Below are 127,557 nucleotides of genomic sequence, written 5' to 3' on the forward strand. Positions count from 1 at the left end.
CCACCACCCCCCACAGCCCCTCCCCTAGCCCCACACCACCCCCCCACAGCCCCTCCCCTAGCCCCACACCACCCCCCCCCACAGCCCCTCCCCTAGCCCCACACCACCACCCCCCACAGCCCCTCCCCGCTAGCCCCAAACCACCACCCCCCACAGCCCCTCCCCTCTAGCCCCACACCACCACCCCCCACAGCCCCTCCCCCCTAGCCCGACACACCCCCCCACAGCTCCTCCCCCCTAGCCCCACCCCACCACCCCCCACAGCCCCTCCCCCCTAGCCCCACCCCACCACCCCCCACAGCCCCTCCCCCCTAGCCCCACCCCACCACCCCCCACAGCCCCTCCCCCCTAGCCCCACACCACCACCCCCCACAGCCCCTCCCCCCTAGCCCCACACCACCACCCCCCACAGCCCCTCCCCTAGCCCCACACCACCACCCCCCACAGCCCCTCCCCCCCAGCCCCACACCACCACCCCCCACAGCCCCTCCCCCCTAGCCCCCCCCCCACACCCCCCCAAACCCCCCCTTCCCTCAAAACAGAATGTGACAGAACCGAGCCCGCACGGTGTCCCCCACATCCCCCATGGTAGATGAGGGGGGGAGGGGGGCAGACGAGGCTACGGTTTGGGGGGTGGAGTAGGGGGGGGTAGCGGAATTTGAGGAGGGGGGGGAAGCAGCTGTTGGTGACGAGGCGAAGGGGCGCGACAGGTGTGGGGGGCTGAGGGGGGGGGGCAGAGAAGGAAGGGGGTGGGGAGGGGGAGAAATCAGACGAAGGGAGATTGGGAGGAAGAGGAGTTATGAAAGGATGAGATGATTAACAAGGGAGATGATTAACAAGAGAGATGATTAACAAGGGAGATGATTAACAAGGGAGATGACTAACAAGGGAGATGATTAACAAGGGAGATGATTAACAAGAGAGATGATTAACAAGGGAGATGATTAACAAGGGAGATGATTAACAAGGGAGATGATTAACAAGGGAGATGATTAACAAGGAAGATGATTAACAAGGGAGATGATTAACAAGGGAGATGATTAACAAGGGAGATGATTAACAAAAGAGATGATTAACAAGGGAGATGATTAACAAGGGAGATGATTAACAAGAGAGATGATTAACAAGGGAGATGATTAACAAGAGAGATGATTAACAAGAGAGATGATTAACAAGGGAGATGATTAACAAGGGAGGTGATTAACAAGGGAGAAAATTAACAAGGGAGATTATTAACAAGGGAGATGATTAACAAGGGAGATGATTAACAAGAGAGATGATTAACAAGAGAGATGATTAACAAGGGAGATGATTAACAAGGGAGATGATTAACAAGAAAGATGATTAACAAGGGAGATGATTAACAAGGGAGATGAATAACAAGGGAGATGATTAACAAGAGAGATGATTAACAAGGGAGATGATTAACAAGGGAGATGATTAACAAGAGAGATGATTAACAAGGAGATGATTAACAAGAGAGATGATTAACAAGGGAGATGATTAACAAGGGAGATGATTAACAAGAAAGATGATTAACAAGGGAGATGATTAACAAGGGAGATGATTAACAAGAAAGATGATTAACAAGGGAGATGATTAACAAGAGAGATGATTAACAAGGGAGATGAATAACAAGGGAGATGATTAACAAGAGAGATGATTAACAAGGGAGATGATTAACAAGGGAGATGATTAACAAGAGAGATGATTAACAAGGAGATGATTAACAAGAGAGATGATTAACAAGGGAGATGATTAACAAGAAAGATGATTAACAAGGGAGATGATTAACAAGGGAGATGATTAACAAGAAAGATGATTAACAAGGGAGATGATTAACAAGGGAGATGATTAACAAGGGAGATGATTAACAAGAGAGATGATTAACAAGGGAGATGAATAACAAGGGAGATGATTAACAAGAAAGATGATTAACAAGGGAGATGATTAACAAGAGAGATGATTAACAAGGGAGATGATTAACAAGAGAGATGATTAACAAGGGAGATGAATAACAAGGGAGATGATTAACAAGAGAGATGATTAACAAGGAAGATGATTAACAAGAGAGATGATTAACAAGGGAGATGAGAAACAAGGGAGATGATTAACAAGGGAGATGATTAACAAGAGAGATTATTAACAAGGGAGATGTTTAACAAGGGAGATGATTAACAATAGAGATGATTACCAAGGGAGATGATTAAGAAGGGAGATTATTAACAAGAGAGATGCTTAACAAGGGAGATGATTAACAAGGGAGATGATTAACAAGAGAGATGATTAACAAGGGAGATTATTAACAAGAGAGATGATTAACAAGGGAGATGATTAACAAGAGAGATGATTAACAAGGGAGATGATTAACAAGGGAGATGATTAACAAGAGAGATGATTAACAAGGGAGATGATTAACAAGAGAGAGATGATTAACAAGAGAGATTATTAACAAGGGAGATGATTAACAAGAGAGATGATTAACAAGGGAGATGATTAACAAGAGAGATGATTAACAAGGGAGATGATTAACAAGGGAGATGATTAACAAGGGAGATGATTAACAAGGGAGATGATTAATAAGGGAGATGATTAACTAGAGAGATGATTAACAAGAGAGATGATTAACAAGAGAGATGATTAACAAGGGAGATGATTAACAAGAGAGAGATGATTAACAAGGGAGATGATTAACAAGGGAGATGATTAATAAGGGAGATGATTAACTAGAGAGATGATTAACAAGAGAGATGATTAACAAGAGAGATGATTAACAAGGGAGATGATTAACAAGGGAAACGCAGGAGAAGGGGGCCTGGTGCTCAGGGGGTTGGAGTGAGAGGTGAGGGTCGGGAGTCAAGGTCGGGGTCACTGGTAGGGTCACGGATGTGAGTCGAGATCGACTTGCCGTGGGAGGGTTGGGGTTCGGGCCCAGGTGAGGGCTGTCGTGGAGTCAGGGTTGAGGTTTGAGTCTAAGTGAAGGGTCGGGCTCGAGGTTGAGCAGAAGCGGTGGACATTTGCTAATAAATTGCAAATGTAGCCAATCGAAGACCTCTTCGATGTATCTAAGATTGTTAACAGCAAATTTAAACCGGTTATAGCAATCGGTTAACCGGAACCAGCCCATTTAGAAAACGATTGAACTAGAACCGGTTCATCCCGTTTACGGTGCGCGCCCGAACCGCACCCGAATATCAAACCGATTCCGTTCCCGGGCGCTCAATCCTCCTCAGCCTCGCGCGGGGGATGCTGGCGGAACACCTCCTTCGACTCACCACCTCCACCTCCTCATCAACGACCTCCACCTCATCCTTCACGACCTCTTCCTCTGCCACCTCCTCCTCCTAAACGACCTCCACCTCATCCTCTCCTCCACCACTTTCTCCTCCACCACCACCACCTCCTCTATCTCCTCCTCCACCATCACCTTCTCCTCCTCCACCATCACCTTCTCATCCTACACCACTGCCGCCACCTCCTCCTCCTCCTTCAGGCAGGGTCTCTGGGGAAGTACCCAGGGCAAGCATGGCAGCTGCGTGAGCTACGTCCCTGAACCTCGCCCCCTCCTCCCCCGGCATCAGGAGGAGGAGGAGGGGGCGTGGGGGGCACGGAGATGCCAACCCCAGCTGCAGGCGATGCTCAAATTCTCGCCCGCAACTTTCATCAGCGAGCCGAGCCCCAGGCTATTGTGGGTTTGGGTTGGGTCCTACGTGGGCGCCCGCAACCAGATTTCAAGCCAATGGTGAGTGGACACATAGACTCCAAGAACGGCAGGCGCATCTTACAGATGCCAAGCCAATGGTGAGTGGACACAGACTCAAAGATGGCAGGCGCATCTTACAATGCCAAGCCAATGGTGAGTGGACACATAGACTCTAAGAATAGCAGGCGCATCTTACAGATGGCAAGCCAATGGTGAGTGGACACATAGACTCTAAGAATAGCAGGCGCATCTTACAGATGGCAAGCCAATGGTGAGTGGACACATAGACTCTAAGAATAGCAGGCGCATCTTACAGATGGCAAGCCAATGGTGAGTGGACACATAGACTCCAAGAACGGCAGGCGCATCTTACAGATGGCAAGCCAATGGTGAGTGGACACATAGACTCCAAGAACGGCAGGCGCATCTTACAGATGCCAAGCCAATGGTGAGTGGACACAGACTCCAAGAACGGCAGGCACAAGCCAATGGTGAGTGGACACATCAGCTCCCCAGTTGTTCGTGATGTCAGTGACGTTGGACTCGCTTTTTGCCGAGTTACCCAGCCGAGGCTGGGCTTGGACCTGGCGAGTTACCCAGCCGAGGCTGGGTAACTCGCCAGGTCCAAGCGAATTGCTGCGTGGATGGCGCAAATGATGAAACGGCATGCAGCCCCAATAAAGACAAAGATGTCCCGTATAGCCTTAACATACTTTTTGGGCCAAGCGTTGTCAGCACAGCACACCGCATCATGTCGACCTCGGCGAGGAGGTCTATTATTGCTTCATAAATCCCTCGCCACTGCCCCGTCACCCGACAGACGTGGCCGGGAATCGAACTCGGGTCGCCGGGTTCGTAGCGCGACCGCTAGCTGCTACGCTGTCGCTCCCCGGTGAGAATTACGCACACGGGCGCGAGTGTAAATATAGGCGGCTCGCAGAGCGAGGGCGCGGGGCGCGTGTACCGGGCCCCATTCATTCATTATATTCCTAATTTTAGGCCGCGGCTCTCAGGACCGCCCGTGGAGAGAGAGAGCGAGCGAGAGACGCGGGTGCCACGTGCGGCAAAAGAGAACCCCGGGGCGGGGGGGGGGGCCCTGGGCGCAAAAGAACGACGCCACGGCGTTCGCGGTAGATTTGCCGCGCGGCTGGCTGGCTGAGTGGCTGCGTGGGTCGCTGATTGGCTGGGTGGGCCGGATGGGTGGCTAGGTGGGTGACTGGGTGGGTGGCTGATTGGCTCGACAGGTGGCTAGGCGGGTGGTTGGGTGGCTGATTGTCTCGGCGGGTGGCTAGGCAGGTGCCTGGGTGGGTGGCTAGGTGGGTGGTTGGGTGGCTGATTGGCTCGGTGGATGACTACGCATGTGACTGGGTGGGTGGCTGATTGGTTCGGCGGGTGGCTAGGCATGTGACTGGGTGGGTGGCTAGGTGGGTGGTTGGGTGGCTGATTGGCTCGGTGGACGACTACGCATGTGACTGGGTGGGTGGCTGATTGGTTCGGCGGGTGGCTAGGCATGTGACTGGGTGGGTGGCTAGGTGGGTGGTTGGGTGGCTGATGGCTCGGTGAACGACTACGCATGTGACTGGGTGGGTGGCTGATTGGTTCGGCGGGTGGCTAGGCATGTGACTGGGTGGGTGGCTAGGTGGGTGGTTGGGTGGCTGATGGCTCGGCGGGTGGCTCGGCAGGTGACTGGGTGGGTGGCTGCTTGGCCCGGCTGATTGGCTTGGCGGGTGGCTAGGCAGGTGACTGGGTGGGTGGCTAGGTGGGTACCTTGGATGGTGGCGCAGTGGTGACTCTGGTGCCTCACAGCAAGAAGCACCTGGGTTCGATTCCCAACTCGGACGCCAATTTTTCTGTGAACGTTGAATGTTCTTCCCCCTTACGCATGGGGTTCCTCCTGGTTCCTCTTCCCACGGCTAAACCCGCACACAGTGGAACCGATAATGGCCAAACCACATTCCCAAACAATCCTAAATGCACCTGCAAATTACTCAACAGGGATTACACGGCAGTAGCAGCTGGAGCAGCAGCAGCAGCAGCAACATCGCTTGTCCCACAACCGCGATAACCTTGGCAAGGACCCTCCTTAAAACAGGTCTTGAGACTCGAGGCGGCTTTCCCTGGGTAAACAAGCGTCATCATAATCGTAGTGACAACTGGTTGGGAGCTGGGGGTGGGGGGCATGGTCGAGGCTAGTCGTTGAGGTCAACGTCTATTTTGATCCGCGTGGCTTCGTGTGCACGTGGCCGCGCTGGCCCGTTATGGGGGTCAGCGTGGAACCGTTGGCAGCGGAGGGCCGGGAGAGGTGGGGGGGTGGAGATTCACCACGCGTGGCATCCACTGCGATGTACAACCCTCGACACGACGGACTGCCGCCGCCGCTGATTTTACTGCTCATAGCAGTGACAGCATCGTCAACAGCATCATCATCAGCAGCAGTAGCAGCAGCAGTAATAATAATAAACACGTGGTTATTTATAGGCGGGGAGGGTTGGGATGAGTGTGCCGGGATAGCTGCCACGCGTCTGCGAGGCGCGTCTCCAGATTGACGGATGTCTTTTAAGCACGGGAGGAACCCTCGAGGCATGCTCGTTACATAACGACGTTGCTCAGAGAAATAGAGGGAGACCAGTCTCTATGCCTCATCCTCCTCCTCCTGCTGCTGCTGCTGTGCATGCCTCATGTTGTTTATGTGCAGCAGCGGGTGTGATTTTTCCTTTGAGGTTGGTTGACGAGCCAGATGATTGTGCGACGAGTCGCGGAGTGGCGCGTCGCTTCTGCGATGCCTCATTCGTGTCGAGCTCCGCGGGAGTCTGTGGATCTCAGTATGAATCTTTAGATCTCTTTACGAGTCTAAGGGTCTCGATGTCTCTGATGTGAGTTTATGGATCTCTATGCGAGTCTATTGGCCCCAGTGCGCATTTACAGATGTCTTATCTTCTTTGTACGGCCATGAATATAGATCTGTGCCAATCTACGACTCTCCTGCTGCCCATCACACGAGCAGCAATTGGGCCATTTGTGCTCATCTGCCGATTACAGCCCTGCAGAGAGCCAGAGGCGGAAATTCCACATTACAAAGCGTTGCTCGTTTTATCGGCCACTGAGGGGGGAGGTGTGATTACGATGACGACGATGGGCCGAGTGAACCTCCCCGACCAGGATGTCAACTTGCTCTCGGTGTCGGCACGTGGGGGGGGGGGGGGGGGGTATCCACGCGGGGTAAGAATTCTTCTGTATATCGTTTATTGTTAAATTTGAATCACAGTTCCTATGATCACTGCTACACTGTTTTAGAGCTTTATTTTGGTGATTTTTGAAAAGTTTTGGTTTAGCCATGTTTGTTTGTTGTAGTATAGAGTTAGCCTGATAACTGTAATCTAAATTGTCTTATGGTTGTTATTGTTTGCCTTGCATCCCACTGGGATTTTTGCACACAGCGTTGAAATACGGTGTTTTTTCTGGAAGACTTTGCTGTTTTTTCCTGGATCTTTTTGTTGCGTGTAGTCACTTTAAGATGTTTCTTGTTCACGTTTTTGTTTTGTTGCGGTTGCACCCGAGTCAAGAGCCGCATGGCTCACGGGGTTATACCTAATACATGAAACTGAAAACATAAACTGCGGCACGCCCCTCCTCTTTGCCGAGTCCATCCATGGCCGAGTCCATCACAACCTCGCGGCTTCTGAGAACGCGGGCCCAGCGGGAAGCGCATTGCGCCGAGGCTACGCGATGCGAATCCCAACGGCCGTCCCCGATTAACAAGTGGGGTTTGTCTGTGCGCCTTCTGCTTCGCAAGAGCCCGTGGCGTCATCTGCAAGAGGAGGCCGTCGTGTGCCGCACGGCGTCATGCGACCAAGTTTGAGGGGGGGGGACAAAATGACGCCGCAAATCACTCAATTGCGGATCACAAAGACAAAGATCCCCCGTGTAGCCTCAACAGACTGTAGGGGCAAGTGCTGTTAGCGAGCACCTATGAAGGCCGGAACGGTACACGAATGGGGTTGGGTGGCCAGCACCACGCCCGACCGCATTTGTCTCCCCAGTGACGATGTTTACACATCGCACCGATACTCATTAGAAGCTGAGTCGACCTAGGGGAGGCCCATGACCGGTTCAGATAATCGCCACCGTTGTTGGCCGCGAGCGGGAATCGAACCCGGGTCGTCGGGTTCGTAGCGCTGCGCGCTAACCGCTACACTACCGCTCCCCACACACACAGCAGTAGCAGCAGCTACCATTCCTCCCCTCCCGGCAGCAGGCTCATGCCCGTTCGCAGACCGAGTGCCGAGTCGCATTTTCTCCGTGCAGGGACAGCTGCCACTGCGGTGGCGGGGGGGGTGACCTTTCAAACGCGTGGAGATGCGACGCCCGTGCGTATATGAGGGCGCGATATCGAACTCACGTCGGCTTCATTGCTTTACAAGCGGCCACATCTCCGGAAACTCAGCGGTGCCAACTTGGTGTCTCCGACACACGGCCCTTATGAACGCCCGCCTCTAGCCGGCCCCCACGGAGCCAGCTGTCCACCTCGCCGGCCTCCCCTCCGAGTTAAATAAAGGACATCGGCGAGGAGGAGCGGAGACGCGGCCGCGAAAAGTTCCATCCTCTGGTTTCACGCTCCGGGTCACGTTGCCTGCAATCTCGGGAGCTGAATCATCGTGCCACCGGACGTCCGCAAATCTGGCTCGGGGAAAGAAGAGACCTCTCCCCCCCCGCCCGTCTCCCCCCGCCCTCGTCTCATCTCCGTCGGTGGCCCCAGGCCAGCAGTGGAAATTCCACATTCCTGCTGCCGGGTTGTAGGGTCGGCAGTTGTTTGCAGGGTGCAATAACAACCGATGACTGCTGCTAAAAGTGCTGCTCATGGACACGACCTCGGAGAGATGGTGTCGATTGTGATTGATGGTGTTGTGATTGATGGTGTTGTGATTGATGGTGTCGATTGTGATTGATGGTGTTGTGATTGATGGTATCGATTGTGATTGATGGTGGTGATTGTGATTTGTTGTATATGTAGGTTAAATTTTCATAACCTACATATACAACAGATTGATGGTGGTGATTGTGATTGATATTCGTGATTGTCATTGATGGTGTCGATTGTGATGATTATGATTGATGGTGTCGATTGCGATTGATGGTGTCGATTGTGATTTATGGTGGTGATTGTGATTGATGGTGGTGATTGTGATTGATGGTGTCGATTGTGATTGATGGTGGTGATTGTGATTTATGGTGATTGTCATTGATGGTGGTGATTGTCATTGATGGTGGTGATTGTGGTTGGTGTTGATTGTGATTGATGGTGATTGTGATTGATGGTGTCGATTGTGATTGATGGTGGTGATTGTGATTTATGGTGGTGATTGTGATTGATGGTGGTGATTGTGATTGATGGTGGTGATTGTCATTGATGGTGGTGATTGTGATTGATGGTGTCGATTGTCATTGATGGTGCTGATTGTGATTGATGGTGGTGATTGTGATTGATGCTGATTATGATTGATGGTGTCGATTGTGATTGATGGTGTCGATTGTGATTGATGGTGGTGATTGTCATTGATGGTGTCGATTGTGATTGATGGTGTCGATTGTGATTGATGGTGGTGATTGTGATTGATGGTGTCGATTGTGATTGATGGTGGTGATTGTGATTGATGCTGATTATGATTGATGGTGTCGATTGTGATTGATGGTGTCGATTGTGATTGATGGTGGTGATTGTCATTGATGGTGTGGATTGTGATTGATGGTGTCGATTGTGATTGATGGTGTCGATTGTGATTGATGGTTGTGATTGTCATTGATGGTGGTGATTGTCATTGACGCTGTCGATTGTGATTGATAGTGGTATTGATAGCTATCGATCGTGTTACATCGTACAAATATTTGGACACGCACACGTGCACGCAAAGATCCCCCGTATAGCCTTAACAGACTGTTGGGGCAAGTGCAGTAAGCGAGCACCTATTGAAAGACACGGCACATGAGGGGGTGCGTGGCTAGCACCACGCCAGGCCGCCTTTGTATCCTTAGTGACGACGTATATACATCACATCAGGTACTAATTTCAAGCTGAGTTAACCTAGGGGAGGCCCAGGATCTGTTCAGATAATTATCGTTACTGGTATTGGCCGTGAGTGAGAACTCGGGTCTCCACACGCTCACGCGCACACAAGGCACAAGTGAAGAGGCCACGTTAAGGACACCTTCCGTTTATTTAACCGTGCGGAGGTCCGCTGACATTCGTGGTCTCGTGCAAGGCAGGCCAAGGTCACTCGTCGTTAGTTCAGAGGGGGCGGTCGTTATAATCGACGCCATCACCCTCGTCGTATGTTCTTACAGTCGCAGGTCGTTAGTAGTTTTTGTTGTTGTTGTTGTTCTTTCTGTGGGCTGGAGGGATCATTACGAGTTAAAGGCACGGCCCTGCAACTGCTCACACACGCCTCCTGCTGGCGGAAGGGGGACTCCACCAGAGGTAGCTCCAGAAGGTGGTGTTTTGGATCAATGTGCCACTCTGACAGAGGTGGAAGTACCCGACGCTTTACCCCCCCCCAACCTCGCTTGCACATTGGACCTGCCGATCGACTGCCCATGATGAGACCCGTCCGCACCGCTGCGTTGGACGGATTGCTAACACCACCGATAAAAATCACCGCAGCCCAGATATGATCCTTGTGAAACTCAAATCGAGGTGTCCATTGTATCGATTCTGCTGTCCATCCAATAGCCATGTTAACAGTATCGATTCATCGAGGTTTAATCGCTGCGTCTATACATCGGCAAGGAGGGGGGGGGGGTGGGGGGGGGGGGGAAGAGAGGGGACTGTTCGCGCATTGCCCACAACCCCCTCCCCAGAGCCGGAGCGCGGTGCGTGCCGTGAACGCGGTGCTCGCACTCCCTCGCTAGGTCTTCCCCCACGCGCCCCCGGCAAACCACAAAGCAGTCGAGCAACGGCTGACGATCGTGGTGCTGATGAGCAGGCGAGGGAGAGAGTGGGCGTTTAGTATAACATTGTTTGACACTCCCCCCTTTTTTTCCCCATTGGCCAATATCTTGCATGAAAGACGATTCGCTCGAAATCCGTTTTAAAATCGCATTACAGCGCCTGTTGGCACCAACCAACCACGCCGAGGTTCTACGCGGATCACAGTGCTGGTGGACCGCTGCCCGCCGAACATCCGCGACAGAATTGCTCGAGCGAATCTCCCGCAGGTGGATGTCGCTGCAACCGGTCGCTGCTCGCAGGCGTCGATCCTTTAGGAGATTTTGTATTGCGATCATTCAGATCCTCGCGGGGGAGGAGCTGGCAGGAAAGGGGGCGTGGCTCTGGTGTTGTGGGGGGGGCGTGGCCAGACACTGCAGCCACGCCCAGACACGCCCTTCGTCGCTTAACTACTCGCTCAGGCGCGGACAAAGCGGTCGCAGGAGATTTAAGTTGAGCATATAATACAACGGATCTGGTTTGCGCAAACGATTGTTAAGGCGTGGAACCGACTGCACAACACACGGAGAACAGGGGGGCGGGCGGGGGGGTGGGGGCAGGGAGGGTGGAATGTCACTGGCTCCCATTACGAGGTCGCCAGGTACAGCGTCTTGCCTCCGAGCGCCAGCAAATCAGCCGAGTCCTTGAGCTCTGCGAGAACACAAGCAGCACAACAACAACAAGGTTAGGGCAACCGGCATGAGGCAAAGGCGCAGGCTTGCAAAGGCTAGCTTAAGCCACTGCTGCCGAAAGGGGCCAGCAAACGGAGGGAGCTTTACAGAGCTCTGTCAGAGGGGGGTACTACTTTAGCCTACTCTTCCATGCTAGCTAGACGTTTTGGACGAGGTGGGAATACCCACACTTTACCCCACCACGCGCAAGCCACCTGCCGATCGGCCGACTGATGCAGCCTTTAATCTCCCGATGAGATAGAAGAACCTTGCACCATCTTTCCAAGGGCCGCGTCACACGGCCTTCATCCAGCAGCGGATCGACAACACGCTGATGGTAATCATGCAATCATCATCATTATCGTTATTATAACGACGATGACGATGATCACATGCTTCGCGAACGCTGCGTCTCTCTGTTACTGGAGTCACCAAGCAACACAATCTATTTGGGACAAACGAAGGCAAAATAAACAAATAAATGATCTGCGATTGAATCGCGACCCCCATGGCAATTCAATCAATAACAGACACACGTTGGGGGGGGGGGGGGTTAATCAATTGGCAAATTATCACGTGCCTTGTGAGCAGTGACAAGTTTTGTTCGCTCATCAGTGGCGGTTACACGGACGCACTTGGCCCCCGCCATAGTAATGTGCAACACGAGACCTCCACGCCCGTCACGTGCCAGTGCTTAAGGAGTGCGGCGGCGGCGGCAGCGCGCGGGGAAAACGCATCCACTCAGCGCTCCGGGACATCGATCAGAGCAGAGAGCAGCGCACTCCGATGGGGGGAGGGGGGGATGTTGGAGGGAGGTGGGTGGGGGGGCAAGAGAGGGGGCTGCTCGCGCATTGCCCACAACCCCCTCCCCAGAGCCGGAGCGCGGTGCGTGCCGTGAACGCGGTGCTCACACTCCCTCGCTAGGTCTTCCCCCACGCGCCCCCGGCCAACCACAAAGCAGTCGAGCAGCGGTTGATGATCGTGGAGATGATGCGCAGGCGAGGGAGAGAGTGGGTGGGCAGGTGAGTGGTTGGGTGAGCGAATGGGTGAGTGAATGAGTGAGTGGACGCGTGGGTGAATGAATGGGCGAGAGGGTGGCAGAGCGAGTCTATGAGTGGGTAGGTGGGTGGGTAAGTAAGTGGGTGCGTGAGTGAATGGGTGAATCAGTGAGTGGGCAAGCAAGCGAGGAGAGTGTGTGGATGAGTCGGCAAGTTGATGAGTCGGCGAGTGAATGAGCGGACGGGTGAATGGGTAGGTGAGTGAGTAGGTGAGTGAGAGGGCAAGGGAATGGACGAGCACGTGAACGGGTGAGCGTGGGAGCGGACAGGCTTTCAGATGATTGGATGAGCCAGGTGAGAAGGCGAGTTGGCGTGCGTGCGTGCGGACGGGCGGGTGAGCGACGCTCGCCGTGGCGGAGCGTGGCCGGGAAAGTGCGGCGCCACTTTCCCTGCCTCCACCGCTGTCGTAGTTGCGGCGAGCGGAGCCATTAGGATGCCCGGCGTGGTCGGGATTTGTGCCGAATCGATCGGCCGGCACTGGGAGTCTCCTCCTCCTCCTGTTTCCTCTTCCGCGGCGGTCGCGGCCGTATATCGTCGCGCCGGACCGCATTTACAAGGGATTACCGCGCGTGGGAAATCAAATCAATAAAAACTCGCTGGGGCCGCATCCGTGGCACTAGGGCTGCGCTGCTGCCTGCTGCACCGCTGCCTGCTGCACGTGTTCGATTCTTCTGTGCTCCCATACGACCCTGAATCACCTGGGAATTTCAACCTCTGTAGGCCCCGTCTCCTTCATCTTTATGCCTTGCCCTCTTACTCCTTAGGCCCCATTCCTTCTGGTGGTGGGGGTAGTGGTGGGTGGGGGCGGTGGGGGTAGTGCTGGGTGGGGGCAGTGGTGGGCGGGGGCAATGGTGGGTGGGGGCGGTGGTGGGTAGGGGCAGTGGGTGGGTTGGTAGGGGTTATGGTGGGTGGGGTCAATGGGGGCAGTGGTGGGTGGGGGCAGTGGTGGGTGGGGGCAGTGGTGGGTGGGGGCAGTGGGTGAGTTGGTAGGGGTTATGGTGGGTGGGGGCAGTGGGGGCAGTGGTGGGTGGGGGCAGTGGGTGTTGTGGTGGGTGGGTCGGTGGGGGTTGCGGTGGGTGGGGGTAGTGGTGGGTGGGGGTGGTGGGAGTAATGGTGGGTGGGGGTAGTAGTAGGTGTAGGTGGTGGGGGTTGTGGTGGGGGCAGTGGTGAGTGGGGGCAGGAGGGGTAGTGGTGGGTGGAGGTGGTGGGAATAGTGGTGGGTGGGGGTAGTAGTAGGTGTAGGCGGTGGGGGCAGGAGGGGTAGTGGTGGGTGGGGGCGGTGGGGGTTGTGGTGGGTGGAGGAGGTCGGGGTAGTGATGAGTGGGGTGAGTGGTGGGTGGGGGCAGTGGGGGTAGTGGTGGGTGGAGGTGGTGGGGATAGTGGTGGGTGGGGGTGGTGGGAGGAGTGGTGGGTGGGGGCAGTGGGGGTTGTGATGTGTGGGGGTAGTGGGGGGTAGTGGGGCTGGAGTGGCCTCGACATTAGGAGCGCCACCATGACCCCTGTGAGGCCGGGACAGAGCGGATGCCGAAACGCTCTCAGGCCTAGCGGCGTGACTAGCCGACGGCTCCGACGACCAACGCTTCGCTCCCGAAGAAGCCCACGGGCTCGTCGAGACAAACTTGGGGCGTCGCAGCTCACGACGAAGCGCAGCGATACAACCCGAAACCGCGGCCGAGGGCCACGGTGCAGCTGCGGCACCACCGCGAGATGGATCCCCTGGCGAGGGATCTCGAGAGGTGGTGGCGGCGGCTTTGAGAGGCATTCATCCAGCAGTGGACTGAGCGCGGCGGCCGATGATCGGCTCCACGGTTATCATCATCGTGGTCGACATGCGAGCGCGTGACGACGACACCGCGCGACGAGGCGTTTGGGGAGGCTGACCGCTGGTTCGTGCGGCGTCGACGAAGAGGCGGAGGGTGCGACCGCGCAGGGAGAAGAGCACGGCCGCCTGGTGGACGAGCGCCGGCACGGCGAGCGCGGCGTCGGCGCCGAGAGGGTTCCGCAGCAGCAGCGTGGCCACGCGCGCACTCCCTTTAAAGCACACAAACAGCACGTGGGTGCGTGTGTGTGTGTGAACGCACGCATGCGGGAACACAGACACATCAGCGGCGTGCGTACTCGTGCGCACACCCCTTTTAAACACACGCGCGTACGTGCGCGTGTGCGTCAACGCACGCACGGATGCTGATGCATGCGTCGAGGAGCTTCTGTTCGCGTGAACACGCGTGCAGACACACAGCACCAGGAGGGTACACCGTTGGTGTGGGGAGTGCGCCAACCACTCCAATGCCGCTTCCGACACAGACCTCCCCCACACTGACACACACACACTTACAAAGATCGCCGTACAGCCTTAATCGACTGCTGGGCACACGAGGGATTGAGTGACCAACACCACGCCCGGCCACCATTATTTCACGACTGCTGATGTTACACACCCTGCACCGGGCACTCATTTAAGGCTGAGTTTCTGGCACTGTTATTGGCCACGGGATGGGAATCAAACTCGGGCCGCCAGGTTTGTAGGGCCACACACTACACTACCGCTCCCTCGCCACATACGCACAGGTACGCGCGCACGCACGCACGCCCGCGCGCACGAATGCCACCGCGCTACGTCGCACCTGCATTGTCGTTGCTCAGGAGCTGCACGTTGACGTAGGGACACGCGGGCTCGTTGGCGACCCCCGGTGACTCCTGCCCCGTCGGAGCCTGCCCCTCGGCCAGCACAAGCACAGTCCCACCGCTCAGCTTGCGCAGGTCCGCCTCTGCCGTCAGCTCTGCTCGGGGGGGGCGAGGAGGGGGAGGAGGTGGGGTGCAGCGTTAAGTGTCCCCTGGCCGTCGGGAGCGCTTCCGCAAAACTGGGGCAACGTCGCAGTGGGATATTCATCGGAGCGCTCGCATCGCACGAGAATGTCTCCGGTAGCCGGCAACGGTGGACAGAGACGCGTTGCTGATCAGCTCTCCTCCACACGAAAGCGTAATGAGGATAAGAACGATGAGGGCTGTGCACTGGGCGTGGAGATGAAGGCTCTTGACAAGAGTGGAGGAACGAGTAGCAGGGAGGCAGAGTGCATTCAAGAGATCTGTGCTGTCACCCCCATTGGTCTCGTAACCCATGGCTCTGTCGATCGTCGGTTCTGTTGCTCGGCCAATCGGACAGCGCAAAGATCTCGCCTGTTTTCCTCCCGTATGCCGCCGGTTATGGGCGGTGCCCGGTGATATCACGGGCATCGGCATCAATCATCATCGGCCGCGTCGCATCGGGCGTGGCTTGCAGGGGGTCTCCCACCTTCGCCTTTACAAGGGGCCTCCCCGAGTGATAAACCTGCATAACAAAGTCGCCCGTTCCGATTGCGGATAAAAAGGTGTGACCTTTGCCCCGGGGGTTGGCCGGGGCGACCACCTCCGCGCCACTCACCGGCGCCCCCGCCGAACAGGCGACAGCCACCGACCCCGGTGAGGTGCTCCGCCAAGCGCCGCAGTCCCGCGTAGCCCAGGGGGTCGACTCCACGAGGGTTCTCCAGCAGCGCCACCCCCACTGTTGACGCCGACGCACGCGCAGACAAAGGTTCCTCCCCATGTGGCATCAGACAGACGGCCGGGGCAAGTGTAACGATGACGACAATTATTTGTTTTGATACGGGCCGCCCCCCCCCTAAATGCAGGGACATCTCATAACACGTTTGAAAGGGCACCCCCAGTGGCAGCTGTCCCCGTGGGCACCAGGTGACTCAGCACATGGGCATTAATCTGCTAGTCGGGGGCGATGATTGCTGCGTGTAATTCCAATCGAGTGATTTTCAGTGGAGTTAGGGAGCACCTATTAAATCCGCTATGGCGCACGAGGGGGTGGGTGGCCAGCACCACGCCTGGACGCCTTCGAGTCTCTCGTGGCGATGTTCACACACTGCACCAGGTGCTCATTTAAGGCCGAGTCGTCCCACTGACATTGGTCACGAGCGGGAACTGAACTCGGGTCGCCGCGTTCGTAGCGAACGTGCACAAACCATTAGACTACCGCTTCCCATTCCCCAAACATACACACACACACACACGCACCTCCGATTGGCACGCTTGGCTACGTACTGTCCTAAAGAAGTTCAACATACACACGTACATCCACATGCACGCACGCGGCCATGCACTCACAACAACCACGACCACGCGCACTCTCTCTCACTCATCCACCCACGCCGCGCTCGCACATGAAGATCCATCTTCCCGCCCTCCCCGAGCGACGGGGGGTGGCGAGCGGTGCTAAGGAGAGCGCGTTGTGTGCACGCGAGCGAGCAAGCCAGCGCGTGCGGGGACGTGAAATGTATTTACGCTCAATAGCGCCTGCGAGGGGCATACGTCTCTATTACCACGACACGCGCCCGCGGGGAAGACCACCACCGCCGCACACACACGTATTGGGGGTGGGGGAGGTAGGGGTAAGCGTTCACCCCTTTCCGCTATCGATCTCGCTGACCGTGAGCCTTCAGCCCAGGGAAGGTGGCTCGCAATACCGGGCCTTGTAGGTGCGAGGGGGGAGGGGGGATCGGTTGATGCTGTGACATCCGATCATCGTGGCGTGTCGTCACGAGCGTCATTTCACCAACGCCCCCCCACCGGTGCCGCAGCGCCGACGGGTGGAAGATCTGCGGGGCCCGTACAGGCTTCCCCCCGTTCCCAAGGTCCCCCGTCCCGTTCCCTCGGTCCCTGTCCCGGTCCACCGGCCCCCGTCCTGGCACCCTTCGATTCTCGCCACGGACCGAACTTACCGTCGCGAGTGCCGCTCCGCACAAACTGCAGGTTGACGTAGGCGCAGGCGGGGCCGATGGACAGAGCCGACAGGAGGCCCTCGTTGTCGCTCCCTCGCACCAGCGCCAGCTGCAGGTCCGAGCCCTTGAGCTGCCGTCACCACCACCACCACCACCACGGCCGCCACCACCATCGTCGGAACAACCACAACGACAATGACAGCGATGAGCACGCGAGAAGAGCGACCCATCTTTGGCGTTGCACAACACCTAGTTTTTTTTTTTATAATCCGGTTGCGCTGCTATCATCGTCGCATCATCATCACGAGATGAGAAAATCCGCGAGGAAAGCTCGCAGAGTAGCGCAACCCTCCGTGTGTCAGAGGACGTCCCCGAGGAAGTGACCATCACAGAGCTGCCTCTGAGGATCCTTTTTCAAGTGACTTATGGTCCACACGGTCGGGGAGGGAGGGAAGTTACAGTGAGGGAAAAAAGTATTTGATCCCCTGCTGATTTTGTACGTTTGCCCACTGACAAAGAAATGATCAGTCTATACATTTAATATGTAGGTTTATTTGAACAGTGAGAGACAGAATAACAACAAAAAAATCCAGAAAAACGCATGTCAAAAATGTTATAAATTGATTTGCATTTTAATGAGGGAAATAAGTATTTGACCCCTCTGCAAAACATGACTTAGTACTTGGTGGCAAAACCCTTGTTGGCAATCACAGAGGTCAGACGTTTCTTGTAGTTGGCCACCAGGTTTGCACACATCTCAGGAGGGATTTTGTCCCAGATCTTCTCCAAGTCATTAAGGTTTCGAGGCTGACGTTTGGCAACTCGAACCTTCAGCTCCCCCCACAGAGTTTCTATGGGATTAAGGTCTGGAGACTGGCTAGGCCACTCCAGGACCTTAATGTGCTTCTTCTTGAGCCACTCCTTTGTTGCCTTGGCCGTGTGTTTTGGGTCATTGTCATGCTGGAATACCCATCCACGACCCATTTTCAATGCCCTGGCTGAGGGAAGGAGGTTCTCACCCAAGATTAGACGATACATGGCCCCGTCCATCGTCCCTTTGATGCGGTGAAGTTGTCCTGTCCCCTTAGCCGAAAAACACCCCCAAAGCGTGCTTTCTTGAGCAGGGGGACCTTGCGGGCGCTGCAGGATTTCAGTCCTTCATGGCGTAGTGTGTTACCAATTGTTTTCTTGGTGACTATGGTCCCAGCTGCCTTGAGATCATTGCCAAGATCCTCCCGTGTAGTTCTGAGCTGATTCCTCACCGTTATCATGATCATTGCAACTTCACGAGGTGAGATCTTGCATGGAGTCCTAGGCCGAGGGAGATTGACAGTTCTTTTGTGTTTCTTCCATTTGCGAATAATCGCACCGACTGTTGTCACTTTCTCACCAAGCTGCTTGGCAATGGTCTTGTAGCCCATTCCAGCCTTGTGTAGGTCTACAATCTTGTCCCTGACATCCTTGGAGAGCTCTTGGGTCTTGGCCATGGTGGAGAGTTTGGAATCTGATTGATTGATTGCTTCTGTGGACAGGTGTCTTTTATACAGGTAACAAGCTGAGATTAGGAGCACTCCCTTTAGGAGTGTGCTCTTAATCTCAGCTCGTTACCTGTATAAAAGACACCTGGAAGCCAGAAATCTTTCTGATTGAGAGGGGGTCAAATACTTATTTCCCTCATTGAAATGCAAATCAATTTATGACATTTTTGACATGCGTTTTTCCGGATTTTCTTGATGTTATTCTGTCTCTCACTGTTCAAATAAACCTACCATTAAAATTATAGACTGATCATTTCTTTGTCAGTGGGCAAATGTACAAAATCAGCAAGGGATCAAATACTTTTTTCCCTCACTGTATTTCCCACCTGCTCCGCCAAACGAAAGCAATGTTGATCCTATTGCACGAACATACGATTTAATTCTCACAGCTGGAACTCTTTATCTAGCAGCCCCTTCCGCGAGAGTCCCACATCCATTCCGCATCCCGGCGCACGACCGCGACAGCGCAATTGGTATCGGCGTTGAACAAAAAACAAACACAGTTTATAAATGTATAGATTTCCACGCTCGTGATGCACGGATCGAATCGCACGCGCGAAAATCAATAACTTCCCGTTCGCGTACGATCCGTGTGATGATGATGACGATGACGGTCAGGAATCATAACAGGGCGGGCGCCCAAGCAACGGAACGCGTCCGGGAGGATGTCCCCCGATGAGATGGGAGTGAGCAATGAGATCGACTCTCGTGCAGGCAAATGTATGGATCGTCTCATTGTAGGTCGTGAATGGTGGCAACTTGGGGGAGGAGGCCTTCATCCAGCAGTGGATTTTTATGGCTGCTGATGACGACGCGTTGTTGTGTAACGGACCCCTGCTTGCAATACCCCTGCAGCCACTAGACGCGCTACATTATCCACAATGCACAGAGTTATCTCTATTTATATATTTTTTTCGAATTCTTGTGCTGGATCGCGACCCTGAGTCGTGACGGTGGAGGATGGCGAGCGAGGTGGAATCTTAAGCCCCCTTCTCATCACCACCACCGCCATCTGGCCTAAGCGCTCCCCTGCCGCAAACTAAATTTAACATGGTGTTTTGTTTGGTGCAGTCAATGGTGACCGCGCAGCGACCGTTAATTCGGGGCAGCACACAGGCCCGCTCAGTCACGGGCGGGTACAAACCCCCATTCCAACACGCGTGTCTTATCGGTTAGTGAATCTCCGGAGGCTCCCTTACGGGTAGCGATGACGATGCACTTTATTTATCCAGGAAAGCTCGAGTGGCAAGACTGCTTTTTCAGGAGGGTTCTGCCACACTGGAACGTTTGGTCAATTCCGTAATTAAAGTGCAGTGGAGTCGGTGGTCTCAGCACGGCCACCAATGACTGCACAAAAAACAACAACTGCTATCATATTAAATGTGGTTTTGTACTTAATACGGCAAAATTCCAGCTAACCACCGCAACCACCACCACCACCACCAGCACCTCCGTCACAACCACCACCACACCATCATCGCTGCCTTCAACACCACAACCACCGCCAGCGATCGCCGCGGCACAGAGACGGCCGCCCCTGGTCGGTAGGCGGATGACAGCTGGCCCGCGGTTCCGCTGCCGCCGACAGTCTCGCTTGTCAGGAGCGCGGCACAGACGCCCCCCTCGGGTCCCGTTTGCGCCGCCAGGATAATTATTGCCGTTGAAATGCCGCGCGCAGCGCTGCCAAATATATATTTTTTGCTCCACGTTTCACCGTCGCAATTGTTAAAAGCGTTCCAGGGAGCTGTGACCTAAACCAAATGAGCGGCTCTCTCGCCTTGCGGCTCCGGGAGTTGCGTTGCTCATTTTCGGATTAATCCAATTCACTCTGGAAATTGGGCCTTGACGTGCCATGCATGTGGATCTGTTTCAGATTCATCAGAAGGTGCGAGGTCACAGGATTCTGAACTTGTGAAACACTAAACTCACCCGGTCATGGCACTCAGCAGTAGGCTGAGTGGAACCGCGATCGGATCGTTGCAGCTTCAAATCCCAGTTGCGGGTGGGCGGGGGGGTTTAACTCGGCCAATCATCCCTCCCCCTCCAGAGTCGATAAAATTAGCACCACCGTAGGGGGAAGTCAATACTATGTGGATCCACCCCATTATGGGAATGTGGAAATTCCACCGCCGGCTCCGCAGGGCTGTACACAGCAGATTGAGCGACACGCCGTGTGTCCCAGCTGCTCACCCCGCCACCCTGCACCCCCCCCACCTCCCGCGAGTCTGGAGGTTGGTTTGTAACGAGAGAAGGGCAGTTCCACAAGTCAGGGGGGAGCATCGCGGCCAACCCCGCTGTCGACCCTAGCAGGGGCCCCGTGCCGCCCCTGGTTCACGGAGTCTCCCCCGCCAGTGACGGTGGCCGAGCTGAAGAATTCTCCGTGTGACACTTTATTTAGTCTGCGCGTGCGTCAATGTGCACGCACGCACGTGGGGGGGTGAGGGCGCAGTGGGGGACACAGTGGGCAGCACAGTTGGCGGATCTGCCAGTCATCTCGGTCGGTTAACCCCCCAAAGCCCGGATCTGTCCCGTGACCTCCTCCTGCCAGCAGCAGCGATCCTTCCACGCTCGACGGCCTCAACGTGCACCTAGCCTGCATACGCGAGTCTTTCCGCGTGCACATGTACCCCTCTATCTACCAAAAACAAAGATCCCCCGTATAGCCTTCACTGGCTTTTGGGGCAAGTTCTGTTAGCACCTATCTATGAAGGCCGGCACGGCACATGCGGGGGTAGGTGGCCCAGCACCACACCTGTCCGCCTTTATCTCCCCTTAGTAGCAATGTTTGCACACTGCACCAGGTACTCATTTAAGTCGCCGCCCTCACCCACGCTCACCTGCATGCTCTCCTCGATGATGCGCTCGGCACCGGCACGCACAGGGAAGGGCAGCAGTGGAGCCTTGATGGTGGTGCACACAAACTCCCGGTGTCGCTCCACCACGCCCGCCAGGTAGTCCCCGCCCGGCCCAACCGCGTAGTACACCGAGATCTCGTCTGACGGCACCAGGTGCGCCTGTGGTCACGTGGGGGTCACGTGGGGGTCACGTGGGGGTCACGTGGGGGTCATCCGGCAGTCCCCCGTGGGTCACTCGTCGGTCACCCTGGGGTCGCCCGAGGTTCAGTGGGCAGTCCCCCAGCGCTCACCCGGCAGTCACCCGGGGATCAGAGGTCACCGAGGTCATGCAGGGGTCAACCTGGGGCTACCCGATGTCCTATCCCCACAGGTACAGCTCCCCCACAGAGACAACACAACGCTGCTCTATTCCTACATCTGCAGTGACGTCTCAGCCCCCATCCACCTCCATCCCCCCACGTGCCTGACCCCCTCATGCCCCCCCAACCCCCACAACCTTCATAATTTCCCCCCCCCCCACCCGATTTGTACACTGCTCCTGCTGTGTGGGTCACTCGCCTTCTTGCGTAGCTTCTGGATGCGGTTGACGACCTCTCTGGCAACGCCCTCGTCCAACATGACCTGGTCAGGGGTCACGTCCAGCAGGATCAGCACCTGGATGAGAGGGGGGGAGGGGGGGGGTGCACACACGTCGCTCGTCAGCCACGCCGCATCTACACTGCTCCCCCTCCGTGCCCCCCCACCCCCAAGTTCCAACACCGAGACCTCCGCGTATTGATATTCACGATACCAACTTGGAACGCACGCCGCCACCGCACGGGGTCTGCTCCTCGCTCTCGCACAGAGAAAGGGAAAGGGTGACTCAAGAGGTGCCAGGAGGAGGAACCACAAGGCAGCTGGCCACTCTCCCAAAGCTCTGCGGTCCTCTACATATTAAGGTGTGATCGGCCAATTAATGAGTGTTTACGTGCAAAGGGAACCCGGAGCACATGGATATTTCCTCATTTCACCACACGCCTTGTAGGCTCTGAGTCTTTGAGCCGCAGCGAACCAATGATTGCGGTGATTACATGTTACTAATGTCCGATGTGGCTGTTGCTCACAATTGCACAAAACAGAACCTGGAGAAACCCTCGCGCACGAGAGGGAAATGCCCCATCACGTACAGGAGGGACGTGTGGAGTTCACATTTATGCTGTGCCACATTCTGTTGGCAGAGCCAGGGCGGGCTCTCCTCCTCGACGCCCACGGCGATCCATTGACCCTCGCCGCTGCCCCCACAGCGCTGCACATCCTCTAGTGGAGGGCTCTTCTGCTAGGCAGTGGTGTGAGGGAGCACTCGTAGGGCAGCACCTTGACCTTGCTCAGATTAGTTAAATCAGATTAATCGACTCATTGTCCCAACTCTTCTGTTCAACAAACTCTGTTTTCATTGGCCAGTCCCAACTCTGCCCCGCCCCCACCCCCCCCCCCCCATAAAACCCCCACATCACGTTGGCACAGCCGTTGGCACAGCTGCCCGTGTCGCTGGTGACAAATTTCGATACCAGTCACCGGTGGCGCACCACGGCGTCCGATAATAACGATGCCTCCGACGTCGCCAAGCACCCCCCCCCCCCACCCGCCCGTCACCTCCCATCCAGCGGCGCACGTGGGAAAAGAGAGGGGTGGTTTTTCACATTTTGTTTTATTTACTCGGCGACAACTGCCCCGGCGCATCGCGGCCTTAATTCCGAGCGACGGTCGTTCGGCGACTAAAGGGTCAAACACCGCCCCCAACCCCCGGCACCGGTGTACGCCGCCCCAGGGGGAGCGTGACCTCCGCTAAGTATAGCCGGGGCGGGCGCAGGGAGGCACGAGGTGCAGCGAAGGAGGTAATGACATTGGGCGAGAGAATAATCACGAGCATTGACCTGTGTTCTCCCGCCGCCTGCAGCCGCCGCCCGGCCGCGGCGCCCGCACCTCCGCGGCTCCGCGGGCCCAGAGGAGGAAAAAATCCATCACGCGAACACGCGCGCGAGCGCACGCGCGCCACAACTCAATCGTGGACGGGCGGCGGGAGTCGTTAACCCGTTCCTCGCCACCGCCGACGCTCGCGTTTTTTTTATTTTTCCACGCGCGCCGAGCGTCTGCAAAACTGCTGAGCGAGGCAGCCGCGCGGCCGCTCGGGAGGTCACGAGACTCGGAGCCGCCGCCGCTTGAGAGCCTGGGTTCCAATCTGGGTTGCAGCCGCTTGCCTGCGAGCAAATCGGGCTCTCGTTGAATTTTATTCTGTTTTTAGAATTGAAAAAAAAAATCAAATCTGGGTGGCCGTCACGCGACGGACCTCGCTCTCGCGTGCACGGCGGGTGGGGCAGCGCTGCACTCCACAGCACGCTTGGACCGTGGCGTCACTTGAAGAAGAGATATCTCAGAGGTGGCTCTGCATTGTCCGCTTCCGCAAGCCGCTCTCCAACCCGACATCGATCCTCCGTCTCGTGACTCGAAGCCGACGTCACCATCGGGATAACAATTGGCTAAATAAATACCAATAAAGATTTTTTTTACATCGTAATAACTAACGAGCTGTTAGCTACGGATCACGTTGGAGGAGGAGGGGTGTCACGAGGTAGCCTGGGTTCACGCGGCCGTCCGTACGGATGACACCACCACCACGACGACGAGATGGTGGTTTACGGCCACTCTGGCAATACGCTGACGGACGAGGGCCTCGCCACGCTGCGGACCGGTTCAGTTTCCAAGTTGAGACCTCAAAACGCTAATTTGATCCCCCCCCCCCCAAACCCCCCGAAAAAATGGTGAAACATTGCCCGCAGCACCCTCCTGAGTATCGGCCTTGAGATTCACCAGACCGTGTTGTGGGTTGACGCGGGGGGGGGGGGGGGGGTGGGGGGAGACGTTTCGCCCACAATTGATTTGTAACAGGCGGCTCAATCGCGCGAGATTGGTTGCGCTCGTGTCAAAAACCCTGCACCCCCCCCTCCGTGCACAAACAAAGACAAAGATCCCCCGTGCAGCCTTTACCAGACCGCTGGGGCAAGTACTGGTAGCGAGTTGCACCTACGAAGGCCGGCACGGCACACGAGTGGAGTTCGTGACCAGCGCCACTCCCGGCCGTCTCGGTCTCCCCAGTGGCAATGTTTACACATCGCACCAGGTACTCGTTTTTAAGCCTGAGTTGACCTGGGGGAGACCGAGAACCGGTTCAGATGTTGACTGTGAGCGGCAATCGAACTCGGGTCGCTGGGTTCAAAGTGCAACGCGCTAACCACTACACCACTGCTCCCCCCTGCCTGCACGCATACACACTAAATCTGATGTATATCATTACAATATTGGTATTATATTTTCTCTCCATTGTTCATTGATTTCGGTTTACATTTTGTGTTAAAAAGGTTAAGGCGCAGCCCAGCAATAGCTCACTCACACGCCACTGCCGGCCCGTAGGGGCCCTCCTCCACTGGCGCCAACTCACCTGTGGTATTTGGCCGAGCCTTGCACGCTGGTCAGACGTGATCCGAAGAGGTGTGGTCGTACCCACACTTTACCCCACCACAGTTGAGCAGGTATACCCCCATCATAGACTAATTGTGGTTGTACCCCTTAACACTGCTGGGTGGACAGTCGGTGGTGGAGGGGAGGATTTAATGAACTTGTTCCCCCAAATTTTCAATTGCCATGCCGGGAGGCGGAATCGAACCGGTGATCTCTGGATCGCAAGTCCGGTTGGCACTGCTGACCCGTTACAGCGCCGTGGCAGCAGCCCAATATATGTTTCCCAGCTTGTCTCCATTATAACGGAGCTTGCGTGCGACCCAGCACCGTGGAGGTAAAAGGCCAGTCAAGTGGAGGCCGTCATCCAGCAGTGGATTGAGAGAAGGGGCCGTACGCACGCGGGCGTGTCCGTGTGGCCGTGAGACCGCGGGGGCCGCCGGGCTCCGGGGAGAGGGGGCCACTGTTCGATTCCTCGCTCCCACTTCGCCTGCAAATCCCGCGCAGCGGCGGGATTATTCTGCCGTTAGATTTCACTTTCTCGCAATCGATCCCGCCTCCGCTGCGCTCTTAAATAAATAACCGGTGCACACCCGTACATTTACCCGCAAATTGCTCGAATTGCTTGCCTCCATCCGCTGCTGCATGAAGGCCTTCTCCCCAAGCCGCCGCCACCTCACACGGTCGACCGAGGGTGGCGGCGACGCGGCCCCGGTGGCGGCGCGCTCGCCGCTCGCTGCGGAGATTCGCGGTTCGATTTCGGTGGCCGCGTGGCGGTTTTAAACCATCACGCAAACTCCGGGTATCCTCGCAATCGCTTTTGGCTAACCATCGAACAGAGACGGTCAACTGGATCGCACGCTTTCAGATGCGCTTCCGCAGCCACTGGAGATATGCACTTCTAAATCACCTAGATTGAGAACGAATTTCTTTAGGACTGCTTTTTGTGCTTCCTTTGTTGTCCTTCCTCCGCACCTCCGATGAGCACGGTTGGCTACGCACGGCGTGAAAGAAGTCGAACAAACACACATCGCTGCGGTGGCGCTCACCGTGCCAAGGCGTTGCCATCCGCTTCGCTCGCAGTGGCCATTAAAGATGCCCGTGACGTCGTGGGCAAGAGTCTGGCCGTCGCGTGCCGACAAGAAGCCATGGGGCGGAGACGTCGAAGCGGACCTCGCGAGCGGACTGGCGAGCTCGCCGCGCGTGCGCGCGTCTCTCTGTCTCACCGTAGCCGGGGCTCGGGTTGAGGCTCCGCCGGCACACGGGTTAAGCGCGGCAGATCGTTCGGAAATTAAGCGATCCTTGGACGAGCGTGCGCGCTTGCTAATTGACTGCCTGGAAGTGGTGCTCGCCAGACGGTTAATGGGACAACGGACAATGACGGCGTGACGGGAAAAACAACGCACGCACGCGCAGAGGCGCGGAGGGGGAGCCGAGCGCGAGGCTGGATTCCGCGGCAATCTCCGTGGCTCCGTGCTGCACATGAGCCAGAGGGTTGAGGTTTTCCCGGCACCGGTTCGGGGCTGTAGAGGAATTTGCGCGCGACCTCCCGTGGGAGTCGGGGAGCGATGGGAAGGTGAGACGAGGTCACGACGCGGTCGGCGTGCGTGGGACAGCGCAGTTTAGAGACGTGAGGATGGGGTGGATGGCGAAATGGGTGGATGGGTGGGTGGATGAATTGGGTGGACAGAGATGCAGGCAGCTCTGTCCACCCAATTCGATTGGACTGGATATACAGACAAGCAGATGATACAGACACACAGAGTCACTCACAGAGATATATACACAGACAGACACACAGGCAGAGAGACACGCATAGCGATGGACACAAAGATAGACAGAAATGGACAGACGGAAAGAAAAAAAACACGCACATATACATACATAGACTGACAAAAGACACACAGACAGACACACATAGCCACAAATACAGAAACATATTGAACAGACACACAGACAGACGCAGAGAGAATGAGGTGTACTGAAGGTAGATGACGATAGAGGGGAGGAAGGTAAGTAGGGGTAAAGATAGGGTAGGTGAGGGTAGGGGAGTAGGAGAGGGGTGAGCAGGGTGAGCAGGGGTGAGTAGGGGTAAGTAGGGGTAGAGTTGTTGTAGGTGAGGGTAGGGGAGTAGGAGAGGGGTGAGAAGGGTGAGTAGGGGTGAGTAGGGGTAAGGTAGGTTCCGTGACAGCTCTCACTAGAGAAGTCCAATGTGAGCCAGCGTCACCACCAAACTTCAATAATTTTGAAAAATCATGACGCAAATCACTCAATGGGCATCAACCCAGCAACTCGTCGCCCCCCCCCTCCTTCCAATGGCAAAAAAATTCCGCAGGACCCTCCTAAAAATGAAGTCAAGAGACTCAGCGGGGCTTTCCCGGGTGAACACAAGCACAATAATACTCACAATAGCAACAACAATAGGAGTTGTAGAGCTGTGGCGTGGGGAGGGTTAGGGGAGAGGAGGGATTGGGGGAGGGTCGGGCTAGGGGGAGGGGCGGTGGTTCGACCTCTGACCTCTGAGTCCGAGTGGGTCTCGTACTGGGAGCTTGCACCGGCCCCCTGCTCGAACCTGTACATGAGCCGCAGGTCCTCTCCACGCAGCTCGTGCCCTTCCACCACGATGCTGCCTGCTCACGCGCGAAGAAATAGTCCGCACAACCGGTCAGTTCTCCCATGCGCGTGTCCGTGCCACCCTGTTTGTCACTGTACCACCCCATTCATCATCACCGTGCCACCGTGTTCATCACTGTGCCACCGTGTTCATCACCATTCCACCGTGTTCATCGCCGTGCCGCAAGTCTGTTCATCACCGCATAATCCTATTCGTCTCCGTGTCACCCTGTTAATCAGTTCCACCCTGTTCAGCATACCACCCTGTTCACTTTATACCACCCTGTTCACAACTGTGTCACCCTATCAAAGGGTATTGCTCGTAGAGCCAGAGTGGTGAAGTATGGTCAAACAACCTCCTTGACCGAAGCAATGGCATGGCAAAGCCTTCACCCAGCAGTGGATTGACCACAGCCCCCCCCCTGAGGGAGCAAATAAACAACACCTACACCCCCCATCTCCCCGTGCGCCCCCCCTCCTCCCACCTCCCCACCCCCACGACGTTGAGTTTAAAGGCAGGCCCAAACGTGGCACTGCCGGAGAAGGGAGGAGTGGCTGAGAGTTACCGTTCAGTACGGCACCGCAGTGGGCACCGGAAACAGTGGGCATGACTGTCATACAGAGGGGTCTCTGTGCGAGCCTTTGGGTCTCCTGTACGAGTCTACGAGTCTCCGTGTGAGCTGCAAGTCTGAGTCTCTGTGCGAGTTTATGGGTCTTCGTGTGAGCTGTGAGTCTCTAGATCTCTGTGCGAGCCTTTGGGTCGCCTGTACGAGTCTACGAGTCTCCGTGTGAGCTGCGAGTCTGAGACTCTGTGCGAGTTTATGGGTCTCCGTGTGAGCTGTGAGCTGCGAGTCTCTGTGCGAGTTTATGGGTCTCCGTGTGAGCTGCGAGTCTGAGTCTCTGTGCGAGTTTATGGGTCTCCGTGTGAGCTGTGAGTCTCTAGATCTCTGTGTGAGTTTATGGGTCTCCGTGTGAGCTGTGAGTTTCTAGATCTCTGTGTGAGTTTATGGGTCTCCGTGTGAGCTGTGAGTCTCTAGATCTCTGTGCGGGTTTATGGGTCACCGTGTGAGCTGTGAGTCTCTAGATCTCTGTGCGAGTTTATGGGTCTCCGTGTGAGCTGTGAGTCTCTAGATCTCTGTGCGAGTTTATGGGTCTCCGTGTGAGCTGTGAGTCTCTAGATCTCTGTGCGAGTTTATGGGTCTCCGTGTGAGCTGTGAGTCTCTAGATCTCTGTGCGAGTTTATGGGTCTCCGTGTGAGCTGTGAGTCTCTAGATCTCTGTGCGAGTTTATGGGTCTCCGTGTGAGCTGTGAGTCTCTAGATCTGTGCGAGTTTATGGGTCTCCGTGTGAGCTGTGAGTCTCTAGATCTCTGTGCGAGTTTATGGGTCTCCGTGTGAGCTGTGAGTCTCTAGATCTCTGTGCGAGTTTATGGGTCTCCGTGTGAGCTGTGAGTCTCTAGATCTCTGTGCGAGTTGAGCTGTGAGTCTCTAGATCTCTGTGCGAGTTTATGGGTCTCCGTGTGAGCTGTGAGTCTCTAGATCTCTGTGCGAGTTTATGGGTCTCCGTGTGAGCTGTGAGTCTCTAGATCTCTGTGCGAGTTTATGGGTCTCCGTGTGAGCTGTCAGTCTCTAGATCTCTGTGCGAGTTTATGGGTCTCCGTGTGAGCTGTGAGTCTCTAGATCTCTGTGCGAGTTTATGGGTCTCCGTGTGAGCTGTGAGTCTCTAGATCTCTGTGCGAGTTTATGGGTCTCCGTGTGAGCTGTGAGTCTCTAGATCTCTGTACGAGTCTACGAGTCTCCGTGTGAGCTGTGAGTCTCTAGATCTCTGTGCGAGTTTATGGGTCTCCGTGTGAGCTGTGAGTCTCTAGATCTCTGTGCGAGTCTACGAGTCTCCGTGTGAGCTGTGAGTCTCTCGATCTCTGTGCGAGTTTATGGGTCTCCGTGTGAGCTGTGAGTCTCTAGATCTCTGTGCGAGTTTATGGGTCTCCGTGTGAGCTGTGAGTCTCTAGATCTCTGTGCGAGTCTGCACGGCACAATGCAGAACTGCATCGCATCTTAATGCGACTGCATCTCAAGAGACCGTCGAGAAGCGGTGGGTGTGTTTTACTCATCGAGAGAGAGAGGCAAGCGGTCGTAAGGAAATCCGAGAGCCCTGGACTTGAACAGGGGCAGGGAGTCAACGGCACGGGTGGCAGTGGGGAAGGGCGCTCCAGAGGTTAACGAGCAGAGCAACGAACGGGCCCGAAGGTGGAACAGATTCGCGGGCGGTGAGGCGTGCACTCCGATCCACGCCGCTTCTCCTCTTCACACCCCACACCCCCCCCCCCCCACTTCGTTCCTCCCCCCCCACCTTCTTCCTTCTCTAAACTACCCACCTCCCACCTCTTCTCTTCTCTCCCCCCTCCTCATCCCCACCTCCTCTCCGATGGCTCCTCTTCTGTCCTCATCCCCTTCTCCTTGCCCGCCCCCCATCCTCAGCTTGCCCCCCCCCCCCATCCTTTGGCCCTTCCTCCTCCGTCTGGCCAGCTCACAGTCACCCCCCTCCCTCCTGCCCCCCCCTCTCCCCCCCATGCTTCGTTCCCCCTGTACGACCACTGCCCCCCCCCCTCTCTTCCTTCTTTCCCTCCTCTTGACAAGCCCCCTCTGCTCCCCCTCTATTCCAATCGCTTCCCCCCCCCAACTGCTTTCCTCTTCCCATCACTCCCCCTCTCTCCTTCGCTCCCCCCATGCCACACTGCCAGCTCCATCTCTCCTCTGCTCTCCATCCCCTCCCCCACCCTTGCCCTCCCCCTGACGTGGGTATGGCAGCCCCGGGTGCCGGTGTTTGCGTAACGCAGCAGCCCTCGGATAGAAAAAGTGGCGGTGGTAGTGGTGGCGGTTGCTAAAAATTATCTGCGTGAATAAATAAATATATATACGCGAAGGCAACAATGACAACAACGCCGACCAACGGGGGCGATCGAGCTCAGAGAGAATCACACTCAAGGGAAATAGCAAACTGCCCTGGGACAGAGCACGTCCGCAGAGCTGGTAGTGTGTGCGTGCGTGGTGCGTGTGTGTGTGTGCATGGTGCTTGTGTGTGTGCATGGTGCTTGTGTGTGCATGCGTGCGTGTGTGTGCATGCATGGTGCGCGTGTGTGCATGCGTGGTGCCTGTGTGTGTGCATGCGTGGTGCGTGTGTGCGTGCGTGTGTGTGTGCATGCGTGGTGCTTGTGTGTGTGCGTGCGTGGTGCGCGTGTGTGCGCACGCATGCATCCCCTAGGTAGACTCTGAAATGAGTACCTGGTGCGGTGTGTAAACATCGCCACTGGAGAGACAAAGGCGGCTGGGGGTGGTGATAGCCACCCACCCCCTCGTGTAACACTTGGCCCAAAAGGGGATCTTTGTATGTTGCTTGCTAAACAATTTGCCAAATTCTATTACTTGCAAATTATTCAGTTGGGATCACATGTAACAATGTCATCACCACTGCCATCATCATCATCAATGCTGTCAACATCACTGCCACATCAGCACTGCAGGCATCATGACCGCCATCACCGCTGCCATCATCATCACGGCCATCATCATGATCATCATCATCGCCAACCCCCACTGCCTCTGCAAGCTGAGCAGCTGTGCTGAGTGATGCATGCAACCTCCGAGTGGACCTAATTGAAATATAATGCGAATGGCTCATTTGCATAAGTGACTTGATTGAGATGTAATGGGGGCCACTCCAGTCACGGGCGAAGTGACACGAGGCGCCAGCGACATTGTCGCGAGCAACGTCATCACGAGCAACCTCACCGTTAACAACGCCATCGCCATTAGGCACGTTATCACTCGCAACATCGGCAATCGCAACATCGGCAATCGCAACAGCGGCAATCGCAACATCACCATTAGCAACTTAGTCACTAGCAATATCGGCACGGTCAACATCACCATTAGCAACGTCATCACTTGCAACACCGGCACGAGCAACATCACCATTAGCAGCGTCATCACCGCCACAAGCAACACCGTTACCATCGCTCGCCATGAGCAACAACGTCGCATCATCACTGCGATATCACAAAGCCCAGCCACCACCACCCTTGCCCCCCACCTCCCCCCGGTAGTGCCACCCCACCTCACCCGTGCTCTGGAACTCCTGCAGCTGAGCGTCGTCCAGCTTCTGAATGGCAGTCATGACGGACCTGAAGGCCCCCTTGAGCCTCTGGCCCAGCACCATGTGGTCTGGCTCGGCGCGCAGAATCACGCCGTAGCGTTGCTTGTCGGTGGACGTTGTCAGAACCCGCACGTTCAGCTCCTGTTCGGGGGGCCGCGGAGGGGGAGGGGCGCGCGAAAGACACACACGCTTTAGGCATGCATCTCGGATTAAATCTGTCTCAGATTTTCGGATTGTTCTATCGTTTGCACACGGCGGCAGGAGCAATATAGTTCAGGAGCTCGATGCCAATGTGGAGGTCCGCTTGGCCATGACAAGAGGGCTTCAGGAAAGAGTTCCTGTAGTTTTGCCGTTGCTCTTCCAATGAAGGTGTGCAGATTGCAGTGGTTCAGTGTATGGTCTATAGTTTGGGTGCATGGCCACACGACTTTACTGTGGCTTGTGTCCTTCATTTTCCACTTAAGAAACACATGTTGCGCAACGGCCTGCTGTTGATGTTCTGATGGTTGCGATTGATGGTTCCACCACCGGCGTCGTAGAGGAGGAGGAAAGTCAAAACCAGGAGGAGGTGCGATAATGTTTGGGTCTTGAATGAAGAGGTGTTGCTCCACTCCGTTCGCCAGCAGCGTTGTTCCGGGTCTGGGTGGTGAGATTCTAGGACGGTGACGGCACGCTCGTATCTTCGTGCGAACAGAAGCGGCATCGCCTTTTGCCGCACAACGCCACCGCGCAAGTGGCGTCATTAGCAGTGATGTCATATCCTGCGACTTCGCACTTTTGGATTAATCGTCAATGTAAAAAAAAAAATTCACGAGCACAGCAGACGTGCACACGCGCAGCGTATATGCACAAAACACGCATAGCATAAGCGGCACATACGAACAGCATACACACATACACAGTATAGACACAGCATACACCCAGCACGCACAGCACACACACACGCATCACGTATGCAAAGCGCACTCGCTCGTGCAAACATTGTCAATTTCTCCGTCACCTCCAAGATGTACTTCTGCAGCAACTGGATGTCCTCCAAGGCCTGCGGATCCTGATGGATGACCACCACCTCCCGCAGGGGATACTGAGCACGCACACACACACGCACGCACACACACATGCACACAGAGGCATTAACAAGAGTAGATGCACACAAACACTCGCATTTGCATACACAAAGACAAATACACCCCCCCATAGTCTTTTGCACACACGCACGCACAAACACGTGTACATACACACACACGGGCACACGCACAGGGGCACACATACATGGTCACGCGCGCACATACGCGCACAGACACACACGGCCACATTAGCGCACGCACACACAAGCAAGTAAATGCACACACGTATTTGCAGGCACGTACGCACAAGAACACACAAACAAGGTCATACACAAAGGCACGCACTCAGACATGCGCAACAAAGATGTCAGCGAGCACCTATTAAAGTCGGCGTGGCACGCCATGGGATGGTGTGGCTAGCACCGCCACACACGATCGTCTGACGTTTACCCACCACCCCATTAATGGCCGAGTCGACCTAGGGGCCGCCGGGTTCATAATGCAAACACGCATCACCGCTACAAACAAAACAAGCAAAGATCCCCAATATAGCCTTAACAGACTGTTGAGGCAAGTGCTGTTAGCAAGCACCTATTAATGCCGGCGCAGAACACGAGGGTGGAAGGCCAACAGCATGCCTGGCCGCCTTTGTCTCCCCCAGCGCAGACGCTTACACACTGCTCCAGGTGCTCATTTAAGGCTGAGTGAATCTAGGGGAGGCTCAGATATTCGTCACCAATGCTAGCTATGACATTGCACACGCTCGCTCACACCACCCTCACTGTGCCGCATGAGTGCACGCGGCCATCACTGGGGGCCACCACTCAAGTGTCTCTACTGCCTCATACAAGACAAAGATCCCCCGTATAGCCTTAACAGACTGTAGGGGCAAGTGCTGTTAGCGAGCACCTATAAAGGCCGGCACAGCACACGAGGGGGTGGGTGGCCAACACCAGGCCCGGCCGCCTTTGTCTCCCTAGTGGCGATGTTTACACATCGCACCGGGTACTCATTTGAAGCTGAGTCGACCTAGGGGAGGCCCGGGGCCGGTTCAGATAATCGTCACTGATGAGTTCAGGGTTATGGTCAGGGTCAGGGTTAGTGTTAGGGGTGGGGTTAATGTTAGGGGCGGGGTTAGTGTTGGTGTTGGTCTTAGTGTTGGTGTTCGTGTTGGTATTAGTGTTGGTGTTGGGGTGCCACCTTGACGGGGAGCGTTTTGCGGTCGCGCACCACCCTGCCCAGCTCCACCACCGACTGCATCCGCGCCACGGCCTTCTCAATGCGCTCATCGATCAGAGTCTCCCTGCACACACACTCACACCCGCCCCCCCCCATACAGTTCTACCTCCTCATCGCACACCCTACTCATCCACCACACTGTCCACCTGCCATCCCTCCTTCTCAAGTATATATGATGGACTTCTTTCGCACTATATGTAGCCAACCGCGCTAAACGGAGGCCGGCTAGTGGGACCAGGCATCGGACAGTGGGGCAAGGGATCCCGTGGCGGGTTCAGCAACAAGTGAGGTCGGGGGTCGTGGTGGGGGGGTCAGGGGGCAGCACCTGGTGAGAGGCAGCATGAGGTAGTGGATGCTGCGCGTGTCCTTCTCGCAAGCGGAGGCCGGGTCCAGCAGGTGCCGCAGGTTCTGGTACATGAACTCCGTGATGAACGGCGTAAACGGGGCCTGCGCACGGGACGCCACCACACGCCACATGGTGCTCGTGCGACGAGCGTTTTCCACTGCACAACCGCGCCGCGCCGGAGCTGTGCCGAGCCAGCCCGGCGTGGCTCAGGAGGTGCCGGTGTTGTTTTTCTACCGCAGAAGCAGAGCCGTGCCGTGCCGCCGACGTCACACGCAACTGTGTGTGTGTGTGTATTGTTGTGTGTGGTGTGGTGAGTGCAGTACCATGAGTCGGCACATGGAGAAGAGGACACTAAAGAGCGTCTCCAGGGCTCGCTGGCAATCGCGAGCGCCACCCTCACCCTGCACACAGTGGCATGGGAAGTAGCGGGGGGGGGGGGGGGGCACGGTTGGGGAGAGGGGGACACGGCGGGGAACACGGGGGGGGGGGGGCCCAGAGAGACACGGAGAAACACGGGAGGCAATGGGCCACAGGGGGGTCACATGGGGGTCACAGGGGACACACACACACACACACGCATGGATGGGTTCAATGCGAAGTCACCGGTCGAACAGAACAAAGCACAGCAGCGGCGGCCCCCCATCTCCAAGAGACCGCTCGGCAGGCAGGGTGAGTAGGCGGGGGGTGGTGGTGGTGCAGGAGGCATTTGAAAGGCTCTTTCAGCCCCGCCACAAGTGGCCACCTTTACACCCAGCGGGGCCTTCGCGCGTACTCCACAAGCACGGTATTGTAAGTACAAAGACAAAGATGCCCGTGTAGCCTGCACAGGCTGCTATGCGGGGTGGGGACAAGTCCTGTGAGCAAACACCCCTGAAGGCCGGATTGGCGACAAGGGGAGGTGGTGGCGCGATTTGCACCATGCACGGCTACCTTTGTCTCCCGCCAGTGCTGATGTTTTTACACGCCGCAACAGGTACTAGTTTTTAAGGCTGGGTTGATCTATAGGAGGCCCAGGACTGTCACTTGCCACCGATGACAGCCGTGGCTGGGATTTTAATGCGGGCTGCCGGGTTCGTAGACTAGTGGCGCTGACAACTGCGCCACCATTCCGCGCGTTTAAGCAATGCTAGTCGCATGGCAGTCAAATCGATGTTTTTAATTCTCATAAATGTAATTTATCCATGTACCATGTAGGTCACTGGTGATCGGGCTGAGCCCATAAACTCACTGCACCTGAGAACCCGGCTTAATCACAGGCAGTGGCTGTAACCCGGATTTGAAAGCAGGATCTCAGCGAAACTGGCTCAATGCTTTGACCTTCCGAGTCACCGGGCCTTCTAGCTATCTCGACTCTACGAAATAATGCCTAGGGCTGTGCTGGCTCAGGATCTCCGACACGGCCATAATTAACCTCTCCCCTACCCCGACCCCTGGAGGGCGCAGGACTGACCTTGAGGCGCCGGCGGTTGGTGCGGACGTACCAATTGGTCAGCATGTCAACGAACTTCACCAGACGTGGCACCACGGTGTAGAGCCGGTACGCTGGCAGGTGAGGCACACACAGTACACACACCACGCGCAGCACACATAGCACGCACGCAAGGCACACACACACACACCGAAGGCAGCACATACACGCGGCACACACGTGGGACACACGCAGCACGTTAGCCTGGTAGTGGTGGTGCTTTAGAAGCGACGGTTGGTGGATCACCACCAGAAAAGCATTTGAAGCTCCCAAACCCGCTGGGAGAATGGCAGTACAGCAAGTAGGTTGAACCCACCTGTGCGGCGGAGCTTTGAGTGACATCTCCCCTGCACCCCTGGTGGGTTTTCTCCTTGATTTGAAGCTTCCGTGACTGCAGGAATCCACACTCTTTGGTTCTTTCGGTAAAGTCACGTAGGTAGAAAATAAAATGAATCGTGACGTTTCGGGCGCAACACAAGCGTCCATCATCAAGGTGGGAAAGCGTGTTAGCGCCCGAAACGTCGCGATGTATTATTTTTCTACCTACGTGACTTTACCGAAAGAACCAAAGAGTATGGTTTTCTCCTCATATTCCGGTTCCCTTCCACAAATCCAAATAAAACCCTAACGAGGCCTGAAACGCTTCGCCACCCGAGCCACTCATTCGACAAACGGGGATGTGTTCTTCTCGGTGAAATATTTTAATTTCCAGAATAAATACATGTTCCCAATTGCTCAGAGAACGGTGTCGGGTGGTGGAGGGTTCACGACATATATTTGGTCAACAACAGACGAGTGCGGCCTTTGCTCGTTAGCGCATCAATAGGGAGGCCAAAGAAGTCGAGTCACATTTGTCGAGACCATGACAGGGCCTGACCTGAAATTCAATTGCGCATCGCCACGTTGGCTAGTCGGGCCCGCTCCGCCTTGCCTTGTATCGAGCAAGCGTGACCTTTGCCCTGGCTCGCACGAGGTCTTGAGCCCAACTGTGCAGCAGTGGCCTTCTTGACAGGGCTGGCGGTGAATAATGTTATATAGACAATGCCGCCGCCGGCACCCGCAGACAAATAATTAAACACACGGCATCACTGCTGCTGCTGTTACCGCTCCCGTCGCTGTTGTCGAACAGCAACGCTGCATAAGATGAAAGCAGCGCACGGTATCGGCTGGGGAGAGCACGAGGAGCACGGAACCGTGGGAGGGCGGTGGGAGGGGGGCGGTTTAAATATCGCGCTTCAAAACCTCGGAACAAAAAAAAATCCGTGGCACCATCCGTCAGGTTCCCCTGCCATCGGGCCCACGCTTCCCCCGCCATTATTTATTTTGTGTAAATCTCTTCTCCGCTTTTACTTCGCCACGGCCATTCATAATTAAACACCTCCCCCGGCAGTGCCTCCGCCGAGTGGGAGCTAAGCCAGGGGCTTCTATGGAGGAGGGCGAGGTGCGTAGGTGGCAGGTGTTGCCTCCGCCACTGCCAACACCCCCACCGCCAATACCACCAGCCGCTGGCACCGCTGCAACTTCCACTATCACCACTGCTGCCCTCATTACCATCGCCACCACCGCCACTGCCTCCATCATCAGCATCATCAGCATTATCCACGACCAATCACTACCACCACCACTGCCACCACCACCATCATCACCGCCATCCACGACCACCGCCGGGAGTTCACATCCGGGTCGGTGGGGTAGACTAGGCTCATCAACCCTCAGTCGGCAGTTGCCAGAATGAATTCCACTTTGTGGGGAAGTCAACAGTGGTTGTCATATGGGTAGACTCACCCCTGTCAAAATAATGTGGAATTTCCACCACCAATTTAGAGCTGTAAACAAGGTGAGCACCAATGCCTCAATGCTCACACGAGCAGCAACACTACTCCGACATTCAACAATACACTGCCCGACGGACAATGTGATTTTGGGCAGTTTTAACCGGTTAGGAGTGTAGAGGCGAAGGGGCAGTTAGTAGGGCAGAGGCGAGGGGGCAGTTAGGAGTGTAAAAGCGAGGAGGCAGGTAGGAGGGCAGAGGCGAAGGGGCAGTTAGTAGAGGCGAGGCTCACCGGCCATCTCGGTCTTAAAGAAAGCGATGAGCGACTGGGCGAAGGATATGATCCACTTGTCCATGATGTTGTCGCTCGGCTCGGCCGTTTGCTCGTTGTAGAGGAACGCCAGGCCCTCCTCCTGCCATGGCAACAACAACAATAGTTTCTACTTGCAACGCTGCACCACAGCCGCCACCTCCGCACAGCATCCGCTCATCGCTGTCGTAGAGAGAGGACGACTCGGAGGCGCCAGGAGCAGGGACTACAGACGAGCGGGGAGGCACCAGCAGCAGCCACGCGGTGGGCCGGCGCCGTCAATTGCCCAAGCTTTACGGTCCTCTAAATATGAAGGTGTTATTGGCCAATTTATGAGTGTTTATAACGCCAATGATGTCAACATCAACACCACCACAACAGCAGAATGTCAATACCAGGAGACGTAGATATCCAACACGAACATCAACAGCAATACCATCAACAACGATAACAATGACCACAACAAGGGTCTCCGCACTGATATTAACACGTTAGCACGCTGTCGTGTTGTGATAGTACATTTCCATGGTGCTGTGTTGCCACGGGAATGTATCATCATGGTGCCGTGATGCCGTAATTCTGCGTTGCCGTGACACCGTGTCACCGCATCGCAACGTTGCCATGATGTTGCCGTGACGCCACGACACCACGTCGCCACGTTGCCGTGACGCTGCCGCTGCGTTGCTAAGGCGACCCTTACCCTGTGCAGGCGGTCCACGTTCTGCACCAGGAAGCGGTAGGCATTGTACCAGGGCAGGAAGACGTCCTTGAGGACATCCCGCACACCCTCCTCCTTGAAGCGCAGGTTCTCCGCCCTCACAACGGGAGAGTTGATCAGGTATAACCTGCACAAAAAGACAAAAGATCCCCCGTATAGCCTTAAAAGACTGTTGGGGCAAGTGCTGTTAGAGAGTACCTATGAAGACCGCCTTTGTCTACCCAGTGGCGATGTTTTCACACACTGCAGTGCTGATGTGGCAGTGATATTGGCAGAGATGATGACAGCAGTGATGATAATGGCTGTGATGATGATGGTAGCGATGATAATGGCAGTGGTGATGACATTGTCACGTGTGATTCCAACTGAATAATTTGCAAGCCAATTTTAGAATTCGGATTTTTTTTTTAGCAAAAAACATAGAAAGACAAAGATCCCCCATATAGCCTTAACACACTTTAGGTCCAAGTGTTACACGAGGGGGTGGGTGGCCATCACCACCCTGGCAGCCTTTGTCTCCCCTGTTGCGATATTTACACATCGCACCAGTTAATAATTTCAGAGTCGACCTCGAGAGAGGCCCAAGACCGGTTCAGATATTCGCCACCGGTGTTGGCTGTGAACGGGAATCGAACTCGCGTCGCCGGGTTCGTAGCGCAGCGTAGCGCTAACCGCTCCACTACCACTCACAACCTGCACACACACGCGCACGCACAGAGATCCCCCCCTGTGTAGCCGACACAAGCTGTCGGGGCAAGTGCTGTTGGCTTGCACCTTTATAGGCTCCCCAATAATGGGCAGCGGCAGCACCGCAGGGAGAGCCTTAGCAGGACTCGGCGGCAACAAGGGATACTTCACAGGAGTCAGGGTTAACCCCCTCAAAAGAGGGAGGAGAAGAGGCGGGGGGGGGTCAGCCAGACCCCAGTAGGGCAGGGTCAGCAGCCCGCACCTCAGGGCATCAGCGCCGTAGCGATTCACCACCTCCACCGGATCCGGGTAATTCTTCTTCCTCTTGGACATCTTCTGCCCGTCACTACACGCAAAGACAAAGATTCCCCACGAAGCCTTTAGCCGACTGTTGCGGCCAAGTGTCGTTCGTGAGCAGCAGCACCTATGAAGGCCGGCACAGCACACGAGGGGGTAGGTGGCCAGCACCATGCCCAGCCGCCTTTGTCTCACTAGTGGCGATGTTTACACACGACACCAGGTATTTTATTGAGGCCGAGCCGACCTAGGGCACCCGAGACCGGTTCACATATTGTCACTGTTGTTGGCTGAAAGCGGGATTCGAAAGCGGGATTCGAACTCGAGTGGCCGGGTTGGTAGTGCAGCGCGCTAACCACTAAACTGCTGCTCCTCAAAGCTCCACAACACACACACACACTTATACATACATATGTGCATGTGTATATGTTTGCATATGTTTGTATGCATATATGTACAATGCATGTAATTCATGTAGACTCTTATGGAATAGGAAAACTCATGCAGTCAGGAGCATCATCATCATGAGCAGCAGCAGTATGAGTACCATCGTCATCAAAATAATCATCATGACCCCCAACAGCAGTTTCAAAAGAAAGATCGTCATCATCAGCAGCAGCATCTGCACAACTATCATCTCTGTCGGCAGCTTCATCATCATCGGCATTAACATCAGCAGCCAAGTAATCATGATCATCATCGTCATCAGCACCGTCTGTATTATCATCAGCACCACCCAATCCCTCACACCCACGAGCACCGGCAAAGCACCGCGGTTCCGAGCGAGCGGAGCGTGGACGCCAAGTCTCGGCGTCGCGTGCTGCTCACGTTCGTTTCGGCAACGGACTCCGTCTCGCCGCTTCTCTCGCGCTGAACACTTCGTTTTCCAGCGTTCGCGCCCTCATCTCTCGTCACCCCGCGTCTCCCACACACGCAGCTACCTCGCGTCTCCAAGGCGCTCACCCAGTTACATAGCAAGTTAACATTCCCACACACAAATTGCCACCACTACTGTTGCTGCCTCGGTTACTGTCCCTGTGAACTTCACTCACTGAAACCTCCTCCCATATTGAGGACTCGGCCTGCACCAGACACTGACTGTTGCGTCTAATCCATCGCCACAACGTGTGCAACCACCACGCTACAAGTCACAACAACTCACTCACTTGTTCACCTCGCCCACCCATTCATTCACCCACTCAAAAACAATTGCCATTCGCTACTACGGCGCTTGTTCCTGGCTATGTGCATTTTGAGGCCACGTGCAGTGTCCAAGGCTTGCTCCCCCCGCCTCCCCATCCCCGTCGCGTGTATATTTGTTCTGAAGCAGAGTTCGCAGAGACGAGAGCCACAGATCGAGAACGCCCGTCCGGATTTCGTCTGCCTCGTGGTGGCCGGTGATGCCCTCTGGTGGAGACCCTCTGCTACTGCGTGCGGTGATTGAGAGCAGACCTGGTCGTCATCATACCCCTCCCGGCAACTCGCGATTTAGAGTCGCAGTGGAGGATCAATCAATCACTGGTCTGAGACCCCCCCCCAACTCGCTACGCTTGAGAACCTGGTTTAATAACTGTGGTCACGTGACTGAAACCCAGAATCGAACCCAGGATCTCAGCGGTGCCGACTCAGGATCTCTGACCCCTGACCCCACAGGCTCCTACCCCACTCGCAGCGTGTATATTTATTCTGTAGCAGAGTTCGCAGAGACGAGCGCCACTGATCGAGAGCGCCCGTTCGGATTTCGTCTGCCACGTGGTTTGCTGTGGCACCTCCTCTCACCGGCCACGGCACAAGCGAGCCGAGCGCCGGATGGTGGAGCGGGTGCAGTTTCAACGACAACTACAGCCCCAAACCCCGACTCCAGCCCCAACCCCGACTCCAGTCCCAACCCCGACTCCAGGCCTGACTATAGCCCTAACCTTGACTCCAAGCTCACATGCTATCAATAGGGCTGGTGGAATCACCACGGCAGCAGGACTACAAAACGCACCCCCAACTTGTGCTTCATAACACAATGGGTGAGGTGGCAGGGGTAGCGTGGTGGATGTGCGCCAAACAATCCGTAGGCCGTGGCAGCACGTGGGTATTTTTCATTATCGCTCGCTCACACCTGACTCTTAACCCCACGCGCTAATGGGATCGCCGTGAGATCTCTCCGGCGCCGAGCGGCGGTGGCAGCGGCGTGCGCTGCCCCCCTCCCACGCTAGTGTCATCGCCGGCAGATTTAGCGCCCGATCGTTTCGCGCCTGGATCGCGGGTGGGCGAGGTGGGTGTGTGTGCGCGCGCGTGCCAATTATTCCCCGGGGCCTGGGAGCTCGTCAGAAAGACCGGCATCGCTCCAATCATCGGGGGCCGTCGTCACAACCAGCGTGGTTGTGGGGAACTCCATCATCATCACCACCACCAGCATCATCACCAAAACCAGAGTTGTCATCATCGCATTCACTACTATCATTGTTGTTGTGGATACAGTCACCACAACCACCACCACCACCATCATCATCAATATTTTGACCACCACAACCACGAACAGCACCATAATCGCCACCGGGGCAGCAGCGGCGTGGGTCACGGACCTGGCGAGCACCAGACCATTGACGATGACGTTCTTGAAGGGGGGCTTCCCGAACAGCGCCGTGGAGAGCACGAGCAGCGTGTAAAACCTGGCATGGGGATGGGGGGTGGTGGGAGGGGGGTGGGGGCAGGCGGAAACGGCATGGGGAGGGGTGGGGGCATCGGGGACGAGTGTGGGAAAGATTTGTCAGACAAAAAATTCCGGCACATGTCAAATCTGCTGGATGTTGACAGCATGGGCACGCAAGAGATAAGCATGTGGGTAGGTGGATTGATGAGTGGAAAGGTGAATGGATGGGTCGGTGGGCAAGTTGGTGAGCGAGCAGGTGAGTGAACAGGTCAGTGAGGGAGCAGGTGCATGAGCGGGAGAGTGAATGAGCGAGCGAGCGGGTTCAGCGAGTGAGCGGCGAGCAGGCGGGCGAGCTAGAGAGCGAGTGACTGGACGAGCGAGCGAGCGAGCGAGCGGGCGGACTCACCACCCGCGCGTCTGGTCGATGCCCTCGGCGATGAAGTCGGCAGGGAACGAGTCCTCGAACTGCCGGCGGTTCTCAAAGGGGTAGTGCACCTGGGCGTAGGGCATGCTGCCGCTCTCGAACCAGCAGTCGAACACCTCGGTCACGCGGCGCAGCACGCCCCTGCCCGTGCGCGACGGGATCGTCAGGTTGTCCACGCTGTGCCGTGCAACACAAAACACGCCTCTTTAGTCGCCCGGCGGTGGAGAAAAATAATAAAAATCACGTCAAACTGTCGCGCGCCGCCATTCGTACAGTAGACACACATCGTTCTCGTACAGAGAGAGGGGGGAAAGCAGCAGCCAGGCGGTGAGGAGGCGGCGCTACTTGCAATTGACCAAGCTCTGCGGTCCTCAATGTGTAAATGTGTCGTCGGCCAATGAATGAGTGGAAGAAGACCAGGGCACGTGGCCCAGCGGTGCCGTGTTCGCCGCATGTTGCAAAAGGTTCGCGGCTCGATTCCGCCGGCCGTCCTGGTTAACACTGCGGAGTGTGCGAACCGGAAAAAAAGCGACGAGCTCTCCGCTTCACTCACGGTGGATGTCAAAGATGCCAGTGACCTCATTCGCAAGAGTAGGCCATTGTGTGTCGGCGTCATGGTCCGCATTTTGCCAAATTTGTAAAATCACACCGCAAGGTTACTCGAATGGAAATACTCAGAGGCTGTCCCGGGGAACCAAGCAAAAAAATAACAAGCAACTATACCCACACGGCTGGCACGGCACACGAGGGGGTGGCGTGACCAGCACTACACCCGGCCGTCTTTGTCTCCCCATCATACACTGCACCAGGGACCCGTTTCATGCTGAGTCGACCTGGGGGAGAACTAGGAGTGAGTTGGGTTGGTGGCGCGATGCGCCAAATGCTGCACCACCACTCAACAACACCGATGATGGCTCTGATGCCGACAATCATGATGCTAATGGGGTTAACGACATGATTATGATACTGCCTATCATCGAAACATTTCAATAATGACGATAACGATGATGATAATCCTGCCACTGCCGATAACACCGGTAGTACTACCGACGATGCTGATGATGACGACAATGACGAAAACCGCCCCCAACGTCGTCACCAGACGTCGACCACCACCACCGCCGGCGCACGCGAGGACAACCTTGCACCTCCATTACTGGGGAGCACCCTCGCCATGCTTCCAAATCAGACCGCAGCGCGGGCGCCGTTCACCTCTCACGGTGCAGATCGGAGATCTTGGTGCCCGTCAGCGCCTCCAGCTCCTCGATGGATCCCACGCACACGACCTGCCGGAGAAGGGGGTCACGGGGGTCACGAGAGGTGTCAGCACAAGCCGCTCGCACAGAACGACACCGACGCGCCGCATGTCAGCGGTGGCGGTGACGGTGGTGGTAGTGGCGCCGCACGTGGCCTGTGATCCAGCACTGTGAAAGCAGCTAGGGTCGGTGGATCATTGCACAAATGGTGTGAAACTCTCTTCCCGTGGGTGTCGGACAACACGAGATCACCACCCCCCGCCAGCCCTCCCTTACACAACTGCCCCCTAACACCGCAAGCCAACCCTACGCTACGGAGTCCACCATTAGATTATCATTCTCTCTCTCGGTCCTCACCAACGGGGAACTGCAGTGTCACAACACCTCGCTCAGTTTGGTTGATACATCAAAGGTAACGGTTGGGCTCGGGGGGCGATTGTGGGTCGGTACCTCCTTCCTGTCGTCGCTGACCCACAGCGGGATGGGCGTGCCCCAGTAGCGGTTTCGGGAGATGGCCCAGTCGTGCGCGCCCTTGAGCCAGTTGGCAAATCGCTTGTCTCCCACAAACTCGGGCACCCTGCCGGCGCGGACAGGGCGGTGGCGAGCGCACCGGGACACACCACCGGGACAAAAACAGGAACACACCGCGGGACAACGTCAGGGCAACCGTCGCCGGCAACGCGGCTGCGGCAACTCGGCACGGCGACGGCGCAGAGCGACGGGGTTTCGCGTCTGTCCGATGGAAGCCGAGTGTCTTTGAGAGGCAATGTAAAGGAACGACTGGGATGCTGCTGAGCGCACCACCTCGGACGGTCATGTGCACCCCGCCAACAATGAGACGAAGCGGCGGGGCGGCGGCGTGTTACCACGAGAGGAGACTGCACAGCGACCATCGCCTGCGAGCAGCTGTGCCGACTCGGTACCCCAGTAGCAGGGATCACGGATTGGGAAAACTACTCGATTAGGATTACACATCATAGCGGCAATCATCGTGCTCCCCACTGGAAGAGTGATGCCCGTTTGTAGGCCACGTGCTAAATCACGTTGTGCCAACAGGCACAGCTGCCACTGAGGGTGCCCCTTTCAGATGTGTTGAGGTGAGATGTGAAGCGCCGCGGCATATAGGGGGGCGGCTCTACCCAATCAGTATCCTTGTCAATAGGGTCATAGGTCATAGGGTCATAGGATCATAAGTCATAGGGTCATAGGAACATCAGGGGGGTCGTAAGGGGGTCGTCAGAAAGGTCATAGGAGCATCACATCGTAGAGGGGCAGGAGACGGTGTGTAGAGGGCGTGGTGTAGAGGGCGTGGGGTAGAGGGGTAGTGTAGAGGGCGTGGGGTAGAGGGCGTGGTGTAGAGGGCGTGGGGTAGAGGGCGTGGTGTAGAGGGCGTGGGGGAGAGGGCGTGGAGGAGAGGGCGTGGGGGAGAGGGCGTGGTGTAGAGGGCGTGGTGTAGAGGGCGTGGTGTAGAGGGCGTGGTGTAGAGGGCGTGGGGTAGAGGGCGTGGTGTAGAGGGCGTGGGGTAGAGGGCGTGGTGTAGAGGGCGTGGTGTAGAGGGCGTGGTGTAGAGGGCGTGGTGTAGAGGGCGTGGTGTAGAGGGCGTGGGGTAGAGGGCGTGGTGTAGAGGGCGTGGTGTAGAGGGCGTGGTGTAGAGGGCGTGGTGTAGAGGGCGTGGGGTAGAGGGCGTGGGGTAGAGGGCGTGGTGTAGAGGGCGTGGTGTAGAGGGCGTGGGGTAGAGGGCGTGGTGTAGAGGGCGTGGTGTAGAGGGCGTGGTGTAGAGGGCGTGGTGTAGAGGGCGTGGTGTAGAGGGCGTGGTGTAGAGGGCGTGGTGTAGAGGGCGTGGTGTAGAGGGCGTGGGGTAGAGGGCGTGGTGTAGAGGGCGTGGTGTAGAGGGCGTGGTGTAGAGGGCGTGGGGTAGAGGGCGTGGGGTAGAGGGCGTGGGGTAGAGGGGGTGGTGTAGAGGGCGTGGTGTAGAGGGCGTGGGGTAGAGGGCGTGGTGTAGAGGGCGTGGTGTAGAGGGCGTGGGGTAGAGGGCGTGGGGTAGAGGGCGTGGGGTAGAGGGCGTGGGGTAGGGGGGCGTGGTGTAGGGGGGCGTGGTGTAGGGGGGCGTGGTGTAGGGGGGCGTGGTGTAGGGGGGCGTGGTGTAGGGGGGCGTGGTGTAGGGGGGCGTGGTGTAGGGGGGCGTGGTGTAGGGGGGCGTTGTGTAGGGGGGCGTGGTGTAGAGGGCGTGGTGTAGAGGGCGTGGTGCAGGGGGGCATGGTGCAGGGGGGCGTGGTGCAGGGGGGCGTGGTGCAGGGGGGCGTGGTGTAGAAAGTGTACGTGTGTGTGCCCGCGCACCGCACCACAGGCACTGGCTGTTGCACTCGACCAGCTTGTCCACCATGTGCTCCACGCGGACGAACCAGCTGGGCACCGCCTTGTAGATGAGCGGCGTGTCTGACCTGCGGACGCAGGGAGAAGGCGCCCGCCCCCCGGAGACGTTACCAATCGCGGTCGTGGGCACCCCCCGCTTCCGGCCACCCCCACAAATTCTATCCCGAGTGCCGTATTGGCGTCACGTGGTGGCGAGACAAAGAATCCCGCAGGGCAGCGCAAAATCCTTCGTGTTAGGAAAGGCTCGTGGAAGCGGATATCATGGAGCTACCGCTGAGACCCCTTCATGGAAAACCTAAAGGCAGATGGTAGAGGGAGACTGTCAGGGCAGATCTTGGAGGTCGCCGCATGTGCCGAAGCTCTGGGATCTGGCGGAGGAGGGTAGGGAGCCTTCGTAGCGATGAGGTTGCATCAACCTCTGAGATGTCTCCACGCAGGGGGACAGCACCCCAACACGCCCTGCTACAGGCAGTAAGGCTCGTCGTGTGACAGTCTTACCGGTACTTTTTGTTCAGTCACACTTGAGACCTGGCTTGAGACATCAACTCGCTACATTTCAGACCCCGATGCGGTTGCACGGCTGAAGCCCGGATTCGAATCCAGGATCTCAGTGGTGCTGACCCCACGGCCTCCCTCTACCCCTCTCACCCCCACCTCCGCGCCGCGCGCATTTTTTTCTGTGGCAGAGTTTGCAGAGACGAGCGCCACTCATCGACGGGCGCCCATCCGGATTTCGTCTGCCTCGTGGCGTTTGTTGTGGCACCTCCTCTCACCGGCCACGGCACAAGCGAGCCGAGCGCCGGATGGTGGAGGGGGTGCAGTTTCACCTACGACTCCGAATGCGCAATGACGATGTATGCTAGCCTCTAGGGTTTCCCCAGCGATTGAGTGACAGCGCCGACACACACACATGTAGCATTGCTAGGAAGGGGCGCGATGGCCCCGTCAGCACCTCCAACAGAAAGGGTAGCTGTGCTTGAAGGAGCTGGTGTGCACCAGTCGCCCCCGTTCCTTCAGCAACTTTATGATGGCCTTGTCAGCATCCTGAACAGACAAACGCACGCGCGCATGCGGCAATGTGCGCACACACACACGCATGGGTGAGCGGGGGGGGGGGGGCGGGTGCACCACGCACTCACGGAGCATGGTTCGATTCCGAACCACGGCGAACATCAGTGTCGAGTGCGCGGTTGTGCGTGTAGCTTTTGTGGTTGTATGAATGTGTGGTGGCCACACTGCTCCCTCGTGTTCCGACCTTCATAGGTGCTCGCGAACAGGATTTGCGCCAACATCTTACGTAGGCTACAAGGGCGATCTTTGTCTATGTAAGTGCGAGTGTGGTCACATGTTTATATGCGGTTGTATGTGTGCTTACAACAATGAGCGGAGCACCGGGCAGCTAAAATGCATCACTTGGGTCTGTCCGTGACCGCCTGGCAGCGAGCTTTCAGCACTTTCGGCCCTTCACATGGCCTCAAAGTGCACCTAGTCCAGCACAAGCGCCGTGATGACCTCAACGCCACTTCGTGGCAAATGACGGCTATAGTTGTTGTGCGCATGCGTCTGTGTGTACGTGTGTACGGTTGTTCGGAAATTTGTTTCAATGGTCAGTCATGGATCTCCATTCAAACGAATAGGATTCGACTGATGATCCTTAAGGCCCGGTGGGAGGGGTCAAAAAGTGGAGGGGGAGTGGGGAGGGGGGGGATGGGGGGGGTCGAACCTTGACGTACTGCCCGGCGAAGTCCGACACATCGGCGGTGAAGCAGCCGGTGGCGTTGACTGGGCAGATGGGCACCGCGTCGCTCAACACCACTCGGTTATCCAGGCATATGCGGAAATCGTCCTGGGGGGGGTTGTGGCGTGGCGGGAGGAAGTGGGTGGATCAAACGCAGAATGTGGGACAGCGAAGGGATACAGAGGAAGTCGGGGAGAGAGGAGTTGATTTAATTTTAATTGTCTGGCTAGTGATGGACAGGTGAGGGAGTGCGTGAGTGTGGGTTGGTGGGTGGCTGGGAGGGTGGGTTCGTGGGTGGGTCGGTAGCTTGGTGGGTGGTTGAGAGGGTGGGCGGGCAGGGGAGGTGGGCAGGCAGGTGAGTGGGCGAATGGGTCGGTGGGTGGGCAGGCAGGTGGGTGGGCGAGTGGGTGAGTGAATAGATGGAAGAGTGTATAGGGGCGAGTAGGTGGGTGGGTGGCGAGCGGGTGGGAAGGTGAATGAGTAGGTTGGTGGGTGAGTAGGTGGGCGAGGAGGTGGATAAGCTGGCATGCACGGGGGTTGTCAGGTGCATCAGGTGGGTGGGTGGGTCCATGAGCAGCAAGCCAAGTAGGCGGGTGAATGGCTGGAAGTGCGAGCGGGCGAGTAGGTGGGTGACCCTCCCGGGTGCTGGAGGGCTGGCGGGCGACTCACGACACCGAAGTAGGGAGCCTGGTGGACGACCCCTGTGCCGCTCTCGCTCGTCACGTAGCCGTCGCACAGCACGCGGAATGCGCCCGGCTCTGCACGCTGCACAATAAAAAAAACACATAAGTGGACAACCATGAAGGACCACGTACATGCATGTACCCCATAACGCACCGCAGCATGCGCCCGTCCTTGTCAGGGTTCAGTCGGCGGCAACGACGCTACCTTCCGAGCGCTGCGATGCGGCGGCGCCACGCACGACACCGCCGCCGTGGCCGGCAAAAGCCCAACACTTTTGGCGCTGGTTTTTTAATCGCCGCGTTTTGGGCACGAACCCATTCTCGCAGAAAGTGGCCGGGTTTCCCCCAGGGTAACGCCCGAAGAGCAACACAACCCCGCACCGGAGTTCCGCTTCACATTGCATCGTCTTCAACGATGACGGTCGCAGGCAAATGATTGGCCAGCACCTGAGCACGCGCCGAATGGGAAACGAACCCATGGGCTAACGAGCCGAAGCCGGCACGCTGACCCTCACCTTCACGAAGTAATCGAACAGGGGCCGGTACCGCTTGTCCTTGAGGGTAATACCCTTAAACCTGCGTACACACGTGCGCACGCACACACACACGCACAAACTTATCATCCCAACGGTGCCGAGGACATAACGAAGGTGAACGCGCAATACCAACGGCCGTCAACGATGCACACGAACGCGCCGTAGCGGAGCACGGTGGATACCAAAGCGACTGCGGTGGTGCTTGTGTGATGGTGGTAGCGGTGGTTCCGTGGTGGTTGCGATATCATGGCAATACAGTGGAGGGTGGTAGCGATGTGGTGGTGGAGGTGAGGATGTGGTGGTGACACTGTGGCATTGGTGGCAATGTGGTGATGGTGGTGTGGTTGGTGGTGATAATTGGTAGCATGGTGGTGGTGGCACGATAGCAGTGGTGGCACGGTGGTGGTGGTGCAGTGGTGACAGCAAGGTGGTGGTGGTGGCGCCATGGTGGTGGGCACCACTCACTTGTCGATCACGATGTACTCGTCCTCCTGCTTGTACAGCGCATGCAGCCGCACCTCCATCAGGATGTACAGGTTCCCCGTCGCGACATCTACAGGCCACCGGCGGCACCATCGTGAACTGCCGCTCACAACCACCAACTCCCGTGAGCGACCGCTCACAAAATGAATCACCCATGCCCATCTGTCCACTAACACTTACAACTGTGAACTACCACTTACAACTTACTACCGTGCAAAACCGCAAACTACCGTGCAAAACCGCAAACTACCGTACACATGGTCCAGGCATGAGGAGCGCTCGCAGGGTTGATTCTGTAAAACTGTCTTTGCTCCACGAGACTGCTGGCCACAGAACCGGGGAGCGTAACGCAAGCGGCACTACCGCCCGGCGCATTTCACCGTGAGCGCGCCAACCGCCCGGGCATGACGCGACGGGGGCGGGGGGTGGGGAAGGGCAGGAGGGCCACTGACCTTTGACCCGGACGTAGATAAGTTCCGGGTTGATGCACACGGAGAGGTTGCTAGGCAAGGTCCACGGTGTGGTCGTCCACGCGATGAGTGACACCGACTCGTCCTCCAGCAGCGGGAAGCTCACAATAACCGCGGGGTCGGTCACATCCTGTCGGCCCCACCACCACAACCACAACTGTCAGAACCTCACCACAAACCACAACCGTCAGGACCTCATCACTATTCCTAGACTCATCATAAATGCACTATCACCACACCCGTCAGAATCTCACCACAACCGCCACAACCACGACCGTCAGGTCCTCATCACTACCACCAGTCTCCTCAGAAATGCACCACCACCACATCCGTTAGAAACTTAGCACAACCACCCCGCCCGTCACAACCACCCTGCCACCACCAAGCCCGAGATTCAGTGAAGCTAAGGAGTAAAATAACAACCATAATTCATAACCCTTCGTCGATGTACTGTTGGGTGCAGCCCTATCCACGCTGTGTGGATCATGGGGGTTATTTAACTGTACATCAACGGCCAGGGAAAGGAGGGAACAGCCAGGAACCGGTTCAGCAGCCAGGAACCGGTTCAATCAGGTTAGCCGAGGCCTGGATTAGAACTCGGGTCACTCGGCTCATCGCGCAAAACGCCGAACCACTACGCCACCGACTTCACGCCGACAAGGTGCAGCCCTGCAACTGCTCGCCTCTCGCCACCGCTGGTGGAAGCGCCTCCACCAGAAGGAGCTCTCGAGAGCCCCTCGGGAGGGTGTTTGGCCTACTCCTCCACACATCTCGGAAGGGTTGTGAGTACCAACACTAATATACCCCACCACTAATATACCCCACCACACATGACTTGCCAATCAAAAACAAGTGTCCACTATTAACGATATATAAATGGAAGGCAATGCTATTAATAGTAAAAATTAGCCATGGACAACAACGCAACTCGCCACAGGTTACCCGTCCATGTGGTGGCCGGTGATGCCCTCTGGTGGAAACCCTCTGCTACTGCGTGCGGTGCTTGAGAGCAGACCTGGTCGTTATCATACCCCTCCCGGCAACTCGCGATTTAGAGTCGCAACTGAGGATCAATCACTGGTGACTGGTCTGAGAACCCCCCCCCCCCGCCCAACTCGCTACGCTTGAGAACCTGGTTTATTCACGATGGTCACGTGACTGAAACCCAGATTCCAAACCCAGGATCCCAGCGGTGCCGACTCAGGATCTTTGACCCCTGACCCCACGGGCTCCTCCCCCCACTCGCCGCGTGTATATTTATTCTGTAGCAGAGTTCGCAGAGACGAGCGCCACTGATCGAGAGCGCCCGTCCGGATTTCGTCAGCCACGTGGTTTGCTGTGGCACCTCCTCTCACCGGCCACGGCACAAAGCGAGCCGAGCGCCGGATGGTGGAGCGGGTGCAGTTTCACCGACAACTCCCGCCACAAACCCCGCCCCAGCCCCAACCCTGACTCCGGCCCCAACACCGACTCCAACCTCAATTCTAACCCCAGCCACAACACTGACCCCCAACCCTGATTCCAACCCCGGCCACTCGTGATGAGAGATGCCCCTTGACTTGAGCGTGCTGAAATTATAAACGCAGTATTGCTGCCAGGAAGGACAGAATACCCCTGCCCCTCTTGTACCCGCTAAGCGTGACCCGGACACTCGCAGTGACGGGGTGGATATCGCAGTGGGTGTCGTGATGGTGGAAGTCGTGCAGCAGGTGGATTTTGTAACCACCCGCCCATGAACCGCAGAAAGTCAACAATGGTAAAACCTACAAACTCTGTTTATACAACCTTACAGGCAGCTATTTTTAATGTGTTTGTTTATCGCTACTTTTATGATACAGCTTTGCTTGCCCTGGAAAGCCTCACTGAGTCTCAGGACTCTTTTTTAGGATGGTCCTGCCAAGTTATCGCAGTGTGAGTGGGAGGGGGGGGGGGCAATGATCGCTAGGTGTATTGCAATTGAGTGACTTGCTGCTGTAATTTTTTTTGGAACTTGCTAAACTTGAACCGTGACGCCGGTGCACATCGGCCAAACTCATGTCGCCGCGTGGGGTCCCGAGACGGCGGCGCTGCCGCGTGCGGCTCTCGGCCTTGGCCCTGGGTCGCACCGCTGCGCATCGTCGGGTGCGACGTCCGACGTTTCGCTCGACAACGATGACTCATTGAGACCTCCTTTGCCAGTAACAAGATATAGGAATAGGTTTTACCCTTTTAACTGGCACAAAAACTGACACCTTTATTCAAGGCATCATGTTTGCAATAACCACAACCTATTCCTATATCTTGTTACTGGCAAAGGAGGTCTCATAATGTAAATGCTCACCCCGAGCCCTCAATACTCTGATAGTGCGCTGTTTTTGAGTTGTATGCCTTTTGGCGTCTTCTGGTCCAACACCGGTGGAGACTAAAGGGCTCTAAGAAAAGCCGTCTCGGGTGTGGACCAATCAAATTCAAGGACAGTGCATATTATTATCAGAGTTGTCTTTTTTGTTTGCATTTTGACTGCTTGTGTTGTGGATGCCTTGAATAAAGGTGTCAGTTTTTGTGCCAGTTAAAAGGGTAAAACCTATTCCTATAACGATGACTCATTTAAGGCCGAGTCGACCGAGCAGAGCTCCAGGACGGGGTTGGATATTCGCCACCGCTCTTGGCCACGGGCAGGAATCGAGCTCGGGTCGCCGGGTTCGTAGCGCAGGGGTTAGCGCTGCGCCACTGACACACACAACACCACCTGCAACGCGCCACTAAGTGGCGGTGATGTCACCACGCCGCCTGTGCCAGGCCAGGTGCACTTTGACGTCACGTGAAATATCGAAGGCTCGCGGACAGTAGGTCACGGGTTAACCGACCGAGATGACTGGCAGATGCACTAACTGCACTCCTACCGTGCTAACCAACATACACACATTCACAGACATGCTCACGCACGCTTCACCTTGTAGTTCTGGTTGGCCTCAAAGTTGGAGAGGGGAGTGGTGCAGGCCGTGGAGTAGGGCATCACCTTCACCCCGCTGTAGACGAACCCCTTGTCGAACAGCTGCCGGAACACCCACCTGGCCCCGGCACACACGTCCCCCCCCTCCCGTTAACCATGTTACCCAGCGGCCGCGTTATCCGCCGCCACGTACACGCACGCCGCGTCGCCCGCACGTGGGCACGCGGGGCGCTGGCCCAAACACACGGTGCCAGCGCCGAGCTGGCTCGCTTCTCACCGGCCGTGAGCACACGGCATCGTTAAGGTTGCCAAACGTCCCGGTGTGTTCATAATGGCCGTGGCCCTAGTCTCTCCCCCCATCCCCTGAAGATATGGTGAAGATCTACATTTTGTCCACGATTTTAAATGTTCAGTCGGTGTTCACCGCTGAGGGCGTGAAGGGTTTCTTTTTTCATTCCTGTTGCTCTATGCCCCCGGACGATATTGGCACGTAAAATAATGATTGGCTGCTCGATTGATGGCCTGGTGGTCAACTCCTTGTACGGGCAAAGGACAGGGCTACTCCAGCAGTGGGTGGGTCTCACTGAGCAGTGGGCAGAGGTAAACGAGCAGTGGGCATGGCTACCTGGGCAATGGGTGGGGCTACCCGGGCAGTGGGCAGAGCTACCCTGGTCAACTACTGGACATCGGGGAAAAAGAGCTTCATACCTCGTCGAATTTTCTCCAGGCTAAATAAATATTCTGATTCTGACACCCAAGTTAGTGGGGGCGGCATGAGGTGACAAGTGGGTCTGGCTGTGCGTAAGTAGGTGGGGCTGGCAAAGGGAGGAGCAGACAACTCACCCATTGCGTCCTGGTCAAGCCTCACACAAATGTGGTAGCCACAGGTACTGCTACTCACCAGACGGTCTCCATGAAGGATGGATAAAGCGTCTTGTAGTCGTTCTTGAAGTCGATCCATCGGCCCAGGCGAATGACGGTCGTCTATCGGAGACAGACACGCCACAATCGAACAACACCGATGCAAGCGACAGTCCTCGCCTTCATCATGGCACAATTTGGTGAGCCGACAAGGTGTGCTGAAGAACGTGATAACCCGCGCTTGATTGACAATGTTAATACTGCTCAATTTCCCCAACATTGTATCCCGATGGTGCTGTCGACATCACGTCACGAGGCGAATAACCCACTCAGAGCTCTCGCACAGCAGTCCAAACCCCGCTGTGATAGAGGATGGCCCCACTGTAGTGGATATCACAGAGCTACCACTGAAATCCCTTCAAGTGATCTTTGGTCCACACGGTAGTAGGCAGTTTTTTCTCACCCACCGATGTTATTTAGAGTACTGTTCATAGCATTGCAGTCAGAGATGGAATTTAGGCAAATTAAGTGCAGAACCAAATTTTATGCATTGGGGTTTTTTGTGCAGTCATTGGTGACCAGGCCGAGACCATCAACTCCGGTGTGGTCGCTGTGGTCGCTGTGGCTGAAACCTGGATTTAAACCCAGGATCTCAGCGGTGACGACTCTACGTCTCAGACCCCTGACCCCACAGCCTCCTACTCCCCCTCCTCGCCGCGTCTATTTTTGTTCTGTGGCAGAGTTCGCAGAGACGAGCGCCACTCATATACGGGCGCCCGTCCGGATTTCGTCTGCCTCGTGGTATTTGCTGTGGCACCTCGTCTCACCGGCCATGGCACAAAAGCAAGCCGAGCACCGAATAATGGAGCGTGTGCAGTTTCGCCAACAACTCCTGCAACAACTCTGACTCTGGCCCCAACTCTGACTTTGGGCCCCACCCTGACTGCACAGCCCCAAGACTGACTCCGGCACAAACTCAAGCCCCTAAACCTGCTATAAATTTCCAAATAAAGCCACTTGGTTGAGCTATCATTTTTGGCCAGGTCGCTTCTGAAAAAATAACTAATAGCTCAGTGAGCTTTACCTGGTAAATAAAAAAAAAAGTTTAGTTTGAGTGTAATTATACTTTTTAGTGATTTGTTTACCTTTCCCATAATTTGCACTCCTATTGTGTTTATTATTCATTGTTGTAACTTTCTGACCCACCCCTGCTGGATATCTGTGAAAAAGAGCTTCATAGCTCATCGGATTTCTCCAGGATCAAAAAAAGATTCGGAAAAACAAAAGCACACAGAGAGGGTAAAAAATACGGCGCTTACATTGTTGACATTTGAGGGAGAAGAGGTGAAGAATTTTTGAGTTGGTGGCTTGGGCGGAGGAGGAAGTGAGTGACTGATTACTTTCATTGTTGCATCACGTCCACATCACCTTGAACGCATTTGACCTTGCTGGACCTCGTAAGCTAAGCAAGTCTTAGCCTGGTTCAGTACTTGCATGAGAGACGGCAGCTTTGGTAGAACAGGGTTAGGGTTTGGCGACAATGATGATGATGGTGGTGATGATGATCATGATATCACTGCGTGGGTTTTCACGTGTTTCCGGGTCATAATGCCGCGTTCGGCACCATGTCCGACATTTTGTTCCACATGCTGCCAACTTCTTCTGGAACTCCCAGCACATGTGGCGTAACGTCAGACATTGTACCGAACCACACATGGTGCGACCTGTAAACACATCGGAGCACTATGCTGATGGCGCTGATTATGATTACGACTACGATGATGATGACGATGACGGTTGACCATGATAATGATGATCAGTGGTTCAGATGTTTGAGCCTTTGAGAATGTTGCCCTCCAATGTTAGCACCATGAGAGTGAAATGTATTCTCATGGCGTAAAATACAACACCTGACACATGTTTATCCAGGAAAGCCTCAGTGAGTCTCAAGACTTTTTCAGGAGGGTCCTGCCAAGTTTCGCAATAAGAGGTGAGGTTATTGCTATGTGATCCCAATCGACTAATATTCAGGTAATTTTTCAGTGTTGCGATGTTTTAGTCAACATCGTTTACATTGTGACTGTGTTTAGCTATGTGAAGCACCAGGGAACCTGGAAGAAACCCATGCAGAACAGGGGAAGAACATACATACTCCACACATTAGGCACCCGAGTCCAGAATTAAACCCAGGGACTTCTTGCTGTGAGGCGTGTCACCACTGCGATGCCACCCCGCTAACCTGATGAAGACAAATCTTTTGTCAGCACAGATGGCATCAATGTTGGATTTTGGCTCTCGCCTGCCGACAAGCGGTGCGCCCTTTGACCCGAAAATTCGTCGGCAGGTGCAAGAGGCCCTACCTCCCACTCCTTGGCGTATCGCATTACGATGTTCCGGCACTGATTGTTGTACTCCACGATTCCCATCTTGGCCACGTCCTCGGGGCCCTTGATGTTCAGCATCTTGTCGATCTCATACTCCTGCAGGGAGGAGACACACCAGCGGAGAGACAGCAGGAGAGAGACACCATCGTTAAGTGACGGTCGCAAAACCATCTCATCACCCGTGACCCTCGGGTAGAAATCCACGCCTCCCGCCACATGCTTCCCACCATCGCCAGCTGAGTCAGCTACAAGATCTCCTGCCTTCACTGCCTCAACTCCCTCCTCGACTGGCTTCCCACCGTCGAGTCGGCACAAGGTAGGCAAAGTGAATTCACAACGGAGGTCGTGACGTGACCATCGTGCCTCCGAGAGTAGCGTAAACTCACGACGGGCAAGCCATGGCAGTCCCAGCCGAAGCGGCGATCCACGTGGAAGCCGCTCTGGTGTGCAAAGCGCGTCACCACGTCCTTGATGGTGCCCGCCAGGATGTGGCCGTAGTGCGGCAGGCCGGTGGCGAAGGGTGGACCATCGTAGAACGTGTACCTGCATGCGGCACGCACGCGAAGGGACACCTTTCGAGTGCGACGGTGCCGGTGGGTCATCGACCGTGCGGCGGCACGAGCTGACAATCCAAGTATGGTTGTCACGCGATAATCTTTCACGATGCGATGTAAATAGTCACAATGCGACGATTATAATCGTGATATCAGTTTTCCAGTAACCTTGCAACTGAATTCGCCCCCTATGCCCCCTTGCAGGCCGGTGCCTCATTCACCTTTTGTCGCATAGGGTCAGCTGCCGTCGGGGGATTCCCTAGGGCAGGATACGAGGCTAGACTACACTACGGCAGTGGAATAGTGGAGACTAGCAGGAAGTACCCGGCTTTGCTCGGGGGAAAAATATATTTCAAAACTTGTCTTTTCTTAGAAAACATAACATATACGTACACAAATACTAAGCTATTGTGAAAGGCCGACGTTCCGTTTGTCTGTCCATTTGTCCGTCAACAAAAATAATAAAGAGCCTTTCAGAAGTCCTGAATCAAAAAGTTAAAGTGGGGGGTAAATAGTTTATCTAAAAGATTTCCAAAAATTGTTGCCTCCCCCCTCCAAAAATATCTTTACCCCCCCCCACACTTTTTATTTTGTCAGCATATATACCTACACCCTACATACAATAAAGTCGGTAGTACTTAGTGACTCTATAGTAGTATCTACTGACTCTATAGTAGTATCTATTGACTATAGTAGTATCTACTGACTCTATAGTGGTATCTACTGACTCTATAGTGGTATCTACTGACTCTATAGTAGTATCTACTGACTCCACAGTAGTATCTAGTGACTATAGTAGTATCTACTGACTCTATAGTGGTATCTACTGACTCTATAGTAGTATCTACTGACTCTATAGTAGTATCTATTGAGTCTGCAGTAGTATCTAGTGACTATAGTAGTATCTACTGACTCTATAGTGGTATCTACTGACTCTACAATAGTATCTAGTGACTATAGTAGTATCTACTGACTCTATAGTGGTATCTACTGACTCTATAGTAGTATCTACTGACTCCACAGTAGTATCTAGTGACTATAGTAGTATCTACTGACTCTATAGTGGTATCTACTGACTCTATAGTAGTATCTACTGACTCTATAGTAGTATCTATTGAGTCTGCAGTAGTATCTATTGACTATAGTAGTATCTACTGACTCTATAGTGGTATCTACTGACTATAGTAGTAACTGCACACATAGGGGTGGAGGTGGGGAGAAGAGGACATGACAATGTTCTTGATTTTTTTCTTTTTGGTATTTTAAACGCGAAGGAGAACCTCCCTCCCATCGCCGCTCATCAAGCTTCTTTGCGATGCTAGGGGCAACAGCAAGTCGGCATTTCCGCGCATGCTGTGGCGTGCCGCGATCAGCATACACTGTTACAAAGTGTGAATTTATTAGTTTACATTGGACCAAGGGCAAAAACAAAAAGCGCGTTTTCTTCTGGGGGCTTAGTTTGTTGTATCTGTGTACTCTTCATAATAAAGGTTTTTGGGTTAGATCGCGTTTATTTATAAATGTGTCGCAACCCTCCACCACCCGACACGGCCAATCAGCAAAAAAAGTGTCACGTTGACAAAAGACAAATAATTCACTACTTCAGCCCACCGGTGTGTTGAAGAGTTAATCCACATTTACAGTTTGAGTACGACGTTTCGCTGGTAAATACTTCCAGCATCATCGGGCAATTCGCCAGAATGGTAAAGCCCTAACCCAAAAACCTTTATTATGAATAATATTGGTCGCGAAAGCCTACGTGTTAAATCTGTGTACTCTGTTAAAACGTAAACCCAACAGTTTGTCAGTTAAAAGCGTTACAAGGATAGACATAAGAAGAGTGAGACAGACAGACAAAAAAAGGTAAGATGAGATGTGTGATGTACGGTGCCCTATACTCCCAAAACATTATCTTAGCGAGAAGGGTTGGTGGATCGCAAATGTGCCACGACGCATCAGTTAGTCGATTACAATCAAGTCTTACGCCGATGACAAACACACGTTGCAGCACGTCCACACCTGAGCCATCAGTTCCGTGCAACTCGGTTGCATGAAACTAAATCTCTTACAAGCGAATGTCTCTGCAACTGATTGCTGCTCGTGGTAGAGACAGACTCTGCTCTCAAGCGTCATGCTGCACGTCCACGAGCTATGACTGATCGTTTGGAATGACCACGAATCGTTTGTTATTTAACTTTCCTTTATTATGCAACTACTGGCTCAGATGTAGACAAAGTAGTTGCAGGCGATTTGCTGGCACGACTACTCGCCGACTGTCGATCAGCGTATGCGCGGTGAGAATGTGGCTCGCACTGCGGGCGTGACTTGGACTGCTTGAGGCTCTCCTGGAACGCATCCAGCTCCGTCCACAGCGCAAGTATTCGCTCCTCCTCCTCCGCGAAGTTGATCTTCTCGGGCACCGGCTGCACCATCTGTTCTTGAACGAAGCCGGGGTGGGGGGCACGGGGGGGGGGGGGGGTGGGATGTCAGGGTGCAATCGTACGTTAGCGTGATGCAGGAGACAGAACAGCGGCCAAAGGCGCGAACGTGGCAGGGAGGATGTTCCAAAGGTGACGACCACAACATAGATGGAGCAAAGGGGGTTAAGGTCGATCTAAAAGCACGTGTGGTGATCCAACCTTAAAGAATTTGTCTCGGTTACAGCCCGTTTTGCTTCTTAGAACTGGCGAGATTGGGTGAATTCTAGGTGACTTGGGTTATAGTTTGATGGAATGAGGGTGCGATGGTTATGTTTAACTAAGAACAGAAAGAGGTTAATTCGGTGCAGAGGCTGTGCTTCTCTCATGTTTCTTTCGTATGTGTAGAGGTGGCCAGCAATGTTCCTGTGATTGTGTCGAGGTTGGGGACAGAGACCCATAAACTGATGTAAAGACCCACACACACACGGAAAAAGATCCCCCATATAGCCTTTTTCAGGCTGTAGGAAGTGCTGTTCGTGAGCACCTATGAAGGCCGACACAGCACAAGAGGGGGACGGTGGCCAGCACCACACCCATCCGGCTTTGTCTCCCTAGTTGCGATATTTACATAACACACCAGGTACTCATTTGAGGCTCAGGTCGGGTAACGAACCCGGGTCTCCCAAGTTCGTAGTGCAGAGTGCCAGCCGCCGAACTACTGCTCCCCATTGACACAGAGAACGATATACATACATACACACACATATATCCAAATATCGTATACAGACCCATAAACTCACACAGAGACCCATAAACTCACACAGAGACTCATAGATTCAGATAGAGAACCATTGCCTCACAGGGATAAAGACTCACATAAAGACCCAAAACCTTGCAGAGACCCATAGACTTGACATAGACACCCACAAATCACACAGAGACCTAAAGACCCTAAGTGTAATTCAGTGTGCGCATAATCACCGACCCAGTATGGTCGGGTCAACAAGTTGCAACAGCAAACAGTACAAAAAAACGATTGGAGTGCAAAATCGAGAAAATGGTAAGCAAGTCACTAAATAAAAATAAAATAATTTTATAAATCCTATTTATCAATATTGGGTAAGGCAGCAAAACAAGAACAAAACAGTCCCAGGCCACACCAAGATCGCACGCAGTCCCTCAATAAAATAGCACATTAAAATTGAACTATTGGTACACAGGTAATTATATAGACCCGTCGACTCACAGAGGCCCATAGGCGCATGTTGGGAGCGGGCAAGCGGTGTTACCGTGCTGTCCCATGCTCCAGACTGGTGAGCGCAGTGCCAATGTTGGGACTGCTCGTTCGTGGTGTGATGCTAATTGTCGGTCAGTGTTTTGTTGCAACGCGATTTGATACAGGTGTAGGGGGTGTCCGAGCCATCCTCACACACTCGCACCACACAGACACTGAAATCTCCGCTCTCACCATAGCACACACCAATCACACACACGGGAATAAATTAGGCGGGGGTCAGGGGCCGTCCATAAATGACGTCACGCACCTGGGGGGGGGGGTGAGACATTTGTGACGATGTGTGACGAGGGGGCGGGGGGTTTGAGAAATGTGACGTCACATCAATATGCGCAACTTTAAATAAATATAGACAACACGTTCTACTTAATTAAATAGACTTTTTAATAAATGTTTTCGCCTACATCAGAGTGCAGCGCCACATTAAATACGCACTACAATGACAATAGTTTAAAGCGATTTGAAGCATGTTTTATTTTCAAAATGGAAATATGGTTTGGGGGGGGCGGGCAGAGCTTTGTGACGTCATATTTGAGGGGGGGGTCTGACTTTTTGTGACGCCGTGTGACGAGGGGGGGGGGTCAAAAATCGTCCAAAATCGCGTGACGTCATTTATGGACGGCCCCTCAAGAGTTTAGGGGCACTGACGTCACACAGACTTGGCGCGCGAGACAGAGAAGTGGATTGGGAAGGAGGGCGCAGATTGCGGGTTTAAAAGGGGATGTTAAACGCGTATTCGGGGTTGGTTTGAGGAGCGAGTGTGGTTGTAGTTTGAAGAATAAATTAGCGCTTAGTCTCAGACTCCTCTTTACAGGCACAGTAGCGCTGACGATGAAGAGCCTAAGGCGTTATTACCCCCTGCATTCCAAACCCATAATCAGCTACTGCCTATTAAACTCTACTGGGTTGATAAAGTTAATACCGCTCTGTGCCAAACTTAAGTTTGGAGTTGGAGACACCAACTGTTTAACATGAAAGCTTTGCTCATCATCATCATCGGCCACGGTCTATCCACTATACCTGTCAACCCATACGGTTTACCCCGTATGCTTGTGTAGTGGACTCAAACGGAGACTCCTCAGGCGTACTCTTGGAGGCAACACATTTATTAATCTAGATTTGAGGTTTTATTAACACGAACACGTTAACACGAAGGAGTAACTGCCCCTTCACCAGACAGTGCGCTGTGGCGGTGGACCACCAGGCTATCTACACTAATCACAACGGACCGGACCCCAACTCGGGTCCGGGTCGTCCTTGTCGTTGAGACTTTGTAGAACGTGGAACGTGGATGTGAAGTCTTCGGGATGAACAACAACCGCCGGTCCCACTGGAGCCCGGCTTGGGCTCGCTCCGCCCCTAGCTACGACCACCTTCTCGAATCCTCGAGAAGGATCTCCAACTGGGCACGTAAGGGGCCGTCCATAAATTACATCACGCGATTTTGGACGATTTTTGACTCCCCCCCCCCCACCTTCGTCACACGACGTCACAAAAAGTCAGACCCCCCCCTCAAATATGACGTCACAAAGCTCTGCCCCCCCCCCCCCATAAAAATAAAACATGCTTAAAATCGCTTGAAACTATTGTCGTTGTGGTGCGTATTGAATAATGTGGCGCTGCACTCTGATGTTGTAGGAGAAAACAATTATGAAAAAGTCTATTTAATTAAGTAAAACGTGTTGTCTACATTTATTTAAAGTTGCGCATTTTGACGTGACGTCACAATTCTCAAACCCCCCCCCCCTCGTCACACATCGTCACAAATATCTGACCCCCCCCACCCCACCCCCCTAGGTGCCTGACGTCATTTATGGACGGCCCCTGATCACCCCAGCCCCCCTTTGGGGGTCCCCGGGTAGATACCTCGGGTCACGTGTCCCTCGGGTTCAACCAGAGTGCCATGGGCCCCCTCTTGTAACCCCGTACCGTGCCGGCACTCTCGCCCTCTATCCTGTAAGGGCTGGCACTGCACGCAGAGCGTGGTGCCACGTCCATCGCTGTCCACCAGCGCTCACCAAGCCCCGCTAGGACCGTGACTGCATCCACACTGGGCGGTGTCTGCCTTGTCGATACATCGCCAGCCGGCGTCCACACAGTGACAGCCAACGATGATGTCACGACACTTGCACAGGGAAATTATTTTTTTACCTACGTGGCTTTACCGAAGAGAACCAAAGAGTATGGATCCTTGCAGTCACGAAAGCTTCAAATCTAGAAGGGAAATTGAGTTTTCAGGTCCATACCACGTACAGCCGTTTCAATACGGGCAAAAAAAATGTTTTTTGCCTATTTGTTTGTGTTTCTCCCTTGTAATGGGGACTTTGTAGGACGAACGTTGAAATTGATAAGGGGCACGGGGGTGACCAGTAAGGTCTGAATTGGTCTCTCACCAGCTAGGCGCTGATAAGGGGTTGACAGGTGTGTGATTGACACTTGCTCATCGTGATCGGCCATGGTCCATCCACTGCCGGACGACGCGACAACTTGTGCCAATCATCTTCGCCGGGGTGGGATACACGTTTCCCCCCCCCCACCTCCCCCCTCACTCCCAACAAATTCAATGGCAAAAGACGGCGATTAAAGTCACGAACCCTTTCGACCCCGACGCGACCCACGCTCATCCAGCCGCCGTATCCACTGCTGGATGACGACGCTCCGACTCACCTCCGCCGGGCGTCCTGAAAGCGAGTTAGGGGCCGTCCATAAATGACGTCACGCGATTGTGGACGATTTTAGACCCCCACCCACCCCATTTCGTCACACGGCGTCACAAAGAGTCAGACCCACCCTCATATGACGTCACCAAGCTCTGCCCCCTCCCCCCAAAACCATATTTCCATTTTTTATATATATAAAACATGCTTCAAATCGCTTTAAACTATTGTCATTGTAGTGCGTATTTAATCTGGCGCTGCACTCCGCTGTTGTAGGAGTGTTGTTATAACAATTCTATATTTATTTAAAGTTGCGTATTTTGATGTCACACATCGTCACAAATGTCTGACCCCCCACCCCCCCCCCCAAGTGCGTGACGTCATTTATGGACGGCCCCTTAAGCACCCGCTCACTCCCTGGCGAAGTCACCGGCGGCACGAGCGACGCGTAAACACGGGGCCCCACCGCCACCCATCATCACTGCGGCCCGGGTGGCCGCTAAAGCGAGCACGGTTAACCGGTACCCTACGTCAGACAGTTGTCAAATTGAATGGATGGGTGATGGGGGGGGAGCGGTTCGTATGGGGGCCCCGTCCATAGCACCGTGGAATTATCTCATCGTTAACCAATCGAACAATTCACCTCGAGTCTTCCGCAGTCTCCGACTTGCTCTGCTCAAGCACGGAACGTCGCCGCTCCTCCGATGGGTCGAGACGAAGTTCTTGCCAAGGTCCCCTCGAGAGTCTCCACAACGCCGCTGATGAAACCACGAGGAAGCGGATCGATTCCCCTCGACTTACCGCAGCTCGCGATTCGCGCGTTGAAACGCATACGGGTAGGAATCGATTATCACCGATTGACTTTGAGTTCTGCATGCGCAACAGTTTATGAGGAATCGAGTTCCGATTCTAGCGCTTGTTGGAATCTACAACGCGGCGATTAATTTAAATGTTGGGGGGAGGGGGGGTGCGGCTTGAAGTCAGTTTTTTTATTTTTTAACACGGATAAGTAAAGCTCTCCTCGCCGCTCATTGGCTTGTTGTGCCCACGTGATCTGTACTAAATGTATCACCAATCAGGCGGCGCGCGCCTGCTTATACGTTGTATTTATTCCAATCAGAAGGCGTCACGACCACGTGTGCATACGTTGAGCGAATCTATTAAGCTGGAGAGTTTAAACAAAAATACCTTAAAACATTTATAGTTGTATATTGTATTTTATTGACGTTTATTTCGTCATGTTGTTAAGTGTAAACGTCAATTTGGGAGATTGTATATGTTGTGGCTTTGCTCTACAACACACCGGGCGTGCTGTATAACCAATTGGCACGTTCTGTTTACGCGACAAAAGTCACACAATTGTTTTATATTTGTATTATTTTATCGTTTCCCTTCTACGTGACTTTACCGAAAGAACCAAGAATAAATCACACAATCTCACGAATTATTAGGCCGCCTCGAGTGGTGGCGGGTTTAACGACATTTAATATATTTACGCGATCTAAGCGAAAACAACATGTATATTGGTCGCGAAAGCCTACGTGTTAATTTTGGGAGAAGTTAGGCTTTTAAAATATGGGGCCGTCCATAAATGACGTCACGCGATTTAGGTCGATTTTTTACACCCCCCCCCCTCGTCACACGGCGTCACAAAAAGTCAGACCCCCTCAAATATGACGTCACAAAGCTCTGCCCCCCCCCCAAATCATATTTCCATTTTGAAAATAAAACTTGCTTCAAATCATTTTAAACTATTGTCATTGTAGTGCGTGTTTAATGTGGCGCTGCACTCTGATGTTGTAGGAGAAAACATTAAAAAGGAGGTGTTGGAAAGTTGAAATTTAGCATAAAATTAACTTGAAAATATTCAACGTCTAACTAAAACTGCAGAAGTTCAGAATATTATCTTGAAATTCTCTTATAATTATAAAATATTAAAAGTAATTATAACTATAAAAATATACTTGAAACTTTGTAGAATAACGAAGCAAAATGGAGAGTACAATTATAACAATCACATTCCTTCCACAGAATGAAAAGCCCTGGTAGAATCATTTTAAATAAAAATATTTAATAATTATTCCAAAAAAATACAAAATGTATGCTTCTTCATTCTCCCATGGATAATCAAAATGCTCCTTCATGGAATAAATCAAAGGTGACCTTAGTAAATTTAAATAATAAAATAGATAATAATGAAAATCAAAATTACTATTGTGAAAACAATTGTATTGTTTTTATTTATTTAAAGTTGCGCATTTTGATGTGACGTCACTTTTCTCAAACCCCCCCTCCCCCCCTCGTCACACATCGTCACAAATGTCTGACCTCTCCCCCCCCCCTCCAGATGTGTGACGTAATTTATGGACGGCCCATTATCTAACCAAAAACAACCTGTACTATGTATATTGGTCGCGAAAGCCTACGTGTTAATTTTGGGAGAAGTTAGGCTTTTTAAATATTCGGTCTGCTCATATTCGTCATGTATCGTTAGTATGGCCAATATTTAATCCATGTGGACAATACCAACTTGCAGCAGTTGCAGCAACAGTGCCATTGTTCAGTTTCGAGGCCCTTGTGCATTTTGTTTTAACTGAACAAGAACTCGAAAGAGTGACCTAAGCTCACAAAAGTAAATAATTGAGCGTCACCGCGGTGGTGTCTATGCACGTGGCCTGTAATTATAATCTAGCACTGGAGGCAGTAAGGGTTGGCGGATCGCACAAACGTTTGTGAGACTCTCTATCCGTGGGCGTCAAGGAGGAGCCGTACCCTGGATTTACCCGGGAAATGCAGGTAAAGAAAAGTGTGGGATAATCTCCATCAGTTTAATACGTAGCTTTCACGACCAATATCCATAATACAGGTTTTTTTTGGGTTAGATCGCGTAAATGTGTCGTTAAACCCGCCACCACCCGACACAGCCAATTAGTAAGGTTTGTCACGTAAACAGAACATCCCCATTCGTTACTAGTGTAGTGTACTAATTCACAGACACTATTAGGAGGTAAACTAGATTCGAAGCTTTCGTGACTGCAGGAATTACTCTTTGGTTCTTTCTGTAAAGACCCAACGTAGTAGGAGGTACTCTCTCTTTTATTCCGGCCTTCACAGCCTTAGGGGATAACTAGATACCGGGTCGGGACAGCCAACATGCTGCCAGACCCACAGCTTAAAGATCACGACGACGATGGCACGACGAGTTCCATTCCAGATCGCAGGAGCCCCGACTGTGAGTCGGAGCTCGCATTTTATCCTGCCCAGCGTGGCCAAGCTCCGCCCTCGGCCCCGCGCCTCTCTGGATCCCCCAGAGGGCTATGTGCCTTGTCCACAGGTGCAACTGGTAGAACAAACTGTTACCCCTAATTCCATTGTCTAACAATCCCCTAGCGGTACGCGCTACAGTGACTCATTCAATGTCACTACACATGTGTAACTGAGTCGCAGACGTTGTCGTGGGAGCAACACGTTTTATTAAACTCTTAGCACAACATACTTCAGGCTATTAACACAACAAACTCTCGGGTGGTAACCACCAAACTAACCACGCTACGGTGGAACTAGACACGGTTCCACTATCCCGGTCCGGACCACAAGCTGGGTTCCGGACCGCGTGGCTGTTGGCTTCTTCAAGCTTGACCTGGATCTCCTGCCTCTCCAACAGTAAGAAGCCCGAGCCCCTCACAGGGCCCCCATTATATTGGGCTGGGCTGAGGCTGGCTCCGCCTCTTGCCCCGCCCACCTTCTCGATCTCTCTCGCCCTTGCCTGGAGGCTCTTGAGAGTTCTTCTCAGACCATATGACCACCCATTGGCCCCCTCCACCGGTAGTCCCCCTCCAGTATCATCCGATCACGTGTCCCCAGGTCAGCCAGAGTATCATGCCCCCAACGTAACCCCAGCTGGTTGACACTCTCGCTCTGTCAACGGGAGCCCGCACTGCACGCTGTGCGTGGCCAACGCGCTTAACCAACGCTCACCCAAGCCCCCACTAGGGCTGGTACTACACCCCGTGTCCGGGGTGTACACACAACAGTATACATCTCGCCGTGGCCTCGCAAGCCCGGCACCACTCAGTGGCATCCCCAGTCACTACACATGTATATGAACACTCATGAACTGGCCGAGAACACCTTAATATACAGAGGACCACAGAGCTTGGATACCGACTAACCGCGTGGCCACTGCTGCCTCCCTCCCCCCTTGTTTGTCTGTGGTTCCTCCTCGCGCCTTTGAGTCGATATCTCCACGAGAATGAACAAATACTTCAGGTACGTTACAAGTTGAACTTTTACGTCAAATTATTCAGCAGACAATTTTCTACATATATCTACCCCTCCAAATTGCTTATCGTTTCCTTTTGACGGAGTATCGATCTCTCGTCACACGTACGTTCAACCTCCATGCAGATTCAAAATAAACATGAGTTTTCAAGACCACTTTCCAAACTCGTGACCACGGCTGCTCAATTCGCTTTCAGTTGCGCTTGTTTTTTTTTATCCGGAGAGAACCCCACACTCGTGCGAGGAGACAACACGCAGAGCTCCGGGCATTACACACATTATATTATCAACCACTTCGTTAAGATGGGATAATGCGCGTGAAATTCTTTTAGAAAAAAAAAGTGGTTATCATGTCTAATTATTCACTCTATGGGCTATGGAGAAGGTCCATTGCCCAAAACGTTGTCTGTTATACTCGACAGTACTATCGATTGTTTAGCGTTTAAGATCCAGAAGAACGCTGGCGAACAGAGTGGAACAACGCGGACGTCCAGAATAATCACCTAATTCGAAACTCAAGCAACACGCACCTCCTGGCTTTGACATTCTTCTTCCTCGAAGACACTGGTGATGGACCATCAACAGCAGGCCGATGCACACATCGCTTACATAAATAGAAACATTTCAAGACAAGCCACAGTAGTGCGATTGTGGCCGTGCAACCCAAACTGTGGACCAAATATCAAAACCCACTCCCTATTTTTCAACCATGCACGTGGTTGTAATGTGCACCGATGCCTACTTTATTGAGGGTGATATCGGCACATAAAATAAACATTGATTGATGGTGGTACACACCCCGCACACACACACCACAGTGCTGCTGGCTGCTGCCATTCTACGCGAGAATAGAACAGTCGATGTGTAGTGTTAGTCCGTGGGTAATGTTCGTCTTTGGGTAGTCTTAGTCGATGGCTTGTAAAGTTAACCAACTGCGGTCTGCGCTTCTTCAACGGGAGATGAACGGCAGAAACTCCACGACCTCTTTTTCTCTCTCCTGAAGCCTTCGTCTCGTCGTGCCCAGCAGCAGCAGACCTCGACACTGGCATCCAACTCCTCAAGGACATACTCTATGGTCCTTTCGGTAAGTCACGTAGGAAGAAATAAAACAATCAAATCGATATTGAATCCTCACAAGGACGTATTGCTGCCATCACGCTCGAGAGGACAGCGTGGTCCAGATGTCTTGTGACCCCCAAATTCGTTTACCCCTAACATTACGTTTTAGAGAATTAAATGGGGGGGGGGGGGGGGTCACAGGACATCTGGATCACCCTGTAGCTGGGGATGGGTAAGTGCTGCCCTCTACTGCGCAGACGCCAGCGGTGCCCGGGAAAACGATCCCATTCGCGTCGACTGCCCAGCATCCTAAGCGCGGGGTCGTTCGAAGTCCCCGAGACGAGTTGCGCTCAAATTCTACAAACGTTCGAAGCTGAACATTGTCAAGTAAAGATGAAATTAGAAGCAAAGCGAATCCCTTCGGCCTATTCACACGTATTTATTGAGCGTACACACCAAGGGGCGGAGCCAGGGGGGGTGACAGGGGTGACATTCTGCGTAAGTGTACGACACTGGGTCTGGCAGACTCCAGGCAAATGCATTGGCAGAGTGTGTCGCCAAACCGATGGCGCCTAGTTCAACAAGCCTGACTCCCTAATCATTCTTGAAATTAACATTTGTTGAATGTCACCCCGGCCTGAAATCCTGGCTCCGCCCCTGGTACACGCACTGCACCGATTAGCACGGTTGGCTACGTACGGTGCGAAAGAAGTTTAACATACAAATGCGAAGTACACCAAAAACATTGTTATCCTTAAACATCTCCCATGTACCGATGAAGTGGGGAGCAGGCCTTCATAATCCAGCAGTGGATTTATCACGGTTAAATGATATAATCAATGCCATCACTGTTCACGAATGGCTGTTGCGATGGGACAGATTGATCCATATCGGGTAATGAGTTATGGCCATGACGCCCCCGCATAGACAGGCGATAAATTACAGTATAACAATAATTATCAACATATTCGACAACAAATACTGTGTTGCCTTAAAAGGCAAAGTATATAACAAGCGACGTTTCGGGCAATGGCCCTTCATCACAGTGCACAGAGAGGCCAAGAAGATAGAGGACAATTGCCCGAAATGTCGCATATTCCTTTTAAGGCTACTTACACACATTGCCGGATTGAGCTAGTGCAGGGCCTGTAGGATATGTTGTAAAGGGGCCCTAAATAAAATAAAAACATAAATATAAAAAAAACATTTTTTACTTGCATAGTAAAGTAATTGTATTTTTTCATTTTCTATACGGCCGGATAATACGACAAATCGCTAACCTTAAACACGCATTCGTTCGTAAGAAGTTGAAGGCAGTATAATACGAAAGTAATAGAGCGAGTGCAGAATGACTGAACCGGAATTGATAGCTTGAAAGCATTGTCCTGAAATCTGGACTTAAAGCTTTCGTGACTGCAGGAGTTCATATTCTTTGGGTCTTTCGGTAAAGTCACATAGAACACATTTTTTAACATTTTTTTACCGAAAGACCCAAAGAATATAGCATTGTCCATGGTAGTGCATTGTCCATGATAGTGCGTTGTTTTTGTGCTGTTCGCCTTTTGGCGTCCTCTGGTCTAACACTGTTGGAGACGAGGCTCTAAAGAAAGCTGTCTCTGGTGCGGACCAATCAGTTTCAAAGACAATGCACATACAGTCAGAACATACTCTTTGGTTCTTTCGGTAAAGTCACGTAGGTATAAAAGAAAATAAATCACGATGTTTCGGTCGCAACACAAGCGTCCGTCATCAGTTTCAAGTTTTTCATTTATTAAAAGTTTCATTTATTAGGTATAGCCCTTTGAGCCATGCGGCTCTTAAGTCTGGTGCAACCGCAACAAACTAAATTTGAACATAAAACATCCCAAAGCGACGACGCGCAACAGAATCATCCTTGAATAAACCAGCAAATATTCCACACAAAAAAAACGTATTAAAACGCTGTGTTCAAAAATCACAATGTGGTGCAAGCCAACAACAACAACCATAAGACAATTTAGATTAACCATATTTTCGAATCACCAAAATAAAGCTATAAAAACAATGTAACAACAGTAATCATAGTAACTGTGATTTTAAATTTAACAATAAACGATATACATAACACGTACGACAAAACCTACAGCCATAGTTGGCAGCACGACACTCCAAGTGTATGTGTGAGTGAGTCAGCAGCAGCGTGAGTGTATGATGTGCGAGTCAGCGTATGATGAGTCAGTAGTAGCTTGAGTGAGTGTATGATGTGTGAGTCAGCGTATGATGAGTGAGTCAGTGTATGATGAGTCAGTGTATGATGTGTGAGTCAGCGGCAGTGTGAGTGTATGATGTGTGAGTCAGCGCACGATGTGTTAGTCAGCGCATGATGAATGAGTCAGTGTATGATGTGTGAGCGAGTCAGCGGCAGTGTGAGTGAGTGTATGATGTATGAGTCAGCGCACGATGAGTGAGTCAGCGGCAGTGTTAGTGAGTATATGATGTGTGAGTCAGCGCATGATGAGTGAGTCAGTGTATGATGTGTGAGCGAGTCAGCGGCAGTGAGTCAGTGTATGATGTGCGAGTCAGCCAGCACACGATGAGTGAACCTGTGTATGATGAGTGAATGGGTCAGTGGTTGTGCGAGTGTATGATGTGTGAGTAAGTAAGCGCATGATGAGCGAGTGAGTCAGTGTATGATGTGCGAGAAAGTCAGTGTCGGCTCCCTCTGCTCGCGCTGTCGGTCCCCCCCCAGCTCCGTCGCCCCCCCCTGGTTCGTCGCCCCCCCCCCAGCTCCGTCGCCCCCCCCCCGGCTCCGTTGCCACCCCAGCTCCATCGCCCCCCCCCGGCTCTGTCGCCCCCCCCCAGCTCCGTCTGCCCCCCCCCTGGCTCCGTCGCCCCCCCCCAGCTCCGTCGGCCCACCCCCGGCTCTGTCGGCCCCCCACCCAGCTCCGTCGCCCCCCCCAGCTCTGTCGGTCCCCCCTCTGGCTCCGTCGGCCCCCCCCGACTCCGTCGACCCCCCCCCGGCTCTGTCGGCCCCCCCTCCGGCCCCGTCGACCCGCCTCCTTCGCCCCCCCCCGGCTCCGTCGCCCGCCCCCCCCAGGCTCCGTCGGCCCCCCCTCCGGCCCCGTCGACCCGTCTCCGTCGCCCCCCCCCCGGCTCCGTCGCCCCCCCCCCCCCCGGCTCCGTCGGCTCCCCCGGCTCCGTCGGCCCCCTCGGCTCCATCGGCTCCCTCCGTCGGCTCCCTTGGCCCCCTCGCAAACGGCCCCACCAGCCGCTACTGGGAGCGCGGCCCCGGAGCGCCCCGGGAGCGCGTGCGTCTCAGGCGGCCATCTTGCTAAGCGTGTGAGATGGAACACCACGACCAACATTCAATCCGTGTGACTTGGAATCGAACTCTTGAAACGATCTAGAAAGTTGCCCCTCGTGTGCGTCTTAAAATTACAACTTTTTTGCCCCCCCCCCCCCGGCCCCCTCACAAACGGCCCTGCCAGCCGCTGCTGTGATCGCACCCCGGGAGCGCCTCAGGCGGCCATCAGGTGAGAGAGCATGATCTGCTGCTGAGGCAGACTGTTTTAAAAGGTTTAAAATGGGTGTAGCCCAAGGGTCATAAAGAAGTGGGCGGGGCTAGTTATGTTAATGTGATCAATTAACATGTTAGTGGCAGAAACCGAGAGCGGCCTCCTCGACGAGGGCACGGAAGTGGCTATGTTAATGTGAGAGATTAGCATGATGTTAATGTGAGAGATTAGCATGATGTTAATGTGAGAGATTAGCATGTTGTTAACGTGAGAGATTAGCATGATGTTAATGTGAGAGATTAGCATGATGTTAATGTGAGAGATTAGCATGATGTTAATGTGAGAGATTAGCATGATGTTAATGTGAGAGATTAGCATGTTGTTAATGTGAGAGATTAGCATGATGTTAATGTGAGAGATTAGCATGATGTTAATGTGAGAGATTAGCATGATGTTAATGTAAGAACGGAGGGCGGCCTCCACGAGGCAAGAGCGTCAACGCAAGGGAAACACCGCAACAGTGGCCATGCCAGAACATGTCTTTTTTTCGTTTGCATGTTCACCACAAGTATAAGTGGTTAATGCAAATATGTTCTTTGGTTCTTTCGGTAAAGTCACGTAGAATGAGAATAAAATAATAAATTGATAAAATAAAATAACACAATAATATTCTCACAATATTGTGAGAATATTATTGTGTTATTGTTATTTTATTTGATCAATTTATTATTTTATTCTCATTCTACGTGACTTTACTGAAAGAACCAAAGAAGATGAATCATTGCAGTCACGAAAGCTTTAAATCGAAATGCAAATATGATTCCTTGCAAAGGTTTCAGTTTGGTGTTTTAACATCTGAACACCTGTTTTATTGCCCGAAGGGGGAAAACGCTATTAACATAATGTAATACTGGCAAAGGAGGTCTCATGATGCTTGAAGCATTTAGCGCGGGGGCCTCGTAAGTGCGGGGTGCGTAGCTACATAATGTAGCTCCTTATTCTTTGGGTCTTTCAGGTAAAGTCACGTAGATAGAAGAAATAAGAATAATAAAATAATACAAAGGAAAATAAAGTGAATAAAAAAATGTAGCTGCTTGTGCTACACACACACACAGCAGCCACGACGACGGTTGGCTAAATTATCGTTTGAATAAATTATATCGACGGTACCGCAACCCACCCACGTGCCGTTGCATGTTGTGTGCGCATATATTATGTTAATGAACCGATGTGGGGTGGGGGTAGGGGGTGGGGTAGGGGGTGGGGGAGACTCATTTTATTTGATCCCAGCTCCCATGGTAAACATGTGGCCGTGAAAAAAAGACGAGCGTAGTTGACCCCCCCTACCACTCCTCTCTCTCCACCACCCTCGCTGCTGCCGAACCATTTCGCTTTCTCCTCTTCTCTCCTCTTCTCCCACCGATTGACACCCCCGGCTCGTCTCGGCAGAAGCAGCAGCAGCAGCTGCAGACCCAGCTCATGGCCACCGTTCGAGGCCTGTGCAATGGCCTTGGGGACGTGGAGGAGGCGGACGACGGCGCTCCGTCGTGCCAGCTTGCGCAGGAGGCCCCGAGGTCCGCTCGCCCCGGCCTCAGCCCCGCCGCTCCTGTGCCGCCTCAACCTCCATCATCAACAGCAGCAACAACAACATCGGCGTCGTCTCCTCCTGCGCTGTCCACCATGGCGGAGTACCCCGAGGGTGGTGGTGGTGGTGGCGGCGGCGCGGCCTACGTGAACGGCGCGAGGCGGCGGTCAGTGGGCCACCACCCCTACCGCAACAGGGCCATGTCTGAGCCGGAGAGGTGAGCGGGAGAGATGTTTGGGGGGGAGTCCGAGAGGGTCTGGGGGTGTCTCGCTCAGCCATCGCCCGTGTAGTTGAAGCCCCCCCCCCTCCTCCTCCTTTATAGCTGGACCCCTGTGGGTCGAGGGGTCTGGATGTCTACCCCTCCTCAACCACCCTTCTAGCTGTTACCCCTGTTGTATCTATGTTTAACTTCTTTCGCACCGTACGTAGCCAGCCGTGATTATCGGAGGTGCGGTGGAAAGTTAACAACCCCCCCCTTTCTAGCCGGACCCCTTGCGGGTCTTGGGGTTCGTATGTCAGACAATGGACCCCCGTTTATTTCGGCGTAATGGATCTGCGTATGCAACCCTCTTTGATTTATGGGAACCCTGCGGCTGTAGGGGGTCTTGATGTTACCCCCCCCCCCCCCCCACGACTAATCCCCTTTGCAGCTGAGTCCGCGTGACCTTGCGGGGGTGGCGGCCAGGATCCGGGAGTCCACAAACAATGGGGGTTTGGGGGGGTTAATAGGGGATGTCTACCAACACGTGTTAGGCGTGGGTCTCTTGCCAAGGGGCGACGGGTGGTGGTGGGGGGGTGATTGTGCAATAACCCGTGGCCCAGCAGATAACCCCCTGTGCAGTAGTTTAGTTTGAATCACTACCCGAATTAATGCCATATCGTGTTTTTTTTTTCCCGGCCGGTTTGTTCCTTGAGAGGGGGTCTTTAGAGCTCTCTTCAGTGGGGGGGAGGATCTTCTGCCAGCAGTGGCGTGAGCAGGCACTTGCAGGCCTGCGCCTTTACCGCAGTCGTCTGTCCACGTGGCTCTCGGTAGGGATAAGACCACCTGTGGACCCCTAAAAAGGGGGAACTGTCTAACAATTGTTGTTACACGAAAGAGATCTCTCTATTCGTGTGACCCCTTGCGTGTTGGGCTTAGTTCGTTGCCCTGTCCCCGCACGGGTGGTGGCTACGTTCGGTGCGAAAGAAGTTCAGCATACAAACCGTCTCGCCAACACGCGTTCACCATTCACTCGCTGATTCATTCGTTCACGTGCCTTATTTCAAGCCAGGCGACAGCCCATTGACCTTAGCCGTCGCTTTCACGAGCTCCGTCGCTCCCAGGTGTTATGGTGCCAGCTCTTTGAGCAACATTTTGCGAATTGGCCATAACCGACCTCGTTTGCCGGTTTCAGCAGTGCCAGGGTTGCTGGGATTGGTTGTAAGCTTATGATTAAGGTTCAAGATGAGTGAATATTAGGATGACTTGTTATGTAAATGGATGTCGGGTGAGGCTTCGAATTCGTGCTCGTTAGGTTGTTACAGTTGTATGGTTTGGGCTAGGACTAGGTTTAGAGGTTAGGTTTAGAACTAGTATTAGGGTTATGTTTAGAGATACCGTTAGAGGGTTAGGTTTAGGGATTGGTAATTGGGGCGAGTGTTAGGTTTGGGGGTTAGAGGTGGGTTTTGTCCCGCTGAGCCAGTATAAAGGTTATAACTATGTCTAGTGGATACAATGGTAGTTAAGATTAAATATTTTTTTTATTTTCTATCAACGTGACTTTACCGAAAAAAACAAAAATATGAATTCCTGCAGGAACGAAAGTGTTAAGTCAAAAGTACAATCTATGTTTACGATCTCTGTTCGCCTGCTATGCCTTGGGGCTTAACACTGAACACTTAGGAACCCTTTGTGCTGTAGTTTGGCACCGTGAGCCCCAGTGATTGACATTAAACCCGAATACTGTACTGTCATAACACTAGCTCAGAGGTTGACAACCAAACTAACAATAAGATCCATTTTCCGAATTCTGTAAAAAAAACAAATATTTCAAGAGCATGCCTGTCAACCCCATTCGGTGTACAGGGAAATTGCGTTTTCAGGTGTATACGGCGTATAGCTGTTTCAATGTGGGCAAAACATATATTTGCGTGTCTCCCTTGTGATGGGGCTTTGTAGGATGAACGTTGAGATTTATAAGGGCACGGGGTGACCAATAAGGTCTGAATTGTTCTGGAGTAATGTAGACAGCATGTGAATACGAGACGGGCCTTAAAGAGCCGGATGCGCCCGGAGCCCGTAGGTTGCGGGGACCCCTGGTTCTAGCCAGATTAAGAGAGTCTCAAACTCTCACAATGATCTCCAGGAACAATCGAATCGCGATCGGTAGAATCGTAACGCAGAAATGGACAACCCCTGGCATCGACTGTAACTTCTTAACAGCCACCGCTTGAGCTAAGCTCGTCGATTCTGTCATCGATTCACTTCACACGTGTGTTGTTGTTGTCGTCCCGGTCCTATTGATTATCTCTAAACAGCTTGACGATGTCTGTCGATGCGTGCACTAACGCGTCTTGGCGCAAGACTTCTCAGTTGGACATTCGGCGATTCATTTGATTGACGTCTGCCCCACGCCGCACGAGTCGCGTGTCGGTGAAGCGTTCGCGGCGGCCATGTTGCTCGGGGTGGGGGTCAGGGTGCAGGGAGCTCATTGAGAGTCATGGGGAGGCGGTGGAAGGGGCGGCGACGGGGGGGGAGGGAGATGCTTTTTATATGAACGACTACGGCGATACCCCTACCTAAGATGGCCGCCCCCAAGGCCCCCTTCCACGTGGTCGCCGCGCATATGCCCTCCCCCCCCCGGCGCGCGCGTGATTTTGCGCCGCCGGTTATAACCACAAGCGAGCACGTGTTTGGCGCGCCGCGCTTTTCCAGCCACGCTGCGGCTTTCGTTAAGTCCCGAGCCTGCTGTTTAGCTCGGGGCTAGCCCGTGGCCCGCCCGCCCGCGCCCCAAATCGCGCCGACTCGACTCGCTCGCCTTCCTCTCCCGCCTGTTGTAGGATGGCCGACTTTCTCATCAGCGGAGGCACCGGATACGTTCCAGACGACGGCATGACCGCGCAGCAGCTGTTCGCCGGTGCGGATGGACTCACGTACAAGTAAGTGGCGCCCCACGCGCTCTCACTCGCTCTCATCATCACTCGTATACCCGAGTACCCGCACGAGCGATTAAAGTCACGGTCGTATTAGTGGACGTATCAGAATCTTATTTTGTTTTTAGTTATGAAGCTCTTTTTCACAGATGTCCCCATGACTAGTATGATCACAGCACAGACTGAGCAAATGCAACGATCCTAATTTGGCGGCTGATGATGATGATTGTGATGGAAATGCGAAGCATGGAGCCGCCGCTGGCTAGGAACGTGGAATTCGCTAACCACTCAAGTCCGTCTAGTACTGTAATGCATTTTAAACAGGGCGGGTGACGCTCTGCTGACTTTGGAAAAGTCGAGCTGCAGTGATGCAACCGCGCATCAGACGCCTCCACAACATTTCTCCCCGTGTCTTGCGAGCTCACGTGAGCAGGCGCGGATCATCGACGCGGTTATTAGATTGATGGAGCGTTTTTTTCCGGCTTTGGGCAAACAAAAGATCCCCCCCCTCTGGCCTCGCCAGTTCAAATGCCACGCGTGCCGGTGCCGTCGTCCTGTGCCACAGACAAAGACGCGCACAATCCACTCCTGGTGGTTGATTAGAGCTTTCACCACGTCGGTCTGTGCGTCTTGGTGAAGACGATGGGGGGAGGCGGGGAGCATGGATATTCCGAACGGTGGATTTTCTTTTAAACTGCCCCGACGAGAGACATTCACCACTCTAACCGCTCCCTATCGCCATGCCACCACTCTTCGTAGAGATGTTATGCGGTCGCAGTTATACAGTCGATCGAAAACATGGTTGATGTGATTATAATCAGATAAGTGACGATTCCCGTCCACGACTAACATCGGTGGAGAGTGATCTGTGAACCGGTTCTGTTCCCCCTTTGACCCAACATGACATGGGGAGGGCATTCATCCAGCAGGCAGTTTGATATAAAGGATTTCATTTTTTATTATATCTGCACTGGTCCTAACTACTTCCCTTAACTAACCTGTGCTGACTAGCATGGTCAAACATGCCCCGCGATCAACCGACATGGCGTTGATGGCATGAAAAACAACTCCTGACTTATTTTTTATTAACGAACCGGGACGGCATCCAATTGAATTTGAAGCGCTGCTCGAGTCTGAGAAAGTCACAGCGAGCGGTTGCGAGCTGGTTATTTGCGTCCTGTGATGATTGACCTGGAACCTTTGAATGGATGACACCGTGGAAGTCTGCATTTCACGGACCCCAAAGGAACAGGACAAAGGAGGTGCCTGTCCCACAGCCCAAATGTTCTTGCGTGTCGGCCAAAAGCCAAAAATCAAAAGCCCCGTCCCCTTTCTGTCCCGAGCCGTCACGGTGTTGGGCCCTCATTTTCATAGTTTTTCATTTTTTTAGCATAGCCCTGTGAGCCATTCGGGTGAGGGCGCACGCTGAAGATTTCACGGCCATCGTCCCAGACTGCCGCTTATAGCTCGTGATCGACCACGGTGATTATCCACGTACTCGCGGATGTTAACGGAAAATAACTTTATGATTCAGCGGAAAGTCAAATAAAGACTTGGCAGATTTTTTTCTCCGAATTTTATTCCCTCCCGCCGCCTCGCGGCTGTCGCGTTTGTTCATTCATAAAGGCCGCGTGAACTTTGCACCGCGTCACGGTTAGTAGACCATTTAAATTCACGATGTCCATTTCGCCCCAATGATGGTGTCATAGTTGTGTTGAAGGTAGCATGAAAACACATGGGACCACCGCGAGAAGGCGACTATCTCCCACCCACATCAGCAAATAGATGCGCACATCTCCGTCATGAATGGAAAGTTAAAGACAAGCTAGAGTAGTGCGATTGTGGCCATACTAAATGAAACTCAACTCTTTATTTTACCAGTTAAGGCCCACTGAACGATATATAGCTCTTTCAGAAGCGACCTGGCCACAAATGATAGTTCAATGAAGTGGCTTTTCAATGTGGATATATATAGCAGCCAAATACTTTAAATGTATGTTTCTTAATGTGGAGAAAAATCGACGCGACCACGGGGAGAACATGCAACGCCATATATACAGACATCAGGGTCGTGATCGAATCCATGACTTGTATACTGGGCGAGGTAGTTAACATCTTGCCGCCATGCAACTCAGACTATGAACCATATAGTAAACTACTGTAGTCTGCGCTCCTTCAACAAAGGAGAAAAATAAAATAGCCACGAACTCTGTCTCTCTGTTGAAGCCCTCTTCATCATGCCCAGCAAACCTCGACGTTGCCGTTTAGCTCCTGAGCCATATTGCCATCGTGCTCAAGGGTAGAATAGAACCGCTAATTAGGAACACCCCGCAGCAGTGTTGGCTCAATTACAAATTACGTTCTGGTCACACTTAATTTTAAAAGGTGGTAAAAATGCAGCCCGGAAATGTCATGGCCATGCTGCTGTTGACAGTGGCCTCAACTCTAGGGGAACACTCAGCATATGGAAGGGCCCACACTTTACCCCACCACTCGGGATATGCCAGCCAACTTAACTGCGGTGAACCCATTTACACCGCTGGGTAAACAAGAGGTCGGGGGGGGGGGGGAATATAATAAACTTTCCTCATTGCGACAACTCACGCCGGGAGTTCTAACCGATGCCCTCTGCGTTGTCAACCCCAGTGTCCCCGTCACCACTCGCACTGGCCAGCGCTCCCTATAGCCTTAATAGGTGCTCGCTATCAGAACTTTCCCCAACAGTCTATGGAGGCTATACGGGGTTGGGGGTGGGGATCGCGCTGCTTCGTGCGCGTGCGTAATGTGTATATTTAGCATCCAAGTCTCATGGCGCTCGTGTAACCGATCGGCTCGCGCGTGTGTGTGTACGCGCGTGTGTGTGTACGCGTGTGTGTGTACGCGTGTGTATGTACGTGTGTGTGTGGCCTGGCACAAGCGTCGTGGTGACGTCACCGCCACTTAGTGGCGAATGGCGGTTGTTGTGTGTGTGTGTACGTGTGTGTGTGCGCGCGTATGCACGTGTGTGCATGTATGCACGTGTGTGTGCATGTATGCACGTGTGTGTACGCGTGGGAAGCGGTAGCGTGGCAGTTAGTGTGCTGTGCTACGAACCGGGCGACCTGAGTTCGATTCCTGCTCAAGGCCAACACCGCTGACGATTATCTGAACTGGTGCTGGATCTCTCCTAGGTCGACTAAGCGTCAAACGAGTACCTAATGCAATGTGTAAAAAAACAACGCTACTGGGGAGACTAAGGCGGTCGGGTGTGGTGCTGGCCATGGACCCCCTCATGTACCCTTCCAGCCTTCAAAGGTGCTCGCAAACAGCACTTGCCCTAACAGTATGTAAAAGGCTTTACAGGGAATCTTTGTCTTTGTGTGTATTTTCAGTGACTTCCTCATCCTTCCCGGCTTCATCGACTTCAGTGCGGATGAAGTGGTGAGTCTCAGCAGCGTCTGCGCGTCGAGCGGAGGAGGGGCACATGTGGGGGCATTTCCACCACGAGCCGTTTCACGACTACATGAACACACATGTCAATTACTCTGTGGCATTAAAAGCAAAAAAAAAAACATCCGTTAAGAGGTAACATTTTGGGAAATGGCCCTTGTTCATCGCACATGAAGGGCCATTGCAGGACACGTTTCCCAAGGCCACATGATGTTATCGACCAACGTATTTAGGTTTTTGTTAACTCTCTTGTATGTCTACATGTGTTCAATTCACAGCCAATAGCAGTGACCATTATCCGAACGGGTCATGGACCTTCCCCCTAGGTCGACTCGGCCTCAAATGAGTACCTGGTGCGGTGTGTAAATATCGGCACTAGGGAGACAAAGGTGGCCGGGTGTGGTGCTGGCCACCCACCCCCTCGTGTGCCGTGCCGGCCTTCATAGGTGCTCGCTAACAGCACTTGCCCCTACAGTCTGTTAAGTCCGTAGAGGGGATCTTTGTACGTGGACGTTCCTCTGTGTCTGTACTCGACACGTGCGTGTACTCGTATGCACGCGTTTGCGTGTGTGTGTGTTCATGGCGGTTTGTGTGTGCATCACAGGACCTGGCATCGGCGCTCACCAAACAGATCACCCTCAAGACCCCGCTCGTCTCCTCCCCCATGGACACGGTCACCGAGTCCAGCATGGCCATCGCCATGGCGGTGAGGGCCGCGACCGGCACACGGCCTCCTAACCACGTGCTAGTAACCAAGCGCTTGTCCTCATTGGCTTATTCTCAGGGCGAACCGTGGGCTCGTAGTTATGTTTGTAGTTGTGGTGTGTGTGTTGTTCTGGTTGTGGTTATATTTGTGGTTGTGATCGTACCGCCCCCACAGCTCATGGGAGGTGTGGGTGTGATCCACCACAACTGCACTCCTGAGTTCCAAGCCAACGAAGTCCGGAAAGTGAAGGTTCGATCCCCACCCATGCACCCACCCATTTACTGACCTACTCACCTGCTCATCCACACACTCGCCAGATTATGCCCAGCCAACCCACCCGCCCACCTGTCTGCCCAACCGCCCACCCACTGACCGACTCATCCACCCACCTGCCCACCCACTCGCTCACCCACCTACCCCCCTGCTCATCCGCCCGCCCATTGTCCTACTCACATGCCCACCCACCTCTGCACTCATGTCCCCACCGCCCTTCCTCCGCGGGCGCCGCCGTGCAGAAGTACAAGCAGGGCTTCATCACGGACCCCGTGGTGCTGAGCCCAGCCCACTCGGTGGGCGACGTGTTCGAGGCCAAGGCGCGCCACGGCTTCTCGGGGATCCCCATCACCGAAACGGGGCGAATGGGCGGCCGCCTCGTGGGTATCATCACCTCGCGCGACATCGACTTCCTCACCGAGAAGGACTACAGCATGGAGCTCTCGGAGGTAGTGCAGCACCGCACTGCACTACAGCATGGAACTCTTGGATGTAGCACTGCACCGCACTACAGCATGGAGCTCTGGGAGGTAGCGCCGCACTACAGCACGCTCATCACACCTCAACGGTTGCATACTGTAGCGTCCGAGAGCATGAAGCTCTCGGACGTAGCACTGCACCGCACCACACTACAGCATGGAGCTCTCGGACGTAGCACCACACTACAGCATGGAGCTCTCGGACGTAGCACCGCACCACACTACAGCATGGAGCTCTCGGACGTAGCACCGCACCACACGACAGCATGGAGCTCTCGGACGTAGCACTGCATCGCACCACACTACATCATGGAGCTCTGGGAGGTAGCGCCGCACTACAGCATGGAGCTCTCGGACGTAGCACCGCACCACACGATAGCATGGAGCTCTCGGACGTAGCACTGCACCGCACCACACGACAGCACAGAGCTCTCGGACGTAGGACTGCATCGCACCACACGACAGCATGGAGCTCTCAGACGTAGCACTGCATCGCACCACACGACAGCATGGAGCTCTCGGACATAGCGCCGCACCACACCGCACTACGCTACAGTATGGAACCGTTGAGGTGTAATGAGCATGTAACAGTGCCGCGAGTGTGGTGCGTTGAGCGAGTGGCGGGGCCGGTGGTGCGGTGAGCGAGTGACGGCGTGCCTCCGCAGGTGATGACCAAGCGGGAGGACCTGGTGGTGGCACCGTCTGGGGTGACGCTCACGGAAGCCAACGAGCTCCTGCAGAGGAGCAAGAAAGGTGTGCGGAGCAGCAAACCACCACCACCGGCAGATCGTAGCTATCGTCATGACAACATCGTTATCGGCATCGTCATGACAGCATAATCTTAGCCATCGTCATGACAGCATCGTTATCGTCATGCCAACATTGTCTTAACCATCATTAGAGGAAGAGATTGAAGAGGTGGCCAGGAGAAGTTATTATCTGGGTTGGGGCTGGAGTCTGGTTTGGGGTCGGAGTTGTCGGTGAAACTGCACCCGCTCCACCATCCGGCACTCGGCTCGCTTTGTGCCGTGGGCCGGTGAGAGGAGGTGCCACAGCAAACCACGAGGCAGACGAAATCCGGACGGGCGCTCTCGATCAGTGGCGCTCGTCTCTGCAAACTCTGCCACAGGAAAAAAATGCGATGAGGAGGGGGGAGGTGGAGGAGGTCCGGGGGGGGGGGGGGGGGGGTTGGGGGTGTGTACGCATGTCTGCGTGTATAAGTGTGCGTGTGTGTATGTATGACTTGTGACCGTGTGTAGGCAAGCTGCCCATCGTGAACGAGAAGGACGAGCTGGTGTCCATCATCGCGCGCACCGACCTCAGGAAGAGCCGCGAATACCCGCTCGCCTCCAAGGACGAGCGCAAGCAGCTGCTTTGCGGCGCCGCCATCGGCACCCGCGAGGACGACAAGTACCGCATCGACCTGCTCGCCCAGGCCGGGGTCGACCTCGTCGTGCTGGCACGTGCCTCGCTCGCTCATCCTTCTGCCCGCCCACTCGCTCGCTCAGTCGCTCGCCCATCTGCCCGCTCGCCCGGTCACCCATCCGCTCGCCCGCTCCCCCATCCGCTTGCTTACTCACACGCTCGCTCAGTCATTCACCTGCATGCTCACCTTCTCGGTCGCTCAGTCATCGACAAAGTTGTCTACTCGCCCGCTCGCTCATTCGCTCAATTAACCCGCTCGCTCACCTGCATGGCCATTCGGTCACTCACCCGCTTCCCCAAACAAGCTGGCTGTGAACACCAGCTCACTTTCACCCATTCGCCTGCCTGCTCGCTCGCTCACTCGCTCACTCGCTCGCCTGCACTCTCAGACAAATGCGTGAACACTTGCCTGCTTGCGTGTCGGGCCTCCTCGCCTGCTCACACACGCACTCGTGCAATGGCCTGGAAGATGGTTTAGGTTTTTTTTGTTGAAACTAGATTTCCCTCGGCTGCGTGACGTTGGCAGGACTCCTCCCAAGGCAACTCCATCTTCCAGATCCAGATGATCCGGTACATCAAGCAGAAGTTTCCGGACCTGCAGGTGGTGGGCGGCAACGGTGGGCACCTCCACAATGCCACCTGCGCAGACTTTGGAGAGATGCACCCCCGCCGGTGGCATCCTCTAGGCAAAGATTCCCCCGTATAGCCTGAACAGACTCTTAGAGCAAGAGCTGTTAGCTTGCACCTATGAAGGCCGGCACGGCACACGGGGTGGGTGGGTGGCCAACACCATGTCTGGTCACCGGGTTCGTAGCGCTGCGCATTGACCGCTCGACCACCAACCGTTGCACCGCCGCTCTCCACATCTAGACACGCGCACGTTCGGACGACACGCGACACCTTTGTGGGGGGGCGGGGGGAGTGTGCCAAATTTGGAACGTCATACCTGCAGCTTACTCAATATGGATCACGCACACAGCAGCAATCATCGTCCGTAAAACTGCACCCGCTCCACCATCCGGTGCTTGGCTGGCTTGTGCCGTGGCCGGTGAGAGGAGGTGCTACAGCAAACCACGAGGCAGACGAAATCCGGACAGGCGCTCTCGATCAGTGGCGCTCGTCTCTGCAAACGCTGCCACAGAAAAAATGCGGCACGCCAACAACACCAAATCAGTACGACACACACGGCACGCCTACACCACACCAGTACGGCACACACGGCACGCCTACACCACACCAGTACGACACACACGGCACGCCTACACCACACCAGTACGACACACGCGGCACGCCTACACCACACCAGTACGACACACACGGCACGCCTACACCACACCAGTACGACACACACGGCACGCCAACACCACACCAGTACGACACACACGGCACGCCAACACCACACCAGTACGGCACACACGGCACGCCAACACCAAATCAGTACGACACACACGGCACGCCTACACCACACCAGTACGGCACGCCTACACCACACAAGTACGCCACACGCGGCACGCCTACACCACACCAGTACGGCACGCCTACACCACACCAGTACGACACACACGGCACGCCTACACCACACCAGTACGACGAGACGCGGCACGCCGAAGCGCACCGGAACTTGCCGCAACGGTCCTGACTGCCACCGTGGTGCCCCCCCGTCTTTGCTGCCCACCCCCCTCCTCTCTTCCTCCAGTGGTGACGGCGGCGCAGGCGAAGAACCTCATTGATGCCGGCGTGGACGCTCTGCGCGTGGGCATGGGCAGCGGCTCCATCTGCATCACGCAAGAGGGTGAGTGGTGCGGTAGGGCACGAGGGAGGGTGAGGTGGTTGGGCGAGGGGCGAGGGGGAGGGCGACGGGGGGGGGGGGGGCGTGGGGGTGCGGGGGAGGGTGAAGGGCGCGGACTCGCCAGAGTGCGCGATGATTAAAGGGCCATGGACAGGAGGATGGGCAGGCTAAGGGGGATGTGTGCGTGTGTATGACGCGGTTGGGCTGCGCGTGCCTCTGCGCAGTGATGTACGTGTCTGTGCCTCTTCACGTGTGCGTGCGTGCCCGTACGTGCGTGCAGTGATGGCGGTGGGGCGCCCCCAGGGCACGGCCGTGTACAAGGTGGCGGAGTACGCGCGCCGCTTTGGCGTGCCTGTCATCGCCGACGGCGGCATCCAGACGGTGGGGCACATCATCAAGGCGCTCGCGCTGGGGGCCTCCACCGGTGAGAAGTCCCCCCCGCCGCCTCGCCACCGTCACGACATCATCCGCACCGCCGTCTCGTCGACATTGTCATCATTCCAGACCTCTATAGATTACCTCCATCCTCCTCAACTTCGTCTCTGCTCATCCTACTCCGTCCTTCCTCCCCCACCTCTTCTCCACTATTATCTCTCCTCGTTCTTTTCCTCCTGGTTTCCGCCTCCACCCCTCTTCCCCACTCTTCTCTGCCCTCTCTTCGCTGTCTCCCTATTCCCCCCCCTATTCCCCCCCCCTCCTATTCTCCCTCTTCCCTCCCTCCCACCTGCCTCCCACCCCCCCAGTGATGATGGGCTCCCTGCTGGCCGCCACCACGGAGGCCCCGGGCGAGTACTTCTTCTCGGACGGGGTGCGGCTCAAGAAGTACCGTGGCATGGGCTCGCTGGACGCCATGGAGAAGAACAAGGGCAGCCAGAGCCGCTACTTCAGGTGGGCGGCAGCGGCCTTCATCCGGCAGTGGCTGGATCGCCACTTCATGTGACCGATCCGTGACGCTAGAAGGGCGATGGCGCGAGGAGGGGGAGGGGTTGAGGCTGACAGCGGAGTGGCAGGCAGGGAAGCGACGTTCGTCTGTCCGACGCGGTTTTGTGAGAACTGACGGTGATCGTGAGCTAAGGTGGAAATCGTCGAGCACGGCGATGACCGCGACGGCTGCCCTGCAAAGAGAGCAGAGCGAGGGGCGGGCGGGGAGGTGACGAAGGTGATGAAGTGGATGATTGCGATAATGATCACACGATGTTGGTTGGTTGTGGTCGCCGTGGTTGTAATTGTGAAGGTCGTGTGCGCGGTGTCTTTGGCGATGACTGACAATGTCAAGGTAGCTGTGTAAAAGTCATGGCGGGAGTTCACGGGACAGGCCCAAGTACTGTGATGATGATGATGATGAGGCCGTGTCTTGCAGTGAGAACGACAACATCAAGGTGGCACAGGGCGTGTCCGGCTTGGTGCAGGACAAGGGCTCCATCCAGAAGTTTGTGCCGTATCTCCTCGCCGGCGTGCAGCACGGCTGCCAGGACATCGGATCAAAGTCCCTCTCCATGCTGCGGTCAGTGACTGTCGCCGCCATGATGTCTCCGTGTGTGTCTCTGTGTGGAGCGGGAGTGTAGCGGTTAGTGCGCTGCGCTACGGACCCGGACACCCGAGTTGTATTCCCGCTCGTGGCCAACACCAATGACGATTATCTGAACTGGTCCTGGGCTTCCCCTAGGTCGATTCGGCCTCAAATTAGTACCTGGTGCAATGTGTAAAATCATTGCCACTGGGGAGACGAAGGCAGTCGGGCGTGGTGCTGGCCACCCACCCCCTCGTGGTACCGTTGGTGCTCGCTAACAGCACTTGCCCCTACAGTCTGTTAAGGCTACACAAGGGATATTTGTCTTTGTGCTTCCTACTATGAGGAGCGGTGGTGCAACGGTTAGCGCGCTGTGCTGTGAACCCGGTGACCTGAGTTCGATTCCCATTCGCGGCCACCAACAACATCGGTGACGAATATCTGAACCGGTCCTGGGCCCTCCGAAAGGTCGACTCGGCCGTCGATGAGCACCTGGGGTGTTGTGTGTAAACATCAGCACTGGGGAGACAACGGGGTGGCCGGGCGTGGTTCTGGCTATCCCCACCCCCCCCCCTCTTCTGTCGTGACGGCCTTCATCGATGCACGCTTAGCGACACTTGCCCCAACAACAGCCTGTGTAGGCCACATGGCGGGGGGGGGACCACCTTCGTCTTTGTTGTAGGCCATCGTGACTCCTGCCCCTCGCCGACCCCCACGAGACAAGCTTGCGCCTCACAGCCGTTTTATTCAATCAACATCTAACAATTCCGACTTAGCCAGCGGTGCAGATTTCGGCGGCGACGGCGCCTCCACGTCCTTGTCTTGTGGATCGGAGCTTAAGTTTATTTCGGCACACCACGTCCACCGTACCTCTCGCTCCGGTCGTGGCGGCTGCGGCCCACCGAGCCACTTCGCCACCGGCGACCCAGAAAAGACAGCGCCACATCCACTGTGACTCTCGCTCCGGCCGTGGTGGTGGCGAATTCGTCAAGCCATTGGCAGCGAGCCGAAACCATTATATATTTTTCACACCCGGCACACCACGTCTGCCCACTACTGTCATCAAAAGGACGATACCACTTACATTAACCCAATTCTTCACTTCAAGGAATTATCATCCTTTGTACAATGTTATAATTGCTGTAAAGGGCCTTGGTCAAGGTGCTTTATAATCTTGTGACAAGATAAGAAGGCCCAGGTAGTGATGGCCCAACTAACCCTGGTGGTTGCTACTGTTGTTACTGCTTTGGGCCCTTGTGTTCTGTGTCGCTGAATTTGTGACGGTTGTGGTATCCCGTGTGTGTGTGACGGTGGTTGTGGTGTCCGTGTGTGTGTGTGTGACTGGTTGTGGTGTCCCGTGTGTGTGTGATGGTGGTTGTGGTGTCCGTCTGTGTGTGTGACGGTGGTTGTGGTGTCCGTGTATGACGGTTGTGGTGTCCGTGTGTGTGTGTGACGGTGGTTGTGGTGTCCGTGTGTGTGTGACGGTGGTTGTGGTGTCCGTGTGTGTGTGACGGTGGTTGTGGTGTCCTGTGTGTGTGTGTGTGTGTGCCGCTGGTTGGCGGATGATGTTGTGCCGGTGGTTGTGGTGTCCCACAGCTCCATGATGTACTCTGGGGAGCTCAAGTTTGAGAAGAGGACCATGTCGGCACAGGTGGAGGGGGGAGTACACGGACTCTACTCGTGAGTGTTGCTCCACGCCTGCCGCTCCACCCCCGCGACTCCACCCTAACCCTCTCCATCCTAACCCTCTCCACCCTCGCCATCCCACACTTGCTGTACCCTCCCTCGCTCCACCGCGTCACTCCAACCCTCGCTCCACCCTCAGTCAATGAGGGTGGGGGTGGTTTTTTACTGTACTTGACCACGCTGGTGAATGCGCGCACAGCGTCACGTGGCCTCAAAGTGCACCTAGCCTGGCACTTGTCGTTGGTGGGTGCGGCGGCGGCTGCGTTGGCCCGCACGGCCAGTGCAGCTGCGTGTTCCGGGCACGGCAAGCACGCCACTCACGCTGCTTCTCCTGCTGCTTCTGCTTCTGTTGCAGCTATGAGAAGCGCCTCTACTGAGTCGGATGGGGAGCAGAAGCATCAGCAGCAGCAGCAGGAGGTGACACCGTGGTCGCCCGGTTCCTACTGCCGTCCCCCCCCCCCTCTCCCTGCCCCCACCCCCTCCCCGGCCTCTGACCTTGGCATGGGTCGTCTTGACGCACAAGAAGAAAATAAATAAATGCAACTTTAAAAAAAAAGGTAACGTGGTAAAAACGCAACGAAGAGGTTGAGAAATACCGCGTCCGAACGGAGGGGGTTCCTGACTGCCCCCCCCCCGTCCCGCTTGCTGTGCTGCCCCCCCACCCCCCGTGTAAGTGCCTGCCGCTTGGCGGAACCGCCGAGGGACTGGCGGAGCGGCCATGACAGAGAAGCCCAGAGGGGAGCGGTCGCCAAGCGTTGCCATCCCTCCTCTGTGTCGTCGTCACGTGCAGCTCCGGTGCCGGTATCGATCGCCACTGACTGTAGCCGTGGCCGGGAATCGACCTTCGGCAATAACGAGCGATGTAACCACGGTACTTGACCACCCAGGCAAGCATCGGCGAGTACCAAGACCCTCTTATGAAGAGGTTCTTGCTCGAGACGTTTGGCCAATTTACTTTTTTTTTCCAGTGTTTTTGCTTCATGAGCTCGGTGAGATGTGGAGGAGTTGGCCTAATACACACCGTACCGTATGGGGGGCCCTCCACAGTGGAGGCCCTTCTGCCAGCAGCAGTGCGAGCCAGCGGTTAACGCAGGGCTGCGCCAAACAACCCAAGGGGATGCCCCCATGTGTGCGATGAGGTTAGCGCTCAACGCTCGGTCTGTTATTATAAACCTACTTGCTCTTCTGCCCTCCTTGCTCGAAGCCGGCAAAACACTGCCGGTGGTGGTGGCGGCGGCGGCGGTGTCGTCGCGTAAACGTGCCAACGGTGAACGTCGCCGGCGCACGGCAAAGTTCCGTGGGACCCCGGCGGTGTTTTGTAATTTTTTTAGGCCTCGAATCCGCGGGCCCCACGTGCGGTTTTTGGGCTTGCGGCGATTGCGAGGCCGCGATTTTAAATCCTGCTTGGGCACGGAGGTCAACACCAGCCCATCATCGGTCCCTCCCTCCGAAGCCGATTCCAACCAGCACCGCTTTGTGTGCAAAGTCAACAGCGGTTTGTCCTGTGGATAGACTCGCACCCACCCCCACAGACCGCCGCCAGAGGAATGTGGAATTTCCACCGCAGGCTCTGCAGAGCTGTTAACAGTTGAGCCACCGATGCCTCGATGCTCCTTCGAGCAGGAGGTCACTTTGAGCATTTATTTTGTGAAAGTCCAGTGCACAGGCACGCTTACTGCGTGCACGTACAGACCGCCCTGCAGCTACCCGAGAACAGCTCGCATCACAGCTGTTTTAATTATTCAAAATCGGACAAATCCAACTTGGCCAGCGGCGCATATCTCGTCGGCGGTGGCATTCGACGGCGCCTCAACGTCATTATCTTGTGATCCGGACCTTAAATAAATTTCGGCACACCACGTCCACCCGTACCTTTCGCTCCGACCGTGGCGATGGCTGTCGCCGAGCCACGTCGCCAACGGCGACCCGAAGACACGCACGCCAGGCACACCGCATCCAACATGAACTCTCGCTCCGACCGTGGCGATGGCGGCTTCGTCAAGCCGTCGCCAACGAGCCGGAGCCACTTTTTTCACGCACCCGGCGGCACACCACGTGCGTCCATAGCTCTCGCTCCCGGCCGCGGCGGCTGCCGCTTGTCGCGTTGCCGCCTGCGCCGGTCGATGGCAGCAACCCACGAAAAACACCCGGTGAGAAATGAAGCTCTCTTCGTAACTTTGTAGTTTTTTTTTTTTATAAACAAACAAGTGGGAGACCGCGTGCTGGTGTTGCGTCGTTACTGCCGGCTCGCCCCTGCGTGTACGGCGACCGGTGCCGTGGGAGGGCATCCACACGAAGTGTGGATTCTCCCTCTTCCTCCGCCCGTTATTTTTTGCCGAAGCCTCGCCAACAGCCAATTTGTGTCGCAGTGGAATCCTAGCCGCTCTCGCGCTCTGCTTCGCCACGACGACGTCGAATTTGTACCGCGCGGCAAACCAGAGGCGCGCGACGCAAGGCTGCAAGAACCAACTCCACGCCAACAGTTGCCCAAGTTCTGTGGACCTACATTGGGACGAGTGTTTGTACGCGCGGGAGGAAACCGGAGTGTCCAGAGAAATAAAACACCGGCCGGGGGGAGGGGGGGTTAGGGGCGGGCGGTGGTAATGCTCAGTACCCCCCCCCCCCCCCATCATACACGCGGCGTTTAATCCACTTTCTAAACTGCCACGTGTGATGGGACGTCACGGTGATGAGGTGCCACGGTGACGAGGTGTTGGCTGCGTCGATTTTGCGCTTGGCGCCGCCAGCGGCCTTGTCCGTTGGTCGTCGCCAAGGCCCGGCACCACCGGCGTGAGTGCTGGGGGGTGATGATGGAGGTGATGATGGAGGTGACGACGATGATGGCAGTGTTGGTAACGATGGTGGTGATGGAATTGTGGTGATTTTGGTCGTGTCCCGCTGTTGTTGAGCTGTAGATGCTAATGATAATGCTGGTGAAGATGTTTCATTGTTGGGCTGTCGGTGGTGGTGGTGATGATCAGGGCTTGATATTTCGCTCGGCATTTCCGGAACGCTGCCGTGCTGGCATGTAATGTGGATTCGGGCACTACCACGAGAGGACAAGGTATGCCTCTCATTAATAATCCGACCAACCAATGGGTTTAGGACAAACCACAAGGAGGGGGATGGCTTGTGGCAGGGCCAAAATAATTCCCGGACGCAGCGTTCCAGACTGTCCTGGCTAAAGTCAAGCACAAGGTGGTGATTGCGATGGCGATGGTTGTGTTTTTCCGTTGGACTGTAGGCGACGATGAAACAATGGCCTCGACAATGTCTGGCTGTTGGTCTCGTGACGACGATGATAAGCTGACCGCCGTTTCAGTGTGTTAGGCATCCGCGTGAACACGCGCGTAACTTTTTGTGAGGGCCTTGTGCGGAACCGCGCCAGCAGTCGGACCTCCGCCCCCCCCCCCCATGCAGCTCCGCTTTCGGCCGTGAATTCCCTGGGCCGTGCCCCGTCTGTCGCTGATCCCCCCCCCCCCCCCCATTGTAGCCAACACCCCCCCCCCCTCCCCTCTAGTCTAACCCTAAAGCTGTCCGCTTTAACGCACAGCCCCGCAAACCCCCGCCGTCGCCCATCCGCCTGTAGCCCAAGCTGCCAATACTCAAACCGCTAGCCCCTCGCCCCCCCCCCCACACACAAAAACCATCCCTAGGCCTACCTCTGACGTAAACTCTGGCCCCCCGAACCCAGACCCCATGGACTTTGGACCCCAGGGTCAAAACACTACCCCGGCGATACGACGCCCTCCGTGTGGACAGATGACCTCCCCTGGGGAGGGCAGGCGGGGGTCAAAATATATTACTTTGACCTGCGGGGGTACAAACTCTGCTTGAGCGCCGCGATGGCCCGTGGGAAAATGATTTCCGTAAAGGCAGAATTAGGCCGAGGGGTTAAACTACCGTGGTAGGTGGGGTGGGTTGCCGGGGAGGGGTGAATAATGTGGAGGCGTCTAACCCTAGGATTATTAATTCTATGGTGGGGGTCGAGGTGGTGTCTCCTGGCGATCCTGAACCCCCCAGTGCCGTGGCCCGGCAGCCGTGAAGCCCCGTGGCCGATGTGGTTTTTTCGATCCGGCAAACTCCCGTGGATCCAACGTCGCCCCTGTCGCCGCCACCCGGACTCCGTTTCCAACCCAGGATTGGGTGGACGGAGTCGGCGGAGCGGGAGCGCCGCGGTTCGGATGGCTCTGCTCTGCTCGTGCCGCCGCCGCTGCTGCGGCCACTCCGGTTCTGTGGAGAATCGGATGAGATTGAGATCACAATCGGATAACGGGGGGAGGGGGGTTAGGGTTTGAATGCACGTGGCGGGCACTCGCTCGAACGCGTCGGCATCTCAGAGCGCTTTGCGTGGCATCTCAACCGATCCATTGTCCAGCGACATTCTTAATCTAGAGGGGATGGGGGACCCCCAGTGTCAGCCGCCCCTACGCGACACAGGGCATGAAGCAGCACCGGCCTGCGAATGGCTGTCGTCTGCCGGCAGGGGGCGACGTTGCCACTCCGTTTTTTTTGTTTCTCTCGCACGATTCAATTCCCTCTCGGGGTCGGCTTGCACCATACACGGTTGGCAGTGATGGGCACAGGGAGGGGGGCCCGCTGATTTTTTTTCTAATCCCTTCGGAAACGTGTTGGGCCCGGTCCGCGCATCGATGAACGTGGTGGTTCACTTGTATTTTTTTTGTCTGTTTAAAGCCCGCTCCAAACTTCTGCGATTCGCTTGCGCGCGCGCCTTTGGTCGCATGCAACTTGAGGAATCCCTTGCACGTGGGCGTCTCTGCAAACGGTTGCTGCTCGCAACGATCGCTCGGTCGACACCATACCCGAGTCCGTGCCCTACCTAATGTCCTCGTTGCGCAACTGCTCGCCCAGATGTGGACAAAGCGGTTGCATGAGATTTTTTTTTAAGTTGCAGGCGATGTATGTTACGAGCCGTCCCGGTTAAAGCGGAGACCACTTGCTGGCGTTATGGCCGGTGCCTCAGAATTGACTAGCTGAGGAAGCGAGGCACCGGTCCAAAGTATTGCGCACCGCCGTGTGGTCTGTATGGCGGTTTTTTTTCTGAACGATTCTGATTCGTGTTTTATTTTGTTTAAATCTTGTGAAAGTGTTTTGTTTGGTTTAGTGATGCAATGTCAGCCGATGGTTCCTGTGTGGAGCTGTGTGGGTCTGTTTGCTTGCGTGTGAGCGCACGTGGGTCCGTGTGGGCGCACGTGGGTCCGTGAGAACGCACGTGGGTCCGTGAGAGCGCACGTGGGTCCGTGAGAGCGCACGTGGGTCCGTGAGAGCGCACGTGGGTGCGTGTGAGCGCACGTGGGTCCGTGTGAGCGCACGTGGGTCCGTGTGAGCGCACGTGGGTCCGTGTGAGCGCACGTGGGTCCGTGTGAGCGTGGGTGTCTGCGTGTGGGGAGCAGTGGCGCAGCGATTGGCGCACTGCGCAACGCAACCGGCCACCAAGAGTTCGATTCCCGCTCACGGCCAGCAACGGTGGACAGCGATTATTTGAACTGGTCCTGGGCCCTCCCCTAGGTCTGCTCAGCCTTAAATGAGTACCTGGTGCCGTGTGCAAAACATCAGCCACTGGAGAGACAAAGGTGGCCGGGCGTGGTACTGTGGTTGGCCACAGCCTCCTATAGGTGCTCGCTAACGGCACTTGTGCCCCCCTTACAGTCTGCTAAAGGCTACACGAGAGAGGGGATCTTTGTTTTTTTGTACGTGCGCGTGTGTGCCGCTCGTAAAACTCCCAAAGTCACTGCCCTCCCCCCCACCTTCACGGCCGGCAGCTTTCGTTTGCTTTGCGCCGCGCTCTGGCGACCTCGCAAATAAATAAAAAGTTCGTACGTGAGCCTCGAGATCCCTTCTTACCCCTCCCCCCCTCTCCCATCAGCGAGCGGTCCACCTCGAGATCCCTTCTTACCCCCCCTCCCTCTCCCATCAGCGAGCGGTCCACCAACCCTCGCCCGCCGCTCTTTGCCTCCTACCCCTTGCGCAGGTTACAAAATCCACCACGACCTTCTTCCTGGTCCCGAATGTAATTCTAGCCATGCCCCCCGTCTGGGGTTTTATTCAGTTGCGTACCTCTGGTTGCGTGCAACTAAATCGCGTGCAGGCGACGTATGCAACCGGTTGCGGGCAGTTGCGCCACCGTTTGCTGCTCGCAGCAGAGACCGTGTCTGCTCTAAAGCGACGATCTGCTAAGATATCTGTAGCGCACACGTGTGCCAGGCCTTCGTAGAAAAAAATATAATAGACGACGCTTCGGGCAATGGCCCTTTTTTTTACATAGCGCTTGAATAACAGAGGGCAGAGAAAAGAGAGCGAGAGATCTGTGGATAAGAGTTGGTGGAGACCGCAGTCGTCTGCACCGCGGGGGGGACCTGATAAGAATCGCATTTTAAAACGGGACGGCTGTTGCGTGGCACGTGGATCAGATATCGACGCGGACATTTGACGAAGCGAGCGAGTGGGACGTCTGAACGAACGGAGCTCCGTGCCCTGCAGCAAGGTAGGGTTGGGGGAGAGCTTTTGGGATCGACGCTGGCAGGCGGAGAAGGACAATCCCATGGGCTGCATTAGAGAACAGAAGACACTCGGTAGAAAGACAGACGGAGAGGGACAATCCCATGGGCTGCTAAGAAAAGGCGTGGACTAATGGTTAAAATGCGTTACGGCTCAGAAGCTGACGATAATGATGCTGGGTCATGGCAATAACCGCGGCAGCAGCATTAACAGCAACGGGAGCAAAAACAGAAATTATAGCATCCGCAGGAATAGCAGTAGCAGCGGCGGCAGCAGCTACAGTAGAATAAATAATAGCAGCAGCATTAACAGTAACAGCAGCACTAGTAGTAACAGCAGTACTGTGAGTGCTGCCATTACTTGAAAGTGCGGGGCCCGTAGCATATGTAGCTGCTTGTGCTACTCGGATAATCCGGCACTGCGTGCCCTTGCCTCGGCCCTAACCCGCAACCTTTACCCTGATCCTTCACCCTGCCGCTAATAGTGAGCCGACCTGTTTTTTCTGACCACAACGCCCGACCTTACCTTTAACCCAGACCTGATGGAAAGCCCTTGTCCCGAATCCTATCCAGGGCTATGACGACCTATAAGCCCGATCTATAATCCTACCCCTACTACGCCCTCCACCCTTAGTCCTATTACTACCTCCACCCTAATTCCTAACTATACCCCTGTTACTACCTCCACCCTAATCTCGAACCCTACCCGTTACTACCTCCACCCTTAACCCTATCACAACATCCACCCCTAATCATAACCACTCCTACCGCTCACTCTACCCTACTTCTATCCCCGTCCGTGTCCCCTAACTCTACCCAAACCCTGAACCCAACCCTATCCCTACCCATAAACATTGTCGCTCAGCCTGACCCTGCCTGACCCTGCCTGACCCGTGGGGGTTGTTTGACCGTGCTTCCACCACAATGGTCGGTGCGGGTTCATGAAGTCTGGAGGAGGCCGCATAGAAGTGCAGTACAACAGTAGCTCGGGCAGTGTGCGACAGGGGTTACTGGAGTCCCCATCCTCTGGGTCCCCCTTTCAATGAGTGCCCTCCTCGTCGCTCACCTCGTCGCTCACCTCGTCCCCTCGGCGCTCACTCCTCTCGCTGCCGCCACCGCCGCCCGGCACCAGAGACCCCCTCGGCGGGGTGGAACCCCCTCGCGGACCCCGGAGGGAGACCCCCCCGCTCTCGGTCCCTGGCTTATCCTCTCCTGCGAGACCCCGCGGGGACGAGGGGGTGCGGGCAGACGGGGTCCCCTGACCCACATCACCCACCCCCGCACACTGCTGCTGATGATGGTCGTGGTGGTTTAGCTGCTGCTGATGATGATGTTCAAGATGATGGTAGTGGTGGTTTAGCTGATGCTGATGTTGAGGATGGTGGTGGTGGTTTAGCTGCTGCTGATATTGAGGATGATGGTGGTGGTTTAGCTGCTGATGATGTTGAGGATGATGATGGTGGTGGTGGTTTAGCTGCTGCTGATATTGAGGATGATGGTGGTGGTTTAGCTGATGATGTTGAAGATGATAGTGGTGGTGGTTTAGCTGCTGCTGATGATGATATTGAGGATGATGGTTGTGGAGGTTTAGCTGCTGCTGCTGCTGCTGTTGATACTGATGCTCATAATGCTGATGGTGATATTGAAGACGGCTATGTTGAGAGTGATGATCCGGCTGCTGATGCTGATGATTGTGATGATGCTGATGATCCAGCTGCTGATGATAATTCCGATGCTGACAAATATCCTCCAGTTTCTGCTGCTGATACAGATGGTGTTCAACCTGCTGCTGATGCCACAGGTGATGCGGCCGTTGCACCGTCTGCTGAGTCTGCTGATGTTTTATTTGCTGGTGATGCTGCTGCTGATGATGATCCTGCTGCTGATCATGATGCTGCTGATTCTGCTGCTGCTGGTGATGATCATTCTGCTGCTGGTGACGCTGCTGCTGATGATGATCCTGCTGCTGATCATGCTGCTGCTGATTCTGCTGCTGCTGGTGATGATCATTCTGCTGCTGCACCAGCAGCACTCTCGCCCTGCACTTGTCGCACGCGGGCGAGTCGCAGGCCAGGTAGACGTAGGGGACCCAGTGTCTCAGGGGCTCTTTCACTTCGGGGTCCACGCTCTTGCCGATGCCACTACTGTGGCTGCCGTGAGTCGGGGGGTCGACCCCCTGGGTGGAGAGCCCCCCCGGCAGGCGAGGGGATAAGGGATGAGAGAGAGCCCGGCACGGGGCTCGGAGAAGCTCCACTTGGGCCCAGAGCCACGCGAGGGACTCGTCGTCGCTTCGCGTTGATGCCAGGCCCCGGCCTGCGGGGCCCCGGCTCACAGGGCCTCGACTTGCTGGGCCCCGGCTCACAGGGCCTCGACTTGCGGGGCCCTCGCCCTCGTTTGCAGGGCCTCCTCCACTCTCTGAAATTCAAGAATTCCTTCAATTCGTTCCTTTCCGATAATTATCGGTGAATTCAAGTGTCGCATTTGGCATTTAAATATTTCATCAGCGTTGTGTTTGTGCGTTCATTAAGGTCGATGGTGGGTGGGTGGCGACGCGATGGATTGAGAGGGAGAAGATGGATGGATGCGTGGGTGGATTCGTGGTTGGGTGGGGTGATTGATGGATGGATACATCTAGAGGCAATTCATTGATAGAGATGATGGGTGGGTATAGGAGTGGGTGAGTAGATGGGTGGGTGGGTGGATGCGGGCACGGAAAGGACCCTGAGGCCTCACCTTTTAACTGATGTCGCCATTTCCATGGTCGGGGCTCAGGATGACTTCTTCCCTCCATGCTCCAACTTTGTATCAGCCCGTGTCGGCGTCACGCACCCCGCCTGTAGATTTTTAACAACGCAAGCTGGTTTCCGGACTACACCTTGGTCGACTAAGCCTAGAATCAACACGGTGCATAACCATAGCAATGTGATTTGTTTGCCCTCGAGTGGAGGAGAACCTCCCTTCCGCCAGCAGCGGCGTGAGCGAGCAATTGCAGGGGATGCGCCTTTGCCTTCTAACTGACACACGAGGAGCAAACGGTGACTTACGCCGGCCACAACTTTCCAAACCTTCATGAGCCGGGAAGCGATGTGTAAACGATTGCCGGTTTTCGCGTTTGTCGTTCAAAAATCGTAAAAAACACACACACAAAGACAAAGATCCCCCCGTATGGCCTTAACAGATACTGTTGGGGCAAGTGCTGTTAGCTAGGACCTATGAAGGACGGCACGGCACACGAAGGTGTGGGTGGTCTGCAGTACGCCCGGCCGCCTTTGTCTCCCTAGTGGTACAGCACTTTCCCCAGCAGTCTGTCAAAAGTTATACGGCGGATATTTGTTTTTTACGTCTATGTACGTGCATTTCGTGCGTATGTACGACGTGTATACACATATACACACCTCCGATTAACACGGTTGGCTAGGTACGGCGCGAAAGAAATTCGACATACAGTTACACGCGTGTGGCACCAACCTTAACAATAGGTGCTCGCTAACAGCACTTGTCCCAATAGCCTAATAAGGCTATTTTGTTCCGAGGTGTGGCGGGAGGGAGCACACACACCATGTGTGTACCACGTCGACCCTTAATAGGTGCTCGCTGACAAACAGCATCTGCTGCCCCCGACGGTGAACGCGGCCTCTCGTCCGTTAGGGCCGTTAGGAAGAGGAGCGCGAGACGCGCACAGAGAGAATTCCGTTCCGTCTCTCATCCGAGACGTCCCCTCCACAACACCCGCCCACCCAACCGTTAAATCTCCCCCCTCCTCCTCCGCCTCCCACGTATCGCCCCACCCTCGTCTCCGCCAGATCCTTCATCTCCGCTATCTCACATCCCCCCCCCCACTCCACCCTTGTCGCCCTGTCTGCCTCCAGCATTCACGGCGGGTGGGAAGGGAGCGGAACGGATCGGCGACTGTCCTCTGATAACCCCGCGTTGGGGGGTGGCGGTGTTCGGACATCGGCACTGGGGGGAGGAGGGGGGGACAAAGGCGGCCGGGCGCGCGGAGCTGCCCGGACCACCCCCGTCGTGTCGGCCTTAATAGGCGCTCGCTCACAGCCCTTGCCCCACAAAGGTCCGTTCGAGGCTACATGGGGGATCTTGGCCTTTGTTTGGATGGCACAGGTGACCTAATGTGTTCAGAACATCTTGTGTGTCCCGTGTCACTTCGTAATCGGATCATGCGTGTAGGTGTCGGTGTGTGTACGTCTCCGAGGGGTGTGTACGTGTCCGTGTGTGTCAGCAGTTCCTGTGGGGAGCGGTAGTGTAGCGGTTAGCGCACTGCACTACGAACCTGCCGCCACCCAAGTTCGATTCCCGCTCACGGCCAACGCCAGTGACGATTATCTGAACCGGTCCTGGGCCTCCCCTAGGTCGACTCAGCCTCATATGAGTACCTGGTGCGGTGTGTAAACATCGCCACTTGGGAGACAAAGGCGGTCGGGCGTGGCGCTGGCCACCCACCCCCTCGTGTACCTTTCCGGCCTCCATAAATGCTCGCTAACAGCACTTGCCCCTACAGTCTGTTAAGGCTATCTAGGGGATCTTTGTCTTTTTTGCGTCTCTGAGGGATGTGTCCGTGTCCGTGTGTCAGCAGTTCCTGTGGGGAGCGGTAGTGTAGCGGTTAGCGCACTGCACTACGAACCCTTCGCCACCCGAGTTCGATTCCCGCTCACGGCCAACGTCGTTGACTATAACATCTGAACCTATTATGGGCCCCCCCCCCCCCATTTCAACTCAGCCTTTTGAAAAAAATGATTACTTTGTGCGGTGTGTTAACTTCATCATCATCGACCGTGGTCAATCCACTGCTGGATGAAGCAATGCCTGCCCAAGCCGCTGCCGACATCTCACGATCCTGCGACGTAACAATCCAACCCCGCTAGCAACCACCCACGCACGAACTCGTTCCACGCGCTCCATCTCCACGGCAGGGCGCTCCTCGCGGACGAATTCCATTCGCTTCTATGGGAGCTGCAACTCCACTGGTGTCGACCCGTTCGGCACTATACCTCCCTTGCCGGCATCAGAATGGCAGTAAAACGGTGGCGTTAAGACGTTTAAACACCGAACGGAAACCTTTTTTTTGGCAGGGAATGATGTCACTGAATTAGTCACACGTACTTGTGGCGAACATGCATTCACACGCAAAAAAACATGCTCTGATAGTATATGATGCATTGGCTTTGAAACTGATTGGTCCACACCAGAGACAACTTTCTTTAGTGCGTCGTTTCAAACGGTGCAAGACCAGAGGACAACGCCAAAAGGCGAACAGCATCCTCTGATCTCGCACTGTTTGAGACTAAGCTCTAAATAAATCTGTCTTTGATGTTTACCAATCACTTTCAAAGACAATGCACCATGTACTATCAGAGCATGTCTTTCTGTGTGTGTGCATGTTCGCCACAAGTACATGTGGTGACTGCAGTGACATGATTCCTTGCAAAACAGTTTCTGTTTGGTGTTTAAACATCTTAGGAGCCGTCCATAAATGACGTCACGCAACTAAGGGGGGGGGGGGGGGGGTCAGACATTTGTGACGATGTGTGACGAGGGGGGGAGGGGTTTGAGAAATGTGACGTCACATCAAAATGCGCAACTTTAAATAAATATAGACAATACGTTCTTAATTAAATAGACTTTTTAAGAAATGTTTTCTCCTACAACATCAAAGTGCAGCGCCACATTAAATACGCACTACAATGACAATAGTTTAAAGCGATTTGAAGCATGTTTTATCTTTTTTTTGGGGGGGGGGGGGTCTGACTTTTTGTGACGCCGTGTGACGATGGGGGGGGGGTCAAAAATGGTCCAAAATCGCGTGACGTCATTTATGGTCGGCCCCTTAGCACAACTGTTTCATTGCCAGAAAGGGTAACACCTACTCTTATATCCCCGCTCGCCCTGACGCCGTGCCCCTTTGCTGCCCAGGGGACCGCTCTGTACATGTACAGCAGCTCCGGCGCTCATCTTACCGGGCCGGGGATTCCACTTGCGGCCCGCTCACCCCACACACCTGCCACACGTGGCTCTCCGATCACCAGGTACGGCCACGGCGCACCTGATTGGTCGAAATGAGATTGGACACACGCCCCCATACACTCATCTGACCCCCCTCTCTCACAGCACTCACTCTCATTGGCTCTTTCTTTGCCTGAGTCACCCCCCCCAACCCCACCGGATCCAATCGCTTTTGCAAAGTGCACCCCAACGAGATGCAAAGGTAAAAGTGCATCCAGCCCTGAAATTCCTCACTCAGGCCGCTGCCGGAGGAAGAACCTTCACCACAAGAAGGGGGGGGGTTTGGCCTCCTCGTTCACGCTGGCATCTTGGAAGAGGTGGGAGTAACCACGTTTGACGATGATGATGAGGACGTCACCTTAAATATGTTCATAACATGTTGGACAGTGCTAACCGCAGTGCCACAGCTCAACTTCCAACCCCTCAATAATGATGCAAAAGCAGCAAAACCGACAATGTATCTGCACAAATCTCTCGACATAAAACATATATATTTTCGTTTATACATCTCATCAGCCGCATTAAATTATGGGAGTGCATACATTCAGCAGCATTGATTCAACACAAGCAAAACATCTGCACCAGTTTCCACATTCAGTGTCTCATCAGCAGAGTTCGGCTCGCTCGAACCGGCGCTCGTGAACTGCCAGATGGTTTACAAGCAAGGGGACTCTCTCCGTCAGAATATGGGTCCCAGTAAGCCGCAAAATTTCATGAACATTCGTAAAATCCGCTTAACCAATCGTGCGCGAGTGGGCATGGCCAGCTGTCGTGGTTGTTTTTTGGGTACCCTTTGTAAAATAGCTCACCCCCCCCCGCACCCCTCGTTCACAACACGCGCGCGCGCGCCCCACACGCACGCGCGCACTGGACGCTGGCAAGCGGCGGACAGCGCCGTCTCCTCTCGCTCGCCCGTCCCGGGCGGAATAGGAATGAGAGAGGAAGCCGCTCGCTCGCTCCTTCCGGCATTCATTCATTCATTCGTTCGTCCGCACGGCCGAGGCCGAGGGAGCCAGGTGAGTTAAACACGGTCCGGTGGTGAGGCAATCGCGGACGGACAGCGATTGGGAGGGAGAGATGGAGAGAGGAGAGGGGGTGACATGGAGAGAGAGAGAGATGGAGAGGTAGGAGAAAGATAGAAAAAAAAGAGATGGAGGGAGGAGAGATGGAAACATGTGAGAGAGATATAGAGAGAGGATAGACGGAAAGGATATAGAGAGAGAGCAGATATTTTAAGGGAGGAGAAAGATGGAAAGAGATGGAGGGGAGATGGAGAGAGAGGGCAGAGAGGAGAAATGGAGAGATAGAGAGGGGAGAGATGTAGAGGAGAGAGAGAGGAGATGGTAGCGATGGAGACGGGGTGAGAGGAATATGATCGAGGGATGGATATGGGGCGTGAGTCGATAACAGATGGAGAGGGGGAGACGTGAGGGATGGCGATGAGATAAGAGAGGGGATGGAGATGGATGAGTTGGAAATGCGGAGTAGATGGGAGAGGAGGGGGAAGAGAAGGGAGACGGGGGGGGGTAGAGAGGTGATATGAGGTGTCGAGATAGACTGGAGATTGTGGGGTGAGAGTGAAGGGGGAGGTGAGGAAGAGAGATGGAGAGGGGAGATACAGGATGCGAGGGAGCGTTCATGCGTGCGCGAACCCAGCTGTGCGGGGTGAGGGGATGCGGGGTGAGGAGGCGGAGGATGCGGGGTGAGAGGTGAAGGTGAGCAAAGCTCGGTGCGGTGAGGGGTATAGGGTGCTGGTGAGTAACGATTGCTTGATCGCAATATCACCCATTAGCTGATGATGATTGCGTTGATGATTTCAAGATAAGATGATGGCTTGATGATGATGACGGTTTCTGGATTGTGGTGCGGGTGGTAATGAATGGCTGCGTGGTCATGATTATAATCTGTTTCTCATGATGATGATGGTGGTGATGATTACTTGATGAACTGGGGTCGATTCCCAAGCACGGCTAACGTCAGTGGCGAGTGATATCTGAACCGGCCCTGGTGCCTCCACGCCAAAGTGACCACCGTGGTGAAGTATGGTCAAAAACAACCCCCACGACCTACACGGCGTGGGGTGGTCCTCATCCAGCAGTGGATTGAACAAGGACCTATTATGGTGGCTAGGAGATGTTAACTACCTCGCCTGGTATACAGGAGGGCGTGGGTTCGATCCTGACCCAGAATCCTGTAGTATATTTTGAGATTAGAAGCGTTTTGAGTATTTATCTGCGACAAATTTGCACGCGAAGAGCCATTTCATTGCGCTATCATTTGTGGTCAGGCCGCGTCTGAAAAAAAAAATAGCTTCATAGCTCAGTGGGAATAAGCTGGTAATATAAAAAAATAGTTTTTAAATAGTGAAATGTACGATCAGTATATGTACAATCACAAATTGAGCGGCGAGCAATCTGTAAGGTGGGATGGCTGTCAGAGTCCTTGGCAGTGGCGACAAGAGGCAGCCATCATGTGCCGGGGTCGTCAGGGAAAATGTGAGGGTAAGGAATAAGGTGATGGTGTGAGGGGTGAGTGTGAGGGGTGATGGTGTGAGGGGTGATGGTGTGAGGGGTGATGGTGTGAGGGGTGATGGTGTGAGGGGTGATGGTGTGAGGGGTGATGGTGTGAGGGGTGATGGTGTGAGGGGTGATGGTGTGAGGGGTGGGGGATTAGTGTGTGGGGTGAGTGTGAGGGGTAAGGGGTGAGTGTGAGGGGTAAGGAGTGAGGGGTGAGTGTGAGGGGTGAGTATGTGGGGTGAGGAGTGAGGGGTGAGCGGTGAGGAGTGAGCGGTGAGGGGTGAGGAGTAAGGAGTGAGGGGTGAGCGGTGAGGGGTGATGAGTGAGGGGTGAGCGGTGAGGGGTGAGGAGTGAGGAGTGAGGGGTGAGGGGTGACCGGTGAGGGGTGAGGAGTGAGCGCTCACCCCTCACCGGTGAGGAGTGAGGGGTGAGTGTGAGAGGTGAGGAGTGAGGGGTGAGGGGTGTTGGTGAATAATTGATGGCGACGGTAAATGACTCGAATTTCTCGCGCCTCTCTCAACCGCCCAGGCCTCACGGCCTCCACCCAGGGGTCACCTCGTGATTGTGTTTATTTGTTTACTTTCTTATTCGTTAATTTCGCTCGGTTGTTTAATCGCCTGTGTGTTTGTTCGTTTGTTGTGGAATCGGCCGGTCTCGTTCCCTTTCTCCCCTCACGCTGGTCCTGTCGCCACCTTCTCCTCCAGTACTCCACGGTCCTTCACCATCCCTCTACCTCCTCTCCCCTGCGTTTACCTCCCCCTCCCTGCGTCTCCCTCCTCTCCTCACCCCTCCATCTCCCTCATCTCCCTCCCCCCTGCGTCTCCCTCCTCCCCTGCCCCTCTGCGTCTCCCTCCTCCCCCCCCCCCCCACTCCGCGTCTTCCTCCTCTCCTCCCCGCATCTCCCGACTCCTCCGCTTCCTTCCTCCTCACTCCGGACCGGGTTTTGACCGTCTGGCTCTCAATGCTCAGAGCCAGGCTGCCTAAACCCCAATGCTGATGGAATCGCCAGATGCTATTGGCAATAGCGCTGTCCATCTCGACTCCGTTCAACGTTAAGCCGGTCCAGAGTTGTCCTGCTGACGCACACGTGCCACTGAAACGTCTTCTCCTTACGCGTGGGAGATGAGCCCGCATCTTCGCTTCACGCCATCCTCCTGGCACAGCGACGGGCACGGCTCTTCTTCCTCGTCGCCCACACACGGGAGAAGGGAGTTTCACAACATTTAGTGCGGTGATCCAACAACCCTTGCTGCTGCTGCTGCTGCCTCCACAGCGCTACCGAGATAGAGGCAGAGCCACGTGCAGCAGCGTAGCCAGACAGCACCACAGCGTAGCCAGCCAGCCAGCACCACAGCGTAGCAGCCAGCCAGCACCACAGCGTAGCAGCCAGCCAGCACCACAGCGTAGCAGCCAGCCAGCACCACATCGTAGCCAGCCATCACCACATCGTAGCCAGCCATCACCACATCGTAGCCAGCTAGCACCACAGCGTAGCCAGCCATCACCACATCGTAGCCAGCCAGCCATCACCACATCGTAGCCAGCCATCACCACAGCGTATCCAGCCAGCACCACAGCGTAGCAGCCAACCAGCACCACAGCGTAGCAGCCAGCCAGCACCACATCGTAGCCAGCCAGCACCACAGCGTAGCAGGCAGCCAGCACCACATCGTAGCCAAACATCACCACATCGTAGCCAGCCAGCCAGCCAGCACCACAGCGTAGCCAGCCAGCACCACAGCGTAGCAGCCAGCCAGCACCACAGCGTAGCCAGCCAGCACCACATCGTAGCCAGCCAGCACCACATCGTAGCCAGCCAGCACCACAGCGTAGCCAGCCATCACCACAGCGTAGCCAGCCAGCACCACATCGTAGCCAGCCATCACCACAGCGTAGCCAGCCATCACCACATCGTAGCCAGCCATCACCACATCGTAGGCAGCCAGCACCACATCGTAGCCAGCCATCACCACATCGTATCCAGCCATCACCACAGCGTAGGCAGCCATCACCACATCGTAGCCAGCCAGCCATCACCACATCGTAGCCAGCCAGCACCACAGCGTAGCCAGCCATCATCACAGCGTAGCCAGCCATCACCACATCGTAGCTAGCCATCACCACATCGTAGCCAACCAGCACCACAGCGTAGCCAGCCATCACCACATCGTAGCCAGCCAGCACCACATCGTAGCCAGCCAGCACCACATCGTAGCCAACCAGCACCACAGCGTAGCCAGCCAGCACCACATCGTAGCCAGCCAGCACCACAGCGTAGCCAGCCAGCACCACAGCGTAGCCAGCCATCATCACAGCGTAGCCAGCCAGCACCACATCGTAGCCAGCCAGAACCACATCGTAGCCAACCAGCACCACATCGTAGCCAGCCAGCACCACATCGTAGCCAGCCAGCACCACAGCGTAGCCAGCCAGCACCACATCGTAGCCAGCCAGCACCACAGCGTAGCCAGCCAGCACCACAGCGTAGCCAGCCCGGGTGATGCAGCGCGACAGATCATTATTGGGGGTTCGATGAGGCGCTGTATTATTGATGGCATACAAAGGGGGGCGTGACGCGATTCGCAGGTGGCTGTGTGGCGGTGGCGGTGTCATTTTTTCGTGTCAGACGAGACGAGGCCCGCAGTGTCCGGTGTTCTCTACCCCCCTGCTCGCGTCACGACACCCATTGTAGTCTCACAAAGACAAAGGTCCCCCGCGTAGCCCGCACGGCAGGCTGTTGGGGCAAGGGCTCGTGGCGAGCACCGATAAAGGCTGGCGCGGTGCGCCCCGCCCAATGAGGAGGGGCAGGGGGTTGGTGTGACCAGCATCACGCCCGGCCGCCTTTGTCTCCCCAGTGCCGTCCCAAGTACACACACACACGAGGCTGAGTTGACCTTGCGGAGTCCCTTGGCCGGTTGATTTATTCGCGACCGCGACATACTGGATGTGGTGTGCCGGGTGTGCGAACATATGTTCCCAGGCCATTGGTTGACTGGAGTTGGCGGCACGTGACGAGTACTCCAGCCTCAATCCACAGCGATAGAGATGTATACTGGATGTGGTGTTCCGGGGTGGGGGGGACGTGCACTGTTTACGTGTCCAGTCCCATTGGACAGAGCCGGCTGAGGGTGAGCCCTGGGCGCTGTGGCGGTGTCTCACCTGAGGAGGCAGTGGACGACTCGCAGCCCCGCCCCTCCACCCGGCCTTTCCCCCCACACTCGGCCCCCCGTGCATACCTGAGCCCTCACCTGCCGAGAGACGAGAGGAACGAACGCCAAACGCCGGTTGGCCGTGACGGCGGCGCGTGTTGACAGAGCGCGTGTGCTCGCGCACCCTCATGGGGTACCCCCCCCCTCCACATACCCAGTCCCCCCTCCGCCCCCCCCCCCCCAAAATAAATATTTTTAAGCCAGCTCACCTGGGCAGGTGGGGCGCACAGGTGGGAGTGGAGGTGAGCGGTACGCCTGTCGCAAAGTTGCAACCATGAGTCTGTCTATGAGTCTGTGACTCGATGAGTCTGTCTGTGAGTCTATGACTTTGTGAGTCCGTGAGTCTATCTGAGACTCATGGATTCACAAAGTAATTCACTCAGTCTGTGAGTCTGTGACTCGATGAGTCTGTCTGTGAGTCTATGATTTTGTGAGTCCGTGAGACTGCCTGAGACTCATGGATTCACAAAGTAATTCACTTAGTCTGTGAGTCTGTGATTCGATGAGTCTGTCTGTGAGTCTATGACTTTGTGAGTCCGTGAGTCTGCCTGAGACTCATAGATTCACAAAGTAATTCACTCAGTCTGTGAGTCTGTGACTCGATGAGTCTGTCTGTGAGTCTATGACTTTGTGAGTCCGTGAGTCTGCCTGAGACTCATGGATTCACAAAGTAATTCACTCAGTCTGTGAGTCTGTGACTCGATGAGTCTGTCTGTGAGTCTATGATTTTGTGAGTCCGTGAGTCTGCCTGAGACTCATGGATTCGCAAAGTAATTCACTCAGTCTGTGAGTCTGTGAGTCCATGAGTCTGTTTGTGAGTCCGTGAGTCCATGAGTCTGTTTGTGAGTCTGTGCCTGACTTCCGCAACCCAGTTACTGTCTGGTGCTGTCTCTCCCCGTCTCTACCCCTGCCTCTCTGTCCGTCTCCCTGGCTCTCTGTCCCTTCGTGGCTGTCTCTTTGTCTCGTTCTTTCACCCCCCCATGTCTCTTTTTCTCTTTCTCTCCGTCCATCTCTATAATTCAAAGTGAAATCGTTTGGCATAACAGCAAAGCTGCAGTCCTGTCACAGAGCACTTAAGCCAAGCCAACAATGCCTCGCATACCAGTGATCAATACAGATTCAGCACATTCATATGTAGCCCCTGCATTCCCAGCACAAACACTCAAACCCCATCCCCGCTCTCTCATCAGAGACGGGGCCTCTCTCTCTATGTGCCCGTCTCTCTTTCGCTGTCTCTGTATCTTGTCTCCATCTGCGTGCATCTCTCTGTGTGTCCCTCTCTCATGTCTCCGTCACCCCCCCCCCCCCCTCGTGTCTGTATCTGTCACTCTCTGTGATCGTCTCTTTTTCTCAGTGTTTCAATGTCTCTCTCTATCCATCTCCCTCCATGTCTCTGTCTCTCTGTATGTCTCTGTGTCTGTCTCTCTCTCTCTCTCTCCCCATGTCTCCGCTGCAGCGTGTGCGTGACCGTTTAGTCGCTTTCCGTGTCAAATGGATTCTGGGTGAGATGGAGACCGCCGCGTCCTCGCGCTCTCTCCCCATCACGCTCTCTCCCCACCACGCTCTCTCCCCACACCGCTCTCTCCCCACCACGCTCTCTCCCCACACCGCTCTCTCCCTACACCGCTCTCTCCCCGCACTGCTCTCTCCCCGCACCGCTCTCTCCCCACCATGCTCTCTCCCCGCACCGCTCTCTCCCCGCCACGCTCTCTCACCGCCACGCTCTCTCCCCGCACCGCTCTCTCCCCGCCACGCTCTCTCCTCACCACGCTCTCTCCTCGCCATGCTCTCTCCCCGCACCGCTCTCTCACCGCACCGCTCTCTCCCCGCACCGCTCTCTCCCCGCCACGCTCTCTCCCCACACCGCTCTCTCCCCACACCCCTCTCTCCCCGCACCGCTCTCTCCCCGCACCGCTCTCTCCCCACACCGCTCTCTCCCCACATTACTCTCTCCACACATTACTCTCTCCCCATACCGCTCAATCCCCGCACCGCTCTCTCCCCCGCCACCCTCTCTCCCCATACCGCTCTCTCCCCATACCGCTCTCTCCCCACACCGCTCTCTCACCACATCGCTCTCTCACCACACCGCTCTCTCCTCGCCATCCTCTCTCCCCGCACCGCTCTCTCCCCCGCCACGCTCTCAACTCGCCAAGCGCTCTCAATGCACCGCTCTCTCCCCACATTACTCTCTCCCCACATTGCTCTCTCCCCACATTACTCTCTCCCCACATTGCTCTCTCCCCACACCGCTCTCCCCGTACCGTGCTGGCTCTCCCCGCCACGCCGGGGTTCCGTGGGCGACTCTCAACAATTCGCCGTCGGTTTCCGGGCGATGCTGTGGGAAAGCGCGATCCGACCTCTGACACAAAACTAGACACCGATCATGCAACTTAGACGAGCCCAAGAAATCCGTCACGATAGAAATCCGCTTATGTTGAACAGCTCCTAATAACAGTAACAATAATAGTGATCATCATGATCGACTTATTTACCTAGGAGGGTTCTGCTGAGTTTATTTTTTTTAAACCTGGAGATGTTTTCAGCCAATCAACGATGAGTGGTGTTTATTATTCACATGGGGTGGAGGAAGCCGGAGCAACCAGAGAAAACCCACACCTTGCGCGAGGGGGCAACGCTCGATCCCCCGTACGGTGTAAATATCTGGCGATTCGTTGCTCCACTGCCTTCTACTGGCGAGCCAGAGTAGTACGGCACCTCCTCGACGCCACCCACGGGTAGAAGGGATTTTCACAACGACATAATCTGTGTGTGCGGTGTTCTACCAACCCTCGCTGCTGCTGCTGCTGCTGCCGCCTCCACAGCGCTGGATAATCAGAGGCAGCCACATACAGCAGCTGCTGCTGCTGCTGCCCGTAATCCACCCAGCGGGTGCCGGCATGACAACGCCGCAGGGTCTCGGGAGACGGCTTGGGGCGGGGGTAGGGGGGGGGGCTTCAGCCAGATTGGTCGCGGCTGATGATGATAGCGATGGTGATATGGTGGTGACGGTGGTGACAGGGGTCGTGACGGTGGTGGTGACGATGATGGTGGTGACGACGGTGGTGACGACGGTGGAGACGGTGGTGGTGATGATGGTGATGGGGGTGGCGGTGGCGATGATAGTGAACATCCTCGAGCCAGATCTACGCATGCAGCACTCCGTCGCTCACCGTCGTCAAAGTCCTCGTCGCGGTTTCACCGTCCGTGCAACCTCGTGGCCATGGCCAGCAACGCAGAATCCGAATCTGTATTTACGCTGGAGGAATCCGATGAACTATAAAGCTCTGTTTCACAGGTGTCCAGTAGGTAACGGGACAGGACAAACCTCAGTCGTCACTAAACAGGGGCGACGTTTCGGGCAATGGCCCTTCTTTAGAGCACAGCGACTACTATATATATAAAACATTGTCCTTGCCCCCGCACCTCCGATTAGCACGGTTGGCCACGTACTGTGCGAAAGCAGTTCAACATCATACATACAAGTCTATGGGTCGCTGTGTGCGAGGTCTATGGGTCGCTGTGTGCGAGGTCTATGGGTCTCTGTGCAGGTCTATGGGTCGCTGTGTGCGAGGTCTATGGGTCGCTGTGTGCGAGGTCTATGGGTTCCTGTAAGCGAGGTCTATGGGTCTCTGTGCAGGTCTATGGGTCTCTGTGCAGGTCTATGGGTCTCTGTGCAGGTCTATGGGTCTCTGTGCAGGTCTATGGGTCGCTGTGTGCGAGGTCTATGGGTCTCTGTGCAGGTCTATGGGTTCCTGTAAGCGAGGTCTATGGGTCTCTGTGCAGGTCTATGGGTCTCTGTGCAGGTCTATGGGTTCCTGTTAGCGGGGTCTATGGGTCTCTGTGCAAGTCTATGGGTCTCTGTGCAGGTCTATGGGTCTCTGTGCAGGTCTATGGGTTCCTGTTATCGGGGTCTATGCGTCTCTGTGTAAGTCTATGGGTTCCTGTGAGCGAGGTTTATGGATCTCTGTGTAAGTCTATGGGTTCCTGTGAGAGCGGTCTATGGGTCTCTGTGCAGGTCTATGGGTTCCTGTGAGAGCGGTCTATGGGTCTCTGTGTAAGTCTATGTGTTCCTGTGAGAGTGGTCTATGGGTCTCTGTGCAGGTCTATGGGTTCCTGTGAGAGCGGTCTATGGGTCTCTGTGCAAGTCTATGGGTTCCTGTGAGAGCGGTCTATGGGTCTCTGTGCAGGTCTATGGGTTCCTGTGAGAGCGGTCTATGGGTCTCTGTGCAGGTCTATGGGTTCCTGTGAGCGAGGTCTATGGGTCTCTGTGCAAGTCTATGGGTTCCTGTGAGAGCGGTCTAGGGGTCTCTGTGCAAGTCGATGGGTTCCTGTGAGAGCGGTCTATGGGTGCCTGTGCAGGTCTATGGGTTCCTGTGAGCGAGGTCTATGGGTCTCTGTGCAGGTTTATGGGTTCCTGTGAGAGCGGTCTATGGGTCTCTGTGCAGGTCTATGGGTTCCTGTGAGCGAGGTCTATGGGTCTCTGTGCAGGTCTATGGGTCTCTGTGCAAGTCTATGGGTTCCTGTGAGTGAGGTCTATGGGTCTCTGTGCAAGTCTGTGGGTCTCTGTGAACCCTTAAATCCACCTGGGTTTGGCCCTAGTCGGGGGACACGGCCGACCGGCAGGCCGCGTGTGCGGTGGGGCAAAGTGTGTGTACTCCCACCTCTTCCAAGACGTCTGGCTCAGCGTGGGAAGAGGAGGCCAACATCGCCATTCGAGAGGGCAGCTCGCTCGAGTCGGGGGGGGGACTTCCACCAGTGGCGGCATGAGCCAGCTGTTGCAGGGCTTCGCCTTCGCCACCCGTACGCACCCACGCTATGAATCTGGCATCCTGACGATGGCCAACACCACCATCATCATCGCCACCACGATGATCAACATTTATCGACGTCGTATTTGTCACCATCGCTTGCAGTAGGAATGACCGACAATGGCATCGTCATGTGCAGCATTGCCGTGATCATCATCCACTCGACTGATTGCGGCACCACCCGGGCCAATTCCAGAGCAGCCCCTGGCCGTGGGGGCCGTTTTGATCCAATCACGCGGTCCTCCGGTCATCGGCCGGCCATTTGTTCGCAGCCATCGCGGTAACAACAAGCGGCGCTGGCTCTGAGTAGGTGCGGGGGTGTGGAGGAGGCCATCACCCAGCAGTGGATTGATCATGGGCAACGATATTGAACGATAACTGTTGTTGTAAATAGTGGCATGCACCAAATTGAGCATCACACACTCACGCACGCGTGCGCGCGCACGCAAGCACACGCGGTTACGTTCAACACGATGTGACATGCTTGTTGAGTCTCATCTCATCATCTCCCCCGCCACCCTCCCTCTCTCCCGCTGCCTCACAGCCTCACCCATTGACCACTCGTCCGGACGGAACTCTCCCAGAACGAGGCCCTTGACGAACGCCCGGTGACCACCCGCCGTAGTAATGCCAGCCCAACGCCGCCACCAGCTGCCCCTGCTGCCCCTGCTGCCCCTGCTGCTTCTGCTGCTACGATCGTCCACTTCCACCGACGCCCTCGCCCGACCTGCGACCTCCTCTCGTCCTTTTGCCGACGACGTTTCCCCCGCGGTTGCCGTCGACGCCACGGTGGGAGGCGGCGGTGGCGGTGACGCCGCCATGGTGCCCGTCGGTCACCGACGGCCCATCGTCAACGCCGGCGCCGGCAGAGATGATGATGCTGCTCCTGCTGCTGTCGAAGAGGTAGCGTCGGACAAGACCGCGCATCACCTCGTCGCTCCGGACGATCGCCGCGCTGCTGCGACCGGGCGACTGTCGGCGATGCTCAAAAACTCCGCTTCCACCTCCCAACTTTTGGCGACGGACGCCGCTACTGCCGATGTTTTTGCGGGCGGTCGCGATGGTGGCGGTGATGGTGCTGACGTTGGCGGCGGTGGCGGCGGCGGCGGCGGCAGCGGTGGCGCCGGTGATGCCAGGACGGCCCCGGGGAAGGACGGCAGGGAGGCGGTGCCGCGCCCCGCGGGGCTGTGGCGGCCCACGGTCCCGCAGTCGCGCACCGCCCGCTCGGCCGACTGGCGATTGCCCGGCATGGATTACCACAGCTCCTGGCTGCCTCAGTCACCGGACACCACCACCACGACCACCACGACCACCACGACCACGGCCTTGACAACAACAACCACCGCCGCCGCCACCGAGGCCGCGACGCTCAAATATTGGGGTTCCACGCAGCTGCCGCGGCGGTGGGCCGACGGCTCCAAGGTCGACGGGGTCAAGGCCGGGTCACCGCCTTCAGAGCAGAGGTCAACCGGACCGCGGGGCCCGAACGCAGGAAATGTCACCGCCGCTGTAGCCGAGGGGTCGGCTGCTCCGGGACGAGGTGAGGGTGCGTGCCTGCGTGCGGACATGCGCAGTGATCGCCGGTTATCGTCGGTGATTGCCGGCGGCAGGGGCTAGGCAGAACGCGAGGCATGCGGAGTGTTTAATTTATTGGACGCCGTCCATTTGAGTTCAGGTGGCGTTTTTATTCATTGGTGCCAACCGAGGGCTCGAGAACAACCCCCTCTCTCCTGGGAGGCAAAATCGCCTTCGCCGTCCGCGTGATTGGCCGCAGTGCAGCCACCCTGCCGATGGTGGCGGCTCGCGGTCGCAGGGCGAATGACAGGGAACGGCTGGTGGTGGCGATGGTTCTGGAGGTGGTGGAGGTGGTCGTGGTGGAGGTGGTCGTGGAGGCCGTTGGTCGGCACAGCTGTAGCCCGGTTCACGGCGAGCAGCGTAGCGCCCTCGCGGGGGTCATGACACCCGGTCTCGTCCGCCGCTGACAACCGTTCTGGGGCCTCCCGTAGGTCGACTCGGCCTTAAGTGAGTACCGAACGCGGTGGACAGCGGCACTGGGCGTGGCCACACATCACCCCCCTCGTGTGCCGTGCCGCCCTTCACAGGTGCTGCTCGCTAACGGCACTTGCCCCAACAAGCTGTGTAGGCTACGTGGGGGATCTGAATGTGTACTTGATCTCATGATGGCGATGGCACGAACGGGATTAACACAATTTGGCAACAACAACAAAAATGTCCTAAACAAATTTGTGTCAATCGCTTGCGCTTTTTTCTCCGAACGACAAGGCAAATTAAATCACCATCGGACGTCTCGCTGCACTGCTGGCGAGAGTCGGTGCTGACGAAGCAGGGAGGGCGTGGGGGGTGCAGGAGTGGGGGGGGGGGGGTGGAAGCGGTCACAGCAAGGTCAGTGAGGTTCATTATCACATCGATTGGGCAGGGGAAATGGCCGAGCGAGGAGACGGCGCTGTTCAGCGAGCACCTGTGAAGACCGGCACGGCACACGAGGGGGTGGGTGGCCAGTTCCACGCCCGGCCGCCTTTGTCTCCCCAGTGGCTATTATTTTACAAACCGCACCAGGTACTCGTTTGAGGCTGAGTCGACCTAGGGGAGGCCCAGGACCGGTTCAGATAATCGTCACTGGTGTTTGCCCTGAGCAGGAATCGAACTCGGGTCGCCGGGTTTGCAGCGCAGTGCGCTAACCGCCACACTACACACATAACCACATATACACACACACACGCACGTATATAAAGGTGACCGTGTACACGTGTCCAAGATGCACCGGGGGCCCACGTGTGAGTGGAGTGGAGGTTGGAGCCGGTGTGGAGGCTTGGGATCGTGAGCTGCGGTTGTTTGACGACGACGACGCCGCCGCCAAACTGTCAGAGGGCATTGAATGCTCGCGCGCACAATCACACCGCGCCAGGGCTGTTTGTCTGTCAATGCGCGCCGCCCTTGTCACTCGTGACACAACGCATCGCCCGAACTCGCCTGCAATCCGATTATTTATGCTGGGCAGTGGTGGTCGGTGGCTATGCTGCTGCTGCTGCTGCACGTGGCGAGGGTTGGTGGATTACCGCACACACGGACGTCGTTGTGAGACTTCCTTAAGCCCGTGGGTGGCGTCGAGGAAGTGCCGTACCCTGGCTCGCCAGGAGAAGGCGGTTACAGCAAAGCGGACTAATCGCCATCTGTTTCTATCTGTACGGGGATGGAGTGTTGCCCCCCCCCCGTGCAATGCGTGGGTTTTCTCCGGGTGCTCCGCTTTCTTCCCACGTGTTTAAATACCTGCATTTAAAAATAATTATCCTGCACGGTATCCATACCCTTCACCCTTCCCCCCCCCCCCCCCCCCCGTGCCAAGCTTCCTCCCGATGTCTCTCTCTCTCTCCATCTCTCCCGGTTCAGCCGGCACCGGTCGCCCCTCCACCGAACCCCACCTCCACGAGGAGTCCCCGAGCACGGCGCTCGGCCGTCGGGGGGCCCTGATCCCGGACGAGCGCCCCTCCGACGATACCGACGACGACGCGTTGGCGCAACCTCCTGCAGGCGCCGACCCGGGTTCCCGGCGCCGGGCGCACCGCCGGCACGGCTTGCTGGGCGCCGCCTGGGCCGTGCACGTGTACGGCTGCGGCGCTCTCTTCCTCCTGCTGGCGCTGGCCTCCGCCGCCGTGGCCGTGGTGGCCGGCATGGGCCGACCCGCCGAAACCACCGCCACCGCTGTCGCCGCCACCGGCGGCCGGGAGGAGCCGCCGCCGCCGCCGGACCGCGCTTCGCCGCTCTTCGCGTCCAAGTCGGCGGCGCTGACCTCGGCGCTCGCCGGAGGGTGGCTGCTGTGCGCCGCGGGGACGGCGCGGGCGCTGCTGCTGCTGCTCGCCGGCGCCTACAACGCGGACGGGCGGCTGGGCGCCGGCGCCGCCCGCCTGCTCTACGACGTGCCCTTCCCGTGCCTCACCGCCGCCCACGCCGCCGCCCTGGCCTCGCTCGCCAAGGCGGCCGAGCCGCGCCTGCCGGCCGCCCGCGAGCACCGGCTGTTGGCGGCGCTGGCGGCCGCGGTGGCGCTGCATTTTCTGCTGGCGCTCGGCGGGAGCCTGGCGGCGGGGTTGGCGGGCCCTGGCTCGCCCGCCTCCTTGGCCGCCCCCTCGGTGGCGCTCGTCTACTTCTGCGCATTCGGGGCGGCGCTGCTGGCGCTCGCCATCGTCGGCACGTGCGGCGGCACCGACCCCGCCGTTTCGGGCGAGAAGGGCCACCTCGTCTTCTCGCCCGCGTCCGCGCCGGCCACCACCCCCTCGCCGTCGTCGTTGTCCGCAAGGTCGCGGGCGGCCGTGGCCGCCGGCGCTCTGGTGGCCGCGTGCGGCGTGGCGCAGGCGAGTGGGGTGGCTCTGGGCTTTGTTGGCGACTTCGAGGTCGAGTCTCCCGCGGGCCGTACGCCGGCGTGGTGGTCCTTCCACTTCTGCGCCCGCGTCCTGGAGCTCGCCGCTTGCCTCACGCTCTGCCTCACCGCCGCCACCGCCGTGCCCTTTCGCCGGCGCAAGCCTCACGCCGGTGCCGATGACGTCGAGGAGCCGCGGCGGCGGCAGCCGGTGGCGGCGGGGCTGGCGGTGCCGCTGGCTCGATGCGACGAGGCCCTGGAGTCCGGCAAAGGTGACGGCGGTTGCTGGGGGAAACTATCGCGGCTCCTGCGTGGTTTCGGCACCAGCGACAGCATCGATGCTGCCACCGTCATCGCCGGCGCCAGTGGCGGCGACGGGCGACGCGAGCCACAGACTGGAACCAGTGCCGGCCGGACGGACGTGGGCCGGCCCCGCGGGACCCCAGATGGCCTCGAGTCGGGCGTCACGGCGCCGTTCGCGTCGTCTTGCACCGCCACCGACGCCGGCGACGACGGCGGGAAAAGATCGACGAGGAGGGGCGACAGCGACCCAGGAGTGGACGACAGCGACGATAGCAGCCACGACGAAGATGACGACGATGAGGTGTGCGACGGCAGCAGGCGCGGGAAGGCCGCCGGCGGGCACCGGCGCCGGAACCGCAAGCGCTCCGGCAGCGGCCACTCGCTGGGCTCTTCGCTGCTGCTGCTCCACCAGTTCACGATGTCCGACCTGGACCTGCGGCCGCCGTCGCCCATCGAGCTGTGGCGCAGCATCGACGACGCGCTGCTGGAGCGCGCCGTCATCACCGAGAGCCTCTTCCGCCGCTCGCACAGCGCCGGCAACCTGTCGACGATGGGCGACGCGGAGGGGACGGCCGCCGGCGCCTCCGTCGGCGGCCCCGAGAGGCCCGGCCGCCTGCAGCGGCTGTTCCGCGGCTCGGCGCTCAGCCTGCGCAAGAGCTCCAGCCGCCTGGCGATGGCGTCGTCCAGCTTCGGCAGCGGCGTGAGCCGGGCCCCGAGTCTGGTGATGCAGTCGCCCCTCGGTAGCACCGCCACCGGCGCCGGCGGGTGGTCCAGGAGGGACGCGTCCTTCGCGTCGCTCATGAGCCTCGGTTTGGGGTGGTCGAAGAGCAGGCCCAGGGATTTGGCGCCGGTCCCGGTGGCCGGGGAGAGGGTTCTCGACCTCGGTTCGAAGCACGCGGTCCGCGACGGAGACGCCGATGACTCCGCGAGCGTCGGGCACAGGGCACCGTCGGTGAACATCAACCAGGAGTTCAACCACATCTGCAAGCAGATCAACCACCTGAGTATGAGCAGCGACGCCATCGACGTGTAGGCGCCGCCGCCGCCGCCGCCGCCGTAGCCGGCCCGTGCTCCGTCCGCTGCTGGTTTTGACGGCCGCATGGGCGGGCCGTGAAAAGTGTCAGAATTTGATACTAATTAAATTGAGGGCGTTCACGTCATCGTCGTCGTCATTGACGTCGTCGTCATTGACGTCGTCGTCATTGACGTCGTCGTCATTGACGTCGTCGTCATTGACGTCGTCGTCATTGACGTCGTCGTCATTGACGTCGTCGTCATTGACGTCGTCGTCATTGACGTCGTCGTCATTGACGTCGTCGTCATTGACGTCGTCGTCATTGACGTCGTCATCAGCCACGATTCATCCCCCGCGGGACTGGATGAAGCTGGCCTCCCCCTTCCCCAAGGCGACCGCCATCTCCGGCGACCTGGCGAGGGATCACTCCGCGTGGTTCGTTGCGCTCGGGCCGATCACCTCCGGTCGTTCCGATTTTGCCGCTCCCATCGCCGCTCCATCTCCGCGGTGGACCCACGTCCTCTCGAGTGCATCTCCTCCTCTGACTGCTGCTGCTGCTGCTGCGTCTCCAGCCTCTTTCGCCGGGGGTCGGCAAGAGATGTCACAAAAGTGATGACGCCTCCATGTCCAATAATCCCGCCTCCTCCTCCTCCTTGCGGCGTGTCCTGACAGTATTTATTCGTATGTACAGTGCAGCCGGTTGGCATGGTCTCGCTCCTGTCAGTCATTGGGGTTGTTTGACCATACTTCACCGCTTACGACCGGTGTAGAGGAGGGGAGGAGGAGGCCGCTGTGCCGCCACTCTAGAGCTCGCTCTCCTGGAGGCCCCTTCCGACAGCAAGGGGCATGGGTGGGACATTGCGGGGCTGTGCCTGTACCTTGTTATAATGTATAATTTTAAAGTAAACTTACAGAGTTTAACAACTGTCTAATAATTTCATCCACCCCTCCTCCAAGTCAGTAGTGTCCTCCTGACACAACGTTATTAATTTAAGACTTGAAGTCATCCTACTTGTATATTGCAATAAACAGCGATATCATTTCAACTGTACAGTGTACAAGTATTTTAAAGGATAAATAGTAACGAGAATAACAATGTAAGCAGCATGTGAAGCAATGAGCACTGAATCTACGGCCTCTCCTAGATGGGGCCCTGAGCCATAGGCCCCAAATCATGTTTCACGGGTGCCGAGGGTGGCGATTGCTACCAGTTATTTCCTTGAAGCGTTTTACCTCGACCACGGACGTGTGTGTGATAGCAAGGTCTCCGTGGAAGCTTTGCGCACGGGAAGGGCTACCACGGAGACCTCGTCGTTATATGCATTCCTAGGGACGCTTTGATGTGGAATATTGTATCTGGAGGAGAGAAATCGAAGTTGATGTGAGAACACAGTGGGGATTTTCTTTCCCGCTGCACCTACGATTGGCACGGTTGGCTACGTATGGTGCTAAAGAAGTTCAACATACATACGTACAGATTGGGCGTAAGGAGGACGTTGGTCCATACAGCCCCTTTGTGGGGAAGTCATTTAATAGAATCATCACCCCAAATTTTTGCTGGAAGATACGGGGTGTGGGTCTTATAATCCGGAGAGAGCGCAACGACGACTGCGAGCTCGACGCGTGACTGCTCTGATCAACACTCGGCCGAGAGACCGACTCTGATGAAGTCCCCAGACTCGGACTCTGCAGGCCGCCGTCAAGATGAACGTAGCAGGGCGGGCCGGGCCGGGCTGGGCTGGACTTGGCCAGGGTCTCGATTTTTAAATCGTGCTCGGGGATGAATTTGATGCCGACAAGTTTGGCGGTCTTGGCTTTGTCACCCACGACCCCCCCCTCCCCCGGCCCCCCGCCGTCCCATCCACCGCATGACCCGTGCACCCCTACATGGTTTCGACACCCGTGCTAACACGTCCGGCCACAACAGCCGCTCCCCACCGCCCCTCTCCTCCCAACCCCGTCCAGTCGGAGGGGGGACCATGTCAGAAATTATTGGGCCACAGGTCGGAAGTGGAGGTTGCCAAAATGCCCCAGGCTCCGGTTTCCGTCAGGACGACGGGCGACGCGGCTTCCGAGCGCCAGCGCGTGGGACGCTCGTTGCGGAGGTTCGCGGTTCGAGCCGAGCGGCCGCCCTACACTAGACAGCGGGGAAACTAAAGATCCCTTGACATCGTCCTCCCTGGCAGACTGACGGTACCCGTCCGTGAAACACAGCAGCGCCCCTTCCTTTGTAACAGCCTCGTGCTGGGGGGAATGGCGAGAATCACCGCGTGGTGCTCGTGGTTTTGATGTGAAGAGCGGGGGAGGTCAAATTTCACGGGTGTGCACCTTCTGCAACGAGACGCGGGAAGAAAATAAATAAAAATAATAATTGTAAAATTAAACTTTACAAATGTTTTGTTTGTTATTGCTTAAGTCAACGCTGTCTGGTAAAGTCTGCCGGCTCGTGTCAGTGGTCATGATATGTAAATGTTCGTGAACAAAACAACAAAAATACAAAAAATATATTTCAATAAAAATTACATTGTAAATCATCCCATCATCATTATCAGCAGCAGCCATGTTCAGTGCACTGCTGGCTGACGGCCTCCCCAAGTCGCCCAGAGGCCTCCTCCCCAAGAGGCAGTGATCGCAGGGCTGCGCCTACACCGGTACCACAGCTGATCTCTCCGAATATCTCTGCCCGGGATGTCAGTGCCCCACGTGCTTGCCTGCCCTCCCCTCCCCTCTGTTGACCGTGTAAGTAATGTTTGACGCAAATTCATTAAATGCGCTATTGTAAAAAATCGGTTGTAAAGTATAATTGTGTTCCATCCACGCGTGTACGCGTGTTGCTATCTTTGCGCAAATAACGTTCTCGTTTCCAGCGAAGGTCATCTTGTTCGAAAAGGTGGCGAAGGAGCAAAGTCTACGATGTTGGCGCAGGGTCAAGTTCAACGGCCACGGCGCGAGTTTCCGATGGCCGAGACGGGCGTCGATCGGAGCGCGTCTCTCCGCGACTCTGGCGACCGGGCAGCAGAGGAAGACATAAGGCCAGATGTGGGTGGTGCAGGATCCTGGCGGAGTGTACAACGCGTTGGCGGCGATGAGCTGGTGGTGTTTGAGGTGGTGGCATCAAACTAACTAAACAATTTTATTTTATTTTACCAGGTAAGGCCCACTGAGCTATATAGCTCTTTTTCAGAAGCGACCTGGCCACGAATTATAAGCCCAATTAAGTTGCTCATCATGTGCAAATTCATAGCAGCCAAATACTCTAAATGAGTGTTTCTAAATGTGGAGGAAAAATCCGGAGGATCCGGAGAAAAATCCTTGCGACCAGAGGGAGAAAGAGAGACACACAAACTCCAAATATACAGCAGGTGTATACCAGGCGAGGTAGTTAACATCTCGTCACCATCTGCGTGATGTTAATGGTGTTGACCACGATTGCGGCTTGATCGTGAAGATTTGTGAGAGAAAAAAACACGACTTCGAAGAAAGGTCACGCTCGGCATTGTTCAAAAGGAAATTCTGGTTGTTTCTAATCTCGCCCCATTTCAACAGCCACTTCCACGGCGTCACCGTGGACTTGGATCAAATTCACGATCGCCGTGACCTCCGTCACCTCAGGCGTCAAAATCGTTGCCTTGGTGATTAAGTTATTGCAGGTCGTCCTTCGAGAACGAAGTTTATCGTCTTGAGGGGGCTGCCACAACGTCCGTCATGTCCACCATAATCATCATCATAAGGCTTCACTATCAATCCACTGCTGGATGATGGCCTCCCCACGCCGTATCAGTAATGAGGGTTGTTTGACCATACTTCACCACGCTGGTCAGTGTGGGTTGGGTGAAGGTGGGATGGATGCCCAAGACAATTTCACAATGTCTTGGCTTAATTTGCTTCCTTATAAAATGTTAGAAGTCATCCAGGCTACAAAGATCCCCCGTATAGCCTTTAACAGACTTGTTATTATGGCCAGCATGGCACGCGAGGGGGTTGGTGGCTAACACCATGCCCAACCGCCTTTGTCTCCCCAGTGCTGACTTTTACACAGGGCACCAAGTACTCATTCAAGGATGAGTCACCCCAGCGGAGGACTGGTTAGAATATTTCGCCACTGGTGTTTGTCGTGAGCAGGAATCGAACTCGGGTCCATGGGGTTCATGGGAAAGTGCAGCGCCACCGCTCCCCACTGAAATTTTAGACCACAAAAACTAAAATCTCCAAAATCCTCGGAGTAGCCTCAGAGGCTGTTGGGGCAAGTGCTGTAAGCGAGCAGCACCTATGAAGGCCGGCACGGTACACGAGGGGGTGGGGTGGCCAACACCACGCCCGACGGCCTTTGTCTCTCCAGTGGCGATGTTTTACGCACCGCACCAGGTGCTCGTTTTGAGGCCGAGTCGACCTAGGGGGTGCCCCAGGACCGGTTCAGAAAATCGTCACTGGGTGTTGGTGGCCGTGAGTGTGAATCGAACCCTGGTCCCCACGGGGCTCCTAGCGCAGCGCAACACGCTGACCACCCTGCGCCCCACCGGTCTCCACTGAGAATGCCAGACCACAAACACACAAACACGCGCGCACGCACGCGCGCGCGCATTGAACCTGACACCATCAGAGGGCCTTTGGCGGGGTGCTCGGGTGGTCGGTCCTGCGCCGGTCCCCCATGCACAGCAGGGCCCCAGATCTGGGCAGCGCGCCCGTGCGTGCGGCCCCCTCCGAGGCACGAACCAGCGCACCGCGCGCTCCCGTGCGGTGCGGCGACGCGAAAACGACACCGCCGCTCTTCGCAAAATGTTTGCGCCGGATGCCGCCGATAAATCATTTATGCCGCGATGGAATCTCATGGATTTCGGGTTCCACGTTGGCAAGCGGCGCGCGGAGAAGCAACGAGACACCGTTGTGAGCCAGCCAAAAACGCTCGTGGCAAACGAATAAGTCAATGGCCACGCTGCGTTCTTCTAAATCTACATTCCTCCTCCTCCTACCACCACCATCACCACCACTCCTCCACAGCGTGTCTACTGTTGGATGAGGGCCTCCCCTACACCACTGGGGATTTGTTGGACCACATTTCACCAGGCTGGTCTGGGTGGGTAGGTGAAGGGATGTGGGTAGAAGGCAAGTGGAGAGAGCAGACCAGTCATGGATCCGGGAGGGTGGGGGCAGTTGCCCCCCCCCCAGGCCCTCCCCCACTGATGTTAACCTTGTCCTGGAAGCAAACTTGTATAGTCGAGCTCAGACGGCAGTGTGTCAATCGCTGCGCCACCGCTCCATGTGTATTCATCACGTTCGTAAAGTGAGAGATGTAAAACGGTGGCTAGGAGATGTTAACTACCTCGCCTGGTATACAGGAGGTAGTGGGTCTCTCTCTCTCTCCGTTGTCACTTGGATTTTTCTCCGGGTCCTCCGGTTTTTCCCTCCACATTTCGAATCGACAGCACGCGTTTAGATTAGGTATTTGATTGGTATACATTTAAACGAAGCCGCTTTGTTGAGTGATCATTTGTGGCCAGCTCGCTTCTGAAAAAGAGCTACATAGCTCAGTGGGCCTCACCTGGTAAAAAAAAAAACTTTAATAATAGGTTTCTCACCTTTTCTCTGACAACAAGGGGAAAACCCTATTATCGCGCCTTTTGGCGTCCTCTGGTCTAACACCGTTGTGAGACTTTGCTCAAAAGAAAACTGTCTCTGGTGTGGACCAATCAGTTTCAAAGAAAATACATATATTATCAGTATTTTTGTTTGCATTCTGACCACAAGTATTGTGGTTAATGCAGACATGATTCCTTGTAAAAGGTATCAGTTTGGTGTTTTAACATCTTAACACCAGTTTGTTGCCAGAAAAAAAGGGAAAACCTATTCTCAACCTATTATCATATTTTAGTCCTGGCAAAGGAGGTCCCATGATGAAATAAAACTTTAGTTTAAAATGTGTGGTGGCATCCCTCACCCAGCGCCCGCGTCCCATTGCCAGGCCCGGCCAGGGCTGCTGTGTGTGTGTCCAGTGTCGTAGAGGCGAGGTTAGGGGTTTTTTTTTTTCTTTCTCCAGCTGAGCTCTGGCCAGCCCTGCCCCGGACATTAAACGGCCACGCTATAGTTTCCAATCGCCTCTCCGTTACACGCGGTCTGGGATTAAGATGCCACGCGTTGTGTGAATCTGCTGGACACCCCCCCCCCCCCCACACCGCACCACCCAGCCCTCCCCCAACGCTTCCACGTGGGCCAGAAAAGTCCCTGGAAGGAATTCAAAATCAGAGTATTTATTTATTTATACTGCCGGAGGAATCCGATGAGCTATAAAGCTCTTGTGCACAGATGTCCAGTAGGGTCGGGTAAGAACGTTTACAACAACAAACAGTACAAACACACGATAGGAGTGTAAAGTACAGTATAGGAAAAGTAAACACATCACTTACAAAGATATATATTATAAAACAAAATCGTCTGTTGATCTTAACAAGTAAAGCCCCGGAGGTCTAAACTTATTTTTCAGAAGAGACCTTGCCACGGCTTATCATGTGGACATTTATAGCAGCGAAAGCAATCAAAATAATCTCAATACATGTTTCTAAATGTAGAGGGGGAAACCGGTGGACTCCCCGTAACACGAATCTTGCGAAGCTCCCTTCCTGCGAGGGTCGAGGAGGCGCCCGAGCCTGGCTCGCCAGGAGGAGCCGGCACAGCAATTGCAGACTAATCTCCAATCTTTTGATTTAAAGCTTTCGTGACTGCAGGGATTGATATTCTTGGTTCTTTCGGTAAAGTCACCACGTAGAAGGGAAACAATAAAATAATAAAAATATAAAGCAATAAAATTCTCACGACGTTTCGACTGCAACACAAGCAATCATCATCAGGTGTGAAAAGCACAGCAAGAAAATTTGAAAAAAGTGGCGGCTTTTTTAATAACTGCCAAATCGCTCTCCGTGGTGCTAACGTTAAAAAACGCCACTTTTTTCAATTTTTCTTGCTCTGGTTTTCACACCTGATGATGATTGCTTGTGTTGCAGTGGAAACGTCGTGAGAATTTTATTGTTTTATATTTGTATTATTTTATTGTTTCCCTTCTACGTGGTGACTTTACCGAAAGAACCAAGAATATAATCTCCAATCTGTTTAACACGTGACCAATATCATCCATAATAGAAGTTTTTTGGGTTAGATCGCGTAAATATATAAATGTATCTTATTGTTTGGTTCTTTCGGTAAAGTCACGTAGATAGAAAAATATTAATTAAAATAAAGTGAATTAAAAAACACTAATGTAGACTAGCCTGGTGCAAAATCTGGTTATTAAGTTTGGTGAGTGTACTGGCAGTCTATAATGTAGACTGTAGCCTGGTTATTAATCTGGGTGAGTATACTGGCAGTCTATAATGTAGACTGTAACCTGGTTCTTGACCTCGGAGAGTGTACTGACAGTCTATAATGTAGACTGTAACCTGGTTATTAAGCTGGGTGAGTGTACTGGCAGTCTATAATCAAAACTGTAGCCTGGTTATTAAGCTGGGTGAGTGTACTGGCAGTCTATAATGTAGACTGTAGCCTGGTTATTAACCTGAGTGTTCTGGCAGTCTATAATGTATATTGTAGCAATGGTTATTAAGCTGGGTGAGTGTACTGGCAGACTATAATGTAGACTAACCTGGTTCTTAACCTCTGTGAGTGTACTGACAGTCTATAATGTAGAATGTAGCCTGGTTATTAACCTCAGAGAGTGTACTGACAGTCTAAAATGTAGACTGTAGCCTGGTTATTAACCTGAGTGTACTGACAGTCTATAATGTAGACTGTAGCCTGGTTATTAACCTCGGAGAGTGTACTGGCAGTCTATAATGTAGACTGTAGCCTGGTTCTTAACCTCGGAGAGTGTACTGGCAGTCTATAATATAGACTGTAGCCTGGTTATTAAGCTGGGTGAGTGTACTGACAGTCTATAATGTAGACTGTAGCCTGGTTCTTAACTTCGGAGAGTGTACTGACAGTCTATAATGTAGACTGTAGCCTGGATATTAACCTGAGTGAGTGTACTGGCAGTCTATAATGTAGACTGTAACGTGGTTCTTAACCTCGGAGAGCGTACTGACAGTCTATAATGTAGACTGTAACCTGGTTCTTAACCTGAGTGTACTGACAATCTATAATGTAGACTGTAGCCTGGTTATTAACCTGAGTGAGTGTACTGACAATCTATAATGTAGACTGTAGCCTGATTCTTAACCTCGGAGAGTGTACTGACAGTCTATAATGTAGACTGTAACCTGGTTCTTAACCTGAGTGTACTGACAGTCTATAATGTAGACTGTAACCTGGTTCTTAACCTCGGAGAGTGTACTGACAGTCTATAATGTAGACTGTAGCCTGGTTATTAACCTGAGTGTACTGACAGTCTATAATGTAAACTATAACCTGGTTATTAAACTGGGTAAGTGTACTGGCAGTCTATAATGTAGACTGTAGCCTGGTTATTAACCTGAGTGAGTGTACTGGCAGTCTATAATGTAGACTGTAGCCTGGTTCTTAACCTCGGAGAGTGTACTGACAGTCTATAATGTAGACTGTAGCCTGGTTATTAACCTGAGTGAGTGTACTGCCAGTCTATAATGTAGACTGTAGCCTGATTCTTAACCGCGGTGAGTGTACTGACAGTCTATAATGTAGACTGTAGCCTGGTTATTAAGCTGGTTGAGTATACTGACAGTCTATAATGTAGACTGTAGCCTGGTTATTAATCTCGGTGAGTGTACTGGCAGTCTATAATGTAGACTGCAGCCTGGTTCTTAACCTCGGTGAGTGTACTGGCAGTCTATAATGTAGACTGCAGCCTGGTTCTTAAGCTGGTGAGCGTATTGGCAGTCTATGATGAAGACTGTAGCAATGGTTATTAAACTGAGTGAGCGTACTGGCAGTCTATAATGTAGACTGTAGCCTGGTTCTTAACCTTAATAAAATAAAAATCTAACCCAAAAAAACCTCAATTATGACTCTCCAATCTGTTCAACTCTGCATCAGTGGCGGCTTGTGACATATCTACGAGGTGGGGCTGTTGTGAGTGACCTCTGTAAATCTGGTGCTGTAATTAAGAAAACCTGAGTGTACTGGCAGTCTTTAATGTAGATTGTAGCAATGGTTATTAAGCTGGGTGAGTGTACTGGCAGTCTATAATGTAGACTAACCTGGTTCTTAACCTCGGTGAGTGTACTGCAGTCTATAATGTAGACTAACCTGGTTCTTAACCTCTGTCAGTGTACTGATAGTCTATAATGTAGACTGTAGCCTGGTTATTAACCTCGGAGAGTGTACTGACAGTCTATAATGTAGACTGTAGCCTGGTTATTAACCTCGGAGAGTGTACTGGCAGTCTATAATGTAGACTGTTGCCTGGTTATTAAGCTGGGTGAGTGTACTGGCAGTCTATAATGTAGACTGTAGCCTGGTTATTAACCTGAGTGAGTGTACTGGCAGTCTATAATGTAGACTGTAGCCTGGTTCTTAACTTCGGAGAGTGTACTGACAGTCTATAATGTAGACTGTAGCCTGGTTATTCACCTGAGTGAGTATACTGGCAGTCTATAATGTAGCCTGTAACCTGGTTCTTAACCTCGGAGAGTGTACTGGCAGTCTATAATGTAGACTGTAACCTGGTTCTTAACCTCGGAGAGTGTACTGACAGTCTATAATGTAGACTGTAGCCTGATTCTTAACCTCGGAGAGTGTACTGACAGTCTATAATGTAGACTGTAACCTGGTTCTTAACCTCGGTGAGTGTACTGGCAGTTTATAATGTAGACTGCAGCCTGGTTCTTAAGCTGGTGAGCGTATTGGCAGTCTATGATGAAGACTGTAGCAATGGTTATTAAACTGAGTGAGCGCACTGGCAGTCTATAATGTAGACTGTAGCCTGGTTCTTAACCTTAATAAAATAAAAATCTAACCCAAAAAAACCTCAATTATGACTCCCCAATCTGTGGCGGCTTGTGACGCATCTACGAGGTGGGGTTGTTGTGAGTGACCTCTGTAAATCTGGTGCTGTAATTAATAAATAAAAACCCTTGTCACGTTATTGGCCTTCCCATGGAAGTGATATAACTGCCTTATCTACCAATGGTAGACATTTGTAGACAATACGAAACGAAACAACAAAGCACTCAGATGCTGTCCCCATGACCTTCAACTCCACACGACGCAACCGCTTTAAGACTGCCAAAAGCGTAGAGGCGTGCAGAGTGTAGACCGTGACTTGCTGTATTGTCACGGTGCCACCTCGCATCGTGACATCGTCACTGCAGTCACGGGCGCCTTTTTCACCGCCCTGAACGGGTCTCAAACGGCGTGGCGACAACGCTTGAAGCTCATCGCGACGAACGAAGGAGGGGAAATCTCTCGCTCGGAGGACGAGACCTCCCCGAGGCACAAATCAGACTGCGGCGTTGCAGCCGTTTCTAATACGGGGGGGGAGGGTGGCACGCGCCCCCCCAATGATTCGATCGAAATACCCAATTTCGATCAGATCAATGGAGTTTA

The 127,557-nt window shown here is 54.9% G+C and overlaps 4 protein-coding genes across 7 annotated transcripts; 2 read left to right on the forward strand and 2 right to left on the reverse strand.

Annotated features, from left to right (window-relative positions):
* Positions 1-9,896: 9,896 nt before the first annotated feature.
* Positions 9,897-64,273, reverse strand: IARS1 (isoleucyl-tRNA synthetase 1). Its single transcript, XM_032971537.2, has 34 exons — positions 64,082-64,273; positions 59,381-59,499; positions 56,900-57,056; positions 56,490-56,609; positions 54,170-54,252; positions 53,269-53,386; positions 50,319-50,466; positions 49,849-49,936; positions 49,363-49,423; positions 48,834-48,929; positions 48,150-48,272; positions 47,379-47,470; positions 46,396-46,494; positions 44,504-44,630; positions 44,010-44,083; positions 42,780-42,974; positions 42,306-42,392; positions 39,695-39,778; positions 38,728-38,872; positions 38,010-38,130; positions 35,929-36,020; positions 34,802-34,879; positions 34,458-34,579; positions 34,094-34,196; positions 32,827-32,910; positions 31,793-31,967; positions 27,580-27,692; positions 22,129-22,224; positions 21,553-21,729; positions 17,178-17,307; positions 15,833-15,952; positions 15,036-15,191; positions 14,293-14,442; positions 9,897-11,333 (listed from the first exon to the last, which is right to left on the reverse strand). The coding sequence occupies exons 2-34, from the start codon at positions 59,497-59,499 to the stop codon at positions 11,269-11,271; spliced, it is 3,798 nt and encodes a 1,265-aa protein (XP_032827428.1). The 5' UTR covers positions 64,082-64,273; the 3' UTR covers positions 9,897-11,268.
* A 9,261-nt stretch (positions 64,274-73,534) lies between these two features.
* Positions 73,535-94,126, forward strand: LOC116952322 (inosine-5'-monophosphate dehydrogenase 1b). The gene is made up of 15 exons (XM_032971569.2): positions 73,535-74,074; positions 76,897-76,995; positions 80,361-80,409; positions 81,023-81,124; positions 81,299-81,373; positions 81,640-81,846; positions 82,542-82,629; positions 83,136-83,335; positions 83,828-83,918; positions 84,998-85,093; positions 85,371-85,514; positions 85,834-85,978; positions 86,451-86,594; positions 88,197-88,280; positions 88,642-94,126. The coding sequence occupies exons 1-15, from the start codon at positions 73,752-73,754 to the stop codon at positions 88,661-88,663; spliced, it is 1,869 nt and encodes a 622-aa protein (XP_032827460.1). The 5' UTR covers positions 73,535-73,751; the 3' UTR covers positions 88,664-94,126.
* On the reverse strand, positions 92,181-98,470 carry LOC142930998 (uncharacterized). 2 transcript variants are annotated; one of them, XM_076074219.1, is made up of 4 exons: positions 98,273-98,470; positions 97,538-97,638; positions 95,883-97,219; positions 92,181-92,519 (listed from the first exon to the last, which is right to left on the reverse strand). In XM_076074219.1, the coding sequence occupies exons 2-4, from the start codon at positions 97,593-97,595 to the stop codon at positions 92,181-92,183; spliced, it is 1,734 nt and encodes a 577-aa protein (XP_075930334.1). In that variant the 5' UTR covers positions 97,596-97,638; positions 98,273-98,470. The 2 variants fall into 2 exon arrangements, with proteins under 2 accessions (XP_075930334.1, XP_075930333.1); XM_076074218.1 differs by having other exon boundaries at positions 95,871-97,219.
* A 2,072-nt stretch (positions 98,471-100,542) lies between these two features.
* Positions 100,543-118,094, forward strand: LOC116952309 (uncharacterized). Of its 3 annotated transcripts, none has more exons than XM_076074216.1 (3): positions 100,543-100,845; positions 111,903-112,898; positions 114,767-118,094. In XM_076074216.1, exons 2-3 carry the CDS (start codon positions 111,986-111,988, stop codon positions 117,064-117,066), a joined length of 3,213 nt encoding a protein of 1,070 aa, XP_075930331.1. In that variant the 5' UTR covers positions 100,543-100,845; positions 111,903-111,985; the 3' UTR covers positions 117,067-118,094. The 3 variants fall into 3 exon arrangements, with proteins under 3 accessions (XP_075930331.1, XP_032827433.2, XP_075930332.1); XM_032971542.2 differs by lacking the exon at positions 100,543-100,845 and adding an exon at positions 101,589-101,838; XM_076074217.1 differs by lacking the exon at positions 100,543-100,845 and adding an exon at positions 102,485-102,576.
* The last annotated feature ends 9,463 nt before the right edge of the window (positions 118,095-127,557 follow it).

Source organism: Petromyzon marinus, chromosome 46 (genome assembly GCF_048934315.1).
Source record: "Petromyzon marinus isolate PM22_M1 ecotype Great Lakes invasive population chromosome 46, UKy_Petmar_22M1.pri1.0, whole genome shotgun sequence".
NCBI classification, from domain to species: domain Eukaryota; kingdom Metazoa; phylum Chordata; class Hyperoartia; order Petromyzontiformes; family Petromyzontidae; genus Petromyzon; species Petromyzon marinus.

Bases quoted from the DNA above. Each gene is read 5' to 3' on its own strand.
- IARS1 (XM_032971537.2), bottom strand. From the start codon at position 59,499: ATGGTGCAGCCGGTGCCCGAGAAGATCAACTTCGCGGAGGAGGAGGAG. The intron at 49,937-50,318 runs GTCAGTGGCCCT...GGTGGCCTGTAG, and splicing joins TATCTACGTCCGGGTCAAAG to ATGTCGCGACGGGGAACCTG. The intron at 36,021-38,009 runs GTGAGCCTCGCC...CTCACCTGCCAG, and splicing joins CTTTAAGACCGAGATGGCCG to CGTACCGGCTCTACACCGTG.
- LOC116952322 (XM_032971569.2), top strand. From the start codon at position 73,752: ATGGCCACCGTTCGAGGCCTGTGCAATGGCCTTGGGGACGTGGAGGAG. The intron at 76,996-80,360 runs GTAAGTGGCGCC...GTGTATTTTCAG, and splicing joins GCGGATGGACTCACGTACAA to TGACTTCCTCATCCTTCCCG. The intron at 86,595-88,196 runs GTCAGTGACTGT...GGTGTCCCACAG, and splicing joins AAGTCCCTCTCCATGCTGCG to CTCCATGATGTACTCTGGGG.
- LOC142930998 (XM_076074218.1), bottom strand. From the start codon at position 97,595: ATGGAGGGAAGAAGTCATCCTGAGCCCCGACCATGGAAATGGCGACAT. The intron at 97,220-97,537 runs GTGAGGCCTCAG...CTTGAATTTCAG, and splicing joins ATGGCGACATCAGTTAAAAG to AGAGTGGAGGAGGCCCTGCA. The intron at 92,520-95,870 runs GTGAGCGACGAG...GATTCTCCACAG, and splicing joins GGGACGAGGTGAGCGACGAG to AACCGGAGTGGCCGCAGCAG.
- LOC116952309 (XM_076074216.1), top strand. From the start codon at position 111,986: ATGCCAGCCCAACGCCGCCACCAGCTGCCCCTGCTGCCCCTGCTGCCC. The intron at 112,899-114,766 runs GTGAGGGTGCGT...CTCCCGGTTCAG, and splicing joins GTCGGCTGCTCCGGGACGAG to CCGGCACCGGTCGCCCCTCC.